General features: G+C 35.9%; 7 protein-coding genes, 1 long non-coding RNA gene and 2 pseudogenes across 16 annotated transcripts; 5 read left to right on the top strand and 5 right to left on the bottom strand.

Moving 5' to 3' along the window:
* The first annotated feature begins 24,947 nt into the window (after positions 1–24,947).
* LOC110715574 (ABC transporter E family member 2-like) lies at positions 24,948–29,286 on the top strand. 8 transcript variants are annotated; one of them, XM_021894179.1, is made up of 9 exons: positions 24,948–25,097; positions 25,223–25,389; positions 25,791–25,860; positions 26,701–26,760; positions 27,745–27,857; positions 28,039–28,145; positions 28,317–28,390; positions 28,474–28,591; positions 28,982–29,281. In XM_021894179.1, the coding sequence occupies exons 5-9, from the start codon at positions 27,755–27,757 to the stop codon at positions 29,048–29,050; spliced, it is 471 nt and encodes a 156-aa protein (XP_021749871.1). In that variant the 5' UTR covers positions 24,948–25,097; positions 25,223–25,389; positions 25,791–25,860; positions 26,701–26,760; positions 27,745–27,754; the 3' UTR covers positions 29,051–29,281. The 8 variants fall into 8 exon arrangements, 7 of the variants coding, with proteins under 7 accessions (XP_021749871.1, XP_021749863.1, XP_021749855.1 ...); XM_021894171.1 differs by having other exon boundaries at positions 25,791–25,928; XM_021894163.1 differs by having other exon boundaries at positions 25,791–25,974.
* Positions 29,287–35,160: 5,874 nt separating this feature from the next.
* LOC110714964 (transcription factor bHLH75-like) lies at positions 35,161–37,407 on the top strand. Of its 2 annotated transcripts, XM_021893522.1 has the most exons (6): positions 35,161–35,574; positions 35,663–35,785; positions 35,860–35,925; positions 36,007–36,075; positions 36,157–36,237; positions 36,938–37,407. In XM_021893522.1, exons 1-6 carry the CDS (start codon positions 35,233–35,235, stop codon positions 37,037–37,039), a joined length of 783 nt encoding a protein of 260 aa, XP_021749214.1. In that variant the 5' UTR covers positions 35,161–35,232; the 3' UTR covers positions 37,040–37,407. The 2 variants fall into 2 exon arrangements, with proteins under 2 accessions (XP_021749214.1, XP_021749221.1); XM_021893529.1 differs by lacking the exon at positions 35,860–35,925.
* A 14,410-nt stretch (positions 37,408–51,817) lies between these two features.
* LOC110715996 lies at positions 51,818–57,404 on the bottom strand (annotated as a pseudogene).
* An 8,970-nt stretch (positions 57,405–66,374) lies between these two features.
* On the bottom strand, positions 66,375–67,305 carry LOC110715987. The gene is made up of 2 exons (XM_021894611.1): positions 66,984–67,305; positions 66,375–66,811 (listed from the first exon to the last, which is right to left on the bottom strand). The coding sequence occupies exons 1-2, from the start codon at positions 67,303–67,305 to the stop codon at positions 66,375–66,377; spliced, it is 759 nt and encodes a 252-aa protein (XP_021750303.1).
* Positions 67,306–73,243: 5,938 nt separating this feature from the next.
* Positions 73,244–75,874, top strand: LOC110714955. The gene is made up of 2 exons (XM_021893512.1): positions 73,244–73,487; positions 74,604–75,874. Exons 1-2 carry the CDS (start codon positions 73,419–73,421, stop codon positions 75,768–75,770), a joined length of 1,236 nt encoding a protein of 411 aa, XP_021749204.1. The 5' UTR covers positions 73,244–73,418; the 3' UTR covers positions 75,771–75,874.
* Positions 75,875–76,873: 999 nt separating this feature from the next.
* On the bottom strand, positions 76,874–78,203 carry LOC110715977. The gene is made up of 2 exons (XM_021894602.1): positions 77,576–78,203; positions 76,874–77,496 (listed from the first exon to the last, which is right to left on the bottom strand). Exons 1-2 carry the CDS (start codon positions 78,201–78,203, stop codon positions 76,874–76,876), a joined length of 1,251 nt encoding a protein of 416 aa, XP_021750294.1.
* A 326-nt stretch (positions 78,204–78,529) lies between these two features.
* On the bottom strand, positions 78,530–84,862 carry LOC110715968 (protein FAR1-RELATED SEQUENCE 5-like). The gene is made up of 2 exons (XM_021894590.1): positions 84,602–84,862; positions 78,530–79,585 (listed from the first exon to the last, which is right to left on the bottom strand). The coding sequence occupies exons 1-2, from the start codon at positions 84,860–84,862 to the stop codon at positions 78,530–78,532; spliced, it is 1,317 nt and encodes a 438-aa protein (XP_021750282.1).
* Positions 84,863–97,833: 12,971 nt separating this feature from the next.
* On the top strand, positions 97,834–105,975 carry LOC110715568. The gene is made up of 3 exons (XR_002510327.1): positions 97,834–98,455; positions 99,133–100,214; positions 100,724–105,975. It is a non-coding gene; the product is annotated as an uncharacterized LOC110715568 (long non-coding RNA).
* An 8,944-nt stretch (positions 105,976–114,919) lies between these two features.
* On the top strand, positions 114,920–118,166 carry LOC110715558 (transcription factor MYB62). The gene is made up of 3 exons (XM_021894147.1): positions 114,920–115,433; positions 115,810–115,939; positions 117,201–118,166. The coding sequence occupies exons 1-3, from the start codon at positions 115,256–115,258 to the stop codon at positions 117,742–117,744; spliced, it is 852 nt and encodes a 283-aa protein (XP_021749839.1). The 5' UTR covers positions 114,920–115,255; the 3' UTR covers positions 117,745–118,166.
* Positions 118,167–124,719: 6,553 nt separating this feature from the next.
* LOC110715549 lies at positions 124,720–138,781 on the bottom strand (annotated as a pseudogene).
* Positions 138,782–144,179: the final 5,398 nt, after the last annotated feature.

The following is a 144,179-nucleotide window of genomic DNA, read 5'->3' as shown; positions in this document are numbered from 1 at the left end:
CCACCCTCCTGCCCCCCTAAACCCCTAGCCACAACCCCATGCTGCATGCCCTAAAACCCCCAGCATACTCCCCTGCCGCCCCAAAACACATAGCAGCACCCTCCTACCGCCCTTAAACCCCCAACCCACCTTCCTACCGCTCTCCGAAACACCTAGTCCCTGCTCCACACAAAGCCCCTGCATCACCAACTCCTCCTTGCCTTCCTTGCTGTCCATACCCAACTTACTATCACCAATTCAGCCCACTTAAACCCACATTAACAAATCACAATTGTAGCAATTACCTCGCTTCTCCACCACCTCACCGTCAACACCAGCACCGTTCATCGCCCACAAAACAGCAACCTCACCCCCCACCACCAATCCCAGCCCCGCGCACAACCACAACAACCTTCACACCGCCCACCAGCCACCGTCGCGCAAATTATCTCAAATCAGACTCCAATGGGTTGAGCGGTGGCTCCATTTCACGAGTTTAGATTGTTCGAAATTAATGAAATTGGGCGATTATGATTAATTCAATTAATCCAACTGTCGTAGTTTTCTGATAATGATGATGGTTGAGTGGTGAAGATCGCAAAACAGCCAAGAGAAACAGGGGAAGTAGCTGATTATTTTGGAGCTGATTATTGTGGTGCTTTCAAGGAAGAGGTTTGTAGGGTTGCCGGGGAAAGAGAGGTGGGGATGGGGAGGGGAAGGCGGTGGGCTATTCCGATTGGGGCGGCGGTGAAGTGTGGTCATTTAGGCCGTAAAAGGGGGCTGGGGGCTTTGATTTTTTTTTTATCTTTTAATTATTTTTTGTTTTTTTTTAATTATTTAAAAAATAATAGACCTATAAAAAGCTAACACGTGGCATATAACTTACAAAAACCGGTCATTAACAAGTAATGGATCTTTACACGAAGATAGGGGGTAAAGGTTGGAATTTTATGAGATAACCAAAAGGTTGAATTTTTAAAGGAAGAAAGTGCAAAAGTTGAATTTTTAATTTACAATTTTCCTTTATTTTTTTGTTTCTTTTTTCTACATTTTCAAAGCATTAGCATTTGCATTTCCTTTATTGCTTTGTCCTTGCCTCTTTTAACTTTGGACGACTTTTTCTACTTGCATTTGCCTTTATTCACACACTATGTACAACACATGCTTGTGTAGCAAGAAAACCAAATAACCACTCTTATACACTCATAGTCACCAACAAACTAAGAACCACATGCTTTACAAAAACCAAAGATGGAAACAAAAATGAAACAAATGGCTAGAGAGCTAGAAATATGGCTAGAAAAGAAGGTAAATGGCCCAAATGGTTAGCAAGGAGGCAAATGTAAACCAAAATAAAAAATATAGAAAAGGAAAAATAACCACCCCAAAAAGATGTCTTTGTCCTTCCCAAATGGTTCGGTCGCGATCTCAGGAGATAAAAGTCAAGTTCTAGATAAAGTAAGCGATAGCCAAGGATCCATGTGCCACTCATGCAAAGTAGGTAGAAGGCTAGAAAAAGAAACCTCACATGGTTGTAGCAATAACTCACTATTAGCTTCAAATCAACTATAGGAAGCAACACCTTCTTACCACGAGTAAGTAGACTAGGGGTTCAAGGTCCCAAAAGTTCTAAACACACTACCTTAGCATACTTTATCCTAAAATCAACCGAGCATACTCTCAAAACGTGCATACATTTAACATTTAGGAAGACATACATCCAAATATACAAGTCCAAATGGTATTATGTCCAAAACAAAAGCAATCATAACAAGAAACACAAACTTTGCTTCAAATAAAAATCTTTTTGGAATTTTCATACTTAACCAAAAATAAAGAAGGAAAAGAAAAGAAAATAAAAGAAAAGAAAAGAAAAGAAAAGGAGAAGAAGAGTTCAAAGGTGCATGCAAAATCATATATATCCCAATCGACAAACAAATGGCCATTCGACTACATCGCCAATGGCCGTAAACACCCTCAAGGTGTTGAAAGAAAATAACCTCAAACCGTTCAACTCTTCCTAAGAAGAAAATAGAAGAAGGGAAAAATAGAAAGATCTCACCAAGCAATTCAAGCTAAGCAAAGAAAAGAAGCAAAAGGAAGCTTACACCTCCACGTAGCTTCTACGAAAGCTAAGCTTGATCTACAAGACAAGATTAGAAAAAGAAAACAAACAAACTATACACAAAACACATGTTAGTAACTTCAAAATAAAATCAAGTTAGGAAAAAAGAAAATAGAGTAAAAGAAAAATGAAAAGAGAAAAGTTAGAGGGTCGGGTTACCTCTCGGGAAGCACTTGTTTAAGGTCCCTAGCTTGACCCTTCTTCCAAATCACGAAAAGTCAAAGAAGACCACCTTGTCCAAAGTGGTCGAGAGAACAAAATCATTGCCAAGCTTAGGCACAATCATTTCATGAGACTCATCATGGGGAAACGTTTGAATCGAACCAAAGACATTGGTTTTCAATTTCTTCTTCTTCTTTGAAATTCTCTTTCTCTTTCTCGATTTCTTATTCTTAGGAGCTAGAAACTCTACACCATCCACACTTGAAAAACCATTCTCATCATCCTTCAAAGAAAGCTCAAACCATGAAGGAATTTCAAACTCATCCTCATCCTTAAGCCTTGAGAGCTCCTTGGCATCTTCACTAATCATCTTGTTATCAATACTTATAAAAGCATCATCACAAGCTACAAGAATGTCATTATTAGAGGACACAAACAAGCAAGCATTGTCATTTGAAGAAAGTGAATTGATACACATGATTCCTTGCACGTAAGATAAGGAATCATGCATTGACTTAAGCTTGAAACTAGCCTTATCATTACCAACACACAAAGTTATAGTGCCACCTTCCACATCAATTAAAGTATCCGAAGTGGCTAAGAATGGTCTCACTAAGATGATGGGTATATTATCATCTTCCGCAATCTCAAGCACAATGAAATCAACGAGAATTGTAAACTCACCTATATTGAGGGGAACATCCTCAATCCTGCCTTTAGAAAACTTAATGGAACAGTCGGCCAATTGAAAGGTCATGCCGGTAGGAAGTAGCTCATCTAGCTTAAGCTTCTTGAAGACGGAATATGGCATGATGCTAGCACTAGCACCTAGATCACAAAGAGAAGTTTAGACAATTTTTATTGATATTGCAAGGGATAGAAAATTTTTTCGGATCTTTCATTTTTGGGGGTAGTTCATTGTGGATAAAAGCACTATAACACTCCCCAACACTCACCGAGTCAACCATGTTGCACTCTCTCTTGCCACTCAAAAAGTCCTTAATGAACTTGGAATAGTTTGGCATTTGTGTCAAAGCGTCGGTCAAAGGAATAGAAAGATGAATCTCCTTAAGCATATCAATAAATTTCCGAAATTTTTCATCCATTTTATGTCTCAAGAATTTTTGGGGGTAAGGAAGTTTGGGTTTGATAACCTCATCTTGCACTATCACTTTCTCCTTGGCCTTCTCATTAGAACTCTTTCTCTTCTTGCTAGACTTATCATGTTCATCATCATCAAATGAATCACTCACCCTCTCTTTCTCTTGACTCCTCTTAGAAACACTCTCCTCTAAGACCTTACCACTTCTAGTGGTGATAGAATAAACCGGTTTCTTGGGGTTAGACCTTAGGAAGGTAGGGAAGAAGGACTAGCATAGTCTTTCAAAGCATAGGGTAGTTGGGTGATTTGTTTCTCAAGCATTTTGTTGTGGGTCATCATCTCGTTAAACTTGTTGTCACTCACACCTATGTATGTAGTAAGCAACTTGGTTTGGTTCTCAACAACTTTTTTTAAGGTAGACCAAGATGGTGAATTTGGTGTAAAGGAACTATCATTTTAAGCATGAATCTTTGGAACAAACCCTGGAGGAGGGCCACTTTGTGAGATGTTTTGGAAGTTGCCCCTTCCTTGATTGTTCCAATTACCCCTACCTTGGTTTTGGTTCCCATAACCATGGTTGTGGTTCCCATACCCTTAGTTGTGGTAGTTTTGATTACCATAACCATGTTGGTTGTTATAGTTGCCTCGAAAACCTTGATTTCCTTGGTTTCTATAAACTCCACCTTGGTTATAATTATCAAAATTACCACCTTGGATTTGGTAATTCTTTTGCCCATGATTGTGTTGATTATGAAAATGAGGTCCATGGTCATTAGGCACAAAGTTCACTTGTTCATTTTCACAACCATCAAAATCGTTGCATGCATCATTGAAAGCACCAGGACAAGAAGAAAAATCATGGTCATAAGTCCCACACACATCACAAAACAAGCATCCATCAGGCATATCATTAGAAGTGGAAGGAGGATTAAGGTTAGAAGATGTACCTCTCCCCTTAATTTAGGAGGGAAGAATAGGTGCTTGTGAAGAAGCACTGTCCAACTTGGATTTGATGGAAGTAATCTCTTTTCCTATATTTGAGATTTTTGATGACAAATTGTTGATGGCGTTTAGATGATCAGCGGAATAAACCGTGGAGCTACTCTTACTTGTTTAATCTCTCTCACCATCTTTCCAATCCATATAGTTTCTCACCACGTCTTCAATGATGTCGATCACTTCTTTTTCTGTTCAATTCATTATGGGGCCTCCGACACCCGCGTCGAGGCATGACTTTCCTTGAGGACTCAAGCCTCCATAGAAAATTTGAATTACTTGGTAAGTTGGGATTCTGATGAGGGCACTCTCTTTGGTACACCTTGTACCTCTCCCAAGCTTCGTAGAGACTTTCACTAGGCTTTTGCTAACGTTGAATAAGAGCTCTAGCTTCCGCCGTCTTCCTTTAGGAGTAAAACCTAGACAAGCTAGAACTCCTTGGTGACCTCATCCCACATTCTCAATGAATTAGGCTTCACTTCTTTATCCAACCATTCGAAGGCTCTTCCAATGAGTGAAAAGGGAAAAAGATTCAAGCGAATGAAATCTTAGCTCACACAATTGACTTTGATTGTGTTACAATATTTCTCTAACTCTTTGAGATTATTTAGAGGTTTTTCATGTTTAGCTCCACTTTGCCTTCTCTCGATCAATGTTATCATGGCCGGTCGGATCTCAAAGTCATTGGCAGGAGTTGTTGGTGGTGCAATGCCACTTTCAAACCTATAAGCTCCGAGAATTCCCAATTCCTTCAAAGCAACTCTTGGATTGTCACCCATATTTGCTTGTTCAAACTCTTGTTGCACCATGCATACAATCTCAACCAAACAATTAGTAGGACGGCTACAAGTGTAGCCTAAAAGAGAAAATCTTTTTGTGTTTTTCAAATAAAAATGAAGTAGACTCAACAACTATAGCAAACAAACTACGCCACTCCCTGGCAACGACGCCATTTGATAGAAGGGGTTTAGAACACGTCATTATATGGTCAAATTCTCAATCAACAATATTTATAAATACTCAACTATCCTAAACATGAGTTTAGAGGTAAGTCAAGGGTCGGTCCACGAGGAATGGGAGTCGATGGCTAAAGTCTACGGTAAAGCTATTTCGAAGCTAAGATAGGTTTTTTTGTGTAAGCTATATTATCAAAGCAAGCTAAATCACTAGAGAAAATCAAAATATCACAAACACAAGGGATTAGGATCCACATGCAATCAAGATAAAAATGCTAATTGCGGGAAATCAAATCAACCTAACATTGCAAAGACTAATAGTAATTGCAATCGAAAGAAATTAAAAGGTTATCTCCTAGAGGTCAAGCTAGGTTTCCTCTATGAATGACTAATCAAGTAGAATCACAATTCAAAATCAATCAATAAAAGTAATTCCTAAATCAAGTGGTCATGTTATTAGGAATTACAATGCAATCTAGCTTGGAAATCTAGGTTAGCTACTCCTATCTAGCCAAGCACATGCACAATTCTATCAATCAATTTAATCACAACAATCAATCAATCAAAATCCCCTAATTAGCAATCATCCATCATTCATGTATGCTTCACCATCACCCTAGCAAAGAATCTACTCACTAAGCATAATGGATTGTAAGAAGAAAACTAATAAGCTAATCATCATCACCATCATCATAATTGCAATACAAACTAATCAAAATCAAACAATCAACGAACTTGAAATTACAACAATCATCAAAATCAAAATGCAAAGAAATTGAACTAAGATGAAGAAGAATCTTACAAACATAATTGATCGAAGGAAAATGTGCTTGAATTCAATGTGAATGAAGATTAAAATTATAATCAACAAATTATCTCTCAAGTTTCTCTCTTTAAAATCTAGTACAAAAATGGAAATTCAAGTCTAATTATAGTTGATCATGAAAAATAAAAAGAAATAGCTATTTATAGTATAACTAACTAGAAGGAAATAAGGTAGAAGTCCTAAAATAGACCCGGCCGGGCGGGCCCTCTCTCGAGCTTGAGCGCTCGTGAAGATCTGGGCACAAAACAGAGACCCCTAGTGGCGCGCCTGCGCACAAGTGGTGCGTCCCTGCGCCACTGGAGCAGGACACCTTCCAAGGTGCGCTCTTGATGTGGTGCGCTTCTCTTGATCGTCACTAGGTATGGCATTCCTGAAATGGAGTTTACGGTGGGTTCAACACTGAAATCTTGTGCGAGCGCAATCACCAATTCTTGAAGCTAGCCATTCCTTGCCTTGTGAGCAATGTATGAGCTTCCATCTTATACTTTGAGTCTCTTCCAAATCGAAAAATCATCGTGACGGGTCTCGGGCTTCACATTACACCTACAAATCAAGAAAGAAGAACAAATAAAGAAAAAAACACAAGAAAATCTACAAAAATAAGAGAAAACACGAAATAAGCAAAGAAAAGACAAACTAAGGAACAAAAGAACAAAACTAAGGGAAAAGAGGGAAAGAAAGCTACAAAAAGAAACCAAAAGCATCCTAAAATACTACCAATTGAGTGCCATAAATGATGTCTTCAATGATGTCGACCACTTCTTCTTCCGTTCAATTCATTATGGGGCCTCCGGCACCCGCATCGAGGCATGACTTGCCTTGAGGACTCAAGCCTCCCTATAAAATTTGAATTACTTGATAAGTTGGGAATGATGAGGGCACTCTCTTTGGTACCGCTTGTACCTATCCCAAGCTTCATATAGACTTTCACTAGGCTTTTGCTTGAAACCTTGAATAAGAGCTCTAGCTTCCGACGTTTTCTTTTGGGTGTAAAACCTAGACACGAACTCCTTGGGTACCTCGTCCCACGTTCTCAATGAATTAGGATTCACGTCCTTATCCAACCATTCCAAAGCTCTTCCAATGAGAGAAAAGGGAAAAATCTTCAAGCGAATGAACTCTTGGCTCACCCCATTGACTTTGATTGTGTTACAATACTTCTCAAACTCTTTGAGATGATTTAGAGGGCTTTCATGTTTAGCTCCACTAAATTGCCTTCTCTCGATCAATGTTATCATTAGGGCCATTTCTGGGGCTTCAAGGGCCCATGGGCGAAAAATTAAATTGGGGCCCTATTACTATAATCATACATAATTTAATTTGGATAAATAATACTTCGTATAATTTTAGATGCTATAAAATACATATTATAATCTATTTTTTGTATAAAAAAGTTTAGATGTGTAAAATACTATACATATTACTGTGTATATAATATTATCAATCAATAACTTTATGTAGATAAAAATGTCTCATCTACAAATATAAAATAACATCATGATTGACCTTCTTTAGCAATTGGAATCGAGCACTTATTTGTTCATAATCCAACAGCTTTGAAATTTTACTACTATAACAAAAGTTTGAGTGCAAATATATGTTTAAAATAATAGAGCTGAAAATGATAATTATATTGCTCTATTTCAATGGGTCTTTGGTAAAACTGTAGAAGCATGCAATTTGTTTTAATCAATAAAATGATGAAGAACAAAAATGTGTTAGTTGTAGTTCTTGATAGAGATATAAGAATAAAGAATTAGAATAAGTACATATTTATATATATTTTTTATTGTTTATTATGATAATGAAGAGGTCTTCAAAATTTTTAAAAAACCTAATTAATGAAGAAAAGGTAACTAAAACAGGGGAAAAAAATAAAAAAAAGTAGTTTCAGGGGTTCGATCTCGGAACCTACGAGAGTGGTGGCCAAAAGTCCAGCTATCTAACCAACAGGCCACAGAAAAAAAAAACACAATAATATATGCACGCATAATTATTATATCCAAAGACTATGGACTAATAAGCTGAGAGAAATGGGCCCTCTCTGTTCGTGAGCCTTCGGCAAGCCCCCCGGCTAGCCTGGCTCAGGTACGGGCCTGGTTTTTATGGCCGATCGGATCTCAAAGTCATTAGCGGGAGTTGTTGGTGGTGCAATGCCACTTTCAAACCTATAAGCTTCGGGAATCCCCAATTCCTTCAAAGCAACTCTTGGATTGTCACCCATATTTGCTTGTTCAAACTCTTGTTGCACCATGCATACAATCTCAACCAAACAATTAGTAGCACGACCACAAGTGTATCCTAAAAGGGAAAAATCTTTTTGTGTTTTTCAAATAAAAATGAAGTAGACTCAACAACTATAGCAAACAACCTACGCCACTCCCCGGCAACGACGCCATTTGATAGAAGGGGTTTTTAACACGTCATTATATGCTCAAATTCTCTATCAACAATATTTATAAACATTCAACTATCCTAAACATGAGTATAGGGGTAAGTCAAGGGTCGGTCCACGAGGAATGGGAGTTGATGGATAAAGTCTATGGTCAAGCTATTTCGAAGCTAAGATAGGGTTTATTGTGTAATCTATGTTATCAAGGCAAGCTAAATCACTAGAGAAAATCAATATCATAAACACTAGGGATTAGGATCCACATGCAATCAAGATAGAAATGCTAATTGGGGAAAATGAAATGAACTAAACATTGCAAGGACTAATAGTAATTGCAATCGAAAGAAATCAAAGGGTTGTCTCCTAGAGGTCAAGCTAGGTTTCCTCTATGAATGACTAATCAAGGAGAATCACAATTCAAATCAATCAATAAAAGTAATTCCTAAATCAAGTGGTCATGTCATTAGGAATTACAATGCAATCTAGCTTGGAAATCTAGGCTAGCTACTCCTATCAAGCCAAACACATGCTCAATTCTATTCAAACTTGATTGATCAATGGAAAATGCGCTTGAATTCAATGTGAATGAAGATCAAAATTGTAATTAACAAATTCTCTCTCAAGTTTCTCTCTCTAAAATCTAGTACAAAAATGGAAATTCAAGTCTAATTCTTGTTAATGGAAATAGCTGTTTATAGTATAACTAACTAGAAAGAAATAAGGTAGAAGTCCAAAAATAGACCCGGCCGGGCGTGCCCTCTCTTGAGCTTGCGCGCTCGTGATGATCTGGGTACGAAACAGAGACCCTAGGTGGCGTGCCGGCGAAAGAAGCTTGCGCGCTCGCACCTCTGGCTTGCGGGGCCCACGCAGAAGAGGTGTGCGTCCGCGCCACTGGAGCAAGACACCTTCCAAGGTGCGCTCTTGTTGTAGATGGTGCGCTCCTCTTGATCGTCACTAGGTATGGCAGTCCCGAAACGGAGTTTGCGGTGGGTTCAACACCAAAATCTTGTGCGAGCGCAGCATGAGAGCGCAATCGCCAATTCCTTAAGCTAGCTATTCCTTGCCTTGTAAGCAATGTATGAGCTTCCATCTTGCACTTTGAGTCTCTTCCAACCCGGAAAATCATCGTGACGGTCTCGAGCTTCACCTTACACTTACAAATAAAAAAAGAAGAACAAATAAAGAAGAAAACACAAGGAAATCTACAAAAAATAAGAGAAAACACGAAATAAGCAAAGATAAGACAAACTAAGGAACAAAAGATCAAAACTAAGGGAAAAGTGGAAAAGAAAGCTACAAAAAGAAATAAAAACATCCTAAAATACTACCAATTGAGTGCCATAAATGATACTCATCAAGCAATTAGTAAAAAAAAAATATGAACATGTAAAAAAAAAAAGAATATTTACTAATTATAAAATAAGCAATTTTATAGAGATAATAATTATCGATCTATAACATAATAGATTAGGAATTACGCATGCAAAATTGATAGAAACTAACAATTTTATAACATTCACTTATTTTGATAAAAATAAATTCTCAAAAGGATATTTTGGATTTTAACACCTGACAAAAGGCTGAAAATGGTTTTTAACACCCCCCAAAAAAAAACTTTTATTTTAACACCTCCCAAAAATATAAAAGTTGGAAGTTAACACCAGTTAACGATTTCCGTCACGGAAATTTAACGTGGGTCCCATAAATTGGCTTCAACTCTCCTTCGTTTTCAATTTTTTACGAAACCCACCTTCGTGGCTGCCATCCCATTTTTTCTTCTTATTCCTCCCTTCATCTTTTCTTCGTCTTCTTCCTCCCTTCATCTTCATGGCTGCCATCCCAAACTCTTTCCTTCGTTCTTGCCCACCCTCCCCTCAACTGCCACCCCTTCCCTCCCCCCTCCCTTTCCCCCACCCCTACGCTGCCAACCGAACCCACCCCCCTTCCCTTTCCCCGTTCTCGCAACCAAATCAGCTCCTCTCCAAATACCAGCCCACAATCGCAACCCCTGCAGCCACCTCCTCACTCAAACCGCAAAAAATCAATTCCCAACATCAATTCCCGAAATCAGAGCAAATCGCAGATCCATCGAACCTCGTCTAGAAATCAATTTAAGTTTGCCGAAAAAAGTTACGGTGTGGTGGTTTAGGGGTTAGGGTGGCCGAAAAGGTTAAGGCGGGTCGATTCGTTAGGGTTTGGAGCAAAGTGTTGCAGAAGAGTGGTGGTAGTGGTGGTGGTTGCGGCGATTCAGATCTTTGATTGTGGTTTCGGTGTGGTGGCTTGGGTCGGGGCAGCAGGGGAAAAGGGAGAGGGTTGGGTTGCGTTTGTGGGGAAAAGGGGTGGGATGGGTTCGCCGGTCGTCGGTCGGGGGAGGGAGCTGGGTGGCTAACGGGATGGGGCAAGGTTGGTTTCTTGGGTGGTTGATTTAATTTTGGTGGCCGGTCCCCAGTTAACATGTTTGCTGGCTGCGAAGGCTTGGTCAGTAGCCGTACAGGGCCCTTTATGGGCGGCGGAATTGGTGGTAAAAAAAATGGAAGTTCTCAGTCGCTTTGTTCTCCAACGAAGGAGAAGATGAACCGGTGTTGAATTTTTATTTATTTTTTGTATGGTTTGATTTATGAGCACCAAAAATCTGTAAATCTGTAAATTATGAGCACCAAAAATCTGTAATGGATAAAATCAATGAAATGAAGGTTCAGAGAGGAAGTTTCGTGTTTTGCTGGGTGAAAATTGAAGTTGAAGCCAATTTGTGGGACCCACGTTAAATTTCCGTGACGGAAATCGTTAACTGGTGTTAACTTCCAACTTTTATATTTTTGGGAGGTGTTAAAATAAAAGTTTTTTTTTGGGGGGTGTTAAAAACCATTTTCAGCCTTTTGTCAGGTGTTAAAATCCAAAATATCCTTCTCAAAATTACCTCACAATTCACGATCGCGATGAAGATGATGCCGATGGAGGATGTTACAGTGGTGATGAATTGGAGAACACAACTAGAAAACAACCAATCAACGACGGAAAAAATCCGTCGGAAAACCCTGAAATTCCGTTGGAAATGCCCGTTGGAAATGCCCATTTCCGACGGAAGGCACCGTCGCAGTATATGTTGTAGGAATTTCGCGATATTTCGTCGGAAAGGTCCGTTCCGACGGAATTTCCGACGGATTTTGTTCAGTCGTAGTCAAGTTTGACTTATTTGGAAAGTCCGTCGCAATGTTCCGACGGAATTTTCCGTCGGTATGAGTTATATTACGACGGAATTTTCCGTCGGAAGAAGTATATTCCGACGGAATTTTCCATCGGAAATAGTAAATTTCGACGGAAAATTCCGTTGGAAATAGTAAATTTCGACGGAAAATTCCGTTGGAAAAGTCAATAAAAAAAAAAAAAAAAAGCCTTGCTCACCACCACTCCACCACCCTCTAACTCTAACCCTAAGCCCAGACCACCAAGCGCTACCTACCTACCACCACTAAACCCAGACCCAGATCCTCCCCACACCTAGCCCAGATCCTCCTAACCCACTTACAAAAAGGTGGGGAATTCTTTAAAAAAAAAATTAAAATCAAAGAACAACCTAGAACCACCACCATAAACACCCTCAAGAACACCGTACCCCCCACAACACAGATTCCCCCAACCACCCATGCACACCAACGGAACCCCCACCGCCACGAACACCGAATTCACCCGCCTCCACGACCACCCACCCACCAGATTCCACATCGCAGGCCCACGTACACCGTACCCACACTCCTCCCTCCACGAACACCGTACCCACCCCACCGCCACCGCCACCTCCACAAACACTAACAACCCAGAACCTAACAACAATTTCGAAAAAAACAACCCAAAAAACATCAAATATCTAACAACAAATTAATGAAAAAAACCCGAAAAAAACAACAAAAAACCGAAAATACAACAAATTAATTAAAAAAAAAGATACGTACCTTAATTCGACCACAAAACACCTCGAAAATGGGTTTACGAGGCCAAATTCGACCATGAAAACTCTAGATCTAGAGTTTTCATGGTCGAATTTGACTTGAAAACCTTCGTTTTAACCATCAATAACCTTTTCATTGTTGGAGTTGTTGTCGATTACAGCGGTTTGTTGTTATTGTTGACGGTGCGAGAGTGAGAAAGAGAAAAGAGCAGCGAAGAAAGAGAAGAAGACAGAATGAAGGATGAGAGGAAATCATAGAGGAAGGGAAGAGGAAAGAGAAAGAGGAAAGAGCCAAAGAGGCGGAAAGAGGAGAGAGAAAAGAGAAATGAAAGGGGAAGGAGGAGTTAGGGTTTCCGGCTTTTTGTATTTTTTTTTAATTATTAAATCCGTCGGAGAAGCTTAAAATTCCGTCGGAAATTTTTGTCGGAACTAAAATCCCTCGAAATTTTCCTACGGATTTAAAATCCGTAGGAAATTAATATGTTCCGACGGATTATTTTCCCTCGGAATTGACCGCTTCCGAGGGAAATTTCAGTCGGAAGCAGTAAATTTCGAGGAAAAAAAATCCGTTGTAATATTTCCGAGGGATTTTCCGTCGGAACTAACATTTTCCGGCGGAATTTTACGACAAATCCAATTTCCGTCGGAAAATTCGAATTTTTCGAGGGAATTTCAGTCCGTCGGAACGATTCCGTCGGAATCCGGCCTTTTTCTAGTAGTGGAATGTCCGAAGTAGAAGACAAAAAAGATTAATGATTGAATGAAAGTGAGGTAAGAAAGACAATTAACTTATATATAGTTATAAGGAAAGGTGAAATAGAAGAGAGAAAATTTCAAAATGAAAAGAAAATACACAATAGATAAATTTAATAGAGGTAAGGAAAAAGAAATGAAAGAATTAAGATATAAGGAAAGCAATAAAAACGTATAATCATTTTTTAAGTACTTTATGTTCATGGCTAGTGCAGCTAGCTGGTGCACCAGTGTGTAGCTGCACCGTGTGTAGCTGCACCACGCTCTATAAATGAACGACTAGTAAAAAAATATATGAACACGTAAAAAAATGAACATAAACTATTGGGTGCTGCAGTCCGCACACAATATTTCATGCGGCAACTCGCATCCTTACTTGTAAGAGACGAGGAAGAGACGATCATGGCAAAGAGCGAGAGACAAAGGTAACACCGACGAGAGTGGAGAAGAATGAATTTTCTGGCGACGGCAAACCTGCGAGTAGAGAAAATCACCTTCATTGCTGCCGTCGGCGTCATCGTTAGCGGCATTGTTATTGGCAGTGGTACCATTGATAGCGAGAAACTCGTCGGGATCGAAGTCGTCATCCATGGCCAAACCTTCATTGGGTGTTTAATCATGTTTTTTTGCTCAAATTATGTTAAATTATACTCATGGCAACGTTTGGAATAAAATTTGCAAGTTTTGTCAGTTTCTTTTGGGTAATTTTTACCAATAGGGCCGAATTGGCCACAGTTCTTATCACTTCTAGATAGCCGCTCTAAGAGCAATATTTTGTGGATCTCTGCTTTGTAGTCCAACGATTGTTGATTAAACTTTTTATTTTTAAATTTTCTTAAATATTTTTATAAAATAAATTCTATTGTCTAGATGATATCATCCATTTATAAGTTGGATGATATCATCCATTTATAAGTTGGATGATATCCTCTATAACTGGATGTGATATCATGTACATCAACAAACAAAAGGAACATATAAGCCAACTTATGTCTGATATTAGCCAAAATTAGGAACATATCAGGCATTAATAAAATCATATCAGCCAACAAAAGGACCATATCAGCAAGCAAAAGTAAGATACATATCAGCAAACAAAAGGAACATATCAGCCAACAAATGAAGCATATCGGCCAACAAAAGGATGAAATCAGCAATCAAAAACAACATGTAAGCCAACAAACTAATCATATCAGCCAACAAAATGAAACACATAAGCCAACAAAATATACATATCAGCCAACAAAATAAAGATATCAGCCAACTAAAGAAACATATCAGTCAACTGATGTCTGATAGCAGCCAACAAAAGGAACCTAACAAACATTAAAAAAAACATATCAACCAACAAAAATAATATATCAGCCAACACAAAAAACATATTAGCCAAAAGATGAAACATATCAGCCAACAACTGAAACATATCAGCCAACAAATGAAACATATCAGCCAAGCTTGCTGCACGTAATTATGCGTATGGCAGTCCGAAACACAATACATTCACAAAAATGAACATGCAGTAATAAAAAATGAACACTTAAAAAAACATTTAGTACTAAAAAGTGAACATGTTAAAAAAAAAGATCATTTAGTATATTAAAATGAACATAGTTATCATATAAACATAGAATTGATGGACCACGGGCGTAAAAATGAGCATTTAGTATAAAAAAAAAATGAACACTTAAAATAAATAAATCATCTAATATCATATACAACAAACATAGGAGCTTTGATATGATGTTTATTATGTTAGTGTTTTCCAGATTGTTGGGTACCCAAACTTTGATTGGCAAAGACCATGAACGACAATATGTTCTTACACTCTTCTTTGCTCTATGTATTTCATTTTGATGCACAAATATTGACGGGATGCTTTTAGGAAGTACTACTTAGGCAATTAAGCTTTGAAGGACATGAGTTGTTTCACATTGTAGAGTACTTAGCCTTCCAAGATATTACTTAATTTTGTAGCTATGAAGCTTGTGCATACAAATTTATTGTTTTAGGCTTAGTATATTATATGTAGCATATTAACTATATTTGTAACACCCTGACCCAAACAAATTAGGGTGGAGCCTTTATCACGAAATGCGCATCAAGGGCCAACAATTGACCTCACAGACCAACACGAGTCCTTCCGATACATTTTGTCCTCACTCATGTGCACCCTGGGAAAACTTCCCGGGAGGTCATCCATCCTAAGACTACTCCCAGCCGAGCACGCTTAATTGAGAAGTATATTAGCATATGAGCTCCCTAAAAGGAAAATACATCTTGTTGGTATGAGTAGTATATTAAAGTCATTTAAAGCAATCATGAGGGGTATTACAATATTGAAATCCCTTATTCTCAATTTATATTCTCCAAGATTTAATTTTTATAAAATAAACAAAATAAAGAATAGGAAAAATACACTTTAATAGTCCCAATTATGGGCGATTTACTTCTAATAATCCCAACTAAGGTTTATTATCTAATAATCCTAACTGTGGGGTCAATTTGCCTCCAATGGTCCTAATGATCGGTTACCTGTTGAAAAAGTTTTTTGTTTTGTTTTAAGTCCAAAATTAAAAATTAAAAAAAATATAAACATATAATAAAAAAAAAAGAAAAAAAAAATCCCAAAATCCCAGCCATCCATTCTAGCCACCAACACTGCCGCTGCTACCACTTGCCACCACAACACAATAGCATCAGCCCACCAACGGAAGCCGCACCACCTAGTGCAGCCCACTAACAGAAGCTACACCACCCACTACAACCCTTGTTATTCACACCACCCACCGCAACAACCACCAAACACAGCCCCTTGCATCTCCTCTACACAACCGTCCACATACCACCAGCCATATCCAATTCTCCTACTCGTCACACACAATCAATCACAGCCCGCAACACCACCAGCCGCACCTACCAGACAAACGCCCACCAAATTAAATTGCAACAATAGTTCCGTCCGTCAACCGCAACAATCACACAAAATAATGACGCGACAACTTCTAAAATAAGCGTCGGCGGTAGGTGGATGATTTCAAGGGTCGGGGATGGGTGATAGAGGGTCAGACGGCCGTTTTCGATGGTTAAGGGGTTGGTCGGCTGGTTTCCGGCAAGGTTAGGGGATGGGTTAGGGTTCCGGCAAGGTCAGGGGTTAGTGATAGAGGGATTACGACCATTACTTACAATGAGGTCAGGTTAGGGGGTATAGCCGGCGTCGGCGACCGGTGGAGGGGGGTTCTGGGCGTCGGCCAGTGCCTGGGGTAGGGGGTCAGGCTGGGAGTGGTGGCACTTGAAAGAAAATGGTATTTTTTCAGAGTTAACACCTCCTGGAACTCCTCAATGGAACAGAGTATCCGAAAGGAGAAATCGAACCTTGTTAGACATGGTTCGATCAATGATGGGTCTTAGTGAAATTCCTATCTCTTTCTGGGGACACGCGTTACTAACTGCGGCACTAACACTAAACCTGCTCCGTCAAAAGCTGTCGAAAAGACTCCATATGAATTATGGACTAAGAAACCAAAGGGTATTACTTCTACAATAAATCCGAGAACAAAGTGTTTGTTGCTCGTGATGGTGTCTTTTTAGAGAAGGAATACCTTTCCAAAATGACAAGTGGGAGGAAAATCGAACTCGACGAAGTTCGAGAGGACGAGCAATAATGTCAACCTGATAAAACTAACAATCAAAATGCTTTAGAAGCAGTTGATAAGATTGGTCAAAATCAAACAGATAATGTAAATGCTCAGCCTATTACCCTTCGTAGGTCGCAACGACCAAGATCTCAACCAGACATATACCTTGGTATTGTCTTAACCGAAAATCAGGACATCCTAGTCATGGATGGAGATGAGCAGCGACATACAAACAAGCTATGACAAGCCCCGACTCTGCTAAATGGCAAGAAGCCATGAAATCTGAGATGGACTCCATGTCTGAAAATCAAGTCTTGGACTTGGTAAATTTGCCCGAAGGTTACTCACCCATCGGTTGCAAATGGTTTTCAAATTGAAAACAAACAAAGATGGAAATATATCAATATACAAAGCTAGACTGGTGGCAAAAGGTTACAGGAAAATCCACGGGATTGATTATGATGAAACCTTTTCGCCAGTCGCAATGCTTAAGTCCGTCTGGATCATCCTGGCGATTGCTGCATATTACGATTACAAAATATGGCAAATGGACGTCAAAACTGCCTTCCTTAATGGGATTTTGGAAGAAACTGTGAATATGACACAACCGGAAGGTTTTGTTGATCCAAGCAACGCTAGAAAAGTATGCAAGCTTAAGAAGTCCATTTATGGACTGAAGCAGGCAAGCAGAAGTTGGAATCTCCGATTTGATGAAGCCATCAGTAAGTTTGGCTTTATCGAATCCTAATGAGTCTTTTGTTTACAAGAAGGTCAGTGGGAGTGACATCGCATTCCTGGTCCTATATGTCGATGACATATTGCTTATTGGAAACAGCAAAAAATTTTTAGAGTCGGTAAAGGGCTGGCTGGGAAAGTGCTTTTCAATGAAGGACTTAGGAGAGGCACGGTACATATTAGGCATCAAGATCTATCGGGATAGATCTAAGAGGATGATTGGATTGAGCTAGAGTACTTACATTGATAAAATACTGGCACGATTCAGCATGGAGAATGCCAAGATAGGGCACCTACCCATGTCCGATGGCGTAACTCTAAGTAAGAAACAGTGTCCACAGACACCTGTTGAGCGGGAGAGAATAAATCAGATTCCATATGCTTCGCTAATTGGATCAATCATGTATGCCATGATATGTACAAGGCCTGATGTATCGTACGCTTTAAGTGCTACGAGCCGATACCAATCAGACCCAGGAGAGGCGCATTGGACTGCGGCCAAGAATATCCTAAAGTACCTGAAAAGGAACAAGGATAAATTCCTGGTCTATGGTGGCCACAAAGATTTGGTTGTTGAATGTTACACCGACGCTAGCTTCTAGACTGACAGAGACGACTTCAAGTCACAGTCAGGGTATATATTTTGCCTAAATGGAGGAGCGTTTAGTTGGAAGAGTGCCAAGAAAAGCACCATTGCAGATTCTACAACTGAAGCCGAATACTTGGGAGCTTCGGAAGCAGCTAAGGAGGCAGTTTGGATTCGTACGTTCGTCAGTGAACTTGGTGTTGTACCCTCTATCAAGGGTCCAATAGATCTCTATTGTGACAACAATGGAGCTATTGCTCAGGCCAGAGAGCCAAGAGAGCACCGGAAGGTCAAACATGTCCAAAGGCGATTTCACATGATAAGGGAATGGAAATCCGAAGGTGAAATCAGAATTTGTAAGATTGGAATGGATGACAATGTGGCCGATCCTTTGACTAAACCTCTGCCTCAAGTGAAGCACAACAAGCACGTCGAGGCAATGGGAATCAAGCACGTTGGAGATTGGCTTTGAATTCCCTGTACATGTGTTTTAATTAAACTAGATGTCTTAATTTAAAACACTATGTTGAAACCACTCATTTATGGAGTAATTAATTTTTCATGCAAAATTACTATTCACTACATTGCTATTTAATTGTGGTTTAGAATTAAATAATGAGTCCATTCGATTTATGAGAATATTCAAAACAGGGTATCAAGAACATGTCTTGGATAAAGAAACACCTGTTAAGTGAACATTGAATATTTAAATAAAAAATTATCCCTAATTGAGGTCATTTAACTGATGGACGATTAATGACCACTGGAGATTTGTGTGTAGTATGATTTACAGCATCGTTTCTTGTGCTGCAAGGACATAGTAGTCATAAATCATTTGCACAAGTGCTAGTTTGGACCTGCACCGGATTGACCTATGAGAGTACTTTAAGAGATTTAAAAATGTCATAAGTACATTTCTCATTATAGCTATCGGAACCTATTTCCTCGACCATGAGTATTGGGAGGTTCTCTTATTTGAGTACTAGTCTCTTTGATGTTGTCAAACGTCCGCCATAATTGGGGATTATAACGGGAACACTCGGGAGATTAGGTCCTCTTAGTAAGAGAGGCTTACAGTACAAGATTGGGAATGTCCCCCTATTAATAATAAGGAATATGTCTTTGTTGTTTACAAGGCTGCTCGAAGAGCGAGATTGTGCTAGTTTGGACCTGCACCGGATTGACCTATGAGAGTACTTTAAGAGATTTAAAAATGTCATAAGTACATTTCTCATTATAGCTATCGGAACCTATTTCCTCGACCATGAGTATTGGGAGGTTCTCTTATTTGAGTACTAGTCTCTTTGATGTTGTCAAACGTCCGCCATAACTGGGGATTATAACGGGAACACTCGGGAGATTAGGTCCTCTTAGTAAGAGAGGCTTACAGTACAAGATTGGGAATGTCCCCCTATTAACAATAGGGAATATGTCTTTGTTGTTTACAAGGCCGCTCGAAGAGCGAGACTGTGAAAATGCATGGCCGTGCTCAGGTGGATTTTAGAAATCATCTGCTTATTGACAGTCGAATTCGGAGATCGAGAAACCCTTCTGGACGTAATAAGGATGACGAAGAATCTTACCTTATAGTTCATGAAGAGACATTAAGCGACATAGGTAACGGGCTATACATTGTATGCACACTTGTCCGGAAGGACAAATGGGAGATTGAAAGGAACGATGTCCTTCCAACAAGTTTATTATTCTGATAGAGGGTTCAAAATTATTAGGAAGCTAATTCTTCAGTGAGATCAAGTGATCGAAATGTCTGGGTGGAGGCCGCTTTCGATTTGTAATATTAGTGAACAATTAATATTACAGCTTCGTCTTGACTGAACCCTTCGGGTCGAACCCAAACGAATTGCCGATCCGAATCGACGAATCAATCCGAAGGATTTGATGAGTCACTATAGTATTACGAACACAGACGTCGAATATCGAGCCTAGGGCGTTGAGACCGAGCGTCGAAAAATCAACAAGCAACAAGTTCGAGCGTAGCCGTAGCATCACAATGGCCTAGCCATGTGGACGCTAAACTAGCTCGAGCTAGCATGCACTTTGCATGCCTAGGCACAAGCCTAGACGCACCATGCGTGCTAGTCACACCATGTGTGCTAGTCGCACCATGCGTGCTAGGCGCACCATGTGTGCTAGACGCACCAAGCATGCTAGGCGCACCTTGTGTGCTAGGCGCACAGGCAGGCATAGCGTGTCTAGCACTATCGCAAGGCCTGGGCTTGCTAACACTGGCGCCCTAGCATGCCTACCTTGCTAGGCACATGCTTAAGGCAGCATGGCACAGCACCACGCAACAGCCAGCAAGCACGCTGGGCTATGCATGTGTGTGCCTAGGCCTATCGCCACGCACCAGCCATCAAGTATGTGTGTTGTGCGTGTGTGCGTGTGCCAGGGGCCAGCACCTTGCGAGGCATCACCCAGCTAGCGCCAAGCACCCAACAACATGTGTGGCTCGCTAGTAGCACGCATGTGCTAGGTATGCTGGCTGATGCGTGCTGTGCGTGCTAGCTGTGCTGGGCTGGCTGTGCTAGCTGGCCAGCAAGGCTCGCAGCCAGCTCACCCCTTGCTTGATGTTGGTTTAAGGAGAGTGGAGACCAAGGCTTAGAGTCATGCCTTGGGGAGCAAGGCAATGGTCCCCCCATGGTCATGGTCCTCACCTAACCTCTCCTCTCCTCATGCCACTTGTTGATTTGTGATTGCATTACTTTATAATTTATTTTGGAATTAAATAAATTAGTGAAAAATGCAACTATCCCACATTGATCATGAATGGGAGTGCAAGTTTCATTTCCCTATAAATACCCCATTATTGGGCATTTGGAAATAAACTTGAGTGGAACTCAAAAAGGCATCTCTTATTATTAAGAAAACCTTTAAGTTCGTAAAAATCTCGTTTTATACTTGGTCAAGTCTCGACTAACCCTCGAGACGAAGATCGTTCGGGTCGGATCGTGGGTACGAGCCGTTGGAGGCCGTCACGCTTGTGAGGCTTTAAGCTTCGAAGTAAGAGCTCGGTTTACAAGCGAAGCATGCTTCAAGGGTATTACTTCTTTATCTGTTTTCTTAATTATTGTTTAATTATGTTTATGCATGCTTTATTGCTTTAATTATTGGGGCGGGTCTTGGGCGGGTTTTTCTTCCGCGTAGCGTTGGACGCTACGAAACCCAACAGAGTATCCTTCTTCAAGTTTCTCGTGAGTATTCACTATGTGCCAAGATTCCCCTCTTCAGGGTTGCCTAATTTCGAGAGGACCAGGCTTTGATACAAATTGTTACTTTAAAAGAATACTACAAGAGGGGGGGTGAATTGTAGTTTGGAAGGAATTAGACAACTTTTCGTGGAATAACCAAATAAAGCTGAAGGAACTGAAAGTGACACAGAGAGGTTTTAGCGTGGAAAACTTCTTGGCCCTAACAAGAAGAAAAACCACGACCACTTGGGATTTTAGGAAAGATTCTTTACTAGAATAGGGCAAAAAACCTATTACAAGCTAAAGACTCTATCTCTAAGTTCCTCAATGAACTTAGAGTTCCCAGCAATAAGTCCCTCAACTTACAGCTCTTCTCTTCTCTTTAATTTCTCTTCTCTTTCTTTCTCTCCAAGCTTCTCTAGAGTTCACTCAAACTCCCCAATTCCCAATTACAACTCTTGAAGAATTACTCTAATGAAAGAAAATAGAAAGATGATAAACTAAAGTGGAATGCGACTCTTAACTCTTTGAAACTTAGAAGATAGAAAGTATGTTTGAGCAAGGTAAGTTTTTCCGGAAAACAACTTCTCTATTTATAGAAAAACCATAGCTTAATTAGAACGCTACTAGTGCTACAATCTAACGCCACTAACTCCCACCACTTCCAGTGCTTCAAACATGTCCTAAAACTTAAGCCACAATAAAGCAACAGGAGGAGTTTCCTAGCTTAGTGGAGAAAGACTTAATCAAAAACTAGAAGCGTAAGTTTAGAAAATCAATTGAAATATATTAGAAAAGATATTTTTCCAAATTAATAAAAACATATTCATTAAAATAAAATCAAAAAAGACATTTTTCTTGAATAACTAATCTCCTAAAATTAAGCAACTCAAATTCTATCTTTTTAGAAAACTATCTAACGCATTCCACTAAAGCACCAAACTTCTATTGACTTTCACTTACATAAATCCTAAAATAAATATACTTTAGTCATTATTAATTCTCTGAAGAAGTCTCTACTCTGAGTCTTCATTCTCCAGCTTCTACTCCAAAGCTTATGTTCCTTCAAAGGAGCACTGCAACCAGCCTTCACTTTTGTGCTCCAATTCCTTTGCTTCGAATAATTGTAGCAACAGCTTGTATTCTGGCTACATAATAACAAAAACAATAGATCCAAATATAATTTTGACTTGTGTTATCATCAAAACATTAAGGGCAACAGTGCATATTTACATTATTTACTTAGGTTGTGCTCTACTACTCTCTATATGTGTGTTTTAATTAATTTCAGGTGATTTAGATGCAAATGGATTATGGATGGATAATTTTTAGGATAATAATCATAGAGTATGAAGCTATCTCTCTTAAGGATCTCAACTCATGCCTTAGAGGCGAAATAGGGCTAGAATGAAGTAAAGCATTGATGAAAGACTTGATGAATATAAGTCTCATCCACTATTTTGATTATATATTTTGACATACAAACGATAATTGAGTGATTCTAATTGCATCGGAAAGTAGGCTTCAAGATATTTCCAACGATATATTAAACGTCTTAAACAAAGCTCTGAATCTCAAGTTATAACCGATTCAAGAAGAGCTATGCACGCAGCAGTGAGACACGACCATGTTGAATGTTGGCACGCCCATGCCCCATTGAGTGAAGATGCCTCCAACAAAGCAAGCCCATGCCAAGATGAGCCACATCCATGCCTTGACAAGTGATGTTGCTATGTTGTGTGCCATCGAAGGAGACAACACCCATGTCAAATTTCGACATGCCCGTGTCAGGCTGGAAATTCAAGAAGCTTAGTTTCTAATCTTGGGCACGAGCATACCCTGTGTGACACGTCCATGCCTGGTCGATCTAATTAAGGCGGTTTTAGCCGATTTCTTTCCTTATTCTATCCTATCTTTTAACTTTATTATAAATACTCTTTAGCCTCATTATTTCATTATTCATTAGTTTATAACCTTAGCTTAGTTTTCTCTCTAGTTTTATTTTATTAATTCAAGTATTATATTTTCTTCTTCTCTTTCTTTTATGTTTGTTTTAATTCTTTTATTATATTAGAGTATATTGTTATTCTAGGGTGTTAGGGTTTAGTTGAACCCTAACCATGATTGATATTTGATTTGTTCTTTTAAATTCTCAACTAATTGTTAATATTGTTTATGCTTAATTAATTGTGCTTATGCCAATACTAGATTAGAGATAATTAGTATTGTTGTATATTATTCCTTTGTTTTAATCACAACGAGAGTTGGGTTTTAATGGATTTGAATAGATTAATTAAGGGTTTAAATTTCATCGCGAGAGTAGTTGAATGAATGATTAGGAAGCTAAGTAATGTGCTTAATGTCTCTAATTTGCATGATTCCATGAGAGTAGGCTTGATTGTGATTAGGAAAGACATTGATAACTCGAGATAGACCTTTGTTTTTTTTGGTTCATATGAGCCACTAGGGCGGGGATGAGAATCGATCCCAGGATCACCAGGAACCGGGAGGAAAGCTCTTACCAACTGAGCTATCCCTCACTCTCGAGATAGACCTTTGTTATATTCTAGAGATTACTTTTCCTTGTGAACATACAATTGATTGATTGGGGTAGGAATTTGTATTGTATTGATGATTATGCTAGTGGTGGGTGATAATTAATTCTAGATGTTTTTATTATTATTTGATTCGTAATTGATATTTGAGTAGTCGTAGTTACATAATCCATCATTTGATCTATCTCTTATTTAGTTCTGTCATTGGTAAAAGTTGATTATTAAACAACCTTCTATCTGTGGGATCGACCCTGACTTACCCTACTACTCCCTCCGTCCCATATTATATAGTTCTTGTATTTCTATTTTGGAGTCCCAGAACGTTGTTCCTGTTTCTATTTTTAGATAGTATGTAAAGACCATTATACCCTCATTTTTATAATTTTATTCATTGAATTTCCTAATTTACCCTTAAATTATTCACTTGTCTTGTACTTTTTTCCACTTTCTCTCTCTAACTTTTCGTCTATAATTGTACTTTTTCACTTTTTCCCCTTAAATTATTCACTTACCTTGTACTTTTATCTTGCTTTTTTCTACTTTTAATGTACTTCATCCACCTTCTCCTTCCATTTCTTAAATACTGTGAAAAAAAGGGAGAAAGGGATTTCGCATCGGTTCTAACCAAACCAGTGCGAAAAATGAGTTAATCGCATCGGTTCGGTTCGAACCGGTCGAAATCTATTGTAAAATAAAAAAAAATAAATAAAAACCCGGATATACTCTTTCTTTCTCTTGCTTTCGTTTCCTCAATCTTTCCTCCTCTCATCTGATCTGCCTCTCTCTCTCCTCCATTGAAGCGTACTCGATTTTCTCCATTGAAGGGGCTTCTGAGCTTTCTCTCAGCACTTTCCTGAAACTCCTTCTCTCTCCTTCGATCTCCGTAACCGCCACTTTCCCTTTCCTTTCTTCTCTCTTTCGATCTCCTTCTCCTTCTCTCTTTCTACAATATTGGAGGTTAGGGTTTCTGGGTGTGTCTATTTTGAATCAATTCGATGTGCGTGCGTCTTCAACAACAACAAATTCGAATCAATTTTGAACCAAAAATCAGAAATTCGAGGTTAGGGTTTCTGGGTTATTTAGCTTTGCGTTATATTGTAGCAGTTCTAAGCTTTCTCCTCCATTAAAACAACTTCTGAGGTAATGTTTTTTAATCAATGAAGTTTTTTAATCAATGAATATCAATTTCGCTAATTATTTGTGTTAGTATAGTTAATATAGGGTTTTACCATTGCTAAAATTGTGCTATTGGCTTGTTTATTTAGGGTTTTCAAATGTAATCGCCTTCAATTGATTGCTCGAATTTTATTACTCGATTACTCATTACTGCTCTATTTTCTTCTGCTCGAATTGCTTACAATTGATACGAATTGCTGGATTCTCTCTTCTGCTCGATTATCTGTTGAGTAATCACCCAAATCGAAAGTTTCAGGTATCAATTTTATTATTATATGTTGAGTTTTTGTTAAAACTGGAGAAATTATGTAATTTGTTGATTTCTTGCGATTTGTATGTCACTTTCAGTTTTGCATGTTACATATTGCGAAATTCTTTGCATGTTAAATTCTTAGTTGTATTCTTTGATTGAACTAGTATTAGTATTATGAATTGATTGATTGATTTAAGGTTTGGAGGAATTTAGTTTTTTGGACGGACGGCTATGATGTTGATGAACAGATAAAGTTATAATTTTCAAAATAGTTATGTATTTTGGATTGGCTTAAAAGAGATAGTACATTGAAGATTGATTTTGACAAGTATAGTGCAGGAAAATGCGTGGCCTATAAATTCTGTGGTACTAAACTGAAATCTGAAGTAAATGTTTATTTGCAGATATTGGCATACTTGCTACTGTCATCAGCTTCTTCGGCCATACCTATGACAAACAGAAAGCGGGAAGGAGGTGACAACATTTTCACAGATTCATGCACAGCAGCCATAAGCATGTCTCTCCTTGCTTTCATTTCATTGGCATGTTCATCCGTCACTGCTGGCTATAAGCTCTCTACTCAGTCATGTATATGAAAATTTCCTCTTATTAATATATTTATAATCTAAACATTCTTGAACTTGATTCTTTCATACAGTATAGTCTTTACATATTGTTAATATACCTGATTAGAGTTGGCCTTAGGCTATCTGATTGGAACCCTTCAGGTCACAGATTGCCTGCAACTTATTGTACCTTATTCTTCGTTTTCTTTTCTTTCTTTTTCTTCTTTTTCTTAAATGTATATTTTTATGAATATTTGAGTATAGAGTTTCACTCCTACAGGCTACAGCCTTTCATTTCTCTGCTAACGGCTGTTATTGTGTTTAAAGTCGATATAAAAATTAACATTTCGCTTTGTTCTTGTTTTAGATACTGTTTGCCTCAATTCTCATTGTTTTGTTTGATTGGAAGTAACCAAACATTATGTTTCTTTAGTTTCCAAGGGTCCGAAGACCAAGGTTATTTTTAATATAATGATGAGATGTATGACATTATCGCTCTATTCCATGATGTAACTGAAAGATATTGGATCCTTAATTTCAACCAGAAACTGAACAAACCCAGATTATTGGTAATGAATGTGTCCTAGTGTTTGACTTGTCTGATCTTGCATAATTGGAGTTGGGTTTTGATTCTTGTGCTGTAGCTTCTCGATTGCATCCTTAATTTCTGTATATCCTGTGCATATGAAATATTTCTGGACTATGTATGGCTTTTCCTTACCATAGTATAATAAATGTATGTTTGCAGGAGGAATTTCAGTTAGCTTTGTTCAAAAACAAGAAGAAAGAGAATCTTTTTGCTAATCGGGTATGGAATTTGAATTTAGGTCATTTTTTTGGCTTAATTTTTTTGACTTATTATTATAAAAACAACTCACTATGCAAATGAAACACTCTATGTGCGGTTCCTTTCAATTGGAGCCTGCCACTCAAGCAGTGCTACTCTTATTAAGCCTAACATGTTCTTCAAAAAGGTTTACCTGACATGCAATATTGAAATTTGATTGTGATTTTAGTATAGTGTTATAGTGATTTGAGTATTTAGCTGAACCTTGAAGTTGATTGGTGAGTGTTAGAAATCTACCAATTGTATTTTTCATAACACAATTTTTTTGTTGGCTGTTTGATAATCTTTGAACTGCAAACAGTGGTGTCTCATAAACTCGTTAATTTTAGTTTGCAATTTTGCATTGGACCATCTTATTTTATTGAACAAGGAAACTAAAATTCCGTACTCCATGATTATTTCATCTGTTTTTTTAGTTGTACCATTTATGAAGTATGAGATATGACCAATGAAATTTATATGGTAAAAAGCTAACAATTTGTATTTCTGAATTCTAATATACGTTGTATATTTCTAGAGTTTGATTGTTTATGGGATTAAGGCTTTGATTGATTGATTGATTCTAGAGTTTCAAATTTTATGAAGAATTTCAGTTATAGTTGCTTTGGACTTTGGAATGTGACAATAACTTCTAAAAATTATTTGTATTAGTGATTGTTAGAATTTGTTTTGTTGTACCTTGATAGTTATATATAGATTGAAGTTATGGTTTTTCGAATTGTACCAAGTGTCTAAGTAATACGGTATTTGATACATATACTCCTTTCGTTCTTGTAGTTCTTCAGGTTATGTTGTTTAGTTAGTTTGGTTCACAAGCATATATGTAATATGTATAGCTTTTGTTAATCATTTTTCGTCTATGATACAATTATGTTGTTTTTTTCTGTTGTTGTTGTTGTTCGTTCTTGTCAAGTCTGAAGTTTGTTGTTTTTTCTTCTTCTAAAGTACGAGAGTCATGATGAAAGACCGTTTGCCACGTATTGCGATAGTGAACTCCGATCGTTGCAAGCCCAAAAACTGCAGTCTGGAGTGTAAAAAGAGTTGTCCTGTTCAGACAGGTTTGCAATTGTTTTTGTGTAAACCAATTTTCATTTGTTCATGATGCATTCATTTGCTCACACTTGTGTAATAAACATGTTTATGTGTACTGAGTCCTTTTTCTTAAGGAAATATTTGCTCTGCGAACAATATGATCTATCTGTGCCCCACCAGGATCTGATTAGCCTTTCTCAATTTCAGGGAAACGATGTATTGAGATTAGATCAGTAACACAAGATAAAAAAAAAAAAAAAAAACTCGCGTTCATCTCAGAGGAACTGTGCATTGCTTGTGGTATTTGTATACAGGTCATTACTTCTATAAACTGTGCTATTTAGTACTTATCATTGTTTACACTCACTCATACACTTACATTCTCACATGCACATGATGTATTATGGTTGTTCAGCGCGCCTAATTATTACTTTGTTTTGATTGTGGATTAACGGATGCAAAAATGCCCTTTTGGAGCAATTCAGATCATTAATCTTCCAAAAGATTTGAACAAAGATACAACACATCGTTATGGCCCCAACACTTTCAAATTACATAGGTTAGTTGATTGCTTTGTGGTGTGTTGAAGATGAATCCTTATGATTTTTGTGAGGTCTTAATCGTAGTGTTTCTTAATTACAGGTTACCTGTGCCAAGACATGGACAAGTTCTTGGCTTAGTGGGAACAAATGGTATTGGAAAGACTACTCCTCTCAAAGTTTTGGCTGGAAAATTGAAGCCCAATTTGGGGAGATTTGATGTAATATGCTTAATTTTGATGACTGTTTGAGTTTTTGTTATTGCTTCCTGGTATCTTTTGCCTATTTACAGAATATACTTATACTGTATGTTTTTCTACAGAATCCGCCTAACTGGCAGGAAATCTTAACTTATTTCCGCGGATCAGAACTGTAAAAGTATTTTATGCGCATATTGGAAGATAATCTGAAGTTAGCTATACCCTCTAGATTCATTGTACTTCTAGTTCTTTCTTACACCAAAAAATATGAAATGATGATTACTGCATTACTCATTCAGTATTTACTTACTGAGTCAGTGAGTCCATTTCGTGATGGTGTCATGGATAATGTGTTGTATGTGGAATGAGCATTTCTTGTTGATTAATGTTGCCTCGTCTGTGTGTGAATAGGCCAAAATCAAGCCGCAATATGTGGATAACATTCCAAAGGAAGTACAGGGCAATTTGGAGAGGTCTTAGCTAAAATAGACGAGAAGGACATGAAGGCTTCTCTTTGCAATGATCTGGAGCTAAATAAAGTTCAAGATCGTAAAGTGGGAGATCTATCGGGGGGTGAACTGCAGAGGTTTGCGATTGCAGCTGTGGCTATGAGTAGTGGTGTTATATCTATGTTTGATTCTGTAGTGTTTTTTTTTTTTTTAGTTTGTTAAAGTGTAATATTACAAGTTATTGAAGAAAATATATGTGTTTTATGTATATTATGATTATATACAAGTATTTGGTACAATTTAAGTGAAAAAAATGCAAAAAAAAAAAAAAAAAAAAATTGAGCATTTTTAGCACCAGTTTTGGAAAAGAATCGGTGCTAAAAGTTTTTTTAAATTTTTTTAGGCCACTTTTCGCACCGATTCAAAGCAAGAACCGGTGCTAAAAGTGTGGTTTTTCGCACCGGTTCTCACCTAGAACCGGTGCGAAAAGTCTGGGGTTTTAGCACCCCCCAAATCAGGACCGGTTCAAAACGGTGCTAAATGGGGGTTTTGAAACGGTGCGGATTACGTGTTTTCGCCTAGTGTATTTTTGTTAGGTGCGCGACACGCCTATCAGAAAACAGTTAATTTGAAGGGAAAAAAAATACCCTCTTAAAAACATATATTTTGGAAAACATATATTTTGGACAAGATTTCAGCCCATGACCTCAAGCTTAATTAAACAAAGTGTTTACTATTAAACTTTGTTATATGACATATTATCTTTACAGAATGATATATACAAGTAAATAATTGTATTATAAAAGGAATTGGTCCCGATATTTATCCATAATTTTATAGAAATTATTCATACATGTGCAATAACTCGAGACATTACACTATCCTCAAAATTAGTTTGGTTACTAAAACACGAAATCTTAAAAATTATTACATTTTTATATTTTAAATTATGCTAGTTTAGATATACTCTCTTTGTTGATAAAAGTTTGACTCGCTTAGTTTTCACACAGTCTTCATTGTGCTTATTTAACCCCATTAATATCTTTGTACTATGTAAAAGTGAAATTATAAAAAGTTGAATTATTTGAAACTTTACATTATAGAAAATTCTAACAAAATCCTACGCGATAAATGAATAGTAAGTGAATCGAACTTTCAGGAATGGAGTTAGTATATCCTTATATCAATTATTTGGCGTGTTGCATACAATAGGCATGTACATTTGACGATTACAAGGTTCTACAGTTTCTTCATTTATGGCTATGATAACCTAACAGCAATCAACATCAGCCGAGTTGTGATATAATTGTAAGCCTTATACATTTAGCATTTTACTTCTCAAAATCATGAACGATATTTGAACTAGAACTTAGGTCTTGCTCCATTGCTAGTGTACGTGTGTCGCATTAAGAAAGCATGTTTGAAAATGATTACATGGTCCTATATAATATAGTTTTTTGCTATTTTTCTAATGTGCCATAACTTACTATATCTAGTCGACTTATAAGCTAAACCATAAATCATGCCATTACGTTGCTAGACCATATTAGTACGTTATGAATTATGATGGAGATTGGAGATTGTGTGATCTTACACACATCAGTTTTGTCATCTTCTGCTAGCTATTGCATTAAGCTATGAAATTCTAACTTAGCTTATGTATTTTGGATTTCCCTTCCTTTTGCATTTATTTCAATTGGCACAATATGTCCTCAGACATTTTTGAATCAATCGAAACTGTTAGTACCGGATATTTATCAGTACTAGCTCTCAAATATCGCCGCATTTGTACACAATTTATGAAATTGGAGAAAGTTTATGTCCACTAGTTAGTTACATTAATGGCTTAATTAGTCAAATCGTAAAATTTCTATGTTACATAAATAGTGCTCGTTAAACATTTGTTAACGTATGGAACTTTTTCGACAGGTCTAATTAACTTAGACTGTACTTGTATATTGCTAGCTATTTAGTCACATTTTTATTCATCAAAATTAATTATATAAGTCATCACTACTTCTTTACAAGATGAAGTTTTATGTTATCTGATCTGATATAGACTTTGATGAATGTGATTTGGTTGCTACTCTGTGTATGTGATAATAGTGGTGACTAAGGCTTGAATCGGCTCATATTAAGGGTGTGTTCTATTCACCTGATTTTCACTTATCTAAACTTATCTGAATTTATCTAAATTAATCTGAACTTATTAGACTTTATTAAAACTTATTTTAGTTGTAATTTGTAGTTGGATAACCCTTATTAAAACTTATTTTTTCTGAACCGAACTTATTACAACTGAAATAAATGGAAATCAGGTGAACAGAATAGGTCATTAGTCATATATATATACTTCATAACATAGAAAGATTAATAAGTTGATAAGTATATTTATAAGAACTTAATTAATAAGTTTAGACCACGGAGGGACATATATTGTTAAGATAATTAGGGGTAGAAGCTCACTAAAGGGGGGAAAATAGCTTCATGAGAAACAATTTAAAATATCTGCGTAATTTCATAAACACATACTTTCAAAAGTTTGACCATATAGCTCTAATACAAATAAGTTCAAATAAATGAAAATCGAGTGATGATTAAAATGCACACTTAAAAGCAATTTATCTATCATTACTACTAGATGTATGGTCACTAGCTACGTAAACTAGTTAAACATAATGATCATGGAACTTTTAATAGAGCATGGCAAACCCACTGCGAGTTGAACTTTTTTGAAAATTCTGGCATCTGTTAAGACACTCAGTTATGCATTAGAGAGTCAAGTATGAAAATAAATCCCCGAAGAAATAATATATAGGTAGAACATACAGCAAAATAATGATCAAGTTTTTAGGCTTGGAACTTAGCATAACGTGTTAGTGCCAAACAAGAATTCATGGAAATGTGAATCTTAAGGATTTGTACTTTCTAGTGGAAGTAAACTATTCTATAATTGGATAAATTGGAGTCAAAGTAGCTTTATCAAAGTGTAGTTAGTGTTTTTAACATTTTTGTTAGTCTATTTTTACTTGTTTAGGTTTTTATTGTTAATGAGAATGACAGAAAATGGTCCGCATAATTAGGTATGAAGTGTTTATTTCAAACGTTACCTAATCTTTGTATGTTCCAACACACCCGTATATGACTCTTTCAAAAAACAAAAAAAAAAAAAAAAAAAAAAAAAAAAAAACAATCAGCTCGTATGTGACCAAGAACCAAGATTGTTGCCCCATAAAACAATTAAACAATTATTTTTTTAGTTTTTTCACAATATATCCCTGAGTTTTTTGTTTATTTATCATGTACCCCTGAACTTTTTTAAATTCATCATATACCCCCGAGTTTTCACAAAAATACACCATATACCTTTGATGACTAATGATTGTTATTTTCGTCAGTCATTAAGGTTAATTATGACTCGAAACACCCTAAATACATTCTCCTACCCCCGAAACCACCCACATTCCTTTTTTCCATTGCAAAAACCACCCCAAATTTCCTTTTCTCATCCTCAAATTCAATCATACGGATATGATTATGGAGGCTTGGAGTGGTTTTGGGGGTTGGAGAAAGGAGAAGAGTGGTTTCGGGGATGGGGGAAAGAGATATAAGGTGGTTTTGATGCATAATTAACCAAATTCTACTCATCTTGTTGTCATTAGGGGTATATGGTGAGTTTTTGTAATAACTCAGAGATATATGGTGAATTTAAAAACTTTCAGGGGTATATGGTGAATAAACAAAAAACTCAGGGGTACATAGTGAAAAAACCGATTTTTTTTTTAAACAACAATCAAACGAATTTGAGAGAGGAAATAAAAGACACACCATATAATGAAATGAAATACAATGATTTTGTTATTTTTTAAGGCAAAAGCTAACAAACGTCTTTAAAGCGTTAGATAAGAGAACTAAAAGTGGAAATATTAAAGTAAAGTAAATAAATGTAATTACACCAATTGACATGTGATTTTGACATGCATTCCAAACTTAATAGATTCAATTATGTCCATAAAGTTCACGCCTATTTCACTTTTTATAACCTCAATTCACACACCATAATTAAACTATCTCCTTTCCTTATGTACTTCTTCACACCCATAAGCATAAGGCCATAACAATATAATGTAACGTACACAAGAGTTTAATTTGGAGGTATCTGCATCATCAATTTGAATCGAGTTGTGCCTTAAGCCTTCGTTAAAACGTGAATCAAAGTTCTTGATTATTTATTGGAAGCTTCCATGCAAAAACAACTCAATTGTAGTATAAAAGAGGGTGAAACAAAAAAGACGAGCGAATTAAGTGATACAAATTAAATTTTTGTTTAAAGAGTTAAAAACTAACTAGCTTAGTCTTGTACTATTTTAACACGTCATAACGTATTCAAAACGTTATAACTTTCTTGTTTCTCATTAAAAATTGGATTGTGACTTCTTGTAGGTCTGTAAAGTCTTCATGCCGACTTTTCAATTCAATTATATTCATTCCTTTATAGTTTATGGATCAATAATAATGAATGAAAGAGTGCACATGAATTAGCTTTTACACTTCTTTCAGTTTGATCTCTGCTTCATTCTAACTCAAATCTATCCTAAAGAGATGTAATGTTATCCTCGTGCAAAATACCTTCTTTTCCCGTAAATTTTATATGCAAGCTTGTCCAACGAACATAATTCATTTCATTAAATTCAACTAAAAATTAATTAAAACTCATAAACATTAAATAGTAGAGCACAACTTGAGCAAACCATGCAAATATACATGCACCTAATTAGTGCACTGTTAAAAACTAAAAATGCAACCATAGCCTAAAATGACAACAAAAAATTAAACAGATCAAGCTCTTTAAGCTCTACAAATAAATGGCCAAGTCCATCATTAATTATATTTTTCTAATATTAACACTTGTCATGCCAGTTTCCAATTACCTCATTTTTTAAGTGATTTCATTTACTTTTTGACAGATTTCATTGACTTTACTAGTTTTTTCTTTACTTTCAAAATCAAATTAACAAAATCTCATCAAGTACATGTTTACCTAAGAGATTGAAAGTTTGTCTTTAAAGTTAATACTTTATAATTATAATTAATAGATTAATCTCCCTCAAAAAAAAAAAAAAAAAAAATTAATCTTAACATTTACTGTATTTGCCTAAAATAATTAAGATAGAGATGTGGTGAATGAGTGGAAAAATATAATTAAAGTTTATAAAGTGTACAATAACAATGGGCAAGTGTATGAATAATGTGTAAATATTGTGGGATAGAGCCATAGAGGGATAAGAGGAGGTAAAATGTATTTGCCAAAAATAAGATAAAACAGTGTTAAAAACTTTTAAAAATGGACCAAAACAGAAAGTAATAAGATCATTTAACACATCTAATTATAAACAAAGCAGGTAGTCCCAAAATTATAGTCACTCTTTGTCTTTCTTATTGCATTAACTACAGACACTCTATCTATGGTATATTAGTACTAAAGTGTGTAAATTTTGTATTAAAAAAAAAAAGGTATGGAGTATCATAAATATATTATGACTGCAATATTCAGAAGTTTTAGTAGTTTTGTCTTTTGGAGATGAAATTATTAAATTTCTTTACCTATTGTAAATAGTGTTCATGGTGACCAAAATTGATCAACTTCTAAAAACTTTGTTTATGTGCTTATTATGTGTCTCTTAAATTTCTTTGAGTCAATTACAAATTTGCAATCATAATCAAATTTAGAAGTAATTTCATGAGAACTGTATCAATTTTGTGGATGTTTATCCATATTGTTTTTGTTTTGGGACATGAGAACTGTTACATTCGCATTAACTCATACAAAAGCAATCAATAATTAAATCCCATTAAAAAAAAAAACAAAATTGAAAATAACAATCAATTCAAGTCTCATTTTCACCATACTTGAATAAAAGGCAAGTAGTAGTGGTCCTTCTTACTGAATATGTCAATAAAATGACGGACCTACCAACCTATGCTATTGAAACATCCGGGCCAATGTGCGTGGCTTTTTTCGTTTTCTCAATTCTCGTCTTAATTAATCCTTAAAGAGTAATTAGTGTGACATCTTAATCCTTAACTAACTCTTAATTCATATGCTATATATACATACAAAATCATATCCATAAAACTTTACTTTATAACTTAGCCTATTTTATACATTCTTTTTTCTGAGTGCCATTTTACATATCCAACTAACCTTGAAATATGGCAGAGTTCAGTAGTGATATTCAGAAAATTCTTAAACCTGCAGCTGTTTTTTCTCAGTTGAACTCGAATATCGAACTATTGAACAGTTTCTCTGAATTGAATCATTCTCTGAGCTCTAATGTCCTAGATTATTTCTCTAGTAATATCAACATTCTAAACAATGCAAACACAGCTCAGCCCTCGTACTTGAACGAGCAGCAACCGTTCCATCTTCCAGACAGTACTGTCAATCAAAATAGATTATTTTGCGCTACTGATCAGAGTCCTGCTACTGGCTCACAATCATCTACAGGTATTGGAAGCGCGGATGGTCACAATGTTAGGATTACCCAAAATAATGTATGTAGTTCTTGCTTACTTAACTTTAAGTTGACATAAATCTTTTTAGTCTCCTTTAATTTATATGTTTCCGTTATCTTAATTACAGAGTGTAGCAGGGAAAAAGAAGAAAAGGAAAGCCGATGATCAGGAGGTGGAGAAGCCGAAAGAAGTAATTCATGTAAGAGCGAAAAGAGGGCAAGCTACTGACAGTCACAGTCTAGCAGAAAGGGTAAGTTATCAAAACAAGTATTCTATTTAATCTTACAATTTTCTTAAAAATAATAAGAGGGCATGACATAATAGGTTAGAAGGGAGAGAATAAATGAGAAGCTGAAAGTGTTACAAGATCTGGTTCCAGGGTGCTACAAGGTATAGTATATTGTACATGAACCTCTCTGTTTTGTTTCGTCTTGCTTACATGAATGTCTAACTATATATGCGCGAATGCAGACTATGGGAATGGCTGTCATGTTAGATGTAATAATCAACTACGTACAATCTTTACAAAATCAAATTGAGGTTGGTCAAAAAATTACTTTTAATTCTATTTAATCTATCAAGAACCCGAAGAAATTCAATATAAGTTTTTTGTCCCCTCAGTTCCTTTCCATGAAGCTTTCAGCAGCAAGTATGTTTTATGACTTCAACTCCCCTGAAGCCGAGGCGATTGAGACTCTACAGGTAACCTCGGAGTCTTTGTTACAGGAAATAATATTCAGTAATTAATCAATAAACTAGTTTATAGCCCGAGCGATGCCCCGAGTTTTGTTTAAATATAAAATAAAAAAAAATTATCTTAAGTTTAAATAATATTTTGAGAACATTTTCTTAAGTTTAAAATAAAATTTAGAAAATAAAATAAAATATATGGGAATAGAAAAAGAGATGTAGTAGTATACTTGTAAATATTACTTTGTAAAATTGTTTAACTGGTATTGAATCTAGAAATTAGGAATTTAGCATTCAAGGATTCAACAACTATTAGTATATGATATTTTCTTACAAATTAAATTGTAGTTTAATGTGCAATTAATTAGAAGTTACATTCTAGAAGAAAATTAATTACGAATGTTAGACAAACGAAGAGTTTTAGAGTGATGACACATAGGATGACACATAGCGATGATGTGGCGCCAAATCATATTGAGAGAGTGGTGACACATGTCGGTAGCATGTAGTCCCTTTGTGTTTTAATAATATTATAGATAGATTATAGACTCATAGCTGTATCTCACTGGTCAGTAAGGCATATTGCCAGTGGAATTTTCATCCATCTGACAAACCAAATAAATTATGTATGTATGAATCATTATAATAATTTTTCAATCAGCAAGAAATCATACTATGCATTTATCATGATAAACTCTTTTGATTATTGCAGAGAGCAACAACAAACCCTTGTGACGCTCAAGAGATGGAAAGAGTGGCGAAAGAAGGGTATGAAGGGATGCTTCCTCGGCATCAACCAGCATGGCCCTTCTAATTGCTACCTTAATGATTTATAAGTTGGTTATGCTTGCTACGTTCATGACCTCAAAATTTTCAATCATTGCCTGTTTGCTCTCCGGATTTTCTTTGTCAAATTTCTAAATACGTCGTTTTCCTATTTAAATGTTTAAAGTTTATAGCATATACAGTCCCATTGAAACTACATCAGTCTGACCAACATAAGTCATCATAAAAGGACTGAGTCTGATAATACTAATCACACTGTAAGTTTTGATGCTTTGTTCATTATCATACAGGCCAATATTGAAGTTTCTATTGGTTATGTACGGATAATAAATATCTTTTATACGTCGAATCATAATGTTAATAGTCAATTATAGCCAATGTCATTCAGTTGATTCATATATTTCATATTATGATGTGTTTTAATTAGATGGATGTAATATGTCTAATGACCAGTTGCATCCTCTTTAAAATGCTTTTAGCAACCAATAAGTGGATGCATACAGTTTTCGAGCCGAAAGGCACTAGTATAGTGAAGGAGAAAGCACAAATTAGCAATGAACAATTTGATAGATCTCTTTCAGAAGCAGGGTTTTAAGGACCCAGGTGAAAATGACACAAAATGCCCCTTTCTCTCTTACAAGTCTAGCTATTTAGATTGAGTACTACCTCCACACAATAATATAAACATTCTATAGATAAAGACAGAGAGAATGAGGCCATTAAATTATCACCTGGAAAAGATATTCATACTGTAGATTGGTAACATCCAAATATAAATGAGTCCATCAAAGCAAAGATAATGTCACTTTCGAACGTTACAAGAACCAGGATGAGACATCATGTAGGGAAAGAATTCCAAATTTTGCAACATAAGTTTTTTTTTTTTTTTAGAAAAGCAAATAAAATGTAAATCTAGCGCAATTTCTCTAGCAATCTGGTGTGCACACTGTCTATCGGCTTTGTGTACACTGTCGCTGCAGTAATTGGATCCTCTGAAGAACCAAAGGTAGTTGATGTTGCCTGACCATACTTACGAAGAAGAGTTACTAAGTTGTAACTTGTAAGAGCCAGTAAACATTTTACTTGAATGTAAATCAAATTCGAAGCCCATTGCAAGTCATAGAGGCAAGCTAAAGCTTCTAAATGTATTGCTGAATTGCTGAAATACTAAATCTATAATCACTCCCAAAAATCCTGTAATCAAAGAGGAACATTCTATTATTATTGATGCACCAGTCCATTCTTGCCCTATGAGTATCCCTAAACCACATACAATCCGTCTATTAGTCAAAGATTTACCTAAATGAGCAGCAAAAAAATCAAGCGGGGTAAACCACTTTTATTGTGAGAAGAGGAGGTTTGTTGAGATGTTGTGAGATGTTTTAGGAAAGTTGCTATTGTTCCTAGTAAGATCCGTAAACTTAAATCTGGGTTGATGATGGTTTATCACCTAATTGAATACCTGTACAATCAACGTAGATTAGCTAACTTCAACTTGAATCTGGGTCGATAATGGTTTATCACCTAACTGAATACCTGAATCAATGTAGATTAGCTAATATCATATTTGTCTGAGGATAACCACTCCAATAGTAAAATTAGTAAACTGAATGATATGATAGATAAAGATAACTTGAACGTGTTTAAGTAAAAAAATTGCCCCTTAAAGGTGGTTGACTGGTTGGGCTTAGGGTTAATTAAAAACCCCAAGCAGTTGCCATGTTGTTGTAGTACTCCCTATATCACTTCTTACTCTTTTCGTTTTTTTTAAAAGTTATAGTTGGGATTGCGCGTAGTTTAAGAAGGTTTAATAAAATAAGATGTTAATGGGGTAAATAAGGTAATAAAAAAATTGTAAAAAGAGATAGTAGGTAATTATTTTATTGAAAAGTAAAGTAGTATAAGAGAGAGTGAAGACCATTGGAGGAGTGAAAAATAATAAAGTAAGAGTGAATTGACCCCACCCCTCCTCCCATTTGCCCCACCCCTACCCAAATCCCCACCCCGAATTGACCCCCCTATTTCGGCCTCCTAAACCCTAAGCCTCACCCACAAAAGGCTTAGGGTTTTGGGGGGCCAGAAACAGGAAATAGGGGTCAATTCAAGGAGAGGGACTTTTTTTTGGGGGTAGGAGTTGAGGTCGGGGTGGGGCAAATGGGAAAAGGGGTGGCACGTCAAATGGGGGAAAATGGGAATAGGCCGGGATGTGAGGGGAAAGAGGGGAAGGCGGGCGTGGGTCGCCGACAGGGTTAGGGGAGGTTGGTGCGGCCGACCGGGGGTGGGGAAGGCTTTGGGCTGGTGGGTAGGAGAGGAAAGGGGTTGGGTTTTTTAAAAATTATTTTTGTAATAATTTAATTATTTAAAAATTAACTAAAAACTCTAACTAAAGTAAAAAAATTAATAAAATATGATCACTAATGTTATAATTAACTGTATATAATAATACAAAGTTACTAATGATAATAAGAATTTTTACATTTTACCAAAGAGAAAAAGAAAAAGTTGGGTGTTATTAAAGAAAATTTTCCTAATTACAAGATTATAGCTGGATATTAATAAACTATTCATTGAGTGTTTGAGACAATTCCAACAAGTACCCACAAAAACTACATTTTTTCTTATGTATAAATCACTAACATTAATAAGAGTTGAATTATTTTTTTTTTTTTCTAGAAAATACAAGTTTCTCACAAAGATACGTTTATCTCTTTTTATAAATGTAAATAAGAAGTGGTAAGTAAATAAAAAACTATTTTGGTAGATAATGGGACAGCTGGTACTTGTATCCACTTAATGCGTTAGACGGTGTTAGTAGCAAAAATGGAGCGAAAGAAATTTAAAATTGTGGATGGACCAAATGGAAATTTGAGTTGAGAGAGAAACGATGAAGTTGATGGTTGAGCAAGTTGATCAATTAAAAGCAGTTATGATTAACATTATTAAGTTCTTGAAGAACGTTTGTCAATGGAGTTTGAAGTTCGAGATTCTGAGTCCATCAATGGATATTTCAAAAGCTATAATGGACAAAATCTAGTTCAATGTCATCTTCAATGGAGGACATGGTAACCGACCCTTACTTTTTGGGGTTGATCATGCCCTCAATTTCACCCTTTTTGGGGAGGAAGGAGGAAAAAGGAAGAACATCATAACGTTAACATCATGTCCATCAAGGTATAATTAATTACACAGCTACCCCTGACTAAGAAAAAGAAAATTACCATTACAACCCTTGATAAATTTGTCAAGTTTATCTATGTTAAATCGAGTCTTACTCTTTTTACCATTACAACCCTTGATAAATTTGCTAAGTTTATCTCTGTGATAAATCGAGTCTTGCTCTTTTTTTCGATGGGGGGAGCTGTTTGGGTAATTAAAAGCCTTTTTCTGATAATATGATTGTGTAGATCATATTTTCTGAAGGATTAACTTAGCTATGAGGTGGTCATTGTTTTGAAGTGTTATTTCTAATAGCGCAAGATTTCCCTCCTATTTACATTCAATTAAATTGCCTAACTATGTGACATTGTAAATCTAACACTTTAAAATAATGGAGAATTAAAAAAAAAAAAAGGGAAATTACAATATAAAAAATAAGCACAAGATGAATAAACAAGGAGACACGTGATTGTATTGATACCGTGGACGACTCTAACGATGTTTTTCTTCTCTAATTTATTTCTCTCTATAATTTTTTTTTTTTGGTGATTTCTTTCCGAATGTTTTTATTTTGGTAATGTTTTCTTAAATTTTTTTTTGTTATGGATTTTTGTATGGGTTTGAGGATTTTCTCTCTTTATTTATGGTGAAATTTGAAGGATACTCGAAAATCATTCGATGTTAGCTACACTATTAACATAAACATTTAAATAACTGTAACACACCAAACTATCAAGGAAATTGACTCTAACAACAACCCTATGCCAAAGAAAAATCCAAATAAAACCAAAACAACAGTAGGATAAACAAATCCTTAAAAACTACAAACAAAGATACAGTAGTAACAACTCAAATTATTGTAAAAGAAGGGCTAATCTCATCCTAATAACACTGAGGTCAAACAAATAGCAGAGCTATCAAGCCAAAAGAATATAATATTTTAAAATTGTAAACTTTCCAACTTGCTAGATATTATGAAACAAGCAGATCTACAAAAAAGTCCTGAAAAAAACCGAGTTACATCTTATTCATCCGATGCTGATTCTACATCTTTTTCTTCATTCAATCCTGATTCCACATCTTTTTTCGTCCGATCTTGATCCTCCAGCTCTACTTTTATCCAATGTTGACGTTCAAGCTCCACCGTCATCCTATGAGGATGACACTTCTTCATCCAATCTTGATACCCTTGCTCCACCTTTGGTATTCATATATCTATAACTAATACTAAAGAAGCAACCTGTCACGACCCACACATTCCACCCCTCACTAGGGCCATTGGACGGTAGGCAACAATCGTGGCTAAGGGGAATGCCCTTGGTGCGCGCTGGCTAGGCCAGAGACACCCTCCCCCTATAGAGCTTTATATTGCTCCAGTGCTGTCACCCTAGTAAACACCCAAGTGACAGTAACACAATAATGGGTTATTTGGGGACCCAAATGAAGTCCGATTGAGCCCAAATTTGGGGGTCCACCATTTTTAGGCCCAATGAACATCATGGTGATGTTAGATTTTGAAGGAGAAGTCCGGAAGGTTCCAGAATACTCAAGGAGACTCGAGATGCATCCGGAAGCTTCGAGAACCTCCTAGGACATCCTTGAATCATCTGTAAATTCTAGAGTTGTGTAGATAATTCTAGAGCCTTGTACATAGAGGGAATGTACTAAAGAAATGTATAGAATACTCTAGAAAGGATTAGATCTAGAACCCTCCATTTGAGGAGGTTAGTGAAGGTTCTAGGCCATGCTTAGAACACTATAAATAGGGGACTTGGCCTTCATTTGGGGGCATCTCAGAAAATACTTGTAAACACTCTCTCTCAAGCTATCAAAGCATTCAAAATATTTATATCCTCTTGTGTTCTCACCATTCCTTCTGTTGCACACTCTTGCTCGAAGCATTTCGGGGTTAAGCCTTGACTAGCATCCGAGGGAGGGAAGTTAGTAGGCTAGTGTGCATAAGACTAGGGGGATTAGTCAGCACGTGACAACGTGGTATCAGAGCAGCTACGGTCGCGGGGGACTATAGTGCTGTTGAGCTTTGTTAGCAAGTTGTGAGCGAAGGAGGAAGAATGGCAAAGAGCAAGGACGGCAAGGACGCTAGTGCTTCACAAACAACTGAGGGCTATACGCCTGAGGCTCTCATTCAAGCTGTCCAAAAGCTTGAGAAGCGAGTGAATAAAGTTGATGAGAGATCGGCCAAAGCCGAAGTTGCTGCTTGCGACATGACGGATTCTGTCGGCAAGGTCGAGAATGAAGTTATTACGCTCAAAGGGCAGTTAGGGGAACTAGACAATCTTCTAGAGGTGGTATCCCTTGATGCTCAATCACTCGCTGATCAATCACTCGCTGATCAGGCTTTTGAGAAGATGATGGGCGAGATGGCAAAGATGCGTGAGGAGTTCACGGGGGAACTCCTTGCTTTGAAGAAGGAGAATGAGCTCCTCAAGGAGGAACTCGCGTTGCTAAAAAGGACCACGGTGGCTGGGGGCGCCACCATTCAAGTCGGTCCTAAGGTGGAAATCCCCAAGCCTCCAAAGTATCATGGAAGGAGGGATGCTCGGGAAATTGACAACTTCCTATGGAGCATGGAGCGATACTTTGAGGCTGTGCACTTGGAGGAGGATGCCTCCAAGATTAATGCTGCCACTATGTATCTCGGAGATGATGCCATTTTGTGGTGGAGAAGGCGTGAACAAGACATCAAGAGTGGTTCATGTTCCATCCGAACATGGGACCAATTCAAGGAAGATTTCAAGAAGCAATTCCGCCCGCATGACGCAGCCAAGGTCTCCATGATGAAGCTGCGTGAACTCAAGCATAGCAGCACCATCAAGGAGTACATCAAGCAATTTACAACCCTCGTGCTCGAAGTTGATGATTTGCCGAAGGCTGCACAACTTATATATTTCATTGGAGGGCTGCAACGATGGGCTCAACAAGAGGTAGAAAGGAGGAACGTTCAAACACTTGCTGAGGCCATCGCAGCTGCAGATCCTTGGTTGATTACAGGGACACAAGGAAGGAAGGGCGCAGCAACGACAGCAAGGGGAAAGGTGGGGGAGCCAAGCCCACCGATCGAAGCAGCACCAGTAGCAACAAGACGGTGAAAAAGGACAAGGCAAAGGGATCATCGCCGTCTTCTTCATCATCGGACAAGCCCAACAACAGGGGCTGTTACTTGTGCGGAGGGCCGCACTGGGCAAGGGATTTCCCTGGGAGACAGAAGCTCAGCGCCATCATAGCTTCGGGCGGAGAATCGTCGGGGGACGATGCACAAATGGGGTCGTTGCGCCTCTTTAGTAGCGTACGGGCCACACCAAAAGCTGAGGAGAGCACCAAAGTGGTCAAGGTAAGCACATTACCTCGCCCGAAGGGCTCACTTATGTTTGTTGATACATTAGTGAATGGGAGAGCTTCTAAGGCACTCGTGGACTGTGGTGCCTCACACAACTTCATTACGGAGAAGGAAGCAATGAAGTTGGGAATCAAGTACACCAAGGAACCGGGGAGGATCAAGACGGTCAACACCTCGCCCGTTCCTATCCTTGGTGTGGCGCATAAGGTGCCTATTTGTCTGGGACAATGGAGTGGCACCATAAATCTCACAGTCGTGCATATGGACGACTTCTCTTTGGTGTTGGGACTTGAGTTCATCGACACAGTAAGGCCCTTTTCTTTTGAAGCGGACGGGTCAATTATGATCAAAAGGGATCAAGGGTCATGGTCCGTTCCTGTCACACGAGAAGAAGTTGAAGCCAAGACAATCTCAGCAATCCAGGTGTCCAGGGGGATCAAAAAGGGACAAGAGACTTTCTTGGCTGCATTAGTGGAGGAAGAGGAGCCCCATGTGAATGAGGTTCCATCAGAAATCTCCGGAGTCCTTCTAGAGTATAAGGATGTGATGCCTCCGGAGCTACCGAAGAGACTACCTCCTAGAAGGGAGGTGGATCACGAGATTGAGCTGGAGCCAGGGACCAAGCCTCCAGCCATGGCACCATACCGCATGGCCCCACCAGAGCTCGAGGAATTGAGGAAGCAATTGAAGGAGCTGCTGGAAGCAGGGTTCATTAGGCCCTCAAAGGCACCATTTGGAGCACCAGTACTATTTCAACGCAAGCATGATGGCAGCTTACGAATGTGCATTGACTATCGGGCTCTCAACAAGATCACTGTCAAGAACAAATATCCAATCCCGTTAGTCGCCGATTTGTTCGATCGACTCGGCAAAGCACGGTACTTCTCCAAGTTGGACCTGCGATCGGGGTATTGGCAGGTGCGCATCGCCGAAGGGGACGAGGCGAAGACGACATGCGTGACCAGGTATGGTTCTTATGAGTTCTTGGTGATGCCTTTTGGACTCACCAACGCCCCTGCTACTTTTTGCACCTTAATGAATAAGATTTTTCGGCCTTTCCTTGATAAATTTGTAGTCGTCTATCTCGACGATATCGTCGTGTATAGCGACAACTTACAAGATCATGTGGAGCATTTGAGACAGGTGTTCCAAGTCTTACGAGAGAACGAGCTTTATGTGAAGCAAGAGAAGTGCTCGTTCGGACAGGAGGAGGTGTCCTTCCTGGGACACCATATTAGAGCCGGAAAGATAATGATGGAGCATGACAAGGTGCAAGCCATCAGGGAATGGGAGGAGCCCAAGAACGTGTCGGAACTACGTTCTTTCCTTGGGCTCGCCAACTATTACAGGCGGTTCATCATGAGCTACTCAGCACGGGCGGCGCCATTGACTGACTTGTTAAAGAAGAAGGCACAATGGTGTTGGAGCGACAAATGTCAAGAGGCCTTTGATGACTTGAAAGATGCCATCACCAAAGAGCCCGTATTAGCACTGCCCGACTACTCAAAGCCATTCGAGCTACACACTGATGCCTCAGATTTTGCTGTCGGAGGAGTTCTCATGCAAGAAGGGCATCCAGTGGCCTATGAGTCACGTAAGCTCAATGACACTGAGAGGAGATACCCAGTGCATGATAAGGAGATGACAGCTATCATTCATTGCTTGCGTGTCTGGAGACATTATTTGCTTGGGAGTCGGTTCACCATCTATACCGACAATGTTGCAACAAGTTACTTCCAAAATCAAAAGAAGCTTAGCCCCAAGCAAGCTCGATGGCAAGACTTCCTGGCTGATTTTGACTACGCTATGGAGTACAAGCCAGGGAAGGTGAATGTAGTTGCTGATGCTCTAAGCCGCAAAGCAATCTTTGCTAGCGTGAGCAGCATAGCTAGCACCCTCCTTGATCGAGTCAAGGACGGTTTAAAGGAGGATTCTATGGCCAAGAGTTTGATGGACTTAGCTAACGAGGGAAAGACCCGACGCTTCTGGATAGAGGATGGGATACTCTACACCGTCGGACGTCGCACCTATGTGCCTAAGTGGGATAACCTTAGGCGGGACATCATGAAGGAGTGTCATGATTCATTATGGGCTGGTCACCCTGGGATACAGCGGACAATGGCACTCTTGGAGGAGGTATACTACTGGCCTCACATGCGGGACGATATAGAGACCTATGTGAAGACTTGTCTTGTGTGCCAACAAGACAAGGTAGAGCAACGTGTGCCAGCAGGACTCTTGGAGCCCTTGCCTATACCAGAGAGGCCATGGGAAAGCGTATCAATGGATTTCATATCTTCCTTGCCCAAGTCAGAGGGGTTTGGCTCTATCATGGTGGTAGTTGATCGCTTTTCCAAGTATGGGACTTTTATACCGGCACATAAGGATTGCACAGGGGAGCAAGCCGCCAAGTTATTCTTCAAGAATGTGGTCAAGTATTGGGGCTTGCCAAAGAGCATCGTCAGCGACCGTGATCCAAGGTTCACCGCCAAATTTTGGATGGAGCTTTTCAAGTTGCTAGGGTCAGGTCTACATTTCTCCACAAGCTTCCACCCGTAGACGAATGGGCAGACAGAGCGAGTGAACGCTTTGTTGGAGCTCTATTTGAGGCATTTTGTGAGTGCCAATCAACGAGATTGGGCAAAGCTCATAGACATTGCCCAATTCGCCTTTAATCTGCAGCGGTCTGAGGCAACCCAGCAAAGCCCCTTTGAGATAGTCATGGGTCAACAACCCTTGACTCCACAAGCAGTTGTATCGGGCTACACGGGTAGCAGTCCCGCTGCCTACAGATTAGCTAAGGGATGGCACGAGCAGCTCGACATCACCAAGGCTTACTTGAATAAGGCCGCTAAGAAGATGAAGAAGTGGGCCGACAAAAACAGGCGCCCATTGGAGTTTCAAGAAGGCGACCTAGTCATGGTGAAGCTCTTGCCGCACCAATTCAAAGTCTTCCGCAAGGTGCATAAGGGGCTAGTGCGGAAGTATGAAGGACCATTCCCGATCATTAGGAAGGTCGGGAAAGTTTCCTATAAGCTTGAGCTACCTCCCAAGCTGAAAATACATCCGGTGTTCCATGTTAGCATGTTGAAGCCTTACCATGCCGATTTGGAGGATCAGACCAGGGGAAAATCACAACGGGCACCTACGGCCGTGGTAGCATCGTTTGAAAGGGACATTGAGAGCATCGAGGCAAAGAGAGTCATAAGGCGTCGAGGTGTGCCAAGCTACAATGAATACTTTGTTCGTTGGAAGGGTCTCCCGGACAGCGAGGCCTCGTGGGAAAAAGAAGAATATTTGTGGCAATTTGCGGACAAGATAGAGGCGTTCGAGTCGGGATCTTGACGAGGGCGTCAAGACTTAGGTGGGGGAGCATGTCACGACCCACACATTCCACCCCTCACTAGGGCCATTGGACGGTAGGCAACAATCGTGGCTAGGGGGAATGCCCTTGGTGCACGCTGGCTAGGCCAGAGACACCCTCCCCCTATAAAGCTTTATATTGCTCCAGTGCTGTCACCCTAGTAAACACCCAAGTGACAGTAACACAATAATGGGCTATTTGGGGACCCAAATGAAGTCCGATTGAGCCCACATTTGGGGGTCCACCATTTTTAGGCCCAATGAACATCATGGTTATGTTAGATTTTGAAGGAGAAGTCCGGAAGGTTCCAGAATACTCAAGGAGACTCGAGATGCATCCGGAAGCTTCGAGAACCTCCTAGGACATCCTTGAATCATCTGTAAATTCTAGAGTTGTGTAGATAATTCTAGAGCCTTGTACATAGAGAGAATGTACTAAAGAAATGTATAGAATACTCTAGAAAGGATTAGATCTAGAACCCTCCATTTGAGGAGGTTAGTGAAGGTTCTAGGCCATGCTTAGAACACTATAAATAGGGGACTTGGCCTTCATTTGGGGGCATCTCAGAAAATACTTGTAAACACTCTCTCTCAAGCTATCAAAGCATTCAAAATATTTATATCCTCTTGTGTTCTCAACATTCCTTCCGTTGCACACTCTTGCTCGAAGCATTTCGGGGTTAAGCCTTGACTAGCATCCGAGGGAGGGAAGTTAGTAGGCTAGCGTGCATAAGACTAGGGGGATTAGTCAGCACGTGACAAACCGCTAACATCATCACTCTCTCCAAACTGTACACGTGTTGTTTTCTCATGAAAAAATTTCCTGCCTAAATACATTGATGATGTCATTTTTTTAAAAAAAAATTTTGTACTTAATTTAAAGGGTTTTGAATCTTGATGACGAATTTTATGGTTGGTGTGTTTGAATTGAATTGTGATCCTTAAACTTGGTGATCAAAAAAGTTTGTATGTTGTTTCCTAAACTAGCAATATATGTTTTTTTTTAACCTATACTAGGGTTATTAGTTTGAGTTTTAATTAAAGCGATTTTTTCAGGTATCAGATGAATTTGGATCTCAAATCGCCAAGATTTTATTTGGGAAAATTTTAGCTTTTAATAAATTTTTATTTCAAAGTTTTAAAATAAAATCGACTAATGGAGATAAAATTTTTTTGACTAATTTGAGTTTATTCCTCATACTGACGAACCGTTGAACTTTTTGAATAGTCCGATTTTTTTCTTATTAAGGCAAATGTTCCTCAAATTTTCAATTTTGTGGGTAACTATATTTGACCAGTTGTCTTTTGTTTTTTTTTTTTTTAGGCTTAATATATTTGAGTTTTATAATGTCTTAGAAATTTAAAGAATTATAGAAAATTCTCACAAATTTTTTGTGTTATATCCATGCATCGCACGGGAGCTAATCTAGTATAATAATGTATGTGAAACCTTTTAAGAAAGACTTGGAAGGTACACAATTGGGGTCTTAAGTGCCTTGAAAAAAACATGTTAATTTTTTGCATTATTCGTAGTCATTCTTGATATTCTGAATTGTAGTGATTCATCCTTCCTTTATTTTGGCCTATACAATTGTTAGTTGAGACGGACTACCACAAGTGACATTGGCCTATGCAATTGTTAGTTGAGACGGACTACTACAAGAGAGAGATGAATTATAGTGAGTTCCTGTAAGGATAATTTTTGTGAAATAAAACAAAAGGCTTAAAAATAAGAACTTAAAGCACACAACTAGATTTACAAGGAAACATTAAAGGCTCAATTGGAAGTAATCGATCCTCCAGGTTCCTGAACCAAAAATTTCACTTTAAAATAGGCCAAGACAATCATAGTTACAACCTATTACACTCGAGTCTTTCTCACAAGCTACCACAATAGGAACTTAACTGGCCTATCCAACTTGAGTAATCTCAAATTGAAGTCCCCAACATTCAATTTCACACTTGAAGCTCTCTCACTATGCAACTTGATTACAATATGAAATATGATAAAGATCTAACTCTAATTTAATGTTAGAAAGCTACATATGAAACGCAAAATTAATATGATAAAGATCTAACTTGGCAAACTTACGATCAAGTGTTCTTTAGGTTTTCACGCATTGAACCCACACTTTACTCAAAAAATGAATTCTCTTATTTATAGAGAACACTCACTCATAAAATAGGGTTTTAGTTACAAAGATAAACATTAAAACTCTTAGGATAAATCACACCGTGTTTAAATCCTTTTAACAAATACCGAGTAATGATTCATTGTAGAAAATCATTTGCAAAACCGTAACAAAGATAAAGTTTAGAGAAAAGATGAGTAAATAAAAATACAGTTTTTATAAGATAAAATCATAAGAGAATCTTTTTCATAAACACAAGTTTATCTTTATTAATACTTCCGGTTTTAATTGCTTGCCAAACTCAATCACATTTCTAATAAGTTTCATGCATCACAATCAATAATATATTTACATTAATCCTAAAACAATAAACTTAACTTCAGCCTTTGTTAAAGCATCAAGTTTATCTTCAGATTAATATCTCAAAATTTACATTGCATATTGGAACTTGGTTTCACGTTCCACCTTAGAACCGCAGACCAGGTTGAAGTGAAACCTATTGTCTTTTACTCCAAGCACCTTGCAAGAACTCGCAATCCAAGTACTTCCGGTCTTCTTCGTAGTCCAAGCTTCTCTTGTTAGCTTGTTGTCTTGCTTCCGTTAGAAAGCTCTTAGTGTGCTCTTATTGGCTATAGGGATCACTGGTCTAGTTCCTTCTGGAACTCTTCTTCTATTCTAGTTGCTTTACTTCTCTTGTATTCATCCTGTTTCAAGCTTTCCTTCAACTCCTAAAACCCGCAAAACACTTAAAACACTAGAGAAACATCATTAGTTGAAGGTTGCTTAATCATCATCATCAAAACCTACAAGGGTATATGAAGGGACGAATGGTTAAAATAGACTTGTTAGTGAAAGGGATTATATCATGATAACATTCAAGCACATAAGATTGACTGCAATAATTATTTCTACTGCTCGCAGCATCTTGCAACGCTCTTTATTGCCGCAACATGAAACTTGGATGAAGCAATAAGATCTGAAAACTAATCAGCCAAGAAATTATCAAATTTGTATTCAGAAAACTTTGTAACATACTTGGTAGATAATAAGATTTTCACTTGAAACTATTAGTGTACACGGTATAGTTTTATTACCTTATTATACAAATGCTGCAGGATTCAACTAAATGCGCTCATTCTTTGGCTAATGGTGAACTCTGGAATGTGGAATTTGTTGAGTCCCTTAGGTTTTGATTGATAGTTTTGAATGATGACAAACAGCTAAGGGAAACAGGTCCTTGAAAGTGTTCGATACAGTTGGGGGAACCAGCTAACATAGAACACTGTTTCCCCAGACAAGTTATTACTTACATGAGTTTTCTTATTGAACTAACTTGTCTTTATACAGGGAACAGTTATATGATAAAAGTGTTATGTACTGGTAGGGAACCAGTATGTACTGTTTCCATGGTTGCTACGTGGTACAGCAGTCACTTACTTTATATTGTGCATTAACCTTATTGATTGTGCAGAATATAAGTTGATTCCAAGACTTGGAGCATAGAAGCCTTTCGAAGATATTTCGAAGAAAGATTGTTTGCTCATAATAGAAGTATTCAAGGAAGATTCAAGTCTTGAAGATTACATGAAGAAAAGACGATTTATGCTTTAATATGTTATCTAGGTTTTCATGTAATATGCTCCGTAGTATGCTTGCATGTTTGGGTTATATAAGTGCTTAAAAGTATATTGAAGTATGATATGAAATCTGGTACAAAGTTGGAACAGGTTTCATAACATGTTTCAATTCAGGGAACCAGGTCGGGGAACCAGGTTCACTGTATTCGAGCTGCCGTTTTGGAAAAAGATTTTACAAAAAGATTTTTTCGAAAAGATTATTTTGAAAATATTTTGTGCAGCTGGAAATAAGATGAAATATTCTTGGTTACCTAAAAACTAGGAGTATTTATCTTAATTGATTCTATCTTTGTGATTAAATCAAATAAGATAAAAACTTTCCTAAAATTACATTATATCTTATTCTCTAAGATTGTGTGATTTAAGGAAACTAGGTTTTAGGAATCTAAGCTTATATAAACTCATCTTATTTCACATATTTCGTGTGCCTCTCCAGAAATTAAAAGAGCAATTATTTGAGAGCATATACTTAAGCACTAATCCCATTCATCAAGTCATATACAAGAGCATTCTAGTACTTAAATATTTTCTCTTAATTAGCTTCGTAGAAGTGAGATCAAAGGGGAGTTCTTGATTCTTGTATTGAGTCTTTAACAAAGGGGTTAAAGGCTGGGTGAGTGTTTGTGAGTTCAAACACATTGGGCTTACGAGTGTAAGTCGAGAGCACACTCGGAGTAGAGTGTGGGGTTTGCTGGTTCCCGGAGTAGGGAACAGCAGAGTGTTCTTTGTCTTTGTTTTTCGGAGTAGATTAATAAAGAACTTAGGATAGGAGGACGTAGGCCTGAGTTGGCTGAACCTCGTTAAATCTGTTGTGTTCTTTATTGCTTTGTTTTATTTCGTTAAATTTGTTGTCTTCTTTATTGCTGCTTTATATTCCGCTGCGTACGGGAACCAGCACAACTGGTTCCTCACACATAATCCGAAAAGAAGCAAAATTAGCCAACGATTACTTAACACTCAATTCACCCCCCCCTCTTGAGTGCCCATTGAACCTTCAGAACTTCCACAAAAGAAGCAAAATTTGGCTTCGCAACAATGAATATTGAGACATACTTAGGTACAAAACTATATACGGAGTACCAAAAAAGGAAGAAAAAGGCTCCAAAGGCTGCTCTGTTTTGGTTCAAGCATTGAAATTTTTTTGAAGCAAGGCATGAAAATCACATAGAGTCGAGGATCACAGTTTTCTGAGTTATACTTGATAACTCCAAGACTGAGGGAATTTCTAAACTTGACAGTTCTTGACTACTTTGTTCGAAATTTGACTGCTCTATTAACAATATCACCTGCCATCAGCAAGCCAAAATTATTCAGCAGAATACCAATCCACCATATCTATCAGTCACAAACAACAAGAAACCTGCCATTTGAGGGAAGACTGAGACACTTAGAGGCGGGTAGTTTATCTGGGGTGGATGCCTTCTGAAGAGTAATGGTGGTGTACATGCAAAGGAATTGATAGACAAAGTTTAACTGCTCAGAATTTGTTACTTTATAAATATGTAATAAGGATACAGGAGAACTATTCTAGAATACAAATAATTGGCACAACACTTTGCTGAACTAGTACTCATTTGAAACAGTAGTTCGAACTTCAAACCCCCCCCCCTCCTTTTTGTAATTTGAATTGCGCTTGAGGCTCATCCGACCAAAAATGAAAAAAGAAAAGCAAAAAATATTTTAATAGTAAAGGAAACAGGAGGGTTATCAAGCTGGGACCCCATGCTTCATATATTGAAGGAACTTGACTCTCGATTCAGGAGGATTGGGCGAAAATTTTTGTTAAGCCAAACGACAGTTCCCTTAGCTTCAAGGATAGGCTGTCAATCAAAAGATGTGGCTTTTCAGTATAAAGAAAATAAGGGAACCATTAAAAACACTATGCATTTATAAAGCAGGGGCAGGATAAGAAAAAATCTCTTGATTTGGTAATTTGTAAATGTAATGCTCAAAGAAGAAGCGAACAGTAGAGTTGTCTGAGACCCTCACCTTCACAACAAATTTGTCTCCACTCTGCTTGACATGGAATGAGCAAATGCATTTTGAACCAACCAGATATTAAAGATATTGGTACTGAAGTCCCTAAATGATAAATTTATCTAATGCAACTACTAATTTTTGAAATAATTTCTGGGAACATGAAAAATTAAAAAAAAAAAAAAAAAAAACTGCCATAATTTGCCCATATTATTAAGCATATGCACAATTGCACACACCATAAGAAATGTTTTGAAATAAAAAAAATCCAGGTAAGAATAAAGCCTGTAAAGGTTCCAAACTGTATTGCCAATTAGCTAGGTAAAACAGCATTAGAATATCTCTTCTGCTAACCAAAATATTATTTGCCATTCAAGGCCCTGGGCAATCACCTTCTGCCATTGCAAGCTCTAAGAATACTTGCAAGCAGTTTTTCCATGGGAGTGTATTATCACCAAGATTCATGAAGAAAAAAGTAAAAACAAGAATAATTCATGAAGACAATTAATTATTGCACTATTTCAGCAATTGTTCAAAACATGTGGGAAGCATACCCTAAGAGGTGCAATAAATTTGAGAGTCAAATCTGACAATGCGAGTGAATCACCACTGTGACCAACAGAACTAGCACTCAGACTAATACTTCCTAAAAGCTCGTGACGTGCTGCATAAAAGTTCAAGAGCTTGGTTAATAGACTACTTGCCAAAAACACGTACTTCTAATACATAAACGCCAACCACTAAGTAACTAAAAGAAAACAATTCATAAGCAAGCAATATAAAGAGCAAAAATTCAAAGCTAATAGCACCCACAAACTTTCCGATAAGTCTGGTAGTAGATGTTTTACCAACTCATCACAAAAACTATAAAGTACTGTACTTCAGTAAACAGAAAAGCAAGGTCATTGTCAAAAGTACTAAGGAGAAACAGCTAAAATTGCTAAATTATGTTAGTATACAGAACAGACCAAAATTTTATATGCATGGTTATTAACTACTAGGAGGAAAATATTTCCAAAAGAAATAAGATGCAAAGTTTGTGGTGTTGTGCAGGAAAATACTTGGGTAGCATTTGATTTTTAAAATTGCTGAACTTTCCATACAAATTTGAGATGATGCAACCAAAAAAAGTAGGGTACTTATTATCTTCTTGAAGTTGGAGATCACTCAATGCTATTGACGAGGAAGATGAAACCTAGATACAAGCATGATAATAATCAGGGGAGGAGGGCTACATGATTTTCTTTGTGAGCAGATGAAGGCCATGGCCATGGTTTAACATTTATAAAAAGTATAAAAAAGGAAGTTTGGCAACCTGTAGACTGCCTTTTCTTATAAACAAATGTGTCATTCTTATTAACACCATCAATGTCAATACTCCACATCTTGTGTCCATGGTTGAAATTTTGGCACTTTTGTATTAATTAAGCATAGACACTTAAACCTCCAAGTAATTAAGACATCATAGTAAACTTAGACCAAAGTAATGCTATATTGCCACACTAGAGGACTTCTTTTTTAGCTATTGATACACAAGACATCTCTATTCTCTAAGGCAGCGTATATAGGGCTTGAGACTCTAGATGCTGGTTTGAATTAAGGTTGGAGATTACAATTTAGTGCAAGTTTTCACCAGTTATTCAGAAAACTATGAACCATTTAAGAATATCAAATATTTAGGTTGGATGCCAACTTTGCCTAGGCTTCTCACTGCATAACAAATGCTAGGTTTTTTACTTTGAAAAAGCAATAGTATTGCGGGAGGACAAAGTACCAACGTCGAAGATTCAGATGTGAAGATTATAAATCAGTAACAATTGCAAGGCTAGGAAGACATCAGCTTATATAAACTCTGAAATGATTCCCTATACTTGTAAGAAAGAATTTAAAATTGGAAGGGCACTTGTTAAAACCTAGAGTCACACAATTTCTAACTTCTTACATGACATTAAAGTGCGATAAAAAGCAGACCTGCTGTTTTCCATATTTGCATCTATAAATAAACATGCAGCAAAACTACTTAAGAAATTGAGAGAAGAAAGATGTGCAGATGATTTTCTTAGATATTCAGGGCTTTGGATGAGGTGCAGGGTAACACAAGTCTAAAAGTGACCTGCCACTACTTAAAGCCCGTCTCATGGTAGATAAATGGCTAGCTAGCAACTACCACAAGAAAGATAAAGGATACGACGTAATTAAGTAGAACCCATTTCTCTGCTTAATAGGACATGGTTAAATGCTCTAAATAGAGCAACAAGGTATTATGATAGGGGCAAACAAGATAATGATGAAACAATTATGGACAATAATATATGCACTTTTCTATTCATCATTTCCTTCTTCTAGGTTTCTAGAATTATAAAGATCCTTTCCATTCCATTTCATTCTTCCTTTACATGAATAAGAACCTCGAACTATGTGATGATCAAACAAGGATTCCCATGTGATTATAATTTTTTCCTTGAGAAATATTGTTCAACTACGGCCAAAAGCCTAATTTCCAACTTACATTTATCACGGAACTATATAAATCACTTCCTAATGTTCCTATCTCTAATCTTTTACAAAACCTAAGACATTTTCTAATCCAACAACAGAAAAACAAATAACAAGAAGAAAAATTCTAGAATAGTATATTTTTAACTAAAGGCTTAACTTTCTCGTAAAAAAATAAATAAATAAAACTAAGGGTTCATTTTGTATCGCTGCGGTTTTATGTTTTTTGTTTTTCAAAATCATAGGATATATGTCACTAATGATTCAAAGATTGATCAACCTTATTAAAATCCTGATAATTTTGAAAACTGACAACAAAAAAGTGGAAACACCTTTTTCTTGTTTTCTTTTTTTAGATTTTTGTTATCTAAAATTCAGAAAACAAAAAACAAAATACAATGCTAGATTCAAGTTACTTATGAATTGTATGAACCATAACATTTTAGGAGTTTGGTGCATGATCTTTATTTAGCACCATGAACAACTACTAAGGATTATTTGGTTCATCTTATTGCCTAATATTGTACTTTGTAGTTCGTACTCGTATTATCATAACTTATCAAAACATATTTTATTTTGATTAAACCAATCTAATTTTTTAAAAAGAAAAATTAATTCGTCTGAAATCTCCTTATTTAGACAAAAAATCTATCTGAACTCATTTTTTAAAATAAGTTAAGATACAATGAGCTAAACAGATCCAGAGAAGGATGAAATTAGAACAAAGGTTATTAATATGTCTATAGTGAATAAAATTTCATTTTTATCTAAGGATTGTTTACATAATAGAGTATGAAGTACGTTGAACTTGAGAAAAAAAATGTTCATTCATAAATAACATAGAAGCATTAAGATCAATTATACAACACCGCAAGAGAAAATAGGTCCAAAGAGACTTCAGAATACCCATTAAGAAGAATCAATAACAAAGAAAAGGCAATAATGATAAATAATATGCTTAAAAAGTCTAGCAAAGAAAAGTTTTAGAGCAAAGCATATGGTCTACCTACAATGTTCGACATAATTCACATACCTAGCATTGTTAACAAAACCAAATTAATGAAATTCATAGTCACGTACTTTCATCTCAATCTCAAAAAACTCAAACGCTCTGCCAATAATACAGGATAATCACCATGTCATTAAAATTATGGAGTATGGAAGAAAGCAAGTCATTCATCCATCTTAACTACATTTTCTCTATTGCATTATAGGGGTGATTCCAATTTAATTTCCTATAATCATACCACATCACACCAAACTAAAACACAAATCTTATTTCACAAGTACAACGATATATTATTATTCTTGTATTTGTATAGTAAACTTTATTTTTTTAACAATTTTAACAATATCCCACATAATTATATTTTTTTCTTATAATGAAATATTGTTCAAATACAGTCAAAAGCCTAAGTTCTAACTTCCATTTATCATATACTCTCTCCGTTTTTAAATACTTGCTCCATTTCCTTATTTGGAAAGCCTTTATATTATTTAATTCATTTCTCTCAACTAGTAGACCCAACATAAATCATCTTTTATTAATTTCATATTCTCTCTCCCCCAATTCTCTCAACTACTTTTTACAAATTTTTATTCTTCCACCTACCCATTACCTCCATATTTTATTACTTTCTCCAATTTCTCCTTAAAAACTCCGCGCATAGAGAAATGGAGCAAGTATTTTAAAAAGGAGGGAGTAATTATATAAATCACTTCCTAATGTTCCTACCTCTAATCTTCTACAAAATTTGACACATTTTTTAATCAAACAATGGAAAAACAAATAACAAGAAGAAAAATTCTAGACTAGTATAAATTTAACTAATAAGCTTAACTTTCTTGTCCAAAAAAAAGAAATAGAAAAGAAGCAATTTAAATACTCTATGCCACTCCTGAGATCAAATGCATGTACATTGGTAGCACATGCAAGAGCAATTGCGCGTTGATTATGCCATCAACATTTGAAGTCTAACAATAGAGAAATAGATGCAATGTGCGGCGAAATTGGGCGGAGAATATGGAGGCGAGTGGCATTGGGCGGTGTCGGCGGCACATTCACAGCCGTGTAGACAGTTATTGCCGACAACAGGATTGGAATTTGATTGTTACTGCAGAAGGTGATTAATTTTAGTAATTATAGGTAAAATCCAAGTTAATTAACATGATAAGCATTTTAATGTTTATCAAGGGTTATATTTGTCTTTTCACATTATAAGTTAGGGGTAAAGTTATAATTTTCCATTCTTCTTACATTCTCTCTTCTCCCATCAGTTCTTTTTCTTTCATTCTCTCTTCTCCATCAAGACCTTGAATAAAGATCAACACCTCACGGCGCAAAAATATAATGGAGGAAGGTCACCATACCTTTTAAATCAACCATGCCCTTATTTCTCCCTTTTTCTTAGGTTTTTACGTTTAATTTGGCGACCGAAAATGATTGTGTTGGGACGTTGTCTAATATGTTGTTGAAAGGAAGAGGGGGAAGAAGGAATATGAGGATTCACCATTGTTGTTTAGGAGGATCTGCCATTGTTACTGAGGAAGAGGAGGAAGATGGGGCGAAGAAGGACCAGCTTAAATGACTAAACAAATATTATAGCACAAAAATCAAAACAAAATATCATAAGTGTCCTTTATGATTGACGAAATTCATCAGTCTAATTGCAATGTAGTAATATTGAAAACAGTACTCGGATGGATGAAGATAACGGTGTGATGAATGAACAGTCATTATTACCATCATCTTCCTTGTGTTCTACCGACACCATCTTCATCATCTCCACGTTCTACCGACGACAACACCGTCTTCGATCCGCCGAAATCAACTAAAAAGTCTATGAATAAAGGGAGAAATCAAGGGCATGGTCATCCCCAAAGGATAGGGGTGACTATGTACGTCCTCCATTGAAGTATTTGTTTTTAGAAGATGAGTCAAAAATGGTGGGAATGGTCTGGGAAGCAATAATTAGGAGGGGGGAAGCTTTAAAGGAGGAAGGGAGAAGAAGTGACGGAGCTGTTACATTTACAACAATACCCCAAATAACTCATGAAAATGTCAATTTTACCCTTATGATTAATATATTTTGTCAATAATAAAGATCAACTTGTATAACAGGACTTTGATATTTACACAATAGCTAATCTTCACCTTTCCTCAATTTTCCCTGAGATGAATTAGAGAAATTTGAGAAGTAATTAACGATTTGTAAATTGCAAACAAAACAAAAATTAGCGAAAATTATATATACTTACAGCAATAGGAACACTCTACAGAAAGAAAACTTAATGGATCATTACCACAAAGCATGCAACCAGTAAAAATCCAAATAATCAATTCCTACACCTTTCATGAATTATAGAGAAAAAACTTCAAACTGTTGAAAAATTGATGAAAAACAGGGTACTAAAAGTAATGCTTTAACCTAGATAGGCTGAGAACAGACCTAGCAGAAACATGCATGCTACCTGCATGCACTGCCTCGTCGGTTACTCGGGCTCATGAACAGGTGTGAAGGATCAGACATAAAAGCGACAAAAAGCACACTGTTGCTGCCTCCCCATTTCCACATAGAACCCTCAAACTACACCCTTCAGACCAAGCCTGTATTCCATTCCAGCCCCTACCACAGTAAAGTGAGTTACTATGCTCTCACACAAAGCAGTAGCACCAAGGCTGCCAATACCTGAGTTGCTTGCTATCCAGAATTTTGGTAAAAAACTTCAAGGTACTTAACTGCAAGGTATTGCTAATCACGAGCTGAGGAATCCTATTCCAGTTTTCAACATTATCTGTTGAACCACAACCCCAATGAAGCTTCCAAAGCCACAGCCCATCAACATCGTAATAGGAGATATGGAGGCTTCTGTCACATTCCCATAACCTTATCCTTGAAAATTTAAATTCTCCATCTCCAAGCACAAGCTTTGGCAAAGGAAAAGTAAAATATGATTTCTTAGATTTAGCTCCAAAGATTTGTAATGCTATACCATGGTCTCTGTTTGTCAATATATATAAATATAATTCTTTGCCTTGAAAAAGAGCAACAGAGTTTCTTGTAAGCCACTTACAGGGAGTTATGAAGTTATAATCCCTCATGCAAATTTTAAGCCATTTAGCACGCTTTGAATAATATACCTCGCACCAGCCATACTCAGGGGAAAATCTCACAACAAGAAATCAAACAGCACTTGTTGAATTCGAAGGAAGCTCAATGATGGCACCAAGCCTCATCCAATCGGTTGATGCTTCACATTGCATAATTCGCGTCATAATAGGTGACTTGGGCACGGTGATGACTTCCTTCGTGGCCACATTGTGTACCTCGTATGTACCATCATTTAATCCCAATAGTAGTAAGCCTCCATGGAAATTGAAGAATGTCCCTTGGTTGTCAGGATTCAAGGGATGCACTTTACGTAAGGCTTCCAAATCGAACGATAAGTTACTCAATAGCCCCTTATCATAGCCACTATCGATGGCATATTGATCAATGCTATATTCTGATTGTATGTTAATAGTTTCCTTACTTTTATAACAAAAATAATCCAGCATATCTAAAATGCGCACTTCCTCCCTTTCGCCAATATAAATGTACCCTTCCCCCCTAATTAATAAACCACATATAGGGACATCACTATTCTTTTTCAGAAAATGGACAATTCTTTTCCAACTCTTACACACAACTCGACAGATAAGAAGAGACTTGATTGGCAATCTAGATAGAATCTCAAACCAGATCTCCTCCGGTATATACGTACGAAATCTACGTCGCATCCTTGCTCATCATCAACTATAAGAAACAATCAAAAATTACAAACCAAATAACAAAAATTGCATCTTTTCTTTTAAACTTTGGCAGACAACAATCCAATTACCAAAACACTTTGAAAAAAAAAAAATTTAAATTTACTGAAATCGGTTATTTCCCTCTTAAAGCAATAGTTAAGTTTGCATTGGAATTACTATCCAAAAAAGTAATTCCTTTTCAAAAATCAAATTAAGCTCCAAAAACCACAATAAATCCTTCTCGCTTAAGAACATCAAAATAAATTGCACATAGTAAAATTCTAGCAACAAAATCAATCCATAAAATCGTTTAAAACATCAGTAAATGTATCCGATAGTTCAATAATTCACCTTACAAAAACCCTAAATTGACTGTGCTGATTTTTTTTAAAAAAAGAAAAATTGACTGAACTGATAATTGAATTAACAATGAACCCTGAATTGATATTCGGTTATTTTAAAAACAATAAAAAATAAAAAATCTTACCTCAGAAGTTGCTCCAATGCAAAATCCAGAGTAGACGGCTCAATGCAGGAGAGAGACGGAGGTGAAACGTAAAAGTGAAAAGGCTTAAACTTTAAAGGAGAGACTCCGTAAAAATTAAATTTTTTCTTTTTTTTTTTTTTTTTAAGAACCGTAGAAATTAAATTAAAATAAGAAAGAAAATTCAATTTTAAGAGAAAATCTATTACGTAAACGGGGGCGTTTGGTAAGTGTGAACGGGAATTTGGGGTAGTTGGGAATAGTGAATTGCTAAATCGCATCCGGTATTTATCGTGTAACGCCCGTATTTTAACACGACATTACAAACATGCCCCTTTTAATTTTAACCTAATTTACTTTTACCCCTTATAATTTTACCCTATTTTATTTTTATCCACCAGCCACTGCCACCAGACAACCACCATCCACTACTCCACGTCATAATTTCAAAAAAAAAAAAAAGAAAAAAAAACAACTTTTATTCAAAAACGATTTACACAAGCGGTGAATGGACGAGTTTGCGGAATTGATGACGCCACCGGAGAGGTCGCCTATGCATACGGATGAGTTCTTGTCTTTTTTTTATTTCGTAATCGCCAAAGAAACGCCTTAAAATTTAGAATCTATCATGGAACATTTTAATATTTCCGGCGTTCCTACCAAGGATCGCCTAATATTTTAGTATGTCCCATGGTAGATTCAAAAATAGCAGGCGTTCGTCACACTGTATTTTCAAATGTTCGTGGGAACGCCTGAAAAATTAGAATCTACCATGGGACATATTAAAATATCAGGCGAACCATGGTAGGAACGCCTGAAATTTTAGAATGTTCCATGGTAGATTCTAAATTTTCAGGCTCTTCCACGATACATTCAAACATTTCAGGCGTTTCTACTTATTATTATTATTATGGGGGTTCATTCGAAAATTCCAGGCGTTCGTGGTTTGCCTGGGGTTTTTGAATGAACCCTCGGAGATCCGAAACTTCCAGGCGTTCGTAGCCTAGAGATTCCAGATCTCCAGGCGTTCCTCAAAAATGACGGAAAATAAAAAAATTAAAAAAAAAGTCGACTCACCTGCTCGTCGGTGACGACTCCCTTGTCTTTGCAATTTCCCGACATCTGCACCCCCCTTGTAGCGTCGACGCCAAGATTTAAAAAAAAAAAAAAAAAAAAAAAAAAAAAAAAAAAAAAAAAAGCTTTCTTGGTGGTTGAATTTGGTGGTAACCGGTGGTGGTGGTTGATTTTGGGTGAAAGAGAAAGATAGGTGAAAAGGGTGAAGAGATAGAAAGGTAAAAGTAAAAAAAAAAAAAAAAGTTTTGATGGGTTATTTAAGGGAGGGGTATATTAGTATGTTTATTTTAAAATACGGCGTTACCCGGTAAATATCGGACGTGATTTAGTACCCCCCTGGGAATGTGATTGAGATTTAATGATTTATGGTTGGAAATTTAGGGGTTGTCTGGTTGACAAAATAAAATGAGGGAAATGAAAATTCATGGGATTTTGTAATTTGAATAGTTGTTTGGTTGATACAAAAAAAAACAAAAATGGGGGAAGTTGGAATTCATGGGAATTTCCACTTCCCACAAAATGTAGGAAATAAATTACCTAGCCCCCCCTGGTCATTCAAAATTCATGGGAATTCCAACTTGTGAACAGGAATTTGGGGTAGTGCGGTACCTGGTTTTTAGTGGACAAATTAGTCTATAGAGGTTCCACTTAGGTGTCTGATAAGATTTTGAATTAAAAACTTAGAGTCGCCACCTTATTTTTACCCGAATAAGGACGGATTTTAAAACAGCTAATTTTAAGAAATAAAACTAAAAAAAAAACAACTTTTAACTCCGTAAAACAAAATAAAAAATAAAAAAAATTAAGGCACGGTCTTGGGTTCGAGTTTAGGTTAAGAGAATCGAACGTCTGGAACTCGTCTTCCCTTCCGTTCTAAAGAACGGGCTCTTACTATTTTCTTATTTAAAGTCAAGTTTTAAGGCATGCTAGTCACATAAAATGATATAATAATTAGTATAAAGTAGGTTTGAGCACCGATGTTGCATTACGTACCGATCATAGTGGGATTTGAATCCACTCACGGATCAAAACCTTCGTAGTTCAAACAGATGTCATATTTTAAATAACCAAATCCATTGGGTTTTTAATTTGCGTAATGGACATAAGTGTCATTTTTTGTAAGTGGGATTTTAGTGATTTTTTTACGGATTCACTCATAAAAGTAAAATGAAACACCTTGGTTGAGGCAAATCACCCTGATTAGTGATTACCAAAAATGTCTTTTGAACATGACAATTCAACAAATGCATCCCAATTGACGACTTTTTAGTGTGTCAAGGTATTTGTTGGAGTGAAACAACAGGGGTTCACTATATCTCAATTTGGGTTTAAAATCACTCGAGGATAATTTTTGTAATGTTTATAGGGTTATGTGTTTAGGCTAATGGAATTGGCCAAATAAAACAAGACACTTGTCAAGGCCTTACTTCCAAATAAAGGGAACGATAAACTATTTAACCATATCCGATTGTCAATTAATCCATCTAGAAATTATAATGGAATACAGGCTTATTTTTATGGAGATAGATAATTATTACAACCTTATACAACTAAATAGTTAATATTAACCTCATGTTTGGAAATGAGGCCATAACCTTATATTAATTATCATTAATTATTAAAACAAGTATGCAAAGTTATGATTCATTCTTGTGTTACAAAAGGGTTTGAAATAAAATGTTCACAAAATTATAAAAGATTTTGTTTCTAAAATCGTCTTAAAATAAAATTAAAGTTTCTCAAAACGTTTTTTATTTCTGAAATCATCTTAAGATGAAATCAAATTTCTAAAAACTCCTTTATTTCTAAAATAATCTTTAGATAAAATTAAAATTCGAAAAACTCTTTTATTTCTAAAATCATCTTTGGATGAAATTAAGTTTTCTTAAAAAGAGCACTTAACAATTAAAACTCATAAATTAAAATTACATAATATAGTGTTATATAAGTTCCATGACACCATTGGTTTCTTAAAAATAATTTAACAATTTTAATATTTCCTTAAACAAATAATTAAGGGGGAAAATGTGCCTTTTTTTATATTTTAAATAGCTTGAATGAAAAAAAACCATTAAAAATCATAGAAAAATCGAAATAATTATTGTGAGATACAATTGGAAAGCTCTTGAAAAATCCTATCATTTGAGCTAGGGAACTGATTCAGAACGTACGATGTGTTACATTGGAGATCTTTAGGACGTGGTAGGTTACTCTTTATCCTTGAACATTCTTTACATAAACTCTTACTTCCTTAGATCTTTAAACTCACCTTAAGAAAGAAATTATTCTTACTATATATCTTAGACAAAAACATGAATGCATTAACACTTTATATTTTAATACATTAAACAAAGTAAAATGCAAATGCAACTAAACTCCCCTTTTTCCATATTCTATCACCTCACCAATAGGCTTGGTTTTATAATATGGAGTAATGAAAGATTTAGGGCTAATTTAGCACTTAATATCGTCATCACTCCTATTGGTAACATCACATGGAAACAAACATGTTAGTTAGCATAATAATAGTGATTAAGGAAATTGAGAAAGTAAAAAGACTAATACCTTGAGCTCAATGTAGCTATTTTTTGAATAACACCTTTGGCTTACCAAGATTAAAGGATAAAATTTCCTTAATTAAAGTGAATTAATAGAAGTCTTAGTTATATTTTTTGTAATTTTTGAGATATTGAGAGAAAATAAAGCTAATGAATTTTTTTTGGATTTTTGATTAAAGAAAATAAACTTGAATTAATTCTTGAAAAACTAAGCTAGATCTTGAGAAATAAACTTTTTTTGTTTTTTAATATAGACTAGGGATACTTAAGCGATTAAACTAATTTTTTTAGTTTAAACAAAGATAAGAAATAACAATAATACTTGAACTAAAAGAAAAATATTTTTTTGTGGTTTTTTATAGGATTAGAGATAATAAAAATAAAAATAGAAATATTAGTTAAACTAGATGATGTTTTTTTATAAGCTAATAACTTAGAAAAAAAAAAAAAAAAAAAAAGCTAAATTAAAGGGATTTTAACTAAAGCAAGAGATTAGAGAAGGATTTTTTTTTTTTTAGAAAATTTTTAGAGAGAGATTTTGTAGGATTTTTTGGTGTGTTGAAATGAGAAAATTAGGGGGGTATTTATAGGAAAATAACAGGGTTAATTTGTAAATAAAATAAAAAAAGATAATTAAAGGGTTTAAATTGTAGATATCTAGATTTTGGTAATAATGAAAATCTTTTTATTAAATTCTTTTGTTTTTTATGTAACAAACTAATTAATCTGTTTTAAGAGACTTAGGTGATAAAATATAGAAAACCGCAACTAGATTAGACTCTAATAATCACATAATAGAAAAGTTTTAAAATACCATGATATTACAAAAAGAAAATATAGACAACGACCATGTCATAAGGTTACAATACGAGTAGGGTCGGACAAAATATTTTCAGAGCTTATACCTTGACATGTATTAACTTTTACCCTTATTAGATCGTACATATAAATTTATAAAAGGACATCTAATCATACGACAAAATCTTATAAGCACAAGTATTACAAACAATGAAAAAAAAAATGATCCTTACTAACAAAGGTGAGGTATAAAATTGCCTTTTATATATATATATATATATATATATATATATATATATATATATATATATATATTATGTTAAGCCATAATGTTGACATGATCAAGGGTAAAATATACTTGTAAAGTCATACAAAATAAAGTTGACGTGGTCAAGGGTTAAGTATACTATGTAAAATCATACAACATAAAGTTGACGTGGTCAAGCGTAAAAATTATTCCCTTAATCGGACAACCTTAAAAGTGTAAACCTTTATCCTATCTTACTCTACTAAAACACAAATTTATATTAAACATGGTCGTATTATTTCACTATTGACAATTATATATCAACAATTTGACAAAAGATACAAAACTATGCTAAACCACTCACAACAGTGGGCAAAAAACAATCTGCTCACTCTCTCTCTACCCACTGTCTCTCTCAACAAATATCATTTTTCCCATGAGCAAAGTTTTTTCACAATAACTATCACACCAATGAGAAAAAAAATGCTTGCCCACTAATCTCTCTCTTACTTTTTCAATACCCTACTATTATTTTCTCTCTCCCAGACACCAATAACTAATTTATTATTTTGTTTTTAAATTTAACCATACTACTCCAAATAAAATAAAAGTAGACTAAGTATTATGAATATTTTAATTTAAGTCGTACATACGAAATTTAGAACATTTACAAAAATTGTTATTTTTTAAAAAACGGAAATATTTTATTGTTATTTTTTAAAAAAACGAAAATATTTTAAAATTAAAATCACATACTTAAATTAAAATATTTTTTAAAAAATACATTATAATAATTCGATTACATTGAAAATATCATACATTGTTAAACTACCGTAAGCGATAAATTTAAATAAAAACGAAAAATTGGAAAATACGACAAAGTACTGAAAATTAATAAAAAAGCGAAAAAATAGAAATTCTACCGGAATTATTTAGTACATCTTAATTGTTTAGTGATTAGTAGGGCCATATTTAAGCCAAATATGTTCGATTAAATCCCTGTTCAAAGAAACATGAGTTTCCCTATCACGTAGGGAAGTCTTGCGTTGCAGAAACGAGTCAAAATCGAAGTTTGGAGGTCGGCCAACGTTGAATTTAAACGGCTCGTTATTGGTTATTGTTGTAGACGTTGTTGCTGTTGTTAACTGTGGGCGATCTTCTTCGTCGTAGCTTCTTAGAACTTCGGCTCGAGTGTAGTTGTGGCGCTCATCTTCGACATCATGTTGTGCATAATGATACATGCTTTCATTATGTCACCCAATATGTCTTCATCATACGCAAATGACGGTTTTCATAGTATTGAAAACCGAGCTTGTAAAACACCGAAAGCTCTTTCAACGTCCTTCCGAGCAGCAGCTTGGTGGTCAGCAAACAATTTATCCTTTTGAATTTGAGGATGCGTAATACCCTGAATGAAAGTAGCCCATTTTGGGTAAATGTCGTTGGCTAAGTAATAAGCCATGTTGTATTCATGGCCATTAACCGTAAAATTTATTGGCGAAGCTCGACCGTGCAGAACATCATCAAATACTGGTGAACGATACAACACATTCAGATTATTGCAAGATCCGGGGATACCAAAGAAAGCATGCCAAATCCATAGATCTTGATCCGCAACGGCTTCAAGTATTAGGGTTGTCTTCTTATTCTGGCCAGCGTACTGCGCTTTCCAAGCCATAGGACAGTTCTTCCATTCCCAATGCATACAATCAATGCTACCTATCATGCCTGGAAAACCATGCATTTCATTTTGATGCAAGATTCATGACAGATCATCAGTTGTGGGATTTCTTAGGTACTCGGCTCCAAACTGATCAATGACCCCGGCACAAAATTGTTTAAGGGCAACACGAGCGGTTGATTGACTTATGCGAACATATTCATCCACGACGTCTGCAACCAAGCCATAAGCTAACATTCTTTATAGCGGCTGTGCATTTTTTCATAGGTGATAACCCCAACTTTCCAACTGCATTCCTACGTTGCTGGAAGTAAACATCACCTTCAACAACCTTGTTTATTATACGGCAGAACAAAGGTCGCTGCATTCGGAATCTTTGTCTGAGTTGGTTGCTGTTGTAGACAGGATTATCAAAAGAATAATCATTATACAACCTCTCATGCCCCATTTCCCTATCTCTCCTATTCGTATCCCATCTTGGAGTTTCACAGTCAGGTACATTTTCCGTTGTACGTTGGGATTGTGTTTGGGGAATTATCATTGTTGGGTAGTGGATTGTGAATAGTTCATCAACAAGTTGATCACATTCTTCATTATTTGAAGAAGATGAGAGCTTGATGATGGTCTGGAATACATTATTTGGGTATATAAAATTTTTTGAGGGGTGTTGTTGTGGATAGGTGGTATGTTCAATATATGTAGCAAAAATATCAAATGAATATGTGGTTACAAATTTGAGTTGAATACCAATTAACAGAATCAAATTTCAGCCATAGAATTGGGAATCTATGAAAATTGACAAGCACATTCAATGACAAGTTGCAAGACTGGTGTGACTACTCAATGGTTCTTATCCAATTCTGTCAATAACAATTACTACTCAATGCAACTTGTCCAGTTATGTCAACAAAACTAACTACTCACTGTTAATTGTCAAACAGAAAATGTTGTAATAAACACGATTTCACTGATAAAGAAACTTAGATAATAAAAAACTTCACTAATACAAATAACATGATAACATCATACTTAATACTTAGATAATAAAACTTAGATAATAAAAAAACTAGTTAAAAACTTAGATAACAAAAAACTAAAGCAACAACATCATACTTAACTAACACAACACAACATATATCGCAATCGCTCATGCTGCTCAGTTTTTGGAGTAAATAGTTCTTGTACGCCTCTTCTTGAGGAGTAAGTGGCGTAGGCGAATTCTTCATAGTTTGCAGCATATCAAACATGGTTTTCATCTTATGAATGTGAAGTTCCTCCCGTTTCCTCTGTTCTTTTTCCTTTTTAATTTGCACCCTCTCTTGTTTCGGAATGGCCTCCCTTTCTCGAACTATAGTGAATTCCTTCATTCGCTCTCCAATGTCAGGCAAAACACTTTCTGACGCCACTGCTTTTCCGTTACGCTTAGCCTTTGATTTCTTCACACCACCAGGTCGTCGTATATAGACAGATGAAAAACCATCCGTAAGGGTTTCATCCCCTATTTCATCTCTCGACCTCTTCCCACTACCATCACTACCTTGCTCCTCTTCAACACAAACAACCTTTTCTTTCCTCTCTGGACAAGGACCATCTAAACTTTGGCCTCCACTTTGGATCTTGATTAAGCATTTCAACTGCGTGAGGAAAGCTAAAATTGTGACCGGTGGCAAGATGAAACAACTTTGATGCACTTTTTACGCGGTCAGCTTCGTTGTAACCACTCCCTCTGTAATCCCCCGTAATTTTGTGAAATTTAAAATTTAAAATTATATTTTAACATATTTATGTGAATATTTAATTATGATTATTTATTTACATAATTTATTTTACTATGATTTAAGCAAATAAATTTAATGTCTAAAAAGTTAATAAAATTATTTCATTAAATTATTTCACTACCCATATTTTAATCATGAATTATTATGCAAGCCCAACCCATTAATTACTAAACCTATTCTTTTATCTAAAACCCACTCACTTTAAGCCCAAGTAACAATCCTAGTTTTATTAGAACTAGGAAACCCAAAACCCCACTTTTTATTATTTAAACCCACTTAAAATTTTCCACCTTTTTACTCCAAAAACTCACGTTCAACTTGCTGCTGCTACTGCCTTCTTCTTCTTCCCATTCAGGATCAAACCCACAAAAAAAAAAAAAAAAAAAAACATCTGCTTGCTGCCCGGTGACACCAGCCACCTCCACTGTTGCTCCGGCGTCCACCGCGCCCCCCTCCTCGACAGCAGTTCGCCCCTCTCTCCTTTCTCCCACTTGTTTTCTCTTTTTTTGTTAATTCAACCCAAGTTTAAACCTTTATCAATTTTGTTATTTAATTGTTATTATTATGGTTTGATTATGTATATAAATTATAAAAGATTATAAATTTATGAGTTTTATTATGTTAAAACTATGAAATAAAATTTCAAATTTATTTAGTTAAGAAAATTAGGGCTTAAAACGATTAGTTTTCATGTTTTAGGGTTTTAAATGTGTTGCTAAAGTTATTTAATTAAAGCATGATTATATTGTAAGTCTACTATGATAATTGATGACGTTAAATTTAAAAACAAATTTTTAGTTTTCCGTAATCAACTTTGATCTCTTTCTTAATTTTTTTTTAATCATGTTTTAATCACGTTTAGATTCTAACTCGTCTGATTTTTACAAAAAAAAATAGTGTTTTTCGTGTGCAAAAAATGTTTTAATCAAAACTCACTACTTTTTGTAATGAACACCACCCTGTCGTGGCCAAATTCAGCATCTAAATATGGTTTCGGGCAATTTTTGATTTTTAACAAAGGTTTAATGTTTAAAATAAATTTTCAGATTTTTATAAAGCTCTAAACTTGCTGTAATTTTATGAATAAGTATGAATTTTAATGTTTTTATGTAGGAAATTTTAAGAATAATATATAAGCTTTTAATTCTAGCAAAAAGGAAGGTTTTAAAGTGTTGTTTAATTGAATTTTGAAGGTTTGATTGAGTTTTTATGAAACTAATTGAATTCTAATTATATATTTCAAGTTTAGATTGTTGTATTCATACATTCTACTATTAAATTAAATTTTCAGATTTTTAATCTTGGTTTTAAAGGTTTTAAATCATGGTTTATGATGGATTTTTAGGTTTTTAACATACTAACCTACTACATAATGATTATTTCTAGAAGAGATGTTTATGAGGTTGTTTTATATTCTTAAATTAAGTTTCCAAATTATAATCCTTACTTTAAAGTTGCTGAAATTTTATGTTATAAGCTGTATTTTCATGATTTTAACATATAGACTTATAGTTGAACTATTTAATTATTAACTTAGACTATTGTGAGTAATTTAAAAGCATTATTTCAATGGTTTAAGGGGTTTTAAAGTAAGTTAGTATTGCTGTGAATTATATTGCTTGGATATTGATTGAATTATTATTGTTTGGTTTAGGAGAGGACTTTGTAGAAGACGATTTTTTGGTCTAAAGTGGCCAACCAACTCGTTTACTCAAGGTACGTACAAGGATACGAAAACTTTGACAAAATAGAAGCATGTTTAAGGGCTTGGAAGTCTTAGAATCATGTTAGGAAACTTGTGGATTGGTTGGAATTGTATGGTAGTAAGTTTGATTGGTGAATAATGTGATGATTGGTTTTTTTTTCATGTATGAGAAATGCGTATTGATTTATCTTGTAAGTATTATTTATGCATTAACTTGCAAGATGAGCTTAGAGGCAAAGGTACGTGAATATGTGGAATGAATTATTTTATTACTCGTTCATGATTATTGAAGTGGAACGAGTAAAGGGAGATTTAAAGTCTTATATGACGAGGTTGAGGATTGAGGTGTTTTATGCACTTAAAGTGTTTATACACCGAGGTAGTTAAAGAATTCAATACTAAATATTGTTTGTCACTAATAAATCAAGAATTGAATTGGAAATTTGAATTGTTTGAATGATTGATGTGTGATTGGTTGTATTTATTTGCATTGAGTCATCACCAAGTTTAAACTTGTAAATCACGTAAAGTGCAATATGGATGAGCAATAAAACTCTGGATTTGTGCACATCTAGAGTATTGACAATCAGGGGTTGGGGTTCACGGGGTATTAGCCGTGTACTTTCTAGAGGCCGTCTGATCTATGAGTCTCTTGTTTACAAATGCTTTTTAAAACTATAAGGAGTTAGATGAGATCTCATACTAGCTATGGCCACGGAGTCGCGTGCTTCTGCCATTGGATGTTTGATGTTTCCGAAAGGAGGCATGGGGTTTTTCTTTTATTGATGTTCCGGAATGGAGCATGGGGAGACAACCTTGTCTATTGCTTAATTCAATCAACAAATGGAATGAAATGAATTATTGTTAGCAATAAGTGAAGTCTTAGTAATGTTAACAGTTGAGGCATGTATTTGAGTCAATAATTAGATTGTGTGTACTGATTGATTTTTAGTAACATGTTAGGGATTCTTTGTTATAATTCGTAGCTTGTATGTATTCAGCATTGCTGATTGCGTGCTTTTGTGTGTCTCTTTCCTGGTCATGGCCTTCGCCCTTCAATGATTCTGTAATGATCCAATTTTTACACTTGTAATATTGGGGAGCAGATTAATCACAGGTTTTTACATAATCAGAACTTGCATCAAGGTGGTGAGATTTTGAGTGGAGTTTTGGATGTTTCCACAATATATTTCATTTCATAAGTTTGGATTTATTTTAACTCTGGTTTGATTTATTTACTACTTTTATTGGGTTTTGAATAAGAGCCTTAATGGTTCCGACTTGTAAGACTAAATTTGATTTTGATTTTTGGTTTTGAAACTTATTTATAACTGAGTTAGTTTTTCCGCTGTTAAACTCTGAACTAGCCTTAACGTGTGAACATGTGGCGGTAGCACGTCAGTAATTCTCTTGCAAATTGATAAATGTATTTACAGGTTATTAAGAGAGAATTATTGGGGTGTTACACCCTCCCTCCGGAAGTCCACCTGCTTCATCATAGCAAGTAATACACTGTAGTGTGTTTGCTGCCGACCTTTTCCAATGTGACGACAAACTCTTCATTTATCTTGGCGGATATTCGGCTTTTCCGCCTGAGCTCTTTGATATGCTGCGTGACATTGTGCCATAGGTCAGATGCTTTTTAGTTTGTACCTACAATAGCATCTTCGCTTATTTGTAGGTACAACCAATTAGAACTTTATCTTCCGCAACAGACCAAACACGAGATGCTTGTGCAGCAACCTGGTTGGATTGTATTGTGGGAACTTGTGGAGGGTATTGAGGCGTCTTTGGTACGTTTTCCTCTTCAGTGTCAACGAATTGGGAGTTGCTCCCGTGATAAGTTGGAGGTGTACATTCTTCGTCATCATTGTTTTCGTTGGGGAATTCAGTGGGTGTTTGATGTTGTGAAGGAGGATGCAAAGACGTATTTTCTAATCTTTGCAAGAACATTTGAAACTGGGGATTGGTTAGGAAATCATCACTTAAATCTGAAAAATGTTGACGGAAAAATTTGGGTTATTCGGATCCATTTGAAAATTATCTGCATTACATCAACATATTTTAAAATAATTAATCATATAATGAAATGACTTTTTTTCTACATATGTAATTATGCTCAAAATAACAATATTTAAACAAAAACTTAATTTCTACAACATATATTAAAAAAAAATTTAATTAACTATTATTATGGTGAAAAAAAATTTACATACCTGAATTTAGGCTTTTAGCAACAATTCTATTAATTTAGGAAGAATTGGAAAATTACAAATTATAGAGGATTTTTGTGTTTTCGGAAATTATACCAAAATATATGAAAATGGATGTCTATTATAGAGAAAAATAATTTATGTCCGTTGGTAATTTTTTTTTTTAAATTTTATAAAGCACGAAAATCATTTTAAATAAAATAGCCGTTGCAAAACGGATAGAAAAATCTGATTAGTTATTTAACCTGACTGCGACGCGTGGTGGTAAGGGATTGGTTCCCCTAACGCGCCCAGTCACTGTTCTCTTAATTTTTTTTTTCTGATTTTTGCCAGCCACGTGGCGGCTTGTGGTTGGTTGTTTTATATTTTTGTTTTCTGATTTTGCTGGGACAAGTGTCAGCAAATTATTAGCCCTTTTTTATTTTTTTCTGATTTTGCTTGGACATGTGGCGGATTTTGGTTGGTTCTTCTAGATGGGCCACGTGCACTATTCATCAGCAAATTTGCCTATCTCTTGAGCAAATTGAGAGTTGCTCATGGGCAAAAAAAAAAATTCCTCTTCAATACAATTTTATGTATTTTGCTCAACATTTAGCCCGTGGACAAAATTTTTGCTCACTGCTGTAAGTGCTCTAACTAACTAAGTGAAATGACTATAAGTAACAAGAATTGAACAGGTATAGTGAAATTAAATGTAGAAGTGCATTTTGTGGGGACAAGATCCACCAAACATGCTTCCATAAGAATAAAGAAGGGATCTTACTAATAAATGGATGAAAGAAATATCAGTAAAACTTGAGGCCGGAGTTGTTATTCGTCGCTCCCATTTTACCGGGCGTCGCTCGCATTTTTGCCTTGAAATTCCTAAATTGCCCCTTGGTTATAAATAGCCACGAGACTCCCGAACTACACATTTTACACTTGAATTTTCTCTCTCTAAAATTTGTAATCTCTTGCAATGGCTGACCGGAGGCGCATAAGGTTCACGCATGGTGGTCGTGGCAGCGGTGGATTTTCCGGCGAACAGGTAATCAAAACGAAAAAAAAAATCTGTGGAAAAAATCTGGAAAAACCCAGAATTTCTGGAAAGGGGACATCCGCGTGAAAAATTCGGATGTCCCTAGAACATCCGGATTTTTCAGGCGGATTTCCCCTTTTTTCCAGAAAATCTGGGTTTTTCGCCCTTTTTTTTCCAGATTTTTTATTTTTTGTTTTTAGTATTTCTTCTTTTTTTTCCGATTTTTTACGTTTTTCAGTTTTCGTTTTATTTTTTTTCGTTGTATTTTATTTTTCCAGTTGTTTTTGCAGAATTTTTTTATAATTTTCAGTTTTGGTTTTGTTTTTTTTTTCAGTTTAATTTTTTTGCTATTTTTTTTTTTGCACATTTTTTTTCTGTTTTTTTGGTTGTTGTTGTTGTTGAAGTCGTTGTTGTTGTTGCAGCTGTCGTTGTTGCTGTCGTTGTTGTTGTCGTCGTTGTTGTTGTTGTTGTTGTTGAAGTAGTAGTTGTTGTTGAAGTTGTTGTTGTTGTTGAAGTTGTTGTTGTTGTTGTCGTTGGAGTTGTTGTTGTTGTTGTTGTCGTTGTTGTTGTCTTTGTTGTTGTTGTTGTAATTATTAGTATGTTTTTGTTTAGTTTTTTTTTTGTAATTTTTTTTATTTTTATAATTTTTTTTTATTTCTTTATTTTTTAAATTGTTTATCTTTGTTAATTGTTTTTAATTTGTTTGTGATGTTTTTTTTTGTCGATTTATTTTTTATCCTTTTGTTTCTATGTTTGTGAGGTTTTTTTTTATTTGTTTATGGTTGTTAATTTTTTTGATCAGTTTGTGTTGTTTTTGTTTTTTTGTTTTTTTTTTATCATTTTGTTGTTATTTTTGTTTTTGTTATTCGTTTATGTTTCTTAATTTTTGTATATTAGTTTGTGATGTTTTTTTTTTATATTGAGTTTTTTTTTTTATTCTGTTGTTATTATCTTAGTGAGGTTTTATTTTTTTTCGTGTAATTTGTTTATGTTTGTTAATTGTTTTTATTTGTTTGTGATTTTTATTGTTTTTTTTTGTTTATGTTTTTTGGTTTGTTTTTGTGGTTTTGCTTGGGAAAATTTATTTTTGTTTATGTTTTTTTATTATGTACGTACTTAACATAGATTGAGGGTTCGGGAACTCGTCACGCAATATCTAGGCGTTTGAACGCCTCAGTTAGGCGGGAGTCAGGCCGTTTAGGAAATACGGTCGAACCGTTCGATCGCCAGCAACAGTATGGGTATGCTGGTAACTGGTCGGGGGAGCAGCAGCCAGAACGCAGCATCCCCATGTACTCGTCGGGTGGAGTGCCTTCACCTTCATCTGACGATGAGGACGACGAGGCAAGTCAGGCTTCCCGCGATCAAGAGTATGACCCTCGTTATTATCATACAGTGCATAGGGGTCAGACTGGGAGATTTGTCAGCAGTAGTCAAACCAGTCACCCTTCCACTAGCACAGCTGAGGCATGGGTAGTGCAGGAGGCGATGCCAGGAGGTCCTGAGGATGGGACCGTTATCCCTAGCTTTGGGGGGCATGTGGCTGCGTATATATGGGGCGGGCAGGAGCGTAATGTTTTGCGCTGTTTGGGCAGGACGCAATTGTGTTCTGAGTTGGTCGCCTGGCGAGGTCGTCTTGCACAGGAGCATCTGGAGTTGATTGACGGTAGCGGTCTGTCTCACTTACCTGGGATCATGTTCAGGCGTTTGGACTGGCCGCTGATTTCAGCTTTTGTTGAGAGATGGCAGCCAGATACGAACACGTTCCATATGCCATTTGGGGAGATTACGATCATGTTGCATGATGTGTACTACATTCTAGGGCTTCGTGTAGATGGTAGCATGGTGTCCGCTACTCCAAGCACAGACACCCTACGGGACGCATGCTCGATCACCATGGACTTGACTGCAGAGGAGCTGAATGAGAAGTGCGGTACCAAGACCATCTGGCAGGGTAGTGGGGTGCTGACGGAGAGGATTGCGGACTCAACCCTGGAGTTGCAGAGGCCTTTTAATGTCCATTACAGTGCCTACCTGTGGTTAGTGCTTGGCGGATGTCTGTTTCTGGACAAGAGTGGTAACCGTATCATCCGTCCTTCCTCAGCGAGCTTGTTGTGGATGATCTGCCGATCGATGAGTACTCTTGGGGTTCAGCTGTTCTGGCGTATTTGTATCGGCAGTGGGGTATGGCATCTAGGAAAGATGCCGATTCTATCGTTGGTTGTCTCACACTTCTGCAGGCGTGGATCTATGAGTATTTTCCGTGCTTTCGGCCTTAGCAGGGTACCTTGACTAGGGAGCTCAGTGTTCCGCGTGCCTCGGCTTGGGATGTGGGATCGGGATGCCCCAACAAGAGCATGGAGCGCCTCCTCGCATTTCGATCTAGATTGGATCAGCTGACCGATAATGAGGTTAACTGGCTCCCGTACGGGGTTGATCCGGCACGTCGCGTGCCAGCCACTTTATTCATCGGCTGCATCTAGTATCGGAGTATCATTGAGCCATACATGCCTGATCGAGTCGTTCGGCAGCTGGGATTTGTGCAGGACATTCCGGGGACCATTATCAGGCCTAAGAAGGCTAAGAGGCCGACAAACTTGAAGATGTATCGGGTAGAGTTCTCGACTGAGATGACATCAGTGATGTGGACTCGGTTTGTCCCTGGTTCGTCGTTCAGTGTTGTTCCCGGTGCCCTTACCCGACTAGGCGGTGGAGCTCCTACGGTCGGTCCTTAGTTACATGCAGTGGCTCTACCGATTTTCTCATCCTCGTATTTCTCCGGGTGGGTCTTCAGCTGGGGACAGACTTCCAGAGAGGACTAACACGGACTACGTAAGCACTTGTGTTTTATTTATACTTTAAATTTCATGTACGCTAACTGTGAATTATGTAACTAATGTGTTGTTCTCTTATTTGCAATGGATGGGTCGTTCCTTGGAGATTCACCGTAGGTCACTGGCGGAGTATCCCAGCATGTCGCCTAACACGAGGGGGATAACTGAGCAGCTGATTTTTGACTGGCAGACGAGGATGGGGCTGTGATCCACTTCTGTTTTTGTTTACCATTAGCTAGTCCATTTGAAACTTTGTTTTGTAAATAAAAATAATGTAATTGCGAGTTTTGTTTCAACTTTGTATCATTACTTTGATTGATTTCCTTATATTATATCCCTAGAGCTGTTCAACCTAAATTACATAAATTTGATCAACCTAATTACATAAATTCGTCTTCCAACGTAATAACATAAATAAGTTCAACCTAATTACATGTATGTATTCAATCTAATTACATAAGTTCGTCTTTCAACCTAATTACATAAATATGTTCAACCTAATTACATATATCTATTCAACCTAATTACATAAATATGTTCAACCTAATTACATAAATATGTTCACTGGCCAACTAATGCATCCCACATGTTCCTTCTAGCGATATAAAACTGATCCCATCCACCGACACTTAGCTCATGGTTCTCTATCCACCATCCTGCGATCGAGGGAAGAGGTGAATTGTCGACTAGATCAATGCAGATGAAATGTGATCCCCCAACTGTAGCGATGACAAATTCCCGGGTTGGTGCTCTGACCCCGGCTCGTGCCTGCAACGGTAAGATGGTGAGACAAGGGTAATAGCAGGTCGGGTCGTTACCTACACCAAGAATAATAACCACTGCGTTGAACCAAGTAGCAATAGGAAATAAATCTTCAATAGCAACCATCCAGTGCCGTGAATCAACAGCCCCACCATCCCATCGAATGCGGTCCACATTCAGCCACACCCTTCCTATCCCGTATATCCTTTCGTACAAGAAGGGGTGAGCGGCGACCTCATTCGCTAGTATTTCTCGAGCGTCATACCAGTTCGCTTGATCTCCAAGGAAGAAGTCGGCCACACAACAAAATCCGCAGTTACCATCGCCAATGACGTCCTTCCATCCCGTGATGTAAGGCAACATCGGTCCTGGGAGCAAGTGAAAATACCGACATTGGCGGATGTCACCTTGATCTTCTGCCGCTGCACAGTTTATGTTTTCTTTATGAGTACGCCAGGAGTTGAAATACGTGTAAATCACAAAACCAATAGCAAGCCGTACCTGTTTGCTGCGTACCACGTTCGGTGTATCGACGGTCCACATGTTCGAAGTAACTGGGATGTCGTCTAGTATCGTTGTTCCTTCGGCGACCTCGAACGTTGTGATTCACTTGCGGTTCTTCGAGGTTTGAATGATCCGGATGCAGCTCCTCCTCAATAATGCGAGATACATTTCGAAGTACAGCAGGATCACTAGCAACGACCTCATCAACCAAGGAACGGAAATGTGCAGCATCCTCGTTAGAATCGTTCACGAACTCCGGTACATTAACACAATCGCCGATGACCAAGGTCTTCCAGAACGGATGAATTTTCCTTCTATACAAGCCTATTTGCGCAACCAACGAGTCATGTATCTGGCAAGCGCATGGCAAACCGTGGGTCACACGCATTGCACATCCACAACGCTCATGCACCTGGTAACTCAGCTCCCTGATCCTTCTTGTCTCGTCATCTAGTACTTTCAGACAATGTTGAGACACCTTGCCGTTAATATGAGACAGTGGCAACTGTCTGTACTTCTCACCGATCTTCGACCTTGACGCCTCCAATGAATTACGAATGGCAATGATCTGGTTGCCAATATGACTATGTACTTGGGCCCAGACGATATCCAAAGAACCTGCCATTGAAGTTAATTATAAAAAACCCGTTGGTATTTACAAAAAAATGGAATTAAAACAAAGTACATACACCGGCTACAAAATTCCAACAAAATACCTGTCGAAGATTCGAACCACATCTTCACGGCCGAATGTTGACTCTCAACTCGGCAAGTGCTCGTGTTACCGAGGTGCAGAACCTGGTTCGTCCAGAATGTCACGAATTTGGTCTTATGACAAAGCCAGGTTCTCTCGACATAACTAATTACATTTGGGAAACTGGCCCACCGAGTTTTCATTCTGTCTACAGCTGAGTTATAATCCGCCTCGGTCGTGGCATCCATGATACGTTTTCAAGGACCTTTTTTGAATTGCGCCCCAATCTTCTTGTTCTTGAACATATTAGTGACCCGAGCCTCCACATCTTTGTTAATGTGCCACCAAAAAAGAAAATGCGACGTCCCGGGAAACTCTTCTCTCAATGCCGCACAAAGTCCAAGCTTACGGTCTGTCAGAAATACCGACGGCTCTTTTTTATACCCAATTAACTCTCTTAATCTCTGTAGAACCCACCGGTAGCTTCCCGTGCACTCGTTGCGCATGAACACATAACCGACGAGGAAATTCTGATTTGTCGGTGTCACACCGACTATCTCAAAGAACGACATCCCGTATCGGTTGGTCTTGTATGTCGAATCCATACCGATCACATACGGATACGTCCGTAGTATGTTCACCGTGATCGGGTGCACCATAAACGCATGCTGCAGAACGCCGACATCATCAGACATGACCCAGTAAATATACCGGCTCTCTCTCGCCAAATGCAGAAATTGCTGAACAACTCCTCTCCCATCAGACATCTCCGCTCTCAAGTCATTCCGGCAGTTGTAGATATGTCGGATGTTTGGATGATCATCGGAAAATTGCTCTGCAATTGACGCCATGATGTTCCACGGTGCAACCTTGGACTTTGTCATGTCCTGGACAACCTTCTTCGCATCCGGGCTCAAGCCACTAATCTTACGATGACCCTCCGGATAGACAATCATTGGATAGTTATGGGTTCCAGTTGCATCATTCTTGGCCCGGATCTTCCAACTGTCGGTGACGAAGACATAATAAATCTTGATGTAGAAAGGACAACCAATTGCTTTGGTTTTGGTGTCCCTCCTAATTGCATTCTGAAGATCTCTCGGCTGGCTCTTTCGGCCCCTAGCACACCTCAAATACCGGTACGACCGACCGTCTCTGGTTTTGTTGTAAGACGATGTAACCAAAAGAAAACCCAGATTTACGGCAACAGCACTCGCCCAATTAACTGCCTCATCAAACGTTGGAAACAACTTGTCTGTGGCAAAATGCGCACTATAATTCACATCGTCGGCACCATCTTCGTACTCCGAACCCTATAAAAAAAATGAAGACACACATAAAACACAAACACGTTACTTTTAATTCTAGTATAGACAATAATAGTAACAATATTAAAAATAATATTAACAATAACCACAACAATACTAAAAACAACTTAACAATAATCATAACAATACTAAAAATAATATAAACAATAAAAACATTAACAATAACACTAATATAAATAACTATAACAATAATAAAAAAATAATCGAAACAATAATAAAATTAATCATAATAATTACACAATTAAACATAACGATAATAAAAACAATAATAGTAAACACAATAATAACAACAATAATAGCGATACTAATAACCAATAACACACAAAAAAACAAAAAAAATAATAATAACCGTAAAATAATAATAATAACCATAAGAATATTAGCCAACATTAATAATAAAATAACACTAATACTAATAATCAAAAACATTAACAATAACACTAATATAAATAATCATAACAATAATAACAAAAATAATCGAAACAATAATAAAATTAATCATAATAATAACACAATTAATCATAACGATAATAAAAACAATAATAGTAAACACAATAATAACAACAATAATAGAGATACTAATAACCATTAATGCACAAAAAATTAAAAAAATTAATAATAACCATAATGATAATAATAATAACCATACTAATAATAGCAACACTAATAATAAAATAATACTAATAATAATAATCAAAAACATCAACAATAACACTAATATATTAAAAAAACAGAAAAGAAAAAAAAAAAACGGTTTTATGTCACTTCCGGATGAAATTTCCGGATGATCCGGATGAAAATTCCGGATCCTCCATGGAATATCCGGAAATCTTGTCCGGATGTGCCTAAAACAGAAACAAAATATTTTTTTACGAAACTTACAGAATCTTCCGACGATGCCTCCGGTGTGCGATCGTTGCCGTCATTCCACATCCTAAGCCCGTAAATTCAGCTCCAGAAAATTTTTGTGAACAAACTTTAAAAAAAACCGACTAGTCGGGATTTTGGGACTCGGAATTTTGGGACTCGGGAATTTTGAAAAGGAAACTTTGAGTGAAAGCGCTCGATAATGTTTTTAATATGATCGTGATTCGTTATGACTAGTCGGTGAACCTTTAAATAGCACAAAATCACCTAAGGGCAAAATGGTCATTTCAGTCAAAATTGGGAGCAACACCTGGTAAAAAGGGAGCGACGAATAGCGATTCACTACAAATATCAACGTGCCAAATAGGTGCAACATTGGCAGCCTTAAATCCCACCCAAAATACATAACAGAAGAAATGAAAGGCAACCAAGCTAGTAACTATGCTAAAAGAATTTAGCTTCATGATCCCGTTGTTTTAACTTTCACCCACTTACTCCTACTTACATCACGCGCACGTTTTCTTAGTGTTAGATAATTATTGATATTATCGATCCGAATTGATATTTATCGAATCTGGTATTAAATGTGGGATAAAAAAGGGTAGTATTATTTTAGTCTGGGGCTTAGTGGTAAAAAAAAGTGTACATCAAATGAGGTCCTTTTATCACTATGACGTGTAGTACTTTTTCGGTGTAGCAATCTTTATCATAGGAAAAAAGGAATGTTTGTCATGTCCCTACCTTTGTTGGGCATTAGTCTTTGTGAACTGCTAAACATCGCCCGCAAATCTCTACATAAAGCCCACAAATTTAAAGTAAAATGACACTTTTCCCTCAAAGTAAAAAACACACTTCTCTCTACACTCTACTGTCATTTTCTCTCTCTAATTTTTTTTTTTAAAAATGTCGAGGCGGCAAGGCAAGGAAGTGGCGGCACCGGTGGCGGGAGGAAGACGGTTTCGCGGTGGAAAGGTATACTTTAAATTAAAAAAAAAAAAACTGGGAGAGGTGGCGGCGCCTTACCCAGACGACACAACCACCGTGGCGGCGCCTGGGCAGGACGCCACAGCAACAATGGCGGCACCTGGCCAGGACGCCACCTGCTTTTTTTTTTCAATTTTTTTTAAATGTTTTTATTTCGTTTTTTTTTCATTATTTTTTTCCATTATTTTTATTCTTTTAAATTTTTGTAATTTGTTTTTTTTTGGATTTTTTTTTTTCATTTTTTTAAAAAATTATTATTATATTTTTTTTTTGTTTTGGGTGTTGTTTCAATTTTTTGGTTATTATTTTTTTTGTTTTGGTGTCCTTTTTTTTTTTTTTGGTTTTTTCTTTGTATTTTTGATTTTTTTTTGTTTTTGTTTATCTTTTCATTTTTTTGTTTGTTGTTTATATTTTTTTGTTTTTGGTATATTATTTTGTTTATGTTTATATTTTTTTTCAAATTTTTTTATTTTTTTTATGTTTATATATTTTTTTTCAAATTTGTTAATTTTTTTTTGTTTATATTTTTTTTCCGTTATTTATATATTCTTTTATTTATTTATTTTGTATTTACTTTTTTTAAGTTCATATTGTATGTTTTGGTGTTTTTTTTTGTTTTTGTGTGCATTTTTTTCGTTATTATTTTTCGTTATTTACATGGAGTTAGGCATCGCATTTTGGACCTGGTGCGGGGAAAAGTATGGACATTATGAGAATTACGATCTACTCAATGGAGAGCTCGGGGCCCAGACACGTTAGATCCCGCGGTATTTCAACCTCGGCTCGCAGAGAACGGGTGCACTATTCTGAGGATGATGAAGATGATGATGGTGATGAGGAGGAGGATGCAGATGAGGATGTCGACGATCAAAGTGGACCATATGATGATTACGGTCCATTCAGTCAGAGGCTTGATGATATGTATGAGACGCATAGGGTAGATGTGCGTAAGGGTAGAGATGGTAGATGTGCGTCCACTGTGTCTGTGGTAAGCAGAAAACGGTCGAGGGCCGTTAATGAATCTTGGGTGGTGAGGGGTGAGGTGGCTGGGGGACCTGTAGACGGGAGTGTGATTGCTAGCTTTCTAGGACACATCGCTACCCGTATCTGGGAGGACCAGGGTGGATACAAGCATTTTGAAATGCTAAACCCGGGAAAGACTTGTAACTTTTTGTGTAGTTAGGTTGATGCTTGGCCGGAGGAGAGCGAGATGGTCGGCCGATTGAGGGGCACTAGAGTGAGTCACCTTCCTGCCACCATGCACGAAAGGATTGACTCGACGCTGATCACGGCTTTCGTTGAGCGATGTCATCCGGATATGAACTCTTTCCACCTTCCGTTCGGTGAGATAACGATCATGTTGCATGACATTAAGGCCATCCTTGGGATTCCCGTAGAAGGAAACCAAGCATCTGTTGTCACTGATGCGGATCAGGCAGATTTACTAGCGGAGCTGTTGGCGGTGGATAGGGCTGCGCTGTACACAGCGGCACTTGGTGTGTGGGATCACGGCGGTGTTAAGATCGCAGCCGTTTTGCAGCGATGTTTGCACCCCACTGCACGTAGGACACAGGACACACAGCTGGTTGCGTATGTTTTTCTTCTTCTCGGGTGTACCATGTTTTCAGATTAGAGCGAAAACAAGCTCAGGCCATGCGACATAGTTGACGCGTGTGAGCCCGACAGAGTAGGCCAGTTTTCTTGGGGGTCAGCTACGTTGGCGTATATGTATCGCCAGTTAGGATTCTCAAGTCGGGCTGATGCGGCAGGTATCACTGGATGTATGACGTTGTTACAGACCTGGATATACGAGTATTTTCCTGCGTTTCGACCACACCGCGACCCGGTTCCTATTGGGGATGACCAGCCACGTGCCTGTGCGTGGAGTCCGCGTGTCGAGAAGAAGTCCATTGACCGCCTGCAATCGATACGGTTATCGCTTGACAGGATGTCCCCATTAGAGGTAAAGTGTTTAAATTATTTCTACTTTTATAGTTTAATGCGTTTATTGTATAAATCTTACTAATTTTAAAAAATGTGCAGGTGAACTGGATGCTTTTCGGCCAGAACCCTAGTAATAGGGTACCTAGGACCCTCTACACGGGACTGATTCAGTATCGTGAGATCGTAGAGGCGTACATGCCGCAGCGCTGTCTTCGCCAAATTGGATTTGTCCAAGTTGTTTCTCCTCCACTAGCATGGCCTAGTAAGGTGATCCGATATGCGTCGTCGAAGGAGTACGTCGTCCAATGGCCGGCAAGCATGATTGCCACGCTGGAGCAGTTTCGATGGTTGCCCGCATATGGATTGAGCAGCTGCTGCGGCCGCCAACTAGGGTGACTGCCATGTGTGACCAGCACTTCATGGAGTGGTACAACCGGCACTCGCACCCGAGGTTGATCAGAGACCTCCACCATGGCGACGCCGCCGATGATGATGATGTGCCACCGGCCACTGTCGTGGATGCGATACGTCTCATAAAACATTTGTTGTTGTGTTTTTTTTCATATAATACGTCGTTATTGAATTTTATGTGTTTTGTTGTGTGTAGTGGATAGGAAAGATGACGCAGGTGGCACATAAATTTTTTGAAAAGAGAGACAACATGACGGATGCATTAGGCAGAGCGACGATTGATGATCTGGAACGGACCCTTGAGCAGTAGCAGTGGGCGTCATAGAGGGATTACTGATCTGTGGGCAGTGCATTTATATAACATTTTGTACATTATCATAGTTGTTTGTAAAAGTTGACATTATCTTTTTATTTTGTAACATTTGAAATTTTTATATTAAGTTTTTAGAATTTGACATTATATTTTTAGTTTTTAAAATTATTATTTTAAGTTCTAATTAGTGTGCATGCAAGATGTAAATTAGAATACGAAAATTAAATAAATGGAAAAAAAATAGCAATAACAATACAAGGTCACATAGAAAAGGTAGGTGTACACGGGAAAAACTAAATGGCAACTAGATTGTTCCACTGCTGCACCCGGGCATGATACAGCCCATCCCAACCCTCTACGCTTGTTCTACGAATGGTGTACCACTTCGGTATGATCGGTGGGACCGGAAAATCGGGTGACAGGTCCAATCAGATGAAATGTCTGTATGACGGCCCCAGAAATCCAATATCAACCTCTCTTACCGGTCTGGTGACGGTCTCACGTGAACACCAAGGCAGAACCGTGGTACATGGATGATAAGCTCGACTATGCAAACCAAGGCCGAAATGCATGACTGCACACTTGTAGATGTTTGCAATGGCAAAGAGATCAAGTGGTGCGTCGAACCAATGATTTTGACCACAAGGTCCTCCTCCCCACCGGATACGTTGCAAAGACTTATCCAAGTCCTGGTCGTACACATGGCGATAAACACCTCGGTTTGAGGCGATTTCACTGTACATCAGCTGACGCACTTAACCGTAGTTGTCTTCACCTATCTAAAACAAATCAGCCACAACCCGAAATCCGTAGTTACCATCTGCAACCACATCATTCCACCCGTCCAAGAATAGCATCATGATGTTAGGGATCCTGTCCTTATATGGAAAATGTTCAATATCCATTCTACCTGTTGCACACATCAATAAACACAATTAACAAGTCAGCAGTAAACAAAGTAAATTAAAGTAAAGTACCGTACTGGTGCGGTGCCGGGCATATTCACCGACAAAGAAGATTGGCTACCACTTGATGACGATGTACGACCACGACCACGACCACGACCACGAATGTACTCAAATGCACTCCTGTTTCGCCGTGCTTGTCGACCTCTAGGTCACCCGACCTCTTCAGGTTCCTCGTGATCCAAGCATGACGTGTTGAACATGTCATGAAGTACGTGGGTAGCATCATGAATGATTGAAGGGTGGCTGGAGGACACTTGGTCAAACATCGAACTAAACTGCTCCAACTCCTCATGTTCACGGTGGACCATCTGTGGAACAGCATGCTCTCCAATAACGAGCGTCCACCAGAATGGATGAACCTGATCAACATGTAACGACGCCCTATCTTGCGTAATTACGCGGTGAATGGTGCATGCACAAGGTAGTCCATGAGTCACTGATATAGCACATCCGCACCGAATAGCCACTTCATCACCCAACTCCCTCATCCTGTTGTGCTCGCTCAGAATCAACCCTAAGCAGTAGTGTGACACACGACCATGGAGAATCTTAAATATGAAATGGCTATACATCATGCCATGTCTCCGTTTAGAGTCCTCAAGAGAGTTCTTGATGCTGTTCTTTTGAGTATCAATAGCCTTGTTTATTCTCTCGAACAGTGTATCCAGAGCAGAGGTGGAAGAATCAATCCGGTCCTTCAAAGCTCTATGAGCGCTCTCAACTCTACATGTTGTAATGTTTCCAAAATGAAGAACTTGATTTGTCCAATATTTGACAAACTTTTCCCTCTGAGGTACCCACTGTTGCATCACATAGTCTACCATTTCCGGGCACCATTGGTACGCATCCTTGAAGTTATACAAGGCTCGATCGTACTCTCCCTCTATGGTAGCTTGCAGGATCTTCCGCCACTTACCATTTACCAATCTCTTTATTGAATCTAAATTCTTGTTGAAAAGATTGTAGGCTTTGACTTTCACACAGTTGTTGATGTGGCATGTGCACAGTAAATGGCTCGACTCCGGAAACAGCTCCGCTAAAGGGGCAAAGAGACCTCCCTCACAATCATTGACGATGGCCGATGGCTGAAAATTTGGGCCGATGTAATTTCTCAACTTCTCCAACACCCAACGGTAACTCGCAGCTGTTTTGCAGCAATGTTTGGGATCACGGCGGTGTTAAGATCGCAACCATTTTTCAGCGATGTTTGCACCCTACTGCACGTATGACGCAGGACACACAGCTGGCTTCATATGCTTTTCTTCTTCTCGGGTGTACCTTGTTTCCGAATAAGAGCGGAACCAAGCTCAGGCCACGCGACATAGTTTACGCGTGTGAGCCCGACAGAGTAGGCCAGTTTTCTTGGGGGTCGGCTATGTTGGCGTATATGTATCGCCAGTTAGGATTCTCGAGTCGAGCTGATACGGCAGGTATCATAGGATGTCTGACATTGTTACAGACCTGGATATACGAGTATTTTCCTGCGTTTCGACCACACCGCGACCCGGTTCCTATTGGGGGTGGGCAGCCACGTGCCTATGCGTGGAGTCCGCGTTTCGAGAAGAAGTCCATTGACCGTCTGCGATCGATACGGTTATTGCTTGACAGGATGTCCCCATTAAAGGTAAAGTGTTTAAATTATTTCTACTTTTATAGTTTGATGCGTTTATTATATGAATCTTACTAATTTTAAAAAAATGTGCAGGTGAACTGGATGTCTTTCGGCCAGAACCCTAGTAATAGGGTATCCAGGACCCTCTACACGGGACTGATTCGCCAGCTTGGATTTGTCCAAGTTGTTCCTCCTCCACCAGCATGGCCTAGTATGGCGGTCCGATCTGCGTCGTCGAAGGAGTACGTCGTCTAATGGCCGGGAAGCATGATTTCCATGTGGGAGCAGTTTCCGATGGTTGCCTGCTTATGGACGGCGGAGCTGCAGCGGCCGCCAACTGGGGTGACTGCCATGTGTGACCAGCACTACATGGAATGGTACAACCGGTATTCGCACCCGAGGTTGATTCAAGACCTCCACCACGGCGACGACGCCGATGATGATGATGTGTCACCGCCCACTGTCGTGGATGCGGTACGTCTCATAAAACATTTGTTGTTGTGTTTTTTTTTATATAATACGTCGTTATTGAATTTCATGTGTTTTGTTGTGTGTAGTGGATGGGAAAGATGATGCAGGTGGGACACAGACTTTTTGAGGAGAGGGACTGCATGACGGGTGCATCAGGTAGAGCTGCTATTGATGATCTGGAACGGGCCCTTGAGTAGTGGCAGTGGGCGTCACAGAGGGATTACTGATCTGTGGGCGGTTTATTTATAGAACATTTTTGTACATTATCATAGTTGTTTGTAAAATTTGACATTATCTTTTTAGTTTGTAACATTTGAAATTATTATTTTAAGTTTTTAAAATTTGACATTATCTTTTTAGTTTGTAACGCGCAAGATCTAATTAGTGTGCATGCAAGATATAAATTTAGTCAAAATTAGAATATGAAAAATAAATAAATGGAATAAAAATAGCAATAAAAATACAAGGTTACATAGAAAAGGTAGGTATACGCGTGAAAAACTAAAAGTCAACTAGGTTGTTCCACTGCTGCATTTGGGCATGATACAGCGCATCCCAACCCTCTACGCTTGTTCTACGAATGGTGTACCACCGAGGTATGATCGGTGGGACCGGAAAATCGGATGACAGGTCTAATCGGATGAAATGTCTGTATGACGGCCCAAGAAATGCAATAGCAAACTCTCTTACCGGTCTGGTGACGGTCCCACGCGAACACCAAGGGAGAACCGTGGTACATGGATAATGAGCTTGACTATGCAAACCACGGCCGAAATGCATGACTGCACACTTGCAGATGTTTGCAACGGCAAAGAGATCAAGTGGCGCGTCGAACCAATGATTTTGACCGCAAGGTCCTCCTCCCCACCGGATACGCTGCAGAGACCTATCCAAGTCTTGGTCGTACACATGGCGATAAACATCTCGGTTTGAGGCGATTTCACTGTACATCAATTGACGCACTAAACCGTAGTTGTCTTCACCCATCTGAAATACATCAGCCACAACCCGGAATCCGCAGTTACCATCTGCAACCACATCATTCCACCCGTCCAAGTATGGAATCATGATGTTAGGGATCCTGTCCTTATATGGAAACTGTTCAATGTCCATTATTCCTGTTGCACATATCAATAAACACAATTAACAAGTCAGCAGTAAACTAAACAAACATTCTAAAAATTAAATTAAAGTAAAGTATTGTACCGGTGTCGGGCATATTCACCAACGAAGAAGATTGGCCACCACTTGATGACGATGTACGACCACGGCCACGGCCACGACCACGAATGTACTCAAACGCACTCCTGTTTCGCCGTGCTTGTCGACCTCTAGGTCACTCGACCCCTTCAGGTTCCTCGTGATCCAAGCATGACGTGTTGAACATGTCATGAAGTACGTGGGTAGCATCATGAATGATTGAAGGGTGGCTGGAGGCACTTGGTCAAACATCGAACGGAACTGCTCCAACTCCTCCTGTTCACGGTGGACCATCTATGGAACAACATGCTCTCCAATAACGAGCGTCTGCCAGAATGGATGAACCTGATTAACATGTAACGACGCCCTATCTTGCGTAATTACGCGGTGAATGATGCATGCACAAGGTAGTCCATGAGTCACTGATATAGCACATCCGCACCGAATAGCCACTTCATCACCCAACTCCCTCATCCTGTTGTGCTCGCTCAGAATCAACCCTAAGTAATAGTGTGACACACGACCATGGAGAATCTTAAATATGAAATGGCTATACATCATGCCATGTCGCCGTTTAGAGTCCTCGAGAGATTTCTTGATGCCGTTCTTTTAAGTATCAATTTCCTTGTTTATTCCCTCGAACAGTGTTTCCAGAGCAGAGGCGGAAGAATCAATCTAGTCCTTCAAAGCTCTATGAGCGCTCTTAACACTACATGTTGTAGTGTTTCCAAAATGAAGAACTTGGGTTGTCCAATATTTGAAAAACTTTTCCCTCTGAGGTATCCACTGCTGCATGACATAGTTTACCAATGTCGGGCACCATTAGTACGCATCTTTGAACTGCTCTAAGGCTTGATCGTACTTCTGCCTCCGTGGTAGCTTGCAGGATCTTCCACCACTTACCAAATACCAATCTCTTTGCAGAATCTAAATTCTTGTTGAAAACGTTGTAGGCTTTGACTTTCACACAGTTGTTGATGTGCCATGTGCACAGTAAATGGCTCGACTCCGGAAACAGCTCCGCTATAAGGGCAAGGAGACCTCCCTCACAATCACTGACGATGGCTAATGGATGAACATTTGGGCCGATGTAATTTCTCAACTTCTCCAACACCCAATAGTAACTCGCAGCCATCTCATCCTTCATGACTGCATAACCAATCAGAAAGTTCTGGGTCGTTGGAGCCATCCCAACCATCTCAACCAGTGAGAACTTGTACTTGTTTGTCTTGTACGTTGAATCGATCAAAATCACAGATGGCCAAGACGAAATCATATAAGCACAATCAGGATGCACAAGGAACAAATGAGTCACCTCTGATGTGTCTTCATCAGATTCAAACCAGTACAGGTAACCACGTGCTTGTGCCTGGTGTAGAAGCTGCTGTATAGGGTTCCTTCCCTCTGACCGTTCAAACCTCAATTTCTGTCTGACATTATAGATGTGTCTTCGGTTTGGTTGGTCTTCAGGAAATTTCTCCAACACAGATGCTAATATTTTAGCAGGCTTCACTTGAGCATCACTCATTTCTTTTACAACTAGTTTCGCAGCAGGACTTAGGCCGCTTAACTGTCGATGACCCACTTCATATACTATCATCTCATGATTGTGATACCCTCATTTACCGTAACCCTTTACTTTCCAACCGTCACGCCTTTGCTGTTGTCGAACCTTTACTCTGAAATGACACCCACAACCTTTCCGCTTCGTATCAAACCGAATCGCTTGACTGAAATCTCGTTCCTCCCTTTTGCGATAACGATCGCATCTCAAAATGCGATCCATTCTACCATCCCGTTGAGATTTATGACTTGCTACTACTAAACAAAAACCTGATCTAATTGCAACCTGTTTTGCCCAATCAATCGCTTGTTGAGCATCTTCGAACAAACCATCATGTACAAAAATCCCACTATAATCATTTCCGTCTCCACCATAATCCTGCAATAATGACATATAAATATAATTACATAAGGATTAAATTAATACATTTGACACAATATTAACACAGAAGTAATTTCAAAAATTTCTATTTCTAAATTTCATTTCTATATTTAACGCATAATACATTTAATATCTAAATTTACACATAATTAACATAAAATTAACACGTCATTATATACAAAAGTATTCACACACATACAAATTAAAACATAAATTTGTTTAAAATTTGAAATTATTAACACATATTAAAACATAATTTCAAAATAAACCATAATTTTGTTTTTTTTTTTTATAAATTATTCACACATATTTAAAACATAATTTCAATTTAAATTTTGTTTTTTTTAAAAAAAAATTATTAACACATATGTAATTTCAAATTTATCAAAATTTAAAAAAAAAAACACAAAAAACAAAAACAAAAACAAAAATTTAAACAAAAAAAAAGGATTGTTGGTGGTGGCGCCTGGCCAGGCGCCCCAGCCACGGTGGCGGCGTCCCCGCCAGGCGCCACCTCCACAGCGGCGGCTTCTGGCAAGACGTCCGCCACCAACTCGTGACTTTTAATGGCTAAGTACCTCGTTTTCCAGCAACGATGACGGCTTTCGGGTGCATCTCGCCGACGATGACGACTTTTCGGTGTCCCTCGGCGATCCAGTGCTGCTCCACATTTTTTGTGAAAGAAAATTTCGTTTTCGGTAAAAATTAAAAAAAGGGCAATGTGGTCAAAATATACAAAATGTAGGCTTTAAGTAGAAAATTGTGGGCGATTTTTAACAACATGAGGATGATAAGGGTGTAGTTTATGTACATTGTGGGGTTAGTGGTCCTCCTAGTGGCTGCATTAATTTACTTACTAAATTAACAAGTGAAGCCTGAAATTACTTCGGGTGGATCAGGGTAAAAATGCATGTGATGTTAGTTGTACTTCAGTATTTTGTAATTTTAGTAGTTTAGAAGTACAAATTGTAACATGCATTTCGAAAATCATGAATAAAAATTATTATTAATACTCGTTTTTCGTTTAATTAGCTTAAATATTGTCATTAAGTTTATAAAAAGTATTTTAGCATATACTTGTGTTATTATCACATAATTAAAAAAAATGATAGCAAAATAATAATAATTGTTGCAAAAATAACAATTATAATGATAAAAACAATAAGTAATAATAATAATGATATTAATAATAATAGTAGGATCAAAATTTGGTGTCTACAGGTAGTTGGGAATATGATTGGGACTTAATGATTTATGGTTGGAAATCTAGGGGTTGTTTGGTTGACAAAATAAAATGGGAAAGTGAAAATTCATGAGATTTTGTAATTTGGGAAGTTGTTTTGTTGACACAAAAAACAAAAATGGGGAAAGTTGAAATTCATGGGAATTTTCATTTCCCACAAAATGTTGGAAATAAATTACCTAGCCCCTCCTTGGTCATTCAATATTCATGAGAATTCCAACTTGTGAACGGGAATTTAGGGTAGTTGGGAATATGATTGGGATTTAATGACTTATGGTTGGAAAAATCCGTAATGTATAATTTTAGAGTAATTCAATAAGGAGCCTCCCAAAAAAAAAAAAAAAAAAAGGATCTCATCCATAAAAGGGAGTGATGCATATAAAATAGATTAATTTGGAGTATTGTTGTAGAGATTATGAAAGGGATTTATTAAACATCGCCCACAAATCTCTACATAAAGCCCACAATTATTTTTACTTTGATTCTTTTGCCCTTTTTCTAATTTTTACCGAAAACGTAATTCTCTCTCACGAAAAATGTGGAGCCGGAGTGGATCGCCGAGGGATACCGGAGAGCCGTCATCGTCGCCGGAAAGCGAGGTAATTTGGGGAAAAAATTACGAAAAGTAGGGGGTGGCGTCTGGCCGGGACGCCGCAATTGTGGCGGTGGCTCCGACAGATTTTAATTTTATGTGGAATATTCCGTCGAAAATAAAAATTTTCGACAGATTTTAATTTTTCGACGGATAATAAATAAATATATATATTTTTAAAAAGCAAACCCTAAACTCTTTTAACTTAACCCTATTTCCGCCACTTTCTTCTACTTCTTCTCTCTCTTCTCTACTCGCCTCTTTCTTCTTCTTCTTCTTCTCTTTTTCTCGCCTCCCCTTTTCTCTGATTCTCTTTCTCTTTTCTCTTTTCTCTCTCCTTTTCTCCTTCTCCTGTTCTCTTTCCTCTTCTCCTTCCTCTGTTCTCTCGTCCTCTTCTCTGTAATCCCAAATCTAAACCCGCAACCCGAACCCGTTTTTTCTCCTTTCTCCTTTCTTTCATTCTCACAAAATCGCACCATTAAAAGTTCGCAACACCTCACGCATGAAAACTCAACTAGGGTTTTAATTTTTTGAAAAAAGTAAGGTTTTTCATGTCAAATTTGACCATGAAAACTCTAGATTTAGAGTTTTCATGATCGAATTTGACCTTTAAAACCCAAATTCAAGCCAATTTCGGGGTTTTGTTGGTGAAATTCAAGGTATGTATTTTTTCTTACTTATTTTTGGTTTTTGAGATTTTTTTTTAATTTTATGGTGATGTGTGGTTGAATTGCAATGGCGGTGTACTAGTGGGTGGTTTGTGTCAGGAATATGCGGTGGTGGTGGGTGGTTTGTGTTCGGGTAATTGTGGTGTAGATCTATGCTTAGGGTTTGTCAATGGCGGTGGTCTTTTGGTTATGTTTGTGGGTGGCGGTGGTCTTAGGTGGGTTTAAGTCAGGCCGCTAGGGCTAAGGGGTTAGGGTGGGGTGGGTTAATTTGGTGAGAGAGGTGAGTTTGGTTAGGGTTCAGTCAGGGTTTGGGTTAGGGTTTGGGTTTTTTAGGTGGGTGGATCTGGGTATGGGTTTGGTGGGGTTTTGGTTAAGGTTCGGTCAGGGTTTAGGTTAGATGGGACTGGTTTAGGGTTCAATGGTGGTCTTAGGTGGGTTTAGAGATAGGGTGGGGAGAATGGCGGTCTGATGGTTTGGGCTTAGGATTAGGGTTAGTTCAGGGCTGGTGGAGTGGTGGGGATCTGATGTGGGAGGTAGTGGCGGTGGTGGTCTGATGTCGGGGTTAGGGTTAGTTAGGGGTTGTTGGTGGTGATACGATGTGTCGGTGGTGGTACGACGCATTTTTTTTTTAATTTCATTGAAGCATTTTTCGACGGAATTTCCATCGGAAATCTCTGACGGAATTGCGTCCTTCGAAAATTTCCGACAGACTTTTCCGGTGCCGAAAATCCTCTTCCGACGAAAGAATTCCGTTGGAAAACGTTATTTTTCCGTCGGAAATAGGCTGTTTTCTAGTAGTGTCATATTTCATGGCTGCGACAGCCCACCACCAACCCTAAAATGCTCCACCTGCAACCACTCCCTCTATGTCCCCTCTCCATTACCACAACCACCCCTTCTTTGTCTCCCCCTCCACCACAACAACCTTCGTACCATAAAACACGAAAACCAAAAATACCCCAAAACACACCACGTAAACCCCACCACCGTACCATAAAACACCCCCATGCCACGAACCCCCCATCCACAAAAATGCAGCCATGAAAAGTCTACGGGGGTAGGCAATTGTAGTTACGGTGGTGTAGGGGTAGTGATTAGGAGGATAGAAAATTAAAGGCATTAATTTTTTTTAGAGAATAAGGGGGCGGTGGTTTCATAGAGGGAAGAATAGGGGTGTTTGTGGCAATAGGGAGGACGAAAAGAGAGAAGGAGATGGAGAGTTTGGGTTGGTCTGGAATTAGTTAATCCATGGCAGAGGATAGATAAAGAGGGGGCAAGGGGAATAGAGAGAAAGAGAGAGAGGTGAAGTATGAAGGGAGAATTTGTGTTGGCTTGAGATTTGTTCATCCAGAAAGCGGAGAGAGGAAGAGAGGTGAATTTGGAAAGTGGGTTATAATTTATTTTTTTTTTGAAACAAATCAATTCATTAATAAAAAGTTATTCCATCTACAAATGAAATCTAAATTAACAAATACATAAAATTGAATCAAATTAGGGTTTCCTTCATCAAAACTACGATCGTTGAAAAGATCTTGCACTGTGGTAAATCTCTCGCTGGAATATACAACCTTTTCGGAGAGACGGTCTAACGATTTGTTGTAGCCGTAACGATGATTTTCATCTGATTCGCTTGAACGCATTTGAAAACTTGACAATCGTTGCGATCCCGAACAAATCTTTACTAATGAACTGATAGTAGTGCAAAAGATGATTACCTTTTTTATAAACCCTTACACACAAACAAATTAAACCCTAAACATAAACAAACAAATAAACTAACAAAAACTAACGACTCCACCATAGGTGGGTTATAAAGTTAACCACAGTTGATAAAAGTTAAATTTAAATGATTTTTTTTTAACCAAAAAAGGTCCATAAGGTTACATTTGAGAAAATTTATAAATATAGGACTACCATTGATAGTTAAAAAAAAAAAAAAAAAAGAAAAGAAAGTTGGCTACCATTGGTAATAAGCAAAAAAAAAGGGTTATCATTGAGAATTTCCCTCAATAATATAAAGGAAAAATTCATGGGAATAATCCCACCTTTGGGTCATTCTTTTTTAATAATCCCACCTTTGAGATATTATTTAATAATCTGACCTTTATCCCCCATTTTCTTTTATTGGTCCCAACCGGTCATGCAACCTGTTATAACAAGTTACATGACACATGGCGGCCTGTAATTGGTCTAAAAAAAATTTTAAAAAATCAATTAAAAAAAGCCTTTAAAAAAAATCCAACCACCCACGAAACCACCCCATTCAACCCCAGCCACCAACAAAACCACCTAAACCCGACCATCGTAGCCACCCACAAAACTCCCCAAATCCGACCACTCCACCCCCTTCCTCTCCCAAATCCAACCACCTCACCCCCTTTCCTTGTCAAATCCGACCACCCCACCTTCTTACCCTCTAAAATCCAACCACCCATCCCCTTCCCCTCCCAAATCAGACAACCCCACCCCCTTCCCCTCTGAAATCCGACCACCCCACCCCTTTTTGATTTACCCTTCGACCTTCGACCTTCGTCCTTGATGGTTTCATCAGAAATGGCGGTTCGTGGTGGCTGGGAATTTGCAGAGAGAGAAGAAGAGAGAGAATGAAGGAGAAGGGGGCTGGGGGTTCGTGGTGGCTGGGTTCGGGGTGGGTTTTAGGGTGGTGGTTATGGTGGGGATAGGGCTGAGTTCAGATGGGGGTTTGGGGTGGTGGTAATGGTAGGGGTGGCTGGGTTCTGGGTGGGGAGTTTATTTTTTTCTAAATTTTTTTTGTTTTTTTACTAATTATGTAATGACACGTGTCAATTAATCTTTTAAAAAAAAATTTACCTACTTAATCGGTTGCAGGTAAAATGGGACCAATAAAAAAGAATGAGGGGGTAAAGGTCATATTATTAAATAATATCTCAAAGGTGGGATTTTTAAAAAAGAATGGCCCAAAGATGGGATTATTCCCATGAATTTTTGCTAATATAAAAATGAAGTAATCAATAATTTGTTCTATTTACACTCAAAATACAATGTCTAAGAAGATGGGAAGAAGAATTATACTACTTGAGTAAGACAGGGGGATTCTATATTTTAAGCGAGAAATTCATGAACAATCAAATTTATTTATTTTTTAATATTCCTATCAATAATTTAATAAGTGAAATTGTATTTTTTATTATTCTATTCAGGTTTTTTCATTTTTTCTTATTTAAGTTAACCATTTTTTGTTTAAATTAAGATTATGCACATTATCTTTTTTTCAAAATTATACACAAGTCGCTTTCTCATAAAATATTTTCCTACCTTAATGCTTTAATGACATCATCTTAATTTGTTTAAGCTTAGCTACTTTGAGAATTTCCCATTTTTTATTGATTTGAAAATTGTTTCAAATAAATGCTTTCATAGACTACTATACAATCAACTCGTTATTTGTTAGAAGCTAAAATAATTTTGACCATCATATTAATTAATGATCTCTCCCTACTCTTCTTGATGCCCCTTTCTCTTCCCTCTGTCATTTGTTCGCAACACATATTAATACCTCACATCCTCTCTTCCCCTTCTCTCAATTCAATTACAATTTCGATTTTCATTTTTTATTTTATTTTCCTTAACTGTAAATTAATTTTATATCTAATTCTAATCTTTATATACCATGTAATGCAACAGAATATAAATCTAGGGGTGTTCAAAAATTGGTCCATACCGAAAAAAATGGACCGGACTAGACCAAATTAATCGGTCCGGTCTCTTAGTCGAGAAATTTATTTATTTTTGGTTATTCGGTCCGGTTCAACACACTATTAAAATCAGTCTTGGACCGGACCGTTTCTGCTTAAAATTAGACATAAAACCTTTAATAATGATTAAGATTATCCTTAACAAGCTTGGAAAACTTTAGTCATAAGAGCTTTTTTGTACTAAACTTACAAAAATAGACGTTAAAATATTGTTTTTCCTTTTTTTTTTCGAGTTTTTCATAAATTATTTAAAATTTAGGAATTTTTTTTTATAAAAATTGTAAAATTGGTCCAAACCAGTCCAGTCCGGGTTTTGGACCAATTTTTCGGTCCAGTCCGGGTTCGATCCTAGCTTAATCACTCCGGTCTTTGATTCTTGAAATTCAATTTTTCGATTTTCAGTCAGGTCCTGTGTTTGACCGATGAACAGCCCTATATAAATCTATACACCTTAAAAACAGTAAGAACTTTGCTACTGTGCTTAGTAACAGTAACCGTTGTGCTATTACCTTTAAGCCCCCAACATTAATGAATTGCCGTAATTGCCCTTTTGCCTTTTCCCCTGTAGTCGGTGCTTTTTCCCCATTTTCTGCTCCACTAATCATTTATGGCGTTGGTGCTTAGACCACTATCAGCAGTGAGGGAAAAAAAAAACTCCTCAATCTCTCTCTACCCACTTTCTCACTCCTCCAACCCAATTTCCCTCATCAAATGATTTTTTCACCACACCAATGAGGAAAAAAAAAACTCCTCAATCTCTCTCTACCCACTTTCTCACTCCTCCACTATACCCCACCATAATACACATCATCTTTTTATTTTATCTTTATTTTGAAATATTGTTTATACTACATACTTAATTTTCCAATACAATTAAAATATGTAAAAATAATTTATTTTTTAATTACGTTTAAAAATAATTTAATAAAAATATGTAAAAATATTTTTTTTTTTGTAAGAAATAAGTATAATAATAAGAAGAAGAAGAAATTGAGAGAATATGTTAATTTCTCTAATTTATGAGATTTTTTTAAATTATATCAAAATATATCAAAATGCATGTCTATTTATAGAGAAAAAAATTTTATGACCGTTGGTGTATTTTTTTTTTTTTTAAATATTTACAAAATATAACCATTGTAAAAAAGGTACAAAAATTCTGATTGGCTGAAGCACTGACACGTGTCACCCTCCCATTGGCTGGGCTGACGCGCGTCAGTGCCAGCCATTTAATTTATTTTTTTTTGCTTCGTGTACTGTTCATTGCTACCAGAAAAAAAAAAGAAAATGTATTGCTTGTGGGCCCCACGCGTGCACTGTTCATTTAGAAAAACCCTCAACTCTTGAGGGTTTTTTTTTTCCCTCACGGTTGAGGGTTTTTTCCCTCACTGCCGTGGTGCTCGGTTTTTTTTTTACACCCTTATTTTTACTCGTGAGGGTTTTTTTCCTCACTGCTGGTAGTGCTCTTAGAGGCGTGATGGACCACTACCCGGTACGGAGACGTGTGTAAAATTGAATCCGTTAATTTGTCATAAAAGTTGCCACAGTAACTCAAAGCTGTTACTGACTGTAAAATTGAATCTCTCTCCTCTCTTTAGAAGTCACTGCTGTAAAAAAGGCATCTCCTTTTTCTCTCTCTAAAGAAATACGACGATAAATTGAAAAGGCTGCTACCAGTAGAAGTAAATGGGAGAACATCCCTTACTACCCACTCGGGGCATGACTGAATTGGCCTCGTAAAGTAACCCAGTTCACCATATCTTGGCTCATAGCCAATACCTCCAATCCACTGGGCATTTGAAGACCAACAAATTGCTTCCTGTGTGCATGATGTTAAAACAAAGTATTCGTTAAACAACGTTCCTTATTGAAAACTTACCAACTTACCATGAGCATCAGAGAAGTAAGTGCCGATTCCTTATTCTTCAACTTCCTTGTTCGTTTTCTTTTTGGCTTACAGGCTTGGGGTTGCTCGGCAATGGCTTCATTCACCTGAGATATGTCCTGTAATGTGTCCTGTACAACATATAAAAATGGTTTCCTGTTTAACATGGTGCACAGGACATAAAATAACCTTAGTGCTGAGGGCATACCTGAGTGTTAATTGGAGCATCTTTCTGCTGTTTTTTATTACCCGATCTCTTACCACCTTTCTCTATACTGATTATTTGTCTGTGTGGTTTCTTCCTTGAAATGGGATCCCCAACTGATATTTTTGGCACAGCAATGGGAGGACCATCATTGACCGAACTACTGACATTTTGTGAAACAATATGACCATCATCATGCTTTAATATAGTGCGCTTTTGGGATCTTGCTTTCCGATTCCTGCTTCTATATGTTAATCTTATTCAATTTCTCAGCACATAAAGTTCGTGAATGTACTCCTTTTTTTTTTTTTTTTTTTTTTTTTTTTTTGCCTGGATTATTTGTGTTTGTTAATTTCAATTTTGATGAATTTTGTGAGTTTAATCAGCGAATAGATTTTCATTTTAGTTTATGGGACCTTCAAATTTCATAAGTATTAGAAAAACAACAAATGAAGGGTTGTGTCTGATTATTAATTGATTGGTTTGCTAGAACGATGATGACAAAGTCGGAAATCAATGAGTTGCTGCCATGTCAGAGGTGTTCGGACTTTTACTGATCTGAACTGGAATATGGATTGGTACCAACGGTTCAGGAAGTGAGTTTGATGGTGGTCGTTCTGCTTCTCAGAATTTTGCTGGTGGTGAGGAAAGTGTTAGTGTTACTCTCCCTTGATTATAGCTCTGTTAGTTGTTTTTTTGGGGCATGTTTAGAGAGTGTTTTTATCTTTTCTGCTTATTTGTGTATGATTTTGAGAATTTTATGATGTTTGTGTCATATGTTAATGCTTGATTAAGGTATGAGCTATTTTGGGATGATTATCCACCTTTTGGGCAAATTGAAGAGCAAGTGAGCGATTTGCTTATCCTGAATTGCCTATTAAATTGTTGGGTTGTGGGGTTGTTTCTGGTGCTGATTGCATTGGGCAACTGTTCTCATTTATCCTTTGTCTTCTTCTCGCTCATACCTTGCCAAAGTTGGGGCATCTGAATTATTGTATGCTTTGCCTTTTCCCCTTTTTTTAGGTAGAGTGTTGCTTTAGTACATGTATCAAAGTGTTTTAAAACATCATTTTTATGTTGGTTTGTATGTATTTGGGAGGGATGTCTATGTGTAAAGATTTGTCTATGTCCAAGTATCAGCTTTTTAACTACAATGCATCATAGCATTGGTCCAAAGCAAGTGTTAATTGTCCACAACTTCTTGTTATTGTCTGAATATTTAGTCAAATGCTATTAAGAGTCACAAGCTGCATGTAGCTACTCTTGTCAACTCCTGTTTGAAAAGTGAAAAAAAAAAAAAAAAAAACTGCATTAAACCTCACTCATTCTTATCTTCACAGGTCTCACCCCCTCATATTTACAGTCAATTGCTGAACTGTCATCTTTTTCCATACTCTACCACCAATATAAATGCATAATTCTCTATTTCTTGTAATTTTGCAGGTTGTAAATGTATTTTTGTTTTTAATTTGTTATGGTGGATTGAATTGATTTTTTGCTGTTGCCCTCTTCAGGTCCAACTATAGTCAATGTTGGTATTACCGGGCTCCTGGGAATCAAGGGTTTTTCTTGGTTATCTCTTACTCCTTAAATTTGGTTTGGGTTTTGTATTTTAATGCTTGTTTTTCTATCAAATGCATGCATTGTTGTATTAGTTGTTATTTTTGGACATTAGCTAAATCTTAATTATAGAATAAACTTGATCATATTCTAAATTCAAACAATAAACCAGAAAAGGGCGCAAACAAATAATCCAAATCAAATTAAATGAGGCTTGCCCATGGCATTACAGTTAATATTTAAGAAAATCAAGAGGATGTGAAAGAAAGAGCTAGCAAATTTCCTCTACTCTACAAGCTCGCCAGCAAGGAGCCCTACCATCGCAGCCGGTGCAACCCACAGATCACGTGAATGCAATTACCCTGAGAAGTGGTTCAAGATACGATGGGCCTTCTATGCCCAAAGATGATGAACCTATCATTACAAATATTACTAATCCTGATTCTGTTATGCCAAATATTGTTGTTACCAGCCCTGCAGGGCTCCAGGGTAAAACTAATATTTCTGATGATACATCGCAGGGTATAACTCCAAAGAAGGATAAAAATCAAGACAAGAGTAGAGATGTAAAGAAACCAGTTATCAAACTACCATTTCCTAACAGACATCTTAAGAGTAAGCTAGATAAGCAGTTCGGTAAGTTTCAGGAGGTTGTCAAGAATCTGCAGGTAACGGTTCCTTTCACAGAATTAATTACTTAAGTTCCTGCATATTCTAAATTTATGAAAGAAATCTTGACCAGAAAGAGATATATTAGTGAGGTAGAGACAATTGCTTTTACTGAAGAATGTAGTGCTATATTATAGAATAAATCTCCACCTAAGCTAAAAGATCCGGGTAGTTTTTCTATTCCTTGTCATATTGGTAATCTGATGATCGATAAAGCTTTATGTGATTTGGGTGCTAGTGTATATGTTATGCCATTATCTGTGAGCTCTAAATTGAATATGGGTAATTTAAAAGCTATCAATATTACTCTGCAAATGGCTGATTGTTCTCTTAAATATCCTTTAGGTGTTTTAGAAGATGTTCTTGTTAGAGTAGGTAAATTTTATATACCTGTTGATTTTTTTGTCCTTGGTATGGAGGAAGATTTGCAAATTCCGATTATTTTGGGTAGACCATTTCTTCATACTGCAGGGGCAATAATAGATGTGAAGAGTGGTAAACTTACATTATGTGTAGGGGATGAAAAAATTATTTTTAATCTACATGATGCCCCTAAAAGCCCTATGTTGGAAGAAAAGTGCTATAGCATTGATGTGGTGGATGTAAATAATTTTTCTAATAAGCGCCAAGCTCTCGTTAGAGATCCCTTGGAGGCGGTATTTTGTGTCACATCTTCCACAGGAAAAACCACTACATGGAAGGATGAAGTGGATGCTATAGAAAGGGCTCTAAATTGTGTAGGGCTTGGGTTTGAAGATGAACAAGTGGAGAAAAAGGAGCAACTTAAAGAAAATCAAACTCCAAGTACTGTAGCGCGCCCGACCGGGCGAGAACCCGCCCGTCCGGGCGCGGGAGGAAGTCCGTATACGGAGTCTTGTGTTCAAACCTAGTTAAAGATACAATTTTTTTAAAAAAAAAAAAAAAAATGGTTCCAGAGAGAAATTGTTTCCTTGTTGCTTTATTCAGTTAATGGCTTATCAGTGCAAGTTGACAACGTACCAATGAATTAATGACACAATAATCTAATTCAAAATTAAAGAAGAAAGTTAGTTGACTACAAGTCTTGAAGTCTACAACTGTCTAAAAAAAAAAGTTAGCTGACTATAGTTCAACATATACGTAGTAATATACAACGGAGTACGTATTTGATGTTTTTTTTTTAAAAATCGCAATGTGAGAAATGGATGATTTTTAAGAGGTGAAAGATTCAAGAAATAGTTAAAAAATAAAATGGACTTAATAAAAAGGAAAATTGTTCCATGTACCATTGAGGTTTTAAAAAATACACCGTATATCCCTAAAAACTTCTAAATGCACCATGTATTCTTGAGGTTTGTAAAAACTCGCACCAAATACCCTTAGACTCACAGTATATGTTGATTTTTGTAAACTTGAGACCCTCTAAGCATCAAATTAAATTCTATTAAACTATTATAGTTTAATGCTACTATAACGCTAAACCATTTAATTGTAAAGTGAACTTAATTAATAAAGCAAATTCTAACACCCAAATGTTTAGGATTTAGAATGATCGACGGAGTTTAAAATTTGATATAATTTATGCTTTTAGGTGGTTTTACTGCATAAATAATATAAAGTACTAAAAGTGAGTCAGTTGTGGGCATGATATTAGTTTGATAAGTCAATGATATGTGCATTTGTTAGAGGATTAGGGTATTTGGTGCATTTATTTACAAATCTCAGGGTACATGATGCATTTGAAAGTTATTAAGGATACACAATGCGTTTTTTTAAACCTAGATTGGGTCTAGACTTAGGTCTGGGTTTGGATTTAGGTCTGGGTCTGGACTCAGACTTGGGTCTGGTTTAGAGTCAGGCTCTAGGTTCGGGTCTACGCCTGACTCAGGCTTAGGTCCGGGTTTAGACTTGGGTCTGGGTTAGGGTCTAGGCCTGATGCTGCCGACTAGAAGGCGCGCAGGTATTAGACTTCTCGACCCATCTTGCTTCTTGTGGTTTTGAAATAAGTATGTTTAATACAAGTAATAATTTTTTTAATACTCTGACAAAGTCTTGTATTGGATGTCACAATTGTTGTGAGAGTGGAGTGACTTAATGAGTCATACTTATCTGTTTTTTTACCTTATTATTAAACAAATCGAATTCAATCTGTTTTAATTTGTTGAACTCGATACTCTTGTTCGTTCAATTGCTATGCTAAAAGGCAAATAGTTATACTATCTAAAGTGTTGATGCAGAAACCCCTGTGTTCATATTAGCAATCCTAGGAGACAGCCTCTTTGTAATTTTTGTACTGAAATACTACTAGTGCAAAATGCAATATATTAAAGATAGATGATTGAAGTCTTTATTTTTATTTTTTTTTAAAGAAAAGGAAATATATTAAAACTTAATAAACCACAAAGAGTTTGAGAGATGCTACCATAGTAACTCCAACAACCAAGCCAAAATAGCGTTTAATCAAAGCCATAAAACAAATCCAAACCAAAATACATAGAAGAGACAAACTAAGATCAAGTTTTTCCTTCCACCAAACGAGAATACTAGTTGATGCTGTCCAGAATATCATTCTCATAAGCTTCCTTTGCGCAATTAGGAATTGTGTCATGCCCCACAATATCCCCATCCAAACGCAATGCCATTCTTGCTAATTGGTGAGCCACTTCATTAGCCTCTCTATGAACATAGCTGAATTCGAACTTGCAAGCCCCTTTGAGCACCTCTCCAATGTCCCTTAGGATGGCAGCGAGTTCATGAGTTCCGCATTTCCCCAAGTCTTCCAGAGTGAGCATTTGTTTCGATCGTCACCTTCTTGTAATGAGCATTGATTGCCATTATCATACCCCCTTTGATTGCTAAGAGTTCGGCTTCATCCCCGCGATTTCTAGCTTTAATCTTCCATGAGCTTCCTCCTAGCCAATTGCCATCACTTGCTCTCATAACAGCTCCTGCTCCTGCAATTTCATTGCTCTTAGCTTCCATGCTCCGTCCACATTTAGTTTAGCAGAGCCTCAGGCTGGGCAATTCCCATTTGGTGTCCTCTCTACACCTGGCTACTTCCTTTCCTTTGCCCTGAAAGACAGCAATAGTAGCCACAAGATCGACCATATACCCGTTAAACAAGGTGATACGGTGCACAATGGCAAGCTGAAAAACAGCTTGGTTTCTAATTCTCCATATATGCCAAATAGCTACTGCATACATTGTTTTCTAGATTATAGTGAATCCAATCGATCCAATTGGTATTATAAAAAGAGTGATAATTAAAGCCTTTGTCTAGCTTATTTCCTTTCAAAATTCTAGACCACAAGATCTTGGAGTTCACACAGTCCCTAAATAGGTGAAGATGGGTTTCACTATCAAGCTCACATCGAGTACAAATGGGATTGAAATGGGGAATATTAACCCGAAGCAATGAGGCAGTAGGAAGAATTTGGTGACAGGCATTCCAATTTCCAAAGCAACATTTTATATTTATAGGGGTAGCTAATATGCCATAATTTACTCCAATTTTAAGGAGGGAAATAAGGGTGGGGAGAAAATTGGGAAAATAATATGTATGCACTTTTGATGGTGAGCTGACCGTTGGTTTCTAACCCCTAACAAATTGAGTCTTCAGCTTCTGCAATCGAAGGGAGAGGGATGCTTTCAATGAGGTTACAAATATGCTCCGGAATGATGTGTTTAACTCTCCTAAGATCCCACCTACCCGGAATAGGTTTGTCAATAATCTGATAAAGTGGTTTGACTGGTTTCTCTCCTACACAATGATGGTACCAAAGACAAATGTCCTCCCCATAACCCACTCTATATGAGATTCCTTTTAAAAGAAGCTCCTTGCCTTTAAGGATGTCTTTCCAAAGAGACGAATCAGAAGGGTTAGGAATTGAAGGCACTACAGGCCTTGAGTGGGATCCAGTGGAGGATGATTCTGATACTGAAATCACACTGCCAAAAAGGATGGCTGAAGAGAAGAAGGAGACAGACGAGAGCACTGTCAAACAAGGGCAACTCAGAAGGCACCATCACCATTGTCTGAGTCTTTGTCTGCTAGAGCTGCGTATGCCTTTATGCGAGGGCCTACTGTCGATAGAGTTGATGAATGGAAGCGCAGGTGTTTATTATTATATTTCCACATGTGCAGCCCGTTTTGTGGTGATTCATATGAACAGCAGTCCGTTACATGGAAAAATATTTTTGTATTTCTTCCCCTTCTAAATTTCTTGCTCCCTTTGCATGATCTTTGTTTAATTCTCTCTCTTAGATTTTTCAATTTACTTTCTCTTTGTAAATTTTTGGGTGCTCTCTTTACTTGGTGGTCTTTTGTTTTAGGTGAAACTTGACTGACTTAGTTCACCCAATCAACAGAGGTTTTTTTTTTTTTTTTTTTTTTTAAAAAAACCTATCAACAGAGGTTAGTATAGAGGTTTGAGTAGATTAAGTAATAATTTTTTTTTTTCGTGAACTATTATAGTTGTGCAAAATGTATATTTAATTTTCTAAATTAGGGTTTACTATGTGTCGAAAAATGCGGCTTAATGTTCGGAATTAGGGTTTATTAGATTGTAATGGTAGATGCATGGGTGCAAAATTGGGATTGATGGTTTGCAGATTTTGATAAGGATTCACTCTTCGATCCTAATTTTACATGTTAATTATTTATTATTCATTAAATTTAAAATTGAAGTTGAATGTGTTAAGAAGTTAGAATTTTCTAGAATCTTGAAAGCATGTCAATAATGGAATAATTTTTCTACCAGTGGCGTTTAAATTATAGGCATTTTGGAAAGTTCTACATGTTTTATGCATTTCAATGGACCTTATGGTATAGTACTATCGATTATATATTTGTTCTGTAATTGTTATCTTTTACACTATTTGTAAGATGTGGAGTTTTTTATAGGCCAGCTTAATTTAATCTATGACCTCTTTTTAGATTTGGTTTTATACAACATTTAACCATGAGTTTGGTCTCTATAGTCATTGTTTGTCGTGGCTTTGCTTCGTTGACCTAAATTATTGAAGTGAAAAGATTATGTCTTTTTTATTCAATTAGAACTTCAACTGGCTGACAGGCTGCATTCTTTTTAATTGAAGATCATTATGGTACAATGAATTTCTTATCACTAGACAAACTTCATCATAGTTGAGGTGTATGGTTAAGTTTAAGTGTGACTACACAAGTTTTGACAGACCCACATTTAAAAGTCAAGGGTTATTTGTAACAAGAAAGTCTTTTATGATACTATGAAGATATATTATATTATAAAGGTTGGAATTTAAACTTAAGAGTACTTTGTAGCTGTCTGATACCCTCCTAATGGCTTACATTTTGGCCCAAAGTCAAGCAAATTGCTAATGTGTCAAGCTTGCTAACTCGTTTTTCTTTTTAGGCCCCATCCTATATTTTCCCTCCAAATTCACCCCGTTTCTTTTTTATGTACTTATGTACCAACAAGTATAGGTTAAACATGCATTACGACTTCGTCTTCATTGATTCATACTTCACCCGTCATAATAATCGCAATATTTTCCTTTTTATGTACTGTTTCATATTAATTACAGTACTTCTTTATTTTGGTAAGGACATTTTATTACTTCTCTCTCCTACTAACTCCACTTTCACACATGTTTTATTATTTCTCTTTCATATTACATTATTTTTTTATTGTGTCTCTCTCATATCAACCCCACTTATATATTGAAGTCTTCGAGCTTATTCTATATTTTTCTTAAACTAAGTGAACTCCCTATTTGTTACGATTATTACGAAACAGAGGGAGTATATATCCAACTAAAACTGACCTTTACGTGATTTTATCTATAAAAAAAAAAAAAAAAAGAAAGGAGTCAAGCTAGCTAAATGGCTAATCTGTTCTCCAGTAGATATTATTCCAGCAGAAAGGAGTCCAACATATTAAGTAATTGGGTATTCACTACTTCTAGAGACTGAGCCCATAAAATAGGGTTTTGGGCCGGAAAAACGAGAGGGGTTGAAAGGGTTATAATGAAAAGGAGGATAACATTCATGCACAAAAGATTGACTGTAATACTCATTTAGTATATGCCATATGATAAGTCTAGATTAGAACACAAACTGGCATCATTATCATCAAAGGTGGGACTACAAATGCTAGCAATGATGTTGGTTCGGTGTAACTTTGTAAAATTGAGACTGAAATCATTGTTTTTATGTATACATATGTTTGATCAACAAGTTTTCTTTTTATCTATACAAGACGGGTTGTTTATCTATAGTTTATTGAAATAATAAGTATTATGAATTGCTACTTGGCCTAAAGCGATCTCTAGCTAGCGTAATTCGTTGCTAAGTAGGGTTTTAGGAAAGTCATAACACACTATAGGGATCGCCTAATCTAACCCCTAATCCTAAGTGACTACCCACAAGTAAACATATTAGCTACTCTAAACACAAACATAAAATACTAATTAAATGGGTAAAGACTATTTAACTAAGATGAATACATGAAGAGCATCACTGGGAAAGGAGAAGAGAACGTCGAACAAACAACATAGATAAACATGGGGGGAATGAAAATCATAAAAATGAAAGCAATCTATGTTATGCAAATTCATGGAAAAACAACATAATGTACTCCTACTCTACCCTTACATTTTGCACTTGTAGAAATTAAATTAAAGTTCTTGAGATGAACTATCATCTCCAAGTTGAATTACTCACAAACAGGGGGGGACGGGGCTGGTAGAGGTCTGACCTCCTCTGTCCGGCCTCCTCTGCCCAGATTTGCAGCCCATGTTTTAAATGTTATAGCCTCTCTTAAATTATTATATACAAGCTACGACACACATGCTACGCTTGTACAATATACGAAACTATTATTTTACTCATAATATTGTTATTGTAGGTTTTTTCGAAAATCAATATTTACATAAAACATTAAATTGAAGTTTTAAATTAGAGATCGTAAAAAAAAAAAATAAATAAATAAATAAATTAAACAATAACAAATTTACTCCACTTCTTTATCCTTAACCTTAAAAATATGGTTGCTGAGTTCTTTTGTGTAAAAGATTCAAGAATATAGAGTACACATCTATAGTATTACTACGTATACAGGTAGATGTACATTTTTTTTTCTTTTTAATAGATGTAACGTTTTTTTCTTTTCTTTGTAACATGATTGTAGAGTAAATATCTATAGTAATACTACGTATATCGGTAGATGTACATTTTTTTTTTTAATAGATGTAAAGTTTTTTTTTTCTTTGTAACATAGATGAACGTGATATATGATGACTATATGAGTATTAATATTCCTTTTTTTAATTAAAAAAAAATGTAAGGTTATCTTTCAACAATGTTAAATGTGGTTCCTTTCAATAAGAAAAAAAAATTTAAAAATAATGTAAACGTGGGTAATTTATGGGTAGTACTTTTTAATGAAAAGTAGATAATTTTGGTTTGTGGGTAGTTTGTTGGTTTGTTTTAATTTTTTTGTCCATAAGAAAACAGATAATTTAATCTCTTTCTTGTTTTTATTCTACTGAATACCATAATTTTATCCTTTTCAACGGTTATAAGATTTACATGCTAATGTGGGTGGATGTGAGCTTTTTTTTGTTTAAAAAATTATTTATATATTTTATTATTGAGTATATAGCAATTAAGTAGTTTTTTTTTTCTTTTTTTTTTTATAAATTATGTATAAACCGTCATTGATTTATAATTTTACTTTCAATAGTATGATTAACATGATTTTTTTTTTGTTTGGAAAAAAAATCTACTGTAAATCATGAACTGTTTATTTGTGAGCCGTTATAAACCTTTCTTTTCAAAACAAAAAATAGTGAATAAGTAATTTTGTAAATTGAGAAGGACATTTTGGGAAAAGGCAAATTTATCAACCAAGATGCTCTTTCTCTTTATATAGTACAAAGTACTATAGATCTATAGTAATATAGGGCGATAAATTCTACTTTATCAAAATACCCCTTTTATCTTTTATTTTCTCTTAAAAAAACAAATTACCATCCTAATTTTTTTTTAATATAACTTCCATCTTTACAAAAAAAAAAAAAAAAACAAAAAAAAAAACATCCTTTTTATTTAAGTCATATCCTACTATTAGCCTCCATGACTTCATCAATTTTAAACCAACTAATAAAGATTTCTTTTGCTTTAAAATAAAAATAAAAAATAAATAAAGATTTCTTATATTGCACACGCAATGTGTGTATGTCTTCTACCTTGTATTATTAAAGACACATAATTTTTAGTAAACAAGGCTTGTCATGTTGGTTGAGAAATGAAGCAATTTTGCGAGGGAGCTGGGTTTGATTCTTAAACGTGGGATTTTGGTAGTATACATAGGAAAAAAAATAGCTGAAAATTTTAGTGTTGTATCTTTGATTTACGATTTTGGTACGTGAAAAATCGTATAGTAAAATTTAAAATAAAATATTAGTATATTTTAATTTTTTCAATTATCTATTGTCTAACAAGTCCGACATCTAAGACTTGAAAATTCTAGCTTCGCCCCTGTTCACAAACTTTGAGTAAATATATGTGGACATACGTACTTCATTCCGTTTATATCATGCCCTTGTGCATTCTAAAATTACTTTGGTTGATCATACTTTAATTTTGTTTCCGGATGGAATCTTCTTTCATATACACCATGTAAGTCTCCAAGAGTATACCTACAAGATCAAAATCCTAAAAATACTACAAAACAAACTAAAGTACATGGAAGATTTATAATTATTGAATTTACTTGAGACTATTAATAAGGTGAATCGTGCTTAATTTATACTCCCTATACACTCATAAAATTAGGGGTATAAATACCAATGATTAGTAAGTTCAATCAGGTGCAATAAAATCTAATTAATCGCATCCAGTTAAGTCCAATCAAACCCTTTGATTAGATCATTTTGAATGATATAGTAACTTATACTCCCTCTACACTCATAAAATATCATATTTGAATTTTGCTAAATTTTATGTTTAAATTTTGGAGAACATGTAAATCAGATAAAGAGAGGAAATTGGTTGTTGGTTGCAATGGCGATATTATTACGCCTGTTAAATTTTAGCAGCATATACTTTCTCTATTTAATAAATAATATTGTAACATGGGCAATTAATGTTTTTTTTCAAAGCACGATAAACCTTTAATGTCTTTAATAATATATACAATGGTAAAAAATTATAAAAATATTATTCAAGTACATACATCATTGATCGAGAAAATTCTAATAGGACTCCAACCTAAATGTATAAATCACAATATGTGATCGAAAAAGAGTGCATAATAATATCAAAAGTACAAAAGTTGTAATATTTGTAAAACAAGAGAATCGAAATTGTAAAACTTGTTTGGAAATAACCTGATGAACAAAAGAGTGTTAATATTATTAACAGATCAAGGGAGAAGTATTAATGTATTATAAAGGTACATATTTGTATACGAAGTATTCAGCTAGAATTTATAGCATCATATCGTACTTAAATATCATACATTGCTCTTTCAATCGCCTTGTAAATATGGGCAATGGTCATACACTAAAAAAAATTGTTTGTAATATTTGCTAAAATAAAGATTGGTTGTAATTTTCAAGGTGTTTGTACTTTTGAATTTTGACATATAAGTTTGTGGCTTCAATCCAATTGGAGCTTACAAGGTGAATGTGTGTGATGTTAGTCCCCCACCACAAATTATCTCATCGTTTTTTCTTCATGATGAAACACAAAAAGTACACTAGCTAGATATTATATGTGTATGCACTTCAATTGTAACACTTTAATTTGTAAGATAGTACAATGTCCCATTTCACCCCATTAATATCCCTAGTCGACATACAATTTTGATCATAAAAATTACTATTTTTTAATTTTCTTTATATATACACTAATCTTCAAGGATAAGTAGATTATTTAGTGGGTTGGATTTCATTATTACTACCTTAAGCAAGAACAAGAATTGAGTTTGAGTGGGATTAAATGAACCCATATCCATGAGAATGAGTAGTGGATGGGAATTGATTGAATATTATTTGGTGGTTGTTGTTGTCGTCGTCAGTCAATTTCTTTTAAGTTGCTTAATCTTCAATTGGAGGATAATAATAACCAAAAAGATAATCCGATAATTCATAGCAAGATATTGATATCATGTTGTATCCATGCCACTGGAGCACCTATGTGTCCTTTGATGGAAATTTGTTGGGCGTACTAAATCCTTCTCATGGATGGACGATAAAGAGAGGTAGTCTATTCATTATCAAAGCATGCATGCTGAGCTAGTAACAAGTCTAATTAAACCAAGTTTCAGTGTGTGGTCCATTTATGTAATATTTCCCAGTATCAACGAAACAATTGAGTATCAAAACAACTGTATTGTGTAACCCAATTTAAATTCGATACTAACAAGTTATTTGTCACCTCTCTAAGATTTAATTCTTTTAAGCGGATCTGGACTGAACTGAACTAAATTGAAGTTAATTAAATTGAACTGAAAAATTAGTCCAAAAGAACATGGTCTAACTGTAGTAACGATGAAGTAGAAACAACCTAATTGGTTGATGAACTATCCAAACCAATGTACATGATTAGTTACCTAAGGGATTGAATGAAACTACCCTCCACGTACAATAAGGTAAATACAGTAATATTTGATTAAAATAACAGTAGTCATTCATTGATTCATAGAATAACTGCACTGACAAATATTATATAGTCTGAGAATTCTAGACCATAATCTCTGAAAAATTCCAGTATCTCACATACATTTGTAAGCAAAATAGATGAGTTGAAGAAAAGGAGACAGACAACCTAGGAAAATTCAGTGCTAATGCTAAACAAACGGCTGCTTCTTTTTCCCTAGGAGCTAACAGGCATATTCTTGTCATTTCACCCACAAACAGATATGACGTACCATGTATTAAAACTATATATTATACTCATATTTATAATTATAATAATATAATTGCTAAGCATGCTTTTAATTGCCGCCCTAATAAGCTAACCAAGGTAGAACACGTTGTTATTAGTTTATCAATTATTTGGTATTTTGTGCAGTCAAGCACGTCTCTTTTTGCATGTGGTTATCAGGAAGCACAAGAAAATGTGACACCAAAAATGGAGGAATCATTTTGGAGTTATTATTTTATTTATGTGTTCTTAGTCATAGTCTCATTTCATATGAATGATATGATATGATTTGATTAAAACAGTCCACTTATACTATATTATAGCAACAAAATTTGACAAACTATATATAATTGTAAGGATTAAGTTCAACTTGGGCTCCAATTATATTGATTGTGTTGTTGAACCTCTTGAATCTATTATTGATTAATGTATGTCATGTATTGGGATGGAGTAGTCAAAATAATCTCATCTTTTCTACAAGTGGCAAGCGATATATTTGCTTACTAGTTCCTGATCCTTTCCATTTATGTTATTCTCTCTATTTTTTTTTCCTCGATGGATGTAATCTTTTGATTCAGATGAGTCGGTTAGTGTAAGATGTTGAGCCTATGAACAAACCCACATATGAGTGAAAGTCTTATTCAACATTGAAAGAGTGTAAAGTAAAAGTGAATACTGGGATGTGTATCTCACATTGCCATATGATTTTGAGATGAAATCTCCTTGATGAACTTATGGTACAAATGCTCAAGTTGGGTTTAGTTGTGATCTGCACCAATAATATAGACAACTCGCATGTAAGGGGAAGTGTTGAGGCCATCAACAAACCCACATGTGAGTGAAAGTGTTGTTATACATCAAAAGAGTGTAAAATGTAAAAGTGAGTATTAGGATGTGTATTCCACATTGAAGAAGAGAAGATGTTGTGTTCGCTTAAAATATCCCAACTTTACCTCATTCGCCGCAAATAATCCCAACTTTGATTATTTTTTAATAATCTGAAATTCAACTTGATTTTGCTTGCAGTGGCCCCAAGTGACCGTAACCTGATAAAAAGGTTAAAAAAAAAAAAGGTTTAATGTACACATGTTACCTAGTGATTGGCCAAAAATAAAATAAATAAATAAAATTATTTTTTTAACTTTATTTTATTTTATATACTATATCAATTACGTGCTGACACATATTTGGTAACTTGTTATAACAAGTTAGATAACCGGTTGAGACCACCAGTTCGAAACAAATTTATGTTAAAATTTGGATTATTAAAAAAAATTAAAAGTTGAGATTATTTTCGATAAACGAGCGAAAGTAGGGATTATTATTTTGGGTGGGGTAATAAAAAAAAATTAGCCATGTCTAGTTAGTTGTTTGTTATTTGTATGGGTTGGTTTAATTTGACTAACTAATTTGATAAATTGGTTATATTATATATATATATTTTTTGTTTAGCCATAAGGGGGGATGATGAGAATCGATCCAATGATCCCCTGGAACCGGGAAGGAAACTCTGACCACTTGAGCTATCCTTCACTCTCATTGGTTATATTATGTTAGTTGTTGATACAAAAGTGTTAGATAAATAGTTGATAGTTACTCTATATATGTAAGTTGATCAAAAGAATATATATATTCAAATTAATTGTTAATTTGAGCAAACTTGTTATAAGGCAGTAAATTTGACCAACTTTAAGATAGAAGAGTTAGTTACCCCAATTACCACAAATATTTCTCACAAAAATCAACTCATATTGCTAGTTTTATTCAAAAATAGCTCTCTCAGACTCAAATCCTTCATTTCTTAACCCAATACTCACATTAGATCGAGGTTCATTTTGATCTTTTGCTTCAAACCTCTCCTATCCAAATACTCCCTTAAATTAAAGGGAGTATTGGACTACTCATGTTATGTTCTCCTTAATTACCTATTTTTATGAAATTAATCTAATAAGACTCTGCTTGTAACTTTTTTTTTTTAATTTTACATGTACATAATATTCAGCCAAATCATGATAAGATCATATCAAACAAACTTATTAATAATAATAATAATAATAATAATATAATAATCTATTAACTATTACTAAAACAGAGTATGTTGATGTCATCATTGCCTACATGTCGCTTTCTTAATAAAAAAAATTCCACCTAAATGCAAGGATGATGTCATCTTTTTTTTTTTTTTTTTTTGGGTATGTGGAGCTATCAATATATTTAACAATTTTAAAATTTAAATGTTGGAAGCTTCCACATTACAACTAAAACCTATCAATTTATCCTAGGATTTTTAAATATAATACTAATAAATTACCTCCTACATATATTTTTTTTAGGCCAAATGATCTCCTACATTAAAATATATATTAGGTGACGTTGAACCGATACTATTTCATAATTTTGATGAAAATCTAAAATTTTAAAATTACTCTTTTTTTTTTTTTTTTTTGTACAAGGTGCATAATTCTTATATAGATTTTATATAAACCGTGCATCGCACGAGTTCTAACCTAGTAATAATAATAATCCCTCATATGGATGTACAATTGTGGAAAACAAAAGAGCTTTAAGTTATTGATGATAAAAGCCTAATTACTACGGAGTAGATAATTCAAGTACTTAGTAACAAATACATACAATTGGTCAAAGTAGTAACAAAGTGAAAACTCAATATATAGTTACAACCCACAAACAAATGTCAAACAATATTTACAAACTTCTCAACACAAATTCTCCAAAAAGGCGGGTGTATATTAATTTATTGTAAAACGGGTTAAAGTTATGTTAAAAGTACTTAAAGTTACCCTTTATACAACAAAAGTTATTATTCTATTAATAAATTTTATCTTACAAAAAACTTATAATGTATTAGATTAATCATATTAGTTTTTATAGTATGTAATTACGTATCTATAAGAAATTACACATTTAAATAAAATTCAAATCAACGACATTACCCTTTAAGTGGTTAAAGTTACCATAAAAATAGTTAAAGTTATGCTCAAACAGACCGTTTTCAATAAAATTAATGTACACCCGTTGTATTCCTTTTTCAAAGTGATTGGAGGAATTTTAGTAACAACGACTTCACTTAACAACATGATTATATTCCCAACCACTCTATTAACTTAAGCAAGATGCTAATAAAAAGAACATTTCCAATTTAGTGAAAGAATTTGTTTGATAAGCAACTTAATGAGGTAAAATTAATTAATGAGAGTACACACACTTACTAAAAAGTGATTATTCCATTTATAGAACAAAAGAAACCAAAAGGAATACAATTTAATTTTAGAAGGAATTAAGAACAAGGCAATAGCACGTGACACAAACTTGTACAAAGTATACTTTTCCAACCTTGTTCAATAGAATTTTCTCCTTTCTCTCTCTCTTTATATAAATGGTTGTATATATGTAGCATTCAGTGCTATCACTGCTTTAACTGAGCTCAATCACCACCCCCAGATCTCAACCCCACCAGAAAAAAAAAAAAAACATGAAAACAGAAATTTTAAGTGATGATATTCATAATAATAGTGATAATAATAACATACAAGATCAAGAAAGTGAAGAACTAAGAAGAGGGCCTTGGACACTTGAAGAAGATAATTTGCTCATCCATTATGTTGCATGTCATGGTGAAGGTCGCTGGAATTTGTTGGCTAAATCAGCAGGTAATTTACGAAACACTATCGTTTATTGGGGTGTATATAGGACATTGATGCTGGCGGGATTTGATTTCAGGTCTTAGAGTATTGCTGCTAGAGTACCACAACTAAAGTAGCGCGGAACTATCATTTAGTTGATGAAATAACTCCAAAAGTTGTTATTGATTAAAGTAGAAATATGAAGTTAGATCAATACGTATCATAGTGTAATTTTTAATTTTGTCATGCATTTCTAAAATAACAGTTGTATGTATTAATTTAGGAAATGTTTTAACGGTTTATATGCAGATTTAAAGGCTACAAATATCATTCCCGTGAATCCGTGATTGTATGTTTATCTAATTTGTAATGAATTAATTAGAATATTCATTTTTTATTGCAGGATTAAAAAGAACTGGGAAAAGCTGTAGATTAAGATGGCTTAATTACTTGAAACCGGACATTAAGCGCGGTAATCTTAGTACACAAGAACAACTTTTAATCCTTGAACTTCACTCAAAATGGGGTAACAGGTAAGCTTTTTTCTTCAAGCATTGAAAATCAAATAAAGTTCCATATTACTCTGTTACTCATCATGACATGCATTGGAGTTTTGGCTCATAAAATGATTAGAAGCAATAATTAAAATGCTCGAAGGTGTAATTAGGCCTTAATTATGACTTCCTAATCCAATTCACTTTGCTTTGTGGGAAACAGTAATTAGTAAATTATTATAAACGCGATAATGGAGAAAGCGTTCCAATTATTTCAACTTCATTGTAGATGTCATCTAGCTTCGTTGTGAAAACAATGGTCAGTAGTGGTCCAATTTAGGATTAAATTTCATCTGCATTATTGACTTTTGTCAAACTTATCATTGATAATAATAAAATAATATAATTTTACTTTGCTATAATAGCTTTCTGACTAGGTTAAAAGGATAATCGTACATTATTGTTGCATTTTAGTTTTAAATACTAATGTAATCACCTTGTTAAAACATTAATGAATTAGATAGATTACTGATCTCACATGTCATATGCTAATTAGTTAAAACATTGTCAAACCCATTTATGGCCCTTAAAATAAGTGTACGTAGCAATATATGCATCATTTATATTTAAATAGTGTAACTCACTCACATCTGGGAATATATAAAACAGTAAACTGATGTGAAGATACCAACTCAATCCTCATATCTTGTGACTTGTGTTGCATGTCTATACTTTCTACATTGTTCCATAAACCTTTTAAGTTTTCTTTTTTAAGATTTGATTCACATAAAATCATGCACTTTTTTTTTGTTGTTGCACGTGGGTTGTAAGTGGGAAAATATGTCATTAAGGAATGACTCAACGGGGCAAGTTTGATAGGATGGAGGGAGTACTGCGTAGAAAGTAGTCTTTTGATGGGAAAAATGTCTTAGGCTCTTAGCCATAATCATGATAATAACATATGCCGCTATGTACATATATTTTATTCAATTTAATCATTTTTCTTTAATTTCCAAGATAAGCCATTAAGACGTTTTCCTTTCGAAAAGTTTCGACAATTACGACTTGTAACATTTCGGCAACTAAAGAAAAAACTTTGATGGTTATTGCTTTTACACCAAAAATGTACTCAAGTCAAGTACTCGAAAACATATATTGAGTGACCGAGACATTTAGTGGTCCAAATTCTTGATTTTTGTTATAATTTTATTTCATAGAGTGATTAGTCTTATTACAAATTTACAATGAACACAAGACAGAACGGTGAATTATCGTTAATTTGTGGATTATTTCTTGATAGATGGTCAAAAATAGCAGCACACTTGCCAGGAAGAACAGATAACGAGATAAAAAACTATTGGCGAACGAGGGTGCAAAAACAGGCTAGACAACTCAATATGGAGTCTAATAGCCAAAGTTTCATGGATGCAATTAGGTGTTTTTACATGCCTAGATTGGTGCAGAAAATCGAGCAGAATTCGACTGAACATACAACTCCGAATGCTGATCATTGTGATCACGTCGCGGCTTCTTCACACATTATACCATCATCAACCAAATTAGAGGACATGAACTTTGATAGCACTAAAGATACTTCAAGCTCAAACACCAGCCTTTCAAGTGTCCCGGAATTTCAAGACCAACCAACTAATAGTAAAGGCAGCTCCTCTGTTGTACTAGATGATATCCATTGTGTGAATAGTTGTAACTATGACATGGACTTGGGTTCCGGCTGCCACATGGATGGAAACGATTGGCTCGATAATGACATGGCAGGGGATGGCATGTGGGATTTGGATGAGTTGTGGCAGTTTAGGAAGTACGAAAAAGATGTGGGCATCTAAACATGAAAAAAAATGAGCCCTTTTTCCAAAATGAATCATATCCAGCCCCCTTTTTTTGACATAGGCTTCTGATAAGTATCTACTCCGTATTATGTACCTGCTAAAGTATATATTCGTGTTTTGTACGTAATATTTAACGTTTCTTTTAGGTAAGATACCCCTAAAGTAAGCTGGGTGAGAATCGAACCTTAACCTCCCACTTGCAACTCGACAGCTTGGCCAACCGCTCCAAGCTGCTTCTCAACGGAACATATACCAAGTATGTATGTAATAAGTAAGTTAATAGTAATATATATATATGATGTAATGTAATGTTGTTTTAGTTGTAGGTGCAGAAATAATCCATTTTTAGTGTGGTAAATTCTGTACCAAAAAAGTGTTGGTTAAGTTTAAAATAAGTATACTACTACATCTTTTTCTCTTGTACTGTTTGTGATGACTTTGAGAGCATTATCAACAGCATAATGAAATGAAATGCAAATTGACCACATTGTAAGTAGAAGATCAAAGGAGTAGTCAATTGATAGGAGTCATGACTAGATGATAATGACATACTTTGATAAATAAAAGTGTATGGATCAATGGTACAATTGTTGAATCATAGGAAAATGACATTTTACTGGCTGATTAAATCAGAGAAGAGGGAGGGGGGGCCTTTTAATATTCACATTGCAAGATAACCATAAATATGAATGGTTCTTTTCTATACTGTAAGAATGGCCAAACAAGCTAAAAAGCCCAACATAATTGGTTTATATAATATTTTATCTACTCTTTATTGATATAATAATTATACTTGTACTCCCTCTCTTTTCTTGTACTCTATTCGTTATCTCTTTTAACCTTATAGTAACGAAATTGTTTCCCCCCACAATACCAATTTATATAAGAGATTTTTTTTCATTGTGCAAACGAACATCAAATAATGGTTACACTTTATATTACCCTTCCTCCTTTTCATTTGCATCCATTGCATTTTCTTTTCAGTAGTCATACCAATTAATTATTAAGTGCATTTATTTCTTGGTGATTGGTTTTGCTCCTATCCCTCTGCCCTAATTATTTATCACAAGTCATTTTAGAATAATCGACATGGTTTGATGTTTAACATTATCACTATACTAAATTTAAATTGTTTTTACTACTAATATATTTTAAAAACAAATATTAAAATGCATTTAAATAGGTTAATATAAAGTGTTTATGATAAGAGATGTTATACAATTTTTTAATACTACCTCCATTTTCTCCCTCTTTTTCTTAACAACATGCAAAAAGCAATGATTAAGTTACAATGAAACAAAAGGAGTACATACAAATCAGTGAAAGTGATTGAGTTTAATAGGTCGATGTACATGATGGATAAAATGGTAGAGTTTTGATGATCATTGGCTCATTGCTAATGGTTGAACGAAGAAAGAAAGAAAAGTATATAGGTATAGAGTGAAATTGTCAATATGTTAATGAATTTTGTAAGGAGCATGAGGTGACTCGTGCTCTATTGCTCTGCCGTCTCCCCCTCTCCCACCATTTTTCTAAAAATTTAAATTTTTAATAAACAAATTAAATTTTATTTCATTTTGGTCACTTTGATATTATTAACTCCTGCATTGTTGTTAAAAAAAATACAAAGTATGTCCTTTTCTTCTCATCTTATTTCCACTTATTTAAAAATAATAATAAAAAAAAAAAGTTCACACAAGGTTTGATAATTTAAGGCCGGACTTATAAGAGATACTCAATTTCAATTTATGAATAAAATAAGTTTTAATATGATTTAATAATTTCAAATAATTTATCATGCATTGAATATACTACGATGCGCGTTTTCTAGAAAATCTTGTGTTTATCCTTTATGCACATAGAGGGAATAGTTATTATACATTTATACTCTTGTAATACAAACATACTAGTGAAATTTAATTAACTGATTTTCCTTTCTTCTGATTTTATTAATTTGATGAAGCTTGAATATAGTTCTATTTAAACTTGTGTACTTGCATTAACTTTCTACGAAACAGCCTCTTCCATTGTCAAAGAAAAAACTTCCATATGTCGCGGCATATAGGATGCTTATTTGTTTTGATAGCAAGATTGGATATTGAAATGACTTTTTTTATTTGTTAGGTGAAGAAGAGTCAACATATTTTCAAGAATGACTAAAAGTATTCTAAATTCAAATTTGATCTAATTAGACCTTTAGAAGTACTCCGTAGAAAAAACATTTTATAGGTAAAGAAAGAACTTTCCAGCCTTATAATGCTAGCCTAGTGGTAAAGGAAAAAATTTCCAAACATAAGGGGGGACACTTTCCTTATTCTTACCCCCACTGTTAAAACGTTTAGCCCGATAACCTGAATCAGATTGATGTATAAAAGATTTTAAATTGGTTTGACAATCATTCTTACCCAAAAAAATAAATAAATAAATAAATAAATAAATAAAAAATGAAGAAGAAGAAGAAGAAAAGTAATTCAATTCACAAGCATGGAGTAGTACAATCATAACAAATACTTTTTCCATTTCTTAATTTAGACTTTTCGTTTAGGTGAAGCGTGTTTGTCCATGTATAACTTCAAATAATAATATTTATTATGTACAACAATAAATTATAATAATTTGATGGTTGAAAAATAGACGTTGAGATAAATCAAACAAAATCTCACTCGAATATATTTTTTCTAAGGATAAATCACAAAATAAATTCAAAGTAAATGCACGATTTTTTCATCTAAGATTTTTAATTATTTGATTTATTGTATTTAATAATTTCAGACAAAATTACAAAAGTTTAATATTTATTTTTTTTTTTACTATAATTTATAATGAATTTATTAAATATAAATAAATTGTAAATATGATATTTTTTCCGTTATATAAAATCTTTAATGTGAAATGATAAATTTTTAATAATTTAAATCCTAAATCATTATTCATTGTTTTACCATATCTTTTATTTCAATAGAATCACCAACCTCGTCCACAACCAACCTACTACATCAATGCATAAATTAAATCGTGAAATGTTAGCCAAACTGAAATTGATATAATTTAAATCTCTACATTTATATAAAATAAATCAATATATTTACCAATAAATGAAAATTTGTTGCGATATAAAATCAAATCTATGCATTGGAATTTTTTCATCATCTCCAAAAATAACCAAAGTCATCCATATATTAAGTATACAACATCTAATCGTATGCCATTACATAAACAAATAATCGTTACGTATCCTAAATAAATACAATATAACTAATAATTATAAATATAAATTTAAACATAAGATTTTAAAAATTATCGGACATTGATGACCTAAAACTAACACAAAATTACTAACACAAAATTCGCTTGATGGGGTTTTGTATTGATACGAAATTTTATTTATGTCGTATGATGTGTTAGATCTGCATGTAAAAAAAACATTTAGTAAATAAAACATAAACATATAATCGTTGAGTATCCCAAATTATTACAATATAAGTAATAATTAGAAATACTAATCTAAACATAGGATTTTAAAAATTAAGCTAAAAATTACCCGGCCATTGATGATAAAAAATTAACACAAAATTACTAACACAAAATTCGCTTGATGGGTTTTTTATTGATACGAAATTTTGTTTGTGTCGTATGATGTGTCAAATTTATGATGGTAGGTATCACAACTTTTAATTTAATTATAATTAACGAACAATTGTATTTCTTATCATAAATACTATCAAAATTTCTCTTATAATGATAGGTATCAAACTTTATTATAATCGTTTATCATTTAAATATTTTTTAGTATACTTTTTTTTATTTCTTATACTCGTAGTATTGAATTAATAAATTTATCTTTTCCTATATTTTTACTTTATTTTTTTCATTAAAATAATTTAATTCGTGGATTATAATCTACGTGGCATTAAAATTTTAGATATATCAAATCTAATTCGTTACTTTTATCCAGGTGGCGACATAATTTATTAATTCAAAAACAAAATACAATTTTTCTTCTTATTGGTCGAAATAAGTATATTTCTTACGTAGCGCTCCGAATGCTCTCCAAAAATGCCTACTTTATTTTTATAATATTTATATATATATATATATATATATATATATATATATATATATATATATATATATATATATATATATATTAGATTAGATTAGATTAGATTTTTCATTTAATCATCAAATGAAAAGTAAAAACTAAATTTGAGTTAATTGGGTGCACGGTACAGTCGGGTGTATATTATGATGGTAACTGGTAAGCCCCTTATTTTCGCTTTTCATTAATTCTATTTTGATGTTTACTCTTACTCTATATCAATGTTGATACGCTTTAACATCATATCAACCAATTTCTGGTATCATGTAATACTCCCCGGGGTGTTACAATTCAAGTCTATATCAAGTCAGTTTTGTCAAATCTAGTGAAAACAGTAAGATTTTCTCTAGTATGTTCGTAATTAAACAGATACTTCATTGTAAACGATGTTCTCTGTCTAAAAAAAAAATTGTAAACGATGTTTATTTAATTAAGATATGGTGCTTGTGTCATTGTATGACATATATGTACATGAAGTAAGCACTGAAAAACTGGCTTAACCTTTTTTTTTTTTTACTTACTTTTAACTAACTAATGTTATCAATTCTGTACTAATCTTTATTGATTCCAAAACTTGAGATGACTAATGCGGAGAAGACTTTACATATTTGCATTGCAACTAGTTCAAAAACAACATTCTTCAAGTTGGCAATATAAAACGGATGAGAACATTAGTACTAGTACTTTAATTAGGAATCTGATTCTATGGATTGTCAATTTAATTTTGATCCACATGACCTTGTGTTATGAAATCAAGGTTCACACTTAGGGCCATATATTTGCACCAAAAAAAGTACAGTATGAAAATATATTAAAATCGATACTACTAATTATATATTAAAAATCATTCCTAAGGATTGACCATGAGACTTCAAATTTCAACACTAAAACCTTATTCAATGAGGTATGACGTATTACATGTTCTTTTTTAAAAAAATAATTGTTAAACAGAAAAAAGTTTGTTTTGGTCAAATGATTTAACTATAATTTTATCATGCTATCATCCACAATAAATAATCCCTAATTGTTGTTCATGTTAACTCGGGTAAATACTATATAAAGTACTAGTTAATCTTAAATTTAGACGCCTGGCCAAAAGTCTTGGAAAATTCAAGATAATATCCTCTTCACTTTAATTTAATTCAATACCTTGAAGCATAATTAAAGTTAATACTCATTTGTTTTGTTAGGTTCTAGTCTCTTTGTTGGATTCGTTCCTCATTTGCATCAAAAAAAAAAAAAAAAAAAAAAAGAGAGAGAGAGAGAAGTTAGTAGGATTATTGGGTGTGGCAATAGTAAATTGACTAATTATTTTTTTACGAGTAAATGTAAATTGACTAATTTGAGTTATCTATATATGTCCATTTATATTGATGCAATAATCATAAATGCATTAAAACTTTTCTAATATAGAAATTGAAAATTGTCAATTCGTCACTATCAATTTTTTTTATGATCAAAGTATAGTCATAGTTCATTGGATGTCACATAAAATAATAATAGCGTGAATTGTCTGAATTCTTGAGATCGTACATGTCACAATTAAGACTGATCGATCGATGTCTCTAGTTGAAAGAGTTCTCAGCCATACGGACCCTATTACTGTACTTTCTTTACCACCGCCCCCTGTCCATTTATAAAGGTGGCTAGTACAAAAATGGTCCTTTATTGCCAATAATTTTACGTTGGACTATCAAATCTTCTCAAATTAAAGGTCACAATTAAGTCGTTATGATTCTTCTAACTGAATTGAATTTAAATCAATCCATGTTCATGTTAATTTTGGAATTGGATTGTATTGTTATAAAGAGCTATATTGATAACAGATTTATTAGATAAAATAATCATTAAAACACATTGATTGTCGGGTTAGTTCAAATAGGTTGTATGATGTTTTAGATGTTTGCTCTAGTTTTAATTTTGTTACTTGGTCTCATGTAAAGCAAGAGGGCAATTTTGTGGCTTACTACTTAGCTCGTATTTTGCCTTATGGTCTAGAACAAGTTTGGTCTAATTGTTGTCCTAGTGACATTGCTCCTTATGTTCTTATGGACAATTTGTCCACCAATTGATGAATGCTTTCTTGCTTTTCCTCAAAAAAAAAATTAAAAAAAAATTAAATAAATAAATAAATATTTGTAGGTTGTTAAATCATGTGATTTCAGATAGAATTCAAATGATACGGAGTGTGTTGGATAATTTTGGTATGGGTTGATTTTACTAGGTCTAAACATAAATCTATTCTTATTCAAGCATTCAAATTTGACATGTAGACTGTAATTTCTTCATGGAATACCACATTTGTACCACAAATTTATTATTTACTCCGTTCCTGAATGATTGACACAATGAAACATGGTATACAAGCTAATGTACTAGTTTGACCTTAGATATATATGATTAAAATGCTAATATTATGAAACTTTATATTAATACCTATTTAACAATATAATTCATGAAAAAAAATTGTTTTTTTTATCTGTAACTAAAAATGATTGTCAAAATTAGTATATGAATAGTGGAAAAAAGCCAAATGTGTCAGTTATTCAGGAACTGGGGTAGTATAGGTAGAGGTGTTAAAAACTGATATTTAATTGATAAGCAATGCTCTGTTCTCTTCGCCTTATTTTTGCTAAACTTTTTTTTTTTTTTTTTTTTTGAAGAAGAAGAAGAACTGAAATTGTTTTTGCTGAATTTATTTGCATTAAATTGAAATTATTTTTACAAAATTGAAATTATTTTTATTGAACTTAATTTAATTTTACTGAACTTAAATCAATGTTTCTTCTTAAAATTTACTGATTTTTACTAAAGTGAAATCATTTTTACTGAACTGAAATCATTTTTACAAAACTAAATTCATTTTTACTGAACTAATATTTTTACTAAACTAAATTTATTTTTACTGACTATTATTTTTTAAGGTAAAGAGAATAGGGCCTAAGATATGTGAGAGAGAAAAAAGTAATAACCGTAATAAAAAAAAAAAGTGATAGTGGGTTTAAGTGGAGATTGCAAGATTAAGTAACCAATATCCATGATTTAGCTATTAATAGCATGAACCATACTTTGGACTACTTGTTTTTCAATCAAAATTTACACAAACGCTACCAATGGGTAAAGCTCTTTCGATGATAGATGTCGAGTTCGGGCATCAATGATGCCAAGGTATGGTTGAAAGTTTAGGTTAATCCTATGAGAAAGGTTTGTCTACACCTCCTTTTTATTTTTCAAGGTAATACCTCAACCCTTACAGGCTCCAAGTCTTTAACCTCAAGTGACTGCAGTTGAAGGATCTGGCCTTCGTTACAAGGTGAATCCCCAATTAACTATACCAAACCTTAAGTATATATGCTTCTTCCTTAGCAGAATGACACTTTTTGAACCGACTCTAAAGCCCAAATATTCATCAAATATGCCTTTACCCACATCTGAAAAAAAAGGCTTTTAACTTAATTCTTGGTATACTACTAGAAATAATTCCTGCAGTTGCTCTACGACATCTAGTAGACTAGTAATTCAAATTCCTGTTACATGTTTTTTTTCCCCAAAATGATTGAAGCTTTCGGCCAAATCCAGAAAATAGTGTTAATGTTATTGTCTCGTGTAAAGATATATGCATCCGAAGACCAACAAGAAAGGTAGGCGTGCAAGTTTTCTTTCAGGAGGATGGCTACAACATCCACGTTCGTAACCATCACCACACTACCATAGTAGTCACTTTCTGCATTGTTTTTAGCAGTTTCACACTCGATCCACATGGCTATGGAAATAGCTTTTGATTGGTGTTTGGGTCCAAATTACACGTGAATACAATATGCCAATTATGGGTCTAAATATCGTCAATACAAGCCCAATATCTCTAACAAATTTTTTTTTTTTCAAATACGAAGTATAAATAAATAGACGAATATAAAATAAAAGTCGGCAAGCTTAAATTGACCAAATAAAGCATCAGAGGTTTTCTATTCACCTCAACGACCAGTCCAAAACAGCCTTTGTTTTGAAAGGGAAGCTTCATCAATAGGCACCTTAATTTTATAGAGATTGTTGCGAAGAGAAATTGGCCTCTAATTAACCTTATCCCCCACCTCTCTCCAATTTTACACATAATCCAACAAAATCTCCACACACAATGACAATTTTGCACAGTGCTGTGAGAGATACAACTACAGAACCCCTAAACGACAGCATTGACACTATTTAGCTACGATTTTCCCCTCTCTTTAAACATTTCGACTCGTACAAAATTTTGTACAAGTATTTAAATTCACCAGAAGTCCAACACAATGGAACAGTTCAAGACGACAAGACCTGAAGGCTACTTACCACCCTTGGTGTAGTTGTCCCTTAATGTGACTGTCAGGTTGAACACCAATTTCTCTGATGTGGAGTCCTTGTCTACAGCAAAATAGCCTGAAACAAAAGATAAAGATTCAACAAATTTAAACAAAACTACAGATAATTGTCAACATTTATATGAAGTTTATTGAGCTACAAAGAGTCCATCCTCCATCGTTTCGGAGTGATGATCTACTTCTATTTTTCTAACTTGCAACATAACCCATTGACACGTATTGTAAGAAATAGATTAGAGAAGGTAAACAGATAATTAAAAACAGCATAACCTTTATAGCCTAACTCTTTCCTCTTACCAGGGCTCTTTTTTTTTTATTATTATTATTATTATTTTATCAATTTACCTTCTCTAATCTCTCTCTTGATCCATATGCCAAGAGGGTATGTTGCAAGTAATAATAAAAAACCGAGGAAGTATAATGTAAAATAGCCGACCCCACTTTCGAGATTAAGGCTTTGATTGATTGATTGAAATATAATTTAAAATAACCAAATTGAAGAAAAGGACATAATTGGCAGGGAGAAACCTAACTTTGGCCTCGTTCCATTCAATTTACTTTGACTTATTTAAACAAGATAAGTTCATAATAGTTCAAAAATAGTTCTACTTAAGTGAAAAAAGTTAAGTCAAATAGATCGTAGCCTTTGTCAATGAATAACTTACCAAGAATTGATGAATTTGCCAATTACAAGGCAGGTATGACAGGCACAGAAATTAAAGTGCTATAAATATGATTGCAAAATGTAATGCATATCCAGGAATTATATGTAGAATAGACCATGCAATTATATAAACCATTACTTGGAATTGGACCAATCAGACATACCGAGACGTTCAAATTGAAATCTGTCACCAAGTACTGCATTTTGAAGCGTGGAAACGGCATATGCGTCAGGTATGACAATTTTGGAGTTGGAATTTAAGTCACCAAGCCAATCATCAAGTTCAGCAGGATTCTATAAAATCAGAGATTAGTTCTAGATACATGAAAAGAGGCAATGAATACAGCTAGACAAGAAATCACCTACCTCAGAAAGGAATAATCTGTCAAATAGTCTAACTTCAACTTTAAGAGGATCGACGCCTGGAGAAGGCTCAGCAACCCAATGAAGGACACCCTAAGAACTCAAGGAAGAACCAATCAGCTCATTTCTTGCAACAAATTGAAATAATGTCACTTGCACTGGGAGATGATAACATCAAAGCATCTAGATACATCTTTCTATTAAAAAATAAAAACTTCAACTAAAAACAAAATAAGATCATTGAACTGCTCAAAAAACCTCCAGTAGATCAAAAATATTGGTAAAAACTTTTAACTTTTCCAACAGCTGGTCATGCAATGACAACATCAAGTCCTTTACAAACCTATGACGCTCAAAAAAAAAAATATCAATGACATCTAATGTAACGTAGGTTCAAAAAAACTGCTGCATTATGCTCTTGAATTACATTAAGCATGTCAAACTTGCATATTCTTACTAAGCTACCAGAGCAAGGTTGAGAGGGAGGTAGATTTTGTATGAACTTTTGTAAGAAAAGTCCCATGCCCATAAACTTCATTCCCAAACACGAATTTTTCTCAAGGTGTAATAGAATTTTATGAGGATAATGTGATATTGGAGCGAACAAGCAATAATTATCGACATTGACATAGGAATCCCCTTGCGTAATTGCATTTGAACCCCTTACAATTACTGCCGATTAATCTTTCAATGCCACCACCTACCTTAGTGGGCCAAAGATTATCATCAAAACAATGTAATAAAAGGATCACCTTCCAATATATACAAGCATACAACTATATCCACGCATAGGAGCATAGGGTAGTTTTAGAGTGCAGTCCAAAATGCACCAAACTGCAAACCACAAACCAAACCATTTTTGGCAATTTGGTGACCAAACCTAAGTTTGCAGTTTAGGTGCAGTTCCAAACATTATGAAATCAAACCACATTATAGACCAAAAGTTAAATATGGTTTATGGTTAAAATTACGACCACATTGGACTATAATCTGATTTATAAATATTTTAATTTAAAATTATTTTTTAAAAAAAAAAAAAAAATTCAAAAGGTTAAGGTAGATCAAGGGTTTCCAATTAAGCCCCGTTCACTTCACCTTTAAAAAATATTATTCAGTAAAAATAATTTCAGTTTCAGTAAAAATCAACAACTTCAAAGAAAAAAATATAATAGACAATCGGTAAAAATAATTTCAGTTTAGTAAAAATAATTTCAGTCCAGTAAAATTAATTTCAGTTCAGCAAAAATAAGGTGAAGTGAACGGGTCTTTACACAATTATCCATTATAAATTTATAATTGCCAGCAAACAAAAAGAAATGTTTTAGATAATTTATATTCGCACAATTGCTTTAATTTGGATGAACCACACCACAACAACATATTATGTTATGTGGGTTTTAAATTTTTTTGGCGGTTCAGTTGGGTTTGAGAAAATCCCAAGCTGTAATTTTGCCGATTGGTTTGATTTGGTTTTGCTCCCACACACCAAACAAGACAGCAAACAGCCCTATCCACACATGCAAGCACACACCCGTTGACCTACATGTCCAAGGTTGGGAAGCACAAAGGCAAAAAGACACACTAAAATACACACTAACACACATGCCCATACATATGTATGTTTGCATGTATATTTCCCACTGCTAGCTCCTCTTACGAAATTGTGAATTTTTCTTGGTAGCAGCCTAGCCCCTAGGTTCCTAGCAAGCTGTTTAACCCTCAATCACTCAAACCTCCTTACTCTATATGAATATCCAAAAGTGGCTGCTTATTACCTCTAGACCATGCCACCCATTACCCACCTAAAATCAAATTGTGTGATGTTATTCGTGTTCTCCCTGAAATAGTAAGAGTGTAAGACTTGCACATTAACAAGCCTCGTCAATATAAAGATATAGGTTACAAACAGAAAACTTCAAACATGAACTTATAATCAGTCCAACGTATTAATAACTTGCACACCAGATATGCCTTGTCAATATAAAAAAAATTTGGATACAGAATTAAAAACTTTAAGAACTAATAAACAGCCCAATACAAAGTGAAGCAGCCAGTAATACTAATAATCATTATTTCAGTAGAACATACCCGTAAAAATCCAGACTAAAAGAAATCCCACATCCCTGATTTGACCATAGCACAAACCAAGTCACTATGACTTAATCAAAAACTAAGAAAAAGGTCTAACAAATGCTGTTCCCTTCAACCAGAGATAACCATATTTCAAATGATGATCCAGACAAACCACTACAAAAGTGAACCTCCCTTTTTATTCCAAGTTTATCACAGCCTAAATGTCATAATCATGTAACAAACTAACAAATGGCATGGTGTAAAAACTCGACCACAACCTATCATATCAGCCAAGTTGTATCAGTATTCAAATACACAGCATAAATATTCTCCGCATTGTACCGATCTTTAAAATAGACTGAGATTTAGGCCGAGTCAACTGATAAGCCGATTTTGGCGCTACCACTATAATACCTAGATTTTTAGACAATTATTCAGCTTTTCTCGACTCGTTACTCCAATAATGGCTTTAAACCTTTAATATACTATTTGACTTTTGTTACTATCATGCTAGTATTGTTTCTAGACTCGTGATTTTTAAGTACAAATTGGAATTAACCACATTCATGTCGCAATAATCGCAGTCCAATGCACAATATCTGATACCGAGATAACGTAAGCGTCACTGTGATCACAACCGTTACTGAATTTTTAAATCATAACGGTGACATATAATGAGTGAGAAAAAAACCTTTGGCTTCGTTTTCTTTTCAGGGTCATACTCTGCCAGAATTTCGACTACTGTCTCATTGTCTGGGCCAAAGATCACATCAGTGCATTTAATGGGATATCCATACCTGTAATAATACATTTGTGATGAGATATTTACCCAATTATGTAGAGAAATAAATCAAAGGTTCCTTCCATTTCCATACCTCAATAAGACAGACTTTTCAGGAGCCAGACCATAATAATCTTTTGAGTCTTTCATTCAAAAATCAGAACTTTCAATGTAAACCACATTGGAAAAAGGTACCTGTACATGAACTACTTCAGGCCACACCCAACAATAAGATACAAGTATAAAAGAAAATTATAAATAGGAAGGAAGGCCACATTAGGTAGTTCCATTTAAATGCATTAGATAGCATCCCTTTTTCATCTGAACAATTTCAATGCTGAATTGCTGACCTTGTACAGAGCTGAGGTATCATTGGTTTGAGCATCTGGCCACTTCTTTGCATTAAGTTCAATTACTTCACCAGCTTCTAAATTGGTGATGACAACCTAAAATAAAAGGCAGATAAGACACAAGGAGGTATATATTCATCATATGGAAGAGAACAAAAGAAAATACAAACCTTTAGGGGATGTAGGACAACCAATGTGCGAGCAGCTATTTTATTTAGTTCCTCTCTTATATGATACTCAAAGCGATCTACACGGATCAAACTATTATCACTGCAAGTAGGAAAATCTAAAATGTTAGGAGTTGCAGGACTTGAGTATGAGTGTCATTACAGGTAAATATCAGAAAGCCTGAATTGTCTTGCCTCAAAAAAAAAATGGACACAGGCACCGTTCTAAATATGGACATGGATATGCACATTTTAGAAAATTTGTAACATTATTTCTGAAATGGTTAATCTATAATGTAGCTGTTGAGAAGAGATAGGAAGAGAGACGTTTCTCAATTGTTGTCTGGATAGTAGATCAGATCCAAAAAGATTGAACTCGTCTTGGTCTATTTTCAATGCCCTCCAATCCTCTGTCCTATCTTAATTAAGGTTCAAATTTTAAAGCAGTTAAAAATGTCGATTACAAGATAAAGTGTCGTGCACGGATTCATACCTACATCCTTGTCGTGTCATGTTGACATGGGCGTGGCAGCCAAAAATCCATGTTAAAGTAACACAGCATGCAATACATAAGTTTCATTTGCCCACTCCTATCTCTTTTATCACAACAACTATGGTCCACTTATATAACTTGTGCATACTACTTTAATATCCTTTCTCTAAAAAATCTTTAGCTACATAGATCACTTTATCAGGCAAAATATGGAATTAATTTGGGACAAAGCAATCACCAACACCAAAATTTCATTTCCCAATTACCCAAATCAGTAGCTTCTGAACAAGAAACAAAGAAAGAAAAAGAAAAGGAAACAGATCTCACCTTCTAGTGATCCCGATACCCCTAACAAATGCATTGATAGCTGTTGGTGCTACACCCCTACGGCGCAAACCAGCAAGCATCATCAATCGTGGATCATCCCACCCATCAACATACTTCTCCGTAACAAGACGATTAAGCTGTCCAACACCAAATTGAAATCAGCTTCAGAAAGTTGTGTTGCTGCAGAGTAAATACATAATATTGATGAACTGAATGCATCAACGACACATTGATAAGCTTACTTTGCGTTTTGACATCACTGTGTTTGTAACATTTAACCGCGAGTACTCCCATACATAGGGCATATACTGCCCAAGTGCATGCAATAACCAATAGTAGGAAGCCCGCCTTGTCTCAAATTCCAAAGTGCACAGCTGCATTAAGAAAATTGGTATTTATTTTTAAAAAAGAAGTAATACCCAGTTACCCACAATTTACTTTTAAGAGTAATACCTATGCATATTTTTGCATGAGAGGAGCAAAAAATACTCAATGCACTTATAAAATGCTGGATACTTAAGATGCAAGCTAGTGAGCACAATTAAATAAATAACACAACTTGAAGTAAAGATACATACCGAGTGAGTCACATTTTCAAGTGAATCAACAATGCAATGAGCATAGTCATAGCTAGGGTATATACACCACTTATCTCCTGCTTTAGGATGACAAGTAAACTGCAAATAAAATATAAATCAAATGAAATTTTTTAAAATGCAAAACAGATTATTGTTCAAATGCTACTTTGATAAGAATTGCAACCATATAGATGAGTTACTCTTTCCATTCCTATTTAATTAACACACTTTGACGAGCACTAAGTTAAAGGCAAATTTAATTGACTTCTTATTTTACTTTGTCAAAGTTGATAGTGGGTTTTTTTTATATATATATATATAATTTTATTATTATGATTAGTGGGTATTGGGGTTTTTTTTGTTTTTTAATTATTATAGTTTGTGGTAGATAATATATTTTTATCATGGTTAGTGGGTAGTAAGTCCAAAGTAAAGTGAGAAATATTAAAAATTGAGTAAATTCATGCCATTTAAGGAAAAGAAAGAGATTTTTATCAAGTAAATAGGAACAACATTAGAATTAAAAAAAAAAAAAAAAAAAGGGTGTTACTCCCTCTGTTTTTTCTAAGTGTTACACTTAACAAATGCAACCATTTTTTCAAGTGTTACACTTCTATTTTTAGCAAACTACTACACTTTAATATAATATCTCCCATCCCATGGTCCCACTCAAACCCAATACTACTTATTTATTATATCTTACTCTCTCAAGTCCCTCACTTTTCAAAAAAAAATATTAACCGCACTATCTTTTCTTATAATTTATTTATACCCCAGCTATCCACTTTTATATATATATATATATATATATATATATATATATATATATATATATATATATATATATATATATATAAGTCAATTAATTTACCCAAACCTATGTGCTGGTCAATGTGTAAGACTTTAAAAAAAAAACGGAGGGAGTTTAATTTATACAAATTAAAAGTTACAAATGCTTGCCTTGATTCTATATGCAATAAGATCATACATATTAAAGTTGTCACTCTCCATATCTTGCTTCATCCGAAGTGTTGCCTTTCCTTCTTCAATCATCCCTCTTCTCATTTCCTCGAACAGTTTCAAAGATTCTTCTACCGGTCTGTCTCTCCATGGACTATTCATCTTTTTTTCTCGATACTCCTTTATCTCATCAGCAGTCTGCAATTAAACACGCAACGAAAAAAACAGCTTTTTCAAGAAAATACCTAAAGAAAGTAAGAGGAACTTTGTCAGCCACTGTGACCATTAAAGAGATAGCATGTCAAAAGTTAGCTTTGGAAGGTTGCACATATATATATGTAAAAGACAAGATGAAGAAGCAGAGGCAGACGAATATAGCAACCTGATGATCAACATATGCGTGACTCCTCCTAATGAGTTCGACGGCTAAATCATAGAGATCTTGGAAATAATCACTTGTATAAGTTATCTGCAATACAACAGCAGAGACAAGATGAATACTGGAGCTGGTTTGCACTGTGATACAAACATGAATAGTGAAAATTATATACCTTGAACGGCTCCCATCCCATCCATCTAACTATCTCTTCGATATGGTCAATATACTCTTTTTTTTCAGCCTCCGGATTTGTGTCATCATATCTAAATTGAACCAGAAGGTGTATCAGATCTAATAAAGTGTTGTACAATTATCCCAAGATGCTCATATTATATTTTTGCTTTCATCAGCAAAGCCACAAAATATTGGTACTCCACAGGCTGTTATGCAACACAATTGAATTTTTCTTTTTAAATATTTTCAATAAGATACTGAAACAACAGAAATTAGCCGTTGCAATGTGCGCAAATACCCACAAGGCCACAATTGTTAAAGCAAAAGCAAAACATGATTATCACATAAGCCAATTCTCTCAATTAAAAGAAAAGAAGTATAAACAGGCTGCCTTATTTTCAAACAATTATCAGAATTTTCATCTAGGAATCCAATTCCACATCAAAGAGCTTAATTGACTGTTTCAGAGTATATTCCATGAAAAGCTTTTCCTTAATTCTATATATGCTATATTGAAAGCCAATTTTAGGAGGAACTATGAATAACAAGCCAAACACAAAAATTATTTCCTGCACAATTTTCTCGAGTTCCATACAAACTTATAACTTATTAACAAAAGGAAAAACAATAGAGTTCACCAACCCATTTACTTCAAACAACAACAACAAAGTTTTAGTCCCAAAATGAATCCCACACAATCAAATATACAAAAGCCAAGAGACAAGAAGTCAACAATGCAACTACAAAATGTAGACATCGTAAAACCCAGAAAATACATCAAACAACAGGAATAAGAGCTGTAGTAGTATCTGAAACACATCGCGACTCATAAATATATTAAATCACAAAATGTTTCACCTTAGATAGCAATATCCACCTCTGTCCTTTGCCAATCCAAAATCAACAAACATAGCCTGTGCATTTAGGAATAGGTAATGCTCCATTTAACAAAAAGACTTTAAAGCTTCTGCTACATTAAAAGCAGCAAGTTGCAAGTCACCTTAGCATGACCGATGTGAAGGTACCCATTTGGCTCAGGTGGGAAGCGAGTAAAAACTTTTCCTCCCGTCACTTTCAAGTGCTTCTCAAGAATCTCCCGGGAATTGCAAGGTCTTAAGACAGCACCATCACTGAAGAAAACTTCAGTGTGGACCTAAAATAAACAAGCCAACGAATAAAATCTTAGCCGAAAGCAGCAAGTATGTTTATATCATAGGCCTTATGCACAGGCCTTAAGTGTTCCTAACAGGTTAACAAAAATCTGGCAATATCCTCACAACACAATGAATTAAAAAATGGGCACAATTGTATTAAGATAAAAAGATTCAACATGTCCCAAAACAAATAAATAAAAGCATCCTACATCTCTTTTGACTTATTTCAAGACAGTCAACTAAATTACTAAAAAAAATAAAAAAATAAAAAATAAAAAAAAAGGGCCTGCAATTCTAATCTAAGTTCTGCAAACATCCCAACAAAATGTTGTTGACACCAGGACCTATTGAAAAATTTAAAAAACAAGAAACATTATAATGCATCAGCACACCCACCCTAAGCCCTCCAGCATATACACAAAAGCAAGGCGTTCAAGGGGAAATTAACAGACATGTCACCAATATTATGTTAGAAGGTTTTGACAATAATTGCCTTGGAGAAGAGGTTAAAGGTTACATCAGGAATTTTTGGAATTAAGTTAGCTATGGGTATAATGTCAATAATGAGAAATTGAGAACTATAAGTAAAGCGGAATGATAAGGAAAAAAATATTTAGTCATTCTTTGCTTTTTTTTTCTTACTTCTGTGGATGTCCAGCCACTCGAAGGTCTGGGATTGCATATCCATTTATCAGTTTTCCATTTCCTCTTTTTAATTTCGGTTTTGCAATAAGTGTCTGAATCCACTGTCAAAATTGTCTATACTATATTAATATTTCTAAACACTTAGAAATATCCTAAGCTAGAATGCAAAATTTTCAATTTAACAAAGAAAACGATATTTAGATTACAAAAGATTCTTTTAAAATATATACTTCCTTTGTACGCAATTAAATGTCATTACCTATACCTTAATCAAAAAGCTATACCAGCCCGTGGCACCACCCCGTATGCCCCTCTCTCTCTATCTAATTTTTTTTATATAACTTTATCTACTGCTGACAAGAATAGCTACACTTTCCTTCTAATTACTCTTGATATACTTGCCCAAGCCTGTGGAAATCTATTTGAGGACGTAGGGAACATACATGAATAAATAGCAAACATGCCGTATCACCACTTGGGCTGCAGAGGATAATTCTTCAGTGAATTAAAGCAACAAAATGACAAAAAATACCTAAGAAAATTTTCTACCTTAAGATTTTCTTCTGGTGATGGGAAGATTAAAAATGGGTTAAGGTCTTCTTCAGTTGGCTGTACCGGAGCAACAGCAGCTTGATCCTATAAAATGTGCAAGAGCAGAAAAAATAATCATACAAATTACAATAAAGCCTGAATTTCCAAGCATAGGTTGTAGACTGGAGGAAAATGCCTACCTCAACTTTAGCAGGCTTTTCCTTTTTCTTTTTTACTGGCTTTTCATCATCTGCTGCAGTCCTTTCACCCAATAAATCCCGTAGTTTTGTATCTACCACTTGCTGCAATATTCAGAGGCATGATCCATATTCCATAAGATCACAAAAATATACACACATTTCACTCAAAAATGTAGTACAGTAATTTAATCTAGGTGACTTGTCTAAAATAAGTTTATTGAGCAAAGGAAGAGTGACCTTGACAATCTTTGGATCAGCCCATGGCTGTCTCTCTCGAACACGTCTAAACAAGTCACCAACTGACAAAGATATATAATTACATGTCAGCAGACAATCATACAAAATCACAAAAGCACGATTATGGAACAATTAATCAACATATACAGGACTTGGTCAGTTGGTCAGAAATAACATTATATGCTCAAGATAAGCCCTGTTCCCCCCACTCCCCCTCCCTGAAGAAAAAAAAATAAGAAAAAGGGACAGGAATAAAGGAACTGCAATTCTAATGCATAATATCCCAATATGAACAATGCAAACCATTTGTTTTATAGCGCTGCTCCAAAATTGTTGCTTTACTCTCTTCAAGTATTTCACCAACAGTATGCTCAATCTCTTCATTAGTAACTTCAACACCTGATAAACCAGAATAGAGAGATATATTACAAAATACTCACATAAAGAGCAACAAACCTTAAAATTACCAAATTCAAGAAATTCATTCTAATAAATAAAGATCAAGAAACAATTGTATACCAACTCCACAAGCCTTATCAAAGTCATTGGAATGGAATTGAATTTCTCAGGACCAATATCTGAGAAAAATGTAAAAGCAGCTTCCAATTGAGCCGGTGTTTTAATCTACAAAACAATAAACTATCAAATGTACCATCCATATGTTCTGAATAAAAAACAGGCACACAGACTACTTTGCCCAATAAAGTTAACATATTTCGTTTCTTAAATCACTGCATTGAGTTGCATCCTTCAAGTTTTCAGAATAATATGCTGACACACAACAACGTTAACTAGTAGCTCACACCAAATAATGAAACATCAAACATATCAAAACATACAAAATTTACTAAAGTAATCTTTTAAATGAATGAAATATATAAAAAGTGTTTTTGTGTCCGACTCCTAAAGATAGATTCCTCCGTTAGTAAGTTCCATTGCTTTCCCCGAAACTCATTACAGGATACTCTCTATGCCATTAATATAGACTCGCGAAAATCAGACATCATGTCAAGTTCAAATTTTCTGGCAGTAGCATGTAAGAAGAACTAAAAAAAAAATAGACTAACTTGTCTTCCAAGTGAGAAGAGATTCGCTATTCTTCATCTTGACAAGGTTGGAGGAAAATTAAAAAATCTCTTTAAAATTTACTCTTCGCAATTATTGCTTAGTAGAAAACAGCTGTTAAGATCAAGTGATGAATCAATTGGAAATTGTACTTTGACTATATTGGGGTAAGGCATCTACATATGAATCATATGATCACCCATAGCTCACCTAGGGTGAGAGCCTCTATAGAGACATTGGAGTGATGAGACAGAACTGTTTGTTTTTGCAGGCAAATGATATTGCCAAAGTTAAGGGCTTATTTAAAATAGACAGGGTATATAAGACTTAATTCACCTCAACTTTGTCACATAAAATATAATGCACATCAGACTCTCGAGTTGCTGATCATTATTTATTCAAGTGTCTTTGCTTTTTCACTAGTTCTAGATTTTGAACACTCTTTCTCCAAGTTACTCATACAATAATATTATGATCACAACATATATAATTAACTAAAATAACACTAATTTAATCAATATGCAAGCAAAATAATACAATTGCATCACCTCATCATGATAAAATGTACACATTTGATAGAACTATAGCTCACCTTTGACGAAACAACGTATTCGGCTAATACAGGCCGATGCACAAGAGCATTGCTAGGAAATTTCGTGGCAACCTACTATTAAAACAAATCAATCAGATAAAAACAAACAACAAAAAAGTCCAATTTAACAATTTGTTCAATCCACCATCAAAACAGAAACATTTTGTAAGAATATTTTCCATGTAGTAATCAATTAATTATAATCAAACTAAAGAAATTAAAACATAATTAAATTTCTCAAAACAATCAATTTCACCGTGTAAAGAAGATTTCCAGTAGTTCGATTGCATCCATCAGTAACACCAGCCTAAATTCCACCAAAAAAAGAGAAAAAATAATCAAAAAATACTCCGAAAATTTTCCAGTTTTTGAACAATAAATGGATGAAATGTGAAAAATTACTACCTCATCAATTACAGCCAATAGATTATTGGTGACCTTATTGTTGGCGACTGTATTACGAGCGACTCGTTCGTCTAATCCAATTTTCAGAAAAAGGTCCACCGCATTTTCGGGATTTACCGGCGATTTCGTCGGCATAGTGGACGAAATTAAGGTTTAAGGAAGAATCTCGGGCGAAAGGCGACGATTCTCCGGCGAAACGTAAAAAGGAAGGTTGTGTAGTGAGTTAATATCCAATGCGCGCGGCTGAAATTCCAACGGGCTCGATGTTTAGTTTTTGAATAGTCAGTTCTCAGTTATGCTACGGACCTACGGTAGTAAAAGTTGTATCTTGTATGCATTGCGTGATGCTCAAGCACAGATGCACGATGAAGTTGGAATATGCACAACTAATTTTACAAACAAATTTTTTCACCTCTCAGTTACTGTTCAGTAGTATAATTGACAGGTGTCCAATATAACTGGGTGCATGAAATGTACTATTGAAAATGTTTATTAGTACTTTTTAACCTCTCAATAGTACTTTCAATTTGTTATTATTTACAAAATTGTCACTGATATGTCATTGTTTGTGTATAACTGTTATGCCTTTAAACTCCCTCCAAATACAAAATACCAAGCTTTGGTGGACTAAGGGATAACTTTCTATCGCAGTGCTAGGCACTTGCGTGTGTGTGCGTGTGCTTGTGCCTAGGCATGTCGCTCCATCGCAGCACGCAGCATAGCAGCATCGCCAAGCATCAAGCCATCCAGCATGTGTGGCTCGCTAGCAGCACGCAATTGCTTGGCTGGGTGATGCATGCCAGCTGGGTATGCTAGGATGGCTGTGCTAGCTGGCCAGCAAAGCAAGCTGCCAGCACAGCCATTGCTTGAGGCGGTTTGAGGGAGTGGGGACCAAAGGCTTGGAGCATGCAATAGGGAGCAAGGCAATGGTCCCCCCCCCCAAGGTTCATGGTCCTCACCTAACTCTCTCTCTCCCCTTGACACTTGTTGCATTGTGATTGATTTGATTATTAATTTAATTTGAAATTAAATTAATTGTCAAAATTACTCATTCTCCCACATTGGTTGGGGAATGAAGATTAAGGGTTCATTTCCCTATAAATACCAAAGTTTGGGTATTTGGGAAAGAATACACTTGAGTGGAAAAGTAAAGGCAACTCCATTGTTGAGCATACCTTGAAATTCGTAAAACTCCAAGTTTATATTTGTCCGGGCCTCGACTAACCTTCGAGGCTTAGGGCGCTCGGGTCGGGTTCGAGGGTACGACCCCGTCGCAGGCCTCGTGTTTTCGAGGTTCAAGTAAGAGCTCATAGTTGAGCGAAGCACGCATCAAAGGTATAATCTTTTATCCTTTATTATGCTTTTAATTATGTTTTGCTTGTTAATTGCATTTATTATGGGGGCGGGGCTTGGCGGGTTTCATTCCGCGTAGTGTGGGTCACTACGAAATCCTACAGCGGTATCGGAGCCACGCTCCTTTTAATTTTGCAATTATTGATTAATTAAGGTGTTTTAAAGTAAGATTTAAATTCTGGTTTTGCTTTTCTAATTAGATTAGAAGCTCGTTTTAATTAATTTTGAAACTCGTATTTTTATCAATTTGGTTGTCGAACCCAGATTTTGGCTCAAAAATAGTGATTTTTGGGTGGAATCGACATTCTGAAACATATTCAACCCTCTTCGAAAACTGTCCAGAAGCCAAATTCGAACCATTTTTGGGGTTTTTTCGTTTTTCAACGAAAATTTTAAATCTTTTTAAGCCTTGATTAATGCAAGCATTACAAGGTTAGATTAAATGCATTATTGCATCCCTAATCTACTGCTATTTTAATTATCCTTGAGCATTATTATGGAGTTTTAATTAGTTCTTGAGTTGATATGCTATTTTTCACACAAACTTGATTTTTCACAATTATGCAAATAAATGGCATTAATGTGTGAATGTTTGATGTGAATGTGTAATTTTAAGTTCCCAAGTATGTTAAATTTCTAATCTTTAAAGGTTTAAATGACTGGAACTCTAACCCTAAATTCCATATTGAACAAAGTTTGGATTTTTCATTTTGGTTGATTAAAATCCATGAAGTTCAAATACTTGTGAGTAAATTTTTTTATTAATCTTCATATTGGAAGATGTAATCTTGGTATTTTACACAAGTATGAAAGTTGGAAAATTTTTATCATTAGATGGTTAATTTATTTTTTCCAACTCCCATTTGTCAAATCCATTATTAATTTGCATATTGGCTTAATTAATTATGGACATAGCTATTTTAATTTTAAGCATAAAGGAAGACCTAAATTATTTCAAAAATAAATTTTTGGATGATTTAGGCTTGTGCACCGTTAAAATTGAATTTAATTAAGTTGGACTTATTTTATTTTCATTTTTGCCCTTAAATTAATTCTAAAATAAATTTAGATTACTTTTATGTCACACGTAAATCGGGATTAAAATCCCGAGAAATGGCACGCAAATCAAGGCAAAAACACCCAAGCGCCACCAAGGCTAGTCGGGCTGCCTAGCAGTCCACATGTGGCTGTCTATGGTGCGCACAGGGGTGTGCCTTGAGGGGCTGCTGTGTGGCGAGGAGGCTTGGGGCTTATGTGCGTGGGGCAGTGGCTGGGGGCTGGCTTGCGAGAGGATGCTGCTGGGCAGCATGGCAGCAAGCACCAGCCCAGCGCACCACTTGCTGGCAGGCGCCAGCTTGCTAGCCAGCATGCGTAGCATGCCAGGCAGGCTGCTGGTGCTAGTAGCGTGGCTTGCTGTGCTGGGCGCAGCATGCTAGCACCACGCACCATAGCACAAGGCATGGGCTGCCTAGCAGCCATGGTGCGCACCCACCAAGCACTTGTGTGGGGTATTTTGCTTAATTTTTGAGCTATGTAATTTTGCGAAATTTTTTGCCGTTTTTTAATAATTTATGTGATTATTTTAACGAGGTTAGACCTCGGTTTTTCCGGCTTTTGCAAAATTTTGATTTTGACAAATTATGGGTTATGCCAACTTAATTAATCGGATTAATTAAGTATGGATGCGGAATTTAGTGGGAGCTTAGTTGTTTACTTGAACAATTTGCTTTTAGAAATAATGGATTAAACAACTTTGACTAGTTTTAATTAGGCGCGTTAATCGGATTAACCACCTAAGTTAGTTACTAGTTTTGCGTGTTTAATTGTGTATTTCGTAAATATGCATGGGTCATTCACAAATAGTGAATGGGTGAATGGAAGATTGTTTTCAAAATAGGTTATTGAAAATGGCAACTAGTGGGACCCAACTAGGATAGAAAATACGGACTGCGTTCCGTTATGTATTTTTGTAAATCCAAATATGGTCTGCGAACCGTTAAGTATTTTTGTACTTTAGATTAATCTTAGTCGTACTAGCTAGTTATTTTATTTTGGCCAAAATGTCTCAAGACGACGTTTCGATGAAGACAAGCCAAGATGAAGACCCATGGAAATTGAAGATTTCAAGGGGTCATGCTAGTTGCCAAATGCATCAATTTATGCTTTATATATATTATTGTTATATATGAATGTTAGATGCATGTCTAGGATTTCATATGTTGCGACGATTAGTTAAGTTCACTTAAATCAAACCAACATAGAAACCCTAGGTCCCTTAAAATATTGAGCTAAAATTTGTCGTTCCAAGAACAACACTTACCGAACTAATGCGCGTATGTGATGGGCTACGCCAAAGCGAGGCATCACTACTTCCCTAGGAACGTAAGGTATACTAGGTATACAAGTTGTCTTGGTTAAGCTCAACGATATCAGTAAGGAGTCCTTAGATGTCGTGGCAAAAGAGATAAAATGTCAAGAATGCATTAGATGCAACACTTTATCAAACCGAGAGTAGCTTGGAGCTATTAGCAATTGGATTGCTTACCTTAAGATATATAATGATTAAGACAAGCCAAAGCATGCTTAACCATTTCTTGATCTTTGATCTCAGAATCATTTTATTCTCGCCTAAAAGGGACAATTTATCAATGCGTGGATAAAATGCTCAATAAGATTGAAAATATGCATGAACGCTTTTAAATTTCAACTTATTGGTTTATGAATGGTTTTTCATTTCAAATTCTTTCAATTGTAGAACAATGTCTGCAAGTAACTCAAACAACAACCAATTTTCTTTACGCTCAATTCTCGACAAGGAGAAGTTGAGCGGGCCAAACTTTCTTGATTGGCAAAGAAATCTGCGCATTGTACTAATGCAAGAGCAAAAGGAATACGTCCTTGATGAGGAAATGCTCGACACTCCCAATGAGGAGGTCTCTCAGGCTGCCCTTAACCGATGGCAAAGTGCCAATCGGGATGTCAAATGCATCATGTTGGCCACTATGTCTCCGGACCTTCAAAAGACTTTCTTTGAAAAGGAGACGACTTTTGAGATCATTTTTGAGCTTCAGAATATGTTTCAAGAGCAGGCCCGAACTGAAAGGTTCGAAACCCACAGGCAGATCCTTAAGAGCAAGCTCAAGAAAGGAGAGTCAGTCAGCCCGCATGTCCTCAAATTGATTGGATTATTTGAGAACATGGAAATTAAAGGCTTGATGCTGGGTATTCAACCGAGATGGCAATTGACATCATTCTCCACTCGCTTCACAAAGGCTATGATCAGTTCAAGATGAACTATAATATGCATAGCATGGAGAAAACCCTCACCGAGCTTCATGGTATGTTGAAGCAAGCCGAGCAAACCCTCAAGGATGAGGGCAAGCATGAAATGCTCATGGTGAGGAAGGGCAAGCCATTCAAACGTCCAGGCAAGAAGAAGAGCTTTAAAGGGAAAAAAAGAAATTTTCCGCCTAAGTCAAACACTGCCAAGGGCAGCAAGGACAAGAATTAAGGTAGCCTCTTCCAAATCCGATTCCGCATGTTTCTACTACAAGAAGAAGGGACATTGGAAATGGGACTGCCTCAAATTCAAGGAAGATAAGAAGAACGACACCGTTGCTTCTTCATCAGGTATTTTTGTTATACACTTAAACTTCGCTAGCAAAACATCATGGGTATTGGATACCGGATGTGGCTCACACCTTTGTTCCAATGCTCAGGGACTAAGGATAAATAGGAGGCTAGAGAAAGGAGAGGTAGAGCTTCGGGTCGGCAATGGTGCAAGAATGTCTGTTGTCTCCGTTGGAACTCTCAGTTTGTCATTGCCCTCTGAGCTTATTTTAGAAATTGACAATTGTTATCATGTTCCTAGAGTTACCAAAAACATTATTTCAATATCGGCGTTGGACGCCAAAGGTTTTGAATTTCGAATTAAGAACAATAGTTGTTCATTTTATTTCGATAATGTTTTATATGGTAAAGCATATTCAGAAAATGGTCTTTATGTGCTTTCTCTTGACAAACAAGTCTATAACATTAATGATACTGCCAAAAAGGCTAAGACCATCGAGTCGAATCAAACCTACTTGTGGCATTGTCGTCTTGGACATATTAACGTCAAACGCATCAAGAAACTACTACAAGAAGGTGTTCTTGACTCATTCGACTTGGATTCGTTTGAAAATTGCGAAGGATGTCTATTAGGCAAGATGATAAAACAGCCATTCTCCAAGTTGGGAGAAAGGGCAGGTGACTTATTAGGTCTAATACACACGAATGTATGTGGACCAATGAGTACACCCGCAAGACAAGGTTACCGATATTTCATCACCTTCACCGACGATTTTAGTAGATATGGCTATATCTTCTTAATGTCGAATAAATCTGAATCCTTTGAGAAATTCAAAGAATTTCAGAAAGAAGTTGAAAATCAACTTGGCAAGAAAATTAAAGCACTTTGATCGGATCGAGGTGGCGAATATTTG

The sequence above is a fragment of the Chenopodium quinoa genome, unplaced genomic scaffold (assembly GCF_001683475.1).
Source record: "Chenopodium quinoa cultivar QQ74 unplaced genomic scaffold, ASM168347v1, whole genome shotgun sequence".
Taxonomy (NCBI): domain Eukaryota; kingdom Viridiplantae; phylum Streptophyta; class Magnoliopsida; order Caryophyllales; family Amaranthaceae; genus Chenopodium; species Chenopodium quinoa.
Note: the sequence above shows the minus strand (reverse complement) of the source record. Positions and strands in the feature narration are given on the sequence as shown.

Bases quoted from the DNA above. Each gene is read 5' to 3' on its own strand.
- LOC110715574 (XM_021894196.1), top strand. From the start codon at position 27,755: ATGATGAAAGACCGTTTGCCACGTATTGCGATAGTGAACTCCGATCGT. The intron at 28,146-28,316 runs GTCATTACTTCT...GGAGCAATTCAG, and splicing joins CTTGTGGTATTTGTATACAG to ATCATTAATCTTCCAAAAGA. The intron at 28,592-28,981 runs GTAATATGCTTA...GTGTGTGAATAG, and splicing joins CCAATTTGGGGAGATTTGAT to GCCAAAATCAAGCCGCAATA.
- LOC110714964 (XM_021893522.1), top strand. From the start codon at position 35,233: ATGGCAGAGTTCAGTAGTGATATTCAGAAAATTCTTAAACCTGCAGCT. The intron at 35,786-35,859 runs GTAAGTTATCAA...ATGACATAATAG, and splicing joins GTCACAGTCTAGCAGAAAGG to GTTAGAAGGGAGAGAATAAA. The intron at 35,926-36,006 runs GTATAGTATATT...GCGCGAATGCAG, and splicing joins TGGTTCCAGGGTGCTACAAG to ACTATGGGAATGGCTGTCAT.
- LOC110715987 (XM_021894611.1), bottom strand. From the start codon at position 67,305: ATGATAATTCCCCAAACACAATCCCAACGTACAACGGAAAATGTACCT. The intron at 66,812-66,983 runs GTTGCAGACGTC...ATGGTTTTCCAG, and splicing joins GAATGTTAGCTTATGGCTTG to GCATGATAGGTAGCATTGAT.
- LOC110714955 (XM_021893512.1), top strand. From the start codon at position 73,419: ATGGCTGACCGGAGGCGCATAAGGTTCACGCATGGTGGTCGTGGCAGC. The intron at 73,488-74,603 runs GTAATCAAAACG...TACTTAACATAG, and splicing joins GTGGATTTTCCGGCGAACAG to ATTGAGGGTTCGGGAACTCG.
- LOC110715977 (XM_021894602.1), bottom strand. From the start codon at position 78,203: ATGGCAGGTTCTTTGGATATCGTCTGGGCCCAAGTACATAGTCATATT. The intron at 77,497-77,575 runs GTACGGCTTGCT...TAAACTGTGCAG, and splicing joins ACGTGGTACGCAGCAAACAG to CGGCAGAAGATCAAGGTGAC.
- LOC110715968 (XM_021894590.1), bottom strand. From the start codon at position 84,862: ATGTACAGTGAAATCGCCTCAAACCGAGGTGTTTATCGCCATGTGTAC. The intron at 79,586-84,601 runs GTAAGAGAGGTT...TTTTTTTTATAG, and splicing joins GTGAGACCGTCACCAGACCG to GGTTCGGAGTACGAAGATGG.
- LOC110715558 (XM_021894147.1), top strand. From the start codon at position 115,256: ATGAAAACAGAAATTTTAAGTGATGATATTCATAATAATAGTGATAAT. The intron at 115,434-115,809 runs GTAATTTACGAA...TTTTTATTGCAG, and splicing joins TTTGTTGGCTAAATCAGCAG to GATTAAAAAGAACTGGGAAA. The intron at 115,940-117,200 runs GTAAGCTTTTTT...ATTTCTTGATAG, and splicing joins CACTCAAAATGGGGTAACAG to ATGGTCAAAAATAGCAGCAC.